At 41.1% G+C, this 144,179-nt stretch overlaps 1 protein-coding gene across 1 annotated transcript; it reads right to left on the reverse strand.

The window, feature by feature from the left end:
• Positions 1–12,673: 12,673 nt before the first annotated feature.
• Positions 12,674–85,030, reverse strand: LOC126203999 (alpha-crystallin B chain-like). The gene is made up of 3 exons (XM_049938430.1): positions 84,728–85,030; positions 57,582–57,803; positions 12,674–12,987 (listed from the first exon to the last, which is right to left on the reverse strand). Exons 1-3 carry the CDS (start codon positions 85,028–85,030, stop codon positions 12,808–12,810), a joined length of 705 nt encoding a protein of 234 aa, XP_049794387.1. The 3' UTR covers positions 12,674–12,807.
• Positions 85,031–144,179: the final 59,149 nt, after the last annotated feature.

A 144,179-nucleotide genomic window follows, 5' to 3' on the forward strand; every position in this document is an offset into this window, starting at 1 on the left:
ACTCCAACCAAATGGACCAAGGGCGTAGGCAAAGGGTAGGTCCAGCGGGTTCGGACCTCACCTATCACCTAAATGAAATTGCGCATGACCTAGTTGCCATGCCATGAAACTGAATGATACTTTGGTATTCAATCGTACGATGAAAAAGGGATACGCGTTGTCAGTTGTCAACAAGACCAACAATACATTTAAACTATTGTTTATCGCCCATCTCTGTTTTAGCCAAGACCAACTGAATACGTTTTTTGTATTGCCTCAGCTCAGCTGTTGTTTTGTTAATCAATTCAGCTCTTACTTGCAGTTGAGTTTAATGTGAGTGCTGCAGTTTATTGTTTTTGTGCGGTGTGCTGTTGTGATACAGTTTCTAACTATGGATAAGTTTTTCACAAGAAAGAATAGTGTGACGGTACGTTACATAAATGGACATTTGGAGAAAGGGAAAGGAAGTTTTTGTTATGAGACTTGTGAATTATAAATTATTTCAAGACTGTGTAAGTGTGCGCGATGTATAACAAATAGTAAAGAACGTAAGTTATTATTATCAAAACACAAATATCGATGTAATTAACAAATCACTGTTTTTTTGTAAAATCTCTGTGTAAGGCCGGTATTACACTATCAAATTTCTTTGTCAAAGATTTGATCAAAGATGTGATCCAATATTCCGTCCAATATATTTGACAAAGATCTTTGACGTAGCGCTAGAAGGGGTATTACACTGTCATCAAATTTTTCGTCAAAGTTCAAGATGGCTGACAACAACTTGTTATTAACCGCAGCAGTTGTACGTACCCCAATTGCATTGTGTGCGCATGCGGAAAAGAAGTGGGGGAAAAAATGGAACCATACATACGAGGTTGACAGTCTTAAAAGTCCTGGGATTACAACTTGATAATAAATTCAGTTGGGAGGAGCACACCACAGAACTGCAGAAACGCCTTAACAAATCTATAATTGCAATTCGAGTGTTAGCAGACATAGGCAACATAAAAATGAAAAAGCTTGCATACTTTGCCTACTTTCATTCCATAATGTCATATGGGATAATATTTTGGGATAAATCTTGAAGTCAAACAAAAGTTTTCAGAGTCCAAAAGCGTGTAATACGTATTATTTGTGGAGTAAATTCACGGACGTCCTGCAGAAACCTCTTCAAAGAACTGGGTATACTAACTACTGCCTCTCAGTATATTTACTTCTTAATGAAATTTGTTGTAAATAATATATCTCTTTTTCCAACAAACAACTCAGTTCATACATACAATACCAGGAACAAAAAGGATCTGCACAAGGACTTAAAAGCACTTACTTTAGTTCAAAAAGGGGTCCACTACTCAGGAACACTCATCTTCAATAATAATTTGCCAAGAAACATAAAAAATTTAGTTAGAAATAAAGATCAGTTTAAAAGGATCCTGAAAGACTTACTAATGGCCAACTCCTTCTACTCCATTGGAGAAATTTTTAATAGAAACAAATGATGTATTGTATTTATTCATACTATTAGTATTGTTATTTTAGCTTAAAAAAATCGACATGTTCCACATCCACAAGGATCTCCTCAGTACGGATCTATGGAACGAAAAACTAATCTAATCTGGGTGAAGCCGTGGGTTTTACGACGACACGATAAAAGCATTCAACAAAACTTGTTACGTGAGCTTACAGTGGAAGACATCAAGTCGTACATCAATTACTTAAGAATGGATGAGCATACATTTCTGTATGTGCTCAATGAAGTGTATCCTCATATCACAAAGCACAATATTCACTTAAGAACTGCTACGTCTTCAGAAGACAGGTTCACTGTAACACTCCGATTCCTTGACACAGGAGAGGGTTATGTCAGGTCTCCAATCTTCTTAAGGGGCTCCGGAAAGGCTCAAAATCATGAAAAGTTCAATTTTTACTTTTTTGCGTTTTCTGAATCTGCAGACTATTACCTTTTAATAGATATATAATTTATTCAATTCCGAAGACTACAACTATTTTTAATTTTTTTTTGAAATGTGTTCTACATGGGCGTGACCCACTGTGGCGCTGTTAAACTGCTGTCAAATGGTGTTATTATTAACGTCCATGTTCATCAGGTACATTTTAGTGATGTGAGATAAAGTATGTGTTGTGGCTAACCTGTGATGGTTCAATATATATCGCTGGTGTGATTGTCGATTGTTTCATCTCTGTCGTTATCTCGAAAATATTCGTAATTAATTCTGTTTCTTGAGTCTCTGTTTTGTTGAAGTATAATAATGAGTAAAAGTAAAGTTATTAGAAATCCTCTGAAGGCTTTTAAGAAAAGCAGAAATGTTGGAAAGCCAAAGGTATGTGTTATTACTGTAAACAATAAAGACGATAACCAAGTGAGTGAACCTAACCTCTCAAGTACACCTGCCCATAGCAGTCAAAGTGGGAAAGAAAATAATTCACAGAGGAAGCTTGGTTCAATGAGTGAAAACTATGAATGTTTTATGGGCGAATCGGATGTGAATGAAATATTTGATATGTCGGTTCTCAAAAAGTGTATTCACGGAAAAACTCAAAACCCCAATGAAAGTGTAAATAGTGTTATATGGTCGAGAATCCCCAAGACTGTATTTGTTGGAATAGAAACACTTCACTTTGGTGTGTATGATGCTGTTGCGACTTTCAATGATGGCAACATTGTAAGGTGCAAGGTATTTAGAAATATGGGAATGAAGATAGGTTCTAACATGGTACGAGCGATGCTTGCTTTAGACAAGGAACACCTTCGGGCTGCAGACAGGGCTGTAAAGAGTCTAGAAATACAAGCAAAAGTAAACAGGAGGAGGAACAAGACGAAGCTGGAGGAGGAGTTTGCAGAGGATGAAGATAATCCATCCTATGGACCTGCAATGCACTAAAAAGTTAATCCAATCTTTGTCGCTCGATTCCCAAAACTTTTATTTTCTCATACTAATTACATGTTTTCTAAGGATCTTCCAAACATATTTGTTTCAAACTTTCAGTAAATGTTACACAGTATCTTCTGCATAATTTAACACAGCCTTTTTCCAAAATACTGTATATTTTTGAATATATAAATAAAAAATTGTAAAAAAAGTTGTGAATTTTCATTACAATTGAAAAAAAATCATCTTTAATAACTGAACTAAAATTTTGTAAAATCCCTGTGTTAAGTTGAAGCCCATATTCCAATAAATAATCTGTAAAAAGTTCAACTTCCTACCTCAAATACTTTGTGAGGAAAGATGTAATTTATAAGCGTTATTTTAACATTGCAAGTATAGGGCGTTCCGGAGCCCCTTAATCTATTTTGTATTCAGGGTGCCTCACGTTGTAAAGCGCCTCATCAGCTTCAGACATCTCTATTAATTTTGTAGTTGTCGGCACACACCAATTGTATTTACCGGCAATGGTTATAAAAATACTACAGACGACAGAACGCTGCAGCGATGCTAGCGCTCCATGTTGTAACATGTCACATTGCAGTGAACAGAAGACAAGCGGTTTCTTTGATCAAATATACAGCGAGGCCCTAGATTTGATCAAATATTGGACGACATTTGACAAAGTCCCTATTACACTATCAAATATCTTTGACAAAGATATTGGACAAAGAAATTTGATAGTGTAATACCGGCCTAACATAGGCCATGAAGATCAGAGACAATGCTTTGATTAAACTAGCTGTCCTGTTTTGTTTCGTCTAGCGGCAGGCCGCCATTGTAGTGCTGTCTGATAATTAACGTAAGTTTTATCTGTATTTTGAAAAATATAATAGAAATTGTCATTAGAAAGTGTGTATTATTGACTTAGTTGTCACCTCTCATGATTGCAACCATTAATTATAATTAACAAAAGTTTTACAGAACTTCGTAGTGCCGGGAGTTCATCTCCCCTAACAGGATTTAGTCAGCCATTACGCAGACTGTATTATTTAATTAAAATATCATGTGATAATATTAAATGTAAATGCGAGAGACTTCTCAGTTTTGATCTTTCATTAATTTCAAAGTTAAAAAGAGTCAAAATAGATTTGGTTTATTAATATTTAGAATACTGAGTGAGTTCAGTATGTTTCATTTTGGCCGCCAAACAGCAGACGAAATTATCTCCAGTTTTGCCTTGCAAATAAATGAACAAAAATATTGTAAAGCATTACATTCCGCAAAATCTCAGTTAATCTTTGTGTAATTTGGTACATAAACAACTAGTAGCCCCTAAGACCCATATTAATAATTACAGTTTGCGTAAGAATACGCATATTTTCTTTTCTAAATAGCAGCGCTCCGCAAACTATTTATTAGAAGGCGGTGAGTCGCGCGCTGTGTTTAAAAAATATTATATCGTGCGTACTTCGGGGCAGCTATATCGTGCGTACTTCGGGGCAGCCGATATCCGTACGAGTGTTATCGCGGTATAAGTTAATTAAAAGTCTCATGCTAGCCCACAATATTTAAAGCCACCCCAACCAAAATCATAAAATATATAACTATAAAAATAAAAAAAATATACACTTATACGGTGATAATAGGAAAACCGATTCTGATTCGTCCACTAGCGCTATAGTAAGTTAAAAACACTTACACACTACTACAATAGCCCAATTACCGATCTATGGCTGTTTTTTAAAACTGAATAGTTATTTGGAGTGGCATTATTTCAGTATTTGATAAGGCAGTGGAGTGGTACATACACTATTTAGCCAGACCATTTTGACTACCTAAATGATAGCCGATACAGATAACAGCGGTGACGCATCGTGGCATGGAAGCAGTGAGGCCTTGGTAGGCCACTTGAGGCAGCTGGCAGCACGTCCGCACACGTAAGTCACCTAATTCCCTTAAATTACGGGAGGGGGGCAACAAGCTCTGACGCCACGTCCAATCACATCCCAGATGTGTTCGATCGGTTTCAGATCTGGCGAGCTGGGGGGGGGGGGGGAGGGGGGAGCGAACACCGAACACATCAATTGGAACTCGCCACTGTGTTCCTCAAACGACTCCATCACACTCCTGGCCTTGTGACATGGCGCATTATCTTGTTGAAAAATGCCACTGTCGTCGGGAAACAAGATCGTCACGAAGGGGTGTACGTGGTCTGCAACCAGTGTACAATACTCCTTGACCAGCATGGTGCCTTGCTCGAGTTCCACTGAACCCATGGATGTCCACGTGAATGTTCCCCATACTATCATGGAGCCGCCGCCAGCTTGTTTCCGTCCCACAGTACAGCTGTCAAGGAGCTGTTCCCCTGGAAAACGAAAGATTCGCGCCCTCCCATCAGCATGATGAAGAACGTATTGGGATTCATCAGACCATGCAGTGCTCTGCCACTGCGCCAACGTCTAGTGCGAATGGTCACGTGCCCATTTCAGTCGTAGTTACCGATGTCATGGTGTTAACATTGGCACATGCACGGTCCATCGTTAGGAGTGTTCAGTGCATTGTGTGTTCAGACACACTTGTACTCTGCCCAGATTAAAGTCTTATGTTAGTCCGGCCATGGCTTGTCGACTGTCCTATTTTACCAATCTGTCCAGCCTAAGACGTCCAACATCTGTAATGCGACGTGGACGCCAACCCCACGACGTGTGGTCCTGGTTTCGCTACGTCCTGAAGACACTCACTGCAACACTCCTCGGACATCCTACAAGTCGTGCAGTTTCCGAAATGCTCGTGCCCAGCCTTTGGGTCATCACAATCCTCCCTCGGTCAGATTCAGATAGACTGCCCGTCTTCCCATGCTACACACGGACAGCACGCTCACTGATACTACATGCACCGTTGTGTGTCTGACTAACACTCATTCCTCGCCACGGGAAGCTGCTATCGCCTGTACGGATTTATATCACCCAAACGTCGATGGTTGTATCTCTTTTTTTAAAAAAAATTGCTAAATAATCTATTATTAATAGCCCAAATGGCGAAATGTCGCCGGTCTTGTCATTCAGCCGGTACTCATTTATGAAAACCAGTTCTGTTATGGAATGATAGGGAGGGGTTTGTGGAGAGCGGAAAGAGTGTATGATGATAGAACATTCTACACTTCATTCGTTTCTATAAGATTTTTTTTTAGCGGTCTGTTTGAATTCGTCCGAGCCAACTGCTCTCTGCATCCCTTCCTCCCCTTTTCGTCCGAAATCTATTTACGCTCGTGTGATACCATAATAACTGAAGCCAGCGATTCCACGCACAATTAAAACTTAAAATATGCGTGCTTTCGTGCACCAAACATGCACAAGTAAAGGAAAAACATACAATTCAAAACTTAATCTTTTGTCGAAATGGAGTTTATTTTATTTTAAAACAATATACAACAACCAGTTTCTAGATTCTCCACCGGCCAGGATAGCGCTGTGCGTTGAGGTGGTTCGAATCCATCCGCCAGCAGCCTTGGAAATGATTTTTGTGGTTTCCCATTTCCAATTTAAGCAACTGCTAGGGGTGGTCCCTTACTATAGGCCACAGCCAATTCCTTACGAATTCCTTTCATTCCTGACAGATTCAAATTCCCTTAAAGAAACAGCCTCTCTGCTTGAATGAAAAGTGCTGCATTGAACGTGAGCCAAATATCTCTTCAGAGACTCCTGGTACTACAACCCATACGATAAATAAATAATAATCCAGATTCTCCTCGTTTGGACTCATGATCTTTCTACATTGCAAGAAGTGACAGACGCATCTTAAACGGGGAAATTTGGGAAAGTGTTGGGTTGAATGATTCCAGATCCTTTGAATTTTCTCCTCCAAAAATTGTCCTAGGTTCTCTGTCAAACAGATATCTCTTTACTTCAAAAAGCCCTCTAGGTAATAATCACGGTGTCCCGAAAAATTAATACTCGTCTGCTACTGAGCACTGCCTCAGCTCAAATCCAAACTGAAAGAAATGGGTGAAAAAAGATCTGGGGTGTGAGGGGGAGGGGTGAAGGGAGAACTGGAGCATGAGTGCTTCTTAGTGGTTTGCCAAAATACAGCACACCCAAGTTTCAAGATCATATCGCTGCTTCGCGAAAACTCCGAAATCATTGTCGAATAAAATTGTTTATTGTTCTTTATGGAAATTCTCAGAATAAATGAAAAATACGAGTCTTCTTGAGGTTCTCTTTAACAAATCGGACCCCTCTCCGCCTTTCGGCAAAATCCTGGCTACGTCGGTGAATGGACTTCTACGAACAGAGCATATTGAAACTGGTACCACGATCGGAGAAATGTGTTGAGAACGTTGGTGATTATGTAGAAAAGAAGATAAACAGTTTAAGTTAATTTGTATTTTTTTGTTTAGTTACCTATTAAATTTCTTGGTAATAAAATTATCGTGTGTTACTTACCGACCTTCCCTCGTAGATATAAGGATCAGTGGCGGCTCGTGAGTATACATTCTGGATGATCACAATTTTTTAGATTCAGATAAATTTAAGAGTATGAACTTCATAGGATCTACTGTATAACAGTTATGCTTATCAACATGTTTATACAAGTACAGCCGCTGCTAATAATAACAGTAATAATAATAATAATAAGATTGATCATTTATCTGCCAAAAGAAATAATTGTTTTGTGGAATTTTGTTGTTTTGTAAATAATTAAGTACAGTTTAGGTCAACAACGAAATAATGTGTAAGCTTTCGCAACTCTCCATTTTGCATTTTTATGTAAGTGGGAGTTTTCGTGCTTTTCCATATTCTCGGACAAATGTACAAGATCCGTAAAAGATGCATTAGTTCACGAATTTACTTTCGGGCTGAAAATCAGATATTCTTACACTGCACCCACACAACAACTTGGGCTAACTGGGCACTTCCCTGTCAAATGTTCGCCAGTAGTCACGCTTATTTGATTTCGTCGCTTTCTCAGTCCTCCAAGGATCTGCTTCCGGAGGCCCTGGTTCCTTCGCGGCTAACGCCTCTTGGTAATTTACTTTTCTGTTCCCAGAATGAGATTTTCACTGTGCAGCGGTGTGTGCCCTGATATGAAACTTACCTTCAGATAAAAGCTGTGTAGCGGACCGAGACTTGAACTCAGAATCTTTGCCTTTCGCGGGTAAGTGCTCTTCCGACTGAGCTACCCAAATAGGACTCGTAACACATCCTCATAGCTTTACTTCTCTGTTAGCATTTGAAATAGATTCAACATAGTTCATGTTTACACTGCACACGAAAGCCGATTCTTGCACAATAAACAACCAACTCCAAACTCAATGAGCCGTTTGTGGAAATTATTAAACTCATGTAGTAATGTCGACCAACATGGTCACTTGACCGGAATACAAATGGGACACTGAGATCCATAAAGGCCCAAAGCACACCGCCGTCGATCCTACATTTGAGTGAACACCAGAACCAGTGATAACAGCTTTCCGTGAGTTTCAATATATACAACGTGGGCCTACAGCATAGATAAACCTGACTCAACATGAGATCAACAGATTTCAGAAGCATGAATAAATGCTGCAATCTCACAATCGATGGTGATGTGCTTTAGGTCCTATGATTCTCCGTGCTTCAAATGGATTACTGTATGATAAAATTCATAACTTAATACACTATAACTGATTCAGAAACCCACAAAATATGCTTACTGTCACTACAACTTTAACATATACTGACGTCCCATCTAATTTTACAACACTATATAGTGAGTGAATTAGCATATCTGAGGAGTGTGCTGTCACTACCACCTGGTGGCAATGAAGTAAACTTCTAGATGTCTGGCAATGGCTAGCTATTGCGAGCTAACATCCAGAAGATGTTCGGGCTCACATGCGGCTCCTCTTCGTCAAAATGCCTCGGCTCAAACTCGTCTAGGGGTTGAACCGCACATGACGCATTACACGCCATAAATTAGACACTTGTGACCCTTTGGTTAAATTGTCTGGCTGATGGCAAGTTTGCAAAATACGAAGTTAATATAAAACATAATAACAGTAATAATAATATCGGGAACTAAATTAACGACCCATAACTGAAGTAGATCAGACAGTTGCGATTTAGTTACAATAATGTTCATTCAGAAAGCAAACTAATAGCGAAAGTGGTCGTATTTAAGTTACTGTTACATTCGAGCTGGTATCCCTTTGACATAGTTTGATCATTCACAATCTCATCACGAAACACAAGTCCGATACTCCACCTCGTCATTTACACGAAAAAGAGTTCACACCAGGCGCGCGACTGCTCATCGCTCAGAGACCAAGTCCCGCGATACCACACAACGTGAAATTTTCTAAGTCGTTTCACTTCCTAGCTACCTGAAGACCGACTGCCCGCTTTCGCGTCTCAGACCGCACTGTTCCTTTCTGCCCGTCCCAGGCCGCGTTTCCCGCGCGCAGAACATCCTCGCTCAACTGACTAGGGCAGTTTCCTTTCCTGAAGCCGTCCATCTGATCAGCTACAGCTTATTCTACATTATTTTACATTTTAACATATTTAAATAATCAAAGCTTGACCACTTTCACGTTCCAAATAAAGTAACAATAATATCCGTTATATAATAACCGTCAAATTCTTTCACATAAAACCAATACAATTTCCTGTTTAGCTTTGAATGTCACGGCCAGTAGCCTTGCAGCAATGTTCTTTCTGATAAATAAAGAACAAAAGTACCTATTATGCACTAAACTTTACAACAAATATTCTACACTACTGGCCATTAAAATTGCTACACCACGAAGATGACGTGCTACAGACGCGAAATTTAACCGACAGGAGGAAGATGCTGTGATATGCAAATGATTAGCTTTTTAGAGCATTCACACAAGCTTGGCGCCGGTGGCGACATCTACAACGTGCTGACATGGGGAAAGTTTCCAACCGATTTCTCATACACAAACAGCAGTTGACCGGCGTTGCCTGGTGAAACGTCGTTGTAATGCCTCGTATAAGGAGGAGAAATGGGTACCATCACGATTCCAACCTTGATAAAGGTCGGATTGTAGCCTATCGCGATTGCGGTTTATCGTATAGCGACACTGCTGCTCGCGTTGGTCAAGATCCAATGACTGATAGCAGAATATGGAATCGGTGGGTTCAGGAGGGTAATACGGAACGCCGTGCTGGATCCCAACGGCCTCGTATCACTAGCAGTCGAGATGACAGGCATCTTATCCGCATGGCTGTAACGGATCGTGCAGCCACGTCTCGATCCCTGAGTCAACAGATGGGGACGTTTGCAAGACAACAACCATCTGCACGACCAGTGCGACAACGTTTGCACCAGCATGGACTATCAGCTCGGAGACCGTGGCTGCGGTTACCCTTGACGCTGCATCACAGTCAGGAACACCTGCGATGGGGTACTCAACGACGAATCTGGATGCGCGAATGGCAAAACGTCATTTTTTCGGATGAATCCAGGTACTGTTTACAGCGTCATGATGGTCGCATACGTGTTTGGCGACATCGCGGTGAACGCACTTTGGAAGCGTGTATTCGTCATCGCCATACCGGCGTATCACCCGGCGTGATGGTATGGGGTGCCATTGGTTACACGTCTCGGTCACCTCTTGTTCGCATTCACGGCACACTAAACAGTGGACGTTACATTTCAGATGTGTTACGACCTGCAGCTCTACCCTTCATTCGATCCCTGCGAAACCCTACATTTTAACAGGATAATGCACGACCGCATGTTGCAGTTCCTGTACGGGCCTTTCTGGATACAGAAAATGTTCGACTGCTGCCCTGGCCAGCACATTCTCCAGATCTCTCACCAATTGAAAACGTCTGGTCAATGGTGGCCGAGCAACTGGCTCGTCACAATACGCCAGTCAGTAATCTTGATGAACTGTGGTATCGTGTTGAAGCTGCATGGGCAGCTGTACCTGTGCACGCCATCCAAGCTCTGTTTGACTCAATGCCCAGGCGTATCAAGGCCACTATTACGGCCAGAGGTGGTTGTTCTGGGTACTGATTTCTCAGTATCTATGCACCCAAATTGCGTGAAACTGTAATCACATGTCAGTTCTAGTATAATACATTTGTCCAATGAGTACCCGTTTATCATCTGCATTTCTTCTTGGTGTAGCAATTTTAATGGCCAGTAGTGTATTACCTAATGATTGAACAAGGTGGCATGCTGTCATCATTCAGTCTGTTTTCTGTGGAGGAAATGATGATCTGATACTTAACTGAATATACTGATAATTTAAATTCACTATATCTTTTAAACAAATAAAGTTACAGGGTTGATATTTACAACATTTGTCCTTTTAATGGTGTGCTTCTATATGAAATGTCGATCGTTAAGATCAACCAATGCTTTCAGATTTTAGCCTTCAGGTCATTGTTACAAAACTTGTTAATTTCACTTTAACAATAAATCCTAAACTATTGTAGGTATGATCAATATTCAAGTTTTATTGGAATCACCACGAAATTTTATGGAGGATGGCAGATTAAAATTACTGTGGATTCATTCCCTGAATTACTACAGAATTAAATAATTTCCATAAATGTTTCCCTTTACAGCTGATCTTATATCCACCATATTTGACGCTGCTACGTCTCTCTGGCCACAAATGGCTTCTACGGTGTTTCCCTATGACGTAGGTTCTCATCAGTTTCACTCGCACACTACAGCACAATAGACGCTTGTGAATTTCCCCGTCTCGTGGCGAATCTGCGCTCTTTGTGCTACACGGTCCTCGACGACAGGGCTCGTTTCACAATTTCTGAAGGCTGACTCTTTCTGCCATACACTTAAATGAGAGCGAAATGCTCGTTAACTCACACTATGCACATCGTGAACCGGGCACATTGTTTATCAAATCCGTATGTTAGATGTAATTTGAAGGTGGATGGACTAAGGCAGGAAAGGAAACAGAGAGATCGTTGCTGTCAGCTGGGACATTACGCGGAATCGGCGGCGACGAGTGATGCATGTACCGAACGGGGCTTCGAACCCAGGATCTCCTGCATACTAGGCAGGGCCGGCAACCACCGCTCCATCCGGGACTCTGCGTTTCGCAACTGCTCGGACTGTCTGGGCGCGCCTCACAGCCGACCCACACTCCCATCGAGGGCCACCTATCTGCAGTCCCAGCCCATTTCCTCCATATTCCGTCTTCCGAGATTCTCACAGGACGACGGACGAATGTGTGCATCTGCACTGAAAAAGGTGGATTCATTGCCGAATGAACTGAAACCTTTCCTTCCTTCCCCTCTCCACCTTCAGTTTACATATACTGTATAACAGCTGCAGATTCATATGGTATCTATTCTTTCAGACATGTCCGAAAGAACAGACCACGCACTCATATAAATCCGTTTGTACTTGGCCCGTGAGGCAATCACGCCACGCGAGTCACACACATGCGCAAAGGCGCCTTAAAACGTGCACAGCTGAGGGTGTATTTGCGACCCTGATGCCGAGTTTCATGTAGTCTAGAGGGACAGTAGCGCCGTACATTTAAGTGCCGTATCTTTCAGACTGCAGCACCTATGTTGCGTTTAACAGCGTTCAAAGAAAACTAACCAATAAATCCGCAAGGTGTGGAAAGTTAAGGTGTTCATTTGTGATCTTGTACAGCATCCGCCACTGATGATGATGATGACTGTATGTTTATTTTTATAATGAAGTACAATAAACATGTAGCTTTTATGTTCTGAGCTCTAATTATCTAAATCATTCTTTACAACGTCACACCTGCTGTTACTCATGCACATGTATTTCAGGAGCAGCCAACAAAATCGGTGCTACGGTACTCCTTTTGTCACACTGTATTCACTGAACCTATGTCTAGTGAAACTAGAAATTACAGTTATTACATTGAAAGTACATAATCAGATCTGAACCTCAACAAAGTCAGTCAGAATGTCATCCACTAGTCCGAGTCGCCGTCGTCGTCGCCGTCGTCTCCGGCGTCGTTGTCTGACGCTACATTAGTCCGCGATGAGCCAGGCGTCGACCTCTTACTTCCACTCTTCTTGCTTGTGAGGGCAGGCCTACTAACTTTTATGATGGGAATCAAACGCTCACTCCCTCGCCCGAGTCGGTCCGTCTGCTGCAAAATTTATGTGTTTGAGCATCATTATACAGCGCTTCTCCACATTGTAAGACGTGTATATTTCTATTGTCTATTGTCAAATCTACTAGATACTACTACAAGGTATACTAGAAGGTATCAGATAGATTATATAATGGTAAGACAAAGATTTAGGAACCAGATTTTAAATTGTAAGACCTTTCCAGGGGCAGATGTGGACTCTGACCACAATCTATTGGTTATGAACTGTAGATTAAAACTGAAGAAACTGCAAAAAGGTGGGAAGTTAAGGAGATGGAACCTGGATAAACTGACTAAAACAGAGGTTGTACAGTATTTCAGGGGGAGCATAAGGCAACAATTGACAGGAATGGGGGAAAGAAATACAGTAGAAGAGGAATGGGTAGCTTTGAGAGATGACGTAGTGAAGGCAGCAGAGGATCAAGTAGGTAAAAAGACGAGGGCTAGTAGAAATCCTTCGGTGACAGAAGAAATATTGAACTTAATTGATGAAAGGAGAAAATATAAAAATGCAGTAAATGAAGCAGGCAAAAAGGAATACAAACGTGTCAAAAATGATATCGACAGGAAGTGCAAAATGGCTAAGCAGGGATGGCTAGAGGACAAATGTAAGGATGTAGAGGCTTATCTCACTAGGGGTAAGATAGATACTGCCTACAGGAAAATTAAAAAGACCTTTGGAGAAAAGAGAGCCACTTGTATGAATATCAAGCGCTCAGATGGAAACCCAGTTCTAAGCAAAGAAGGGAAAGCAGAAAGGTGGAAGGAGTATATAGAGGGTCTATACAAGGGCGATGTATTTGAGGACAATATTATGGAAATGGAAGAGGATGTAGATGAAGATGAAATGGGAGATACGATACTGCGTGAAGAGTTTGACAGAGCACTGAAAGGTCTGAGTCGAAACAAGGCCCCGGGAGTGGACAACATTCCATTAGAACTATTGACGGCCTTGGGAGAGCCAGTCCTGACAAAACTCTACCATCTGGTGAGCAAGATGTATGAGACAGGCGAAATACCCTCAGACTTCAAGAAGAATACAACAATACCAATCCCAAAGAAAGCAGGTGTTGACAGATGTGAAAAGTACCGAACTATCAGTTTAATAAGTCACAGCTGCAAAATACTAACGCGAATTCTTTACAGACGAATGGAAAAACTGGTAGAAGCCGACCTCAGCGACGATCAGTTTGGATTCCGCAGAAATACTGGAAAACGTGAGGCAATACTGACCCTACAACTTATCTTAGAAAATAGATTAAGGAAAGGCAAACCTACATTTCTAGCATTTGTAGACTTAGAGAAAGCTTTTGACAATGTTGACTGGAATACTCTCTTTCAAATTATAAAGGTAGCAGGGGTAACATGCAGGGAGTGAAAGGCTATTTACAATTTGAACAGAAACCAGATGTCAGTAATAAGAGTCGAGGGGCATGAAAGGGAAGCAGTGGTTGGGAAGGGAGTGAGACAGGGTTGTAGCCTCTCCCCGATGTCATTCAGTCTGTATATTGAGCAAGCAGTAAAGGAAACAAAAGAAAAATTCGGAGTAGGTATTTAAGTCCATAGAGAAGAAATAAAAACTTTGAGGTTCGTCGATGACATTGTAATTCTGTCAGAGACAGCAAAGGACTTGGAAGAGCAGTTGAACGGAATGGACAGTGTTTTGAATGGAGGATATAAGATGAACATCAACAAAAGCAAAACGAGGATAATGGAATGTAGTCGAATTAAGTCGGGTGATGCTGAGGGAATTAGATTAGGAAATGAGACACTTAAAGTAGTAAAGGAATTTTGCTATTTGGGGAGCAAAATAACTGATGATCGTCGAAGTAGAGAGGATATAAAATGTAGACTGGCAATGGGAAGGAAAGCGTTTCTGAAGAAGAGAAATTTGTTAACATCGAGTATAGATTTAAGTGTCAGGAAGTCGTTTCTGAAAATATTTTTATGGAGTGTAGCCATGTATGGAAGTGAAACATGGACGAGAAATAGTTTAGACAAGAAGAGAATAGAAGCTTTCGAAATGTGGTACTACACAAGAATGCTGAAGATTAGATGGGTAGATCACATAACTAATGAGGAGGTATTGAATAGAATTGGGGAGAAGAGGAGTTTGTGGCACAACTTGACAAGAAGAAGGGACCGGTTGGTAGGACAGCATCAAGGGATCACAAATTTAGCATTGGAGGGCAGCGTGGAGGGTAAAAATCGTAGATGGAGACCAAAAGATGAATACACTAAGCAGATTCAGAAGGATGTAGGTTGCAGTAAGTACTGGGAGATGAAGAAACTAGCACAGGATAGAGTAGCGTGGAGAGCTGCATCAAACCAGTCTCAGGACTGAAGACAACAACAACAACAACAACATTGTAAAATCACAATTTATGAAAGATGTTTATATTTTATTAATAGGATTAAGTAGGAATAATTAATATTTGTCATGTTGGAAATAATTTTGGTAGCAGGGAATGTCCGCACCAAAGTATTGTTCATATAACTTTAGAAAGGGCGGGAGAAACCACGTACTGATACATTTTAAGGAAAGATCGGGAAAGACCGCGTATTGATACATTTTGTAATGGTAGCAGGGATTGTCTGCACCAGAAAGCATTGTTGGCAGGAGAGACCGCACTTTAGCGTTCGTAGGAAGTCCGTAGTAAGCGAGAAGTGAAGCGAGTCGGTAGCAGGTCTGAAGCGAGAGGTTGAGAGGAGCGGTGTGCCTGCCAGCCACTAGCTATGATTTACAAGAGATTATAAACGGATGTACAGAGACATCAGCTAACTATTATAATAAGAGGAACTAATACTATTGAATTAATTTTTTGAGAAACTCAAGACTACTGAAGGTATGTTTGCGCATTGCTAGTTGTAAGATTATTTTAAAAAGTAAGTCCCATTTAAACGTTTGTAGAATCATTTCATTCAGAATATAATTAACTTTTGTCAGCAATATTGCGTTTCTAATTATAATCCATCCCAAAAACCATCAACGTAAAAATTTTATTGTTGTCAAGAAAAAGTTTAATTATGAATTACGTAACTTCAGTCAAATTAATTAAAGAATAACGTCAGCTTTGCTATTAAAGAATAACGTCAGCTTTGGTAATAAATACAGCCACTTATTATGAAAGCCCTCCAGCAGCTGATAGAGTATAGTAAAACAGAGTAAGTATATTCATGTCAAACTTCGATGTAGCTGTCAGATGGCGATCCAGTAACAGTAACAAAAGGTAAGGAACAGTTTTGGGTTATTGCAGATAACGACTGAGGGCCACGACGGCGACACATTCTATGTTTCGTCGAAATAATCAGAAAATCACTTTTAATAAGAAGCAATTAAATTTGTATGCGAAGATAGAGAAAGAGAATAAATTTCAAAGGGGAGATTTCATTTGTTATTATTAAGCAAGAGATAGAAATCCTAAGGGAAGGTTACATAGGTTATTGTAAAAGGGAAGGTTATCATTAACAAAAGAGATATAAAGGAGACGGGAAGGTTTCAATATTTAATGTTAATTTTGTGCATAGCGAGACATACAATTGCTTCAAGTGAAGCAGCTATAAATGCAAACCAAATTATATAAGATATTCAGCTGCCCCTGCCGATGTCGTTTTATGCAACCCCCGATGTTATATCCGGCGTTCAAAAAACAAGCGCGAGATAATCATGTTCTCTCACTCGCTACGTGCAAACTGTTAGTCGTACAGAAAAAGCGAACACGACCCTTTTGTAGAAGATTTGATGTAGCTTACGCGTGAAAACCTTTTCGCTAGAGGACGTTGTTTTCGAGTTATTCGAGAAATATGTACAAAAGTGGCCTTCAAACGCGCCTCTACTCCAACACTCAGCCCCAACCGGTCAGGATTTTTAATATGTTGTTCTTGACACTCCCTCCTACCGCTGCACAGATGTTTACGACTGCACGAATTATTTCCCATATTCGAGTTTTTTTGGTCTTCATTGACTTGTAAGTAGGCTGTTTAGGTTTTTATATTGATAACGCCATGTAGCACTCTATATGAAAATCACTGGCTGTGCTGTGTGCAGTCTGTGGCTGGGTGGCATTGTTGTAATATTCGCCATTGTAGTGTTGGGCTATTGGCTGTTAACAGCGCATAGCGTTGCGCAGTTGGAGGTGAGCCGCCAGCAGTAGTGGATGTGGGGAGAGAGATGGTGGAGTTTTGAAATTTGTAAGACTGGATGTCATGAACTGCTATATATATTATGACTACTAAGGTTTGTTCTCTATTAAAATCTTTCATTTGCTAACTATGCCTATCAGTAGTTAGTGCCTTCCGTAGTTTGAATCTTTTATTTAGCTGGCAGTAGTGGCGCTCGCTGTATTGCAGTATTTCGAGTAACGAAGATTTTTGTGAGGTAACTGATTTGTGAAAGGTATAGGTTAATGTTAGTCAGGGCCATTCTTTTGTAGGGATTATTGAAAGTCAGATTGCGTTGCGCTAAAAAATATTGTGTGTCAGTTTAAGCACAGTTATGTATAATTGTTCTAAGGGGACGTTTCATATGTCGACCCTTAGCCGAGGATACCTCACTGGAATCTTCTGATTTTTTCTTGTAGTTTGTGTAATTAGTGTAGATTTTGTTTATTGCTAGCGCGTAATTGTAGAGAGAATCTCCTTTGTATTTGCAGTCTTTCATTGTTGTACAGTAAAACAGGTGTGGCACGCATGTAAATTTGCACCAAGTATTTCGCAGCTGCGCTTGCAATTAACTAGATATTATTTTCAGTGCTATGTTAATGTGTTCTCTTATATTTGCTCTTCAAATTGTGCTTTTCTGTGTTATCGTGTGAAATATTGTGACAGTTATGGCGTGTGAAAAACGTAATACTAGGCTCCAAAGTAAACTGAGAAATGACAGTGAAGACGAAAGCAGTGTGTTAGCGCCACCGTGTAATGAATTAACTAATGTTCAACATAGTAATTTGGTAATTGTGCATAGGGAAATGGAGCGGGCGGCAAACAATTGTGTAGACAGTGAAACAATTAGTGAACAGGGAAGCATTATCGATCGATCGGTCGGCAACAGCCCGCCACAGGAATCGGGAATGACAGGACACAATCTTGCAAATACTGCAGATTCAGGTTTTGGGTCCTCACCGTTTTCTCAAATAAGTCAAGACACATTTTCTGCTTGTCAAAATGTGAATGTTGCCGGTGCAACTTCACTGCTGAAAAGCACTGAGGAACATGTTTCAGACACCAGTGCATTGTTATTACAGTTAATGCAACAAATTGGACAAAGGCTACAAAAGTTAGACACAACGCTTGAACAAAATCAGAAACAAATGGGACAAAATCTTCAAAAGTTAGACACAATGGAACAAAATCTTCAAAAGGTAGACACAATGGAACAACACCAGAGATAAACACAGCAACAGTTAGACACAATGGAACAAAATCAGAGACAAACACAGCAAAAGCTTCAAAAGTTAGACACCACACTTGAACAAACACGTGAAGATTTAACTACTGAGTTACATAACATTGAATCGAAATGTCAAAAAGTCTGTAATGTCGTAAAAACACAAATTTGTGAGCATTTCCAACATATTTTTTCGCGTCATGAAAATGCATTACAGAATCACGAAGCAGCCATAAAAGAACTGCAAACTATTGTTCATGAAAATCATGAGACCTTGCAAGCTAAAATTGACTCAATTGCATCTACCGTTTCGGTTACGCAACTTGCAAAAACTCAGGAAAACTTAAAGGACACAGTAGATACGATTTTCACACAAATGGACACTCTGAAATTTGGTTCAGAAAAACACACTGAGGAAATAAGTACACTATCGGAGAAAGTAGCCGAACTTTCGGATCAGTTCACTAACTTATCTGCAAAGGTAGATGATGATCTGAATGACACAAGACCTGTAGCCATCACTGACACAGAAGAGTATGAACAAATTAAGAAATTCAAACAAAATCAGAATCAAATTAATACGCAACACAAAAGAGAAATCCGGGAAGTACAAGATCAGTTGTCACAAGTAATACAAAAATTACATATTTCAGAGGACACTCACGCTCCAACACGGGAAGGGGGACTTAGAAATACGGAAAAGCCACAAAATAATAACACAGGGCATTTCGGAAATTATGAAAGAAATTGGCAAGTTGCACAGAATTTTGAAATGGAACCGCCGAAACGACGTAACAATGACCGACATGCGACTCGCCGAAACGATTAATTTGACTATAAGCTGTTCATTACTACACGTAAATTCAAAACATTTAAGAATTCTGGCAACGACATTCATCCACATGCATGGCTTCATCAATTCTCTCATTGTTTTCCTCCCAACTGGTCATTGGAGCACATGTTAGAATTTATGTGTGGCTATTTAGAGAATGAACCAGCTGTAAGAATGCGATCGGTCATTCACGATTGTCACAGTGAAGGAGAATTTTATCATGCCTTCCTCTCAGCGTATTGGTCTCAAGCTACACAAGACCGTGTAAAACATAGCTTCATAATGATGAAACATTTCGAGCAATCTGAATTTTCCAGTCTTGTGAAATATTTTGAAGACATGTTGCACAAGAATCAGTACCTGTCAAACCCATACAGCCCCTCAGAACTCATTCACATTTGCTTAATCAAATTACGTGAACATTTACGACATATTATTTTGGCAGGACGTTGCAAAGACGACATTGAAGCTTTTCATGGACTGTTACAAGAACTGGAAATTGACACTGACAATCGCGGAACGCGAAAACAGGAGCACAACAATTACAGGTCACATCTGTCACAATTCCACGATGACAGAAATAATACACGACAAGGCTATTCTTACAACGTAAATCGTGACCAAAACAGACACCACCCGTATGACAACCATTGGAAGAGTAGTAATAATTACAGGGAAAGATCACCTCTCCGCAGTAATGACTATCACAGAGACACTCGGAGAAACAGACAATATGGGAACCAAAATAATTATTATCAAGGGAGACAGAATAACTTTAGATGCAACGGTCCAGCGCGCAGTTACGATTCAGGGAGAAATTCTCCACCACACGACCGACAAGAAAGAAACTATGGAATCTACCGACATGACGACAGACGATATGATCGTAACAACAGACCTGAATTGCATCAGAACTGGCCGGATTCAAACAGGGCAGGGCCCTCTCGATAAGGTGAATTTGTAGAAGTTAGGTCTCCAAATCCCAATAACGACGCGTGCCAACAAAGACACAATAGGCAATGACTCATACCGCTGGCAGCCACAAAACGTACTTATGAAACTGACGATGCAGCTGCCGTAGCTAGTAATTACGTAAAAATGGAAGACATTAGGGACATCTTACTCCAGGAACACGACGTAAAACATAACAACATTGCATATCCTGTGATTCACATTACTGTAAATGACGTAAAATTTACGCCAGTACTTGACTCTGGCAGTCCCATTTCAGTAATTAGTGAAACAGCTTTTAGCAAATGCAACAAATCGAACGATTGCCCCACACTTCCGTTACGTAAGATTAAATTACAAGGTGCAATCGTTGGAAAAAGTATAGATGTACGCCAACAAACCAACTTAGAATTCTTTTGTCAAAGCCACAGCTTCTCTATGAACTTTCTTATTGTTCCATTATTGTCGACGGAAATTATATTGGGAGTAGACTTTTTAAATGAATACAAAGCAATCTTAAACTTTCACGATGCTGAAATAAGTTTAGAGAAAGAAGGTAAGTCAATGGCTTTGAAATTTGAAGATTGGCTCTCAAACCATGACGAGGAAATTAATCGGCTTTACCTTCTGTTAGACAACAGTTCGGAATTTTCTACGGAACTAGACACTAACAATCACTCTGCAAGTACTGACAGGGATGATATCGACGGCATATTTGAAACTGATGAGTTAATTCAGAATAAAATTCAAACAATTGAGAATTGTAATGACACTGATAGGCAGGACCTTTTTGAGATTTTACAAGCACATTCTACAGTTTTTACTCACAAAACAGGAACAATCAAGGGATTTCAATACCAATTTCGTGTTCGTGAGCATACTAAATTTTGTGTTAGACCATACGTAATTCCATCACATTATAGGGACCGTGTTAGAACAGAAATACAATCTATGCTTGACGAGGGCATTATTGAGCCTGCAGTAAGCTCATACTACAATCCGTTACATGTTGTTGAGAAGAAAAATGGATCGATCAGGTTTGTCTTAGATTCGAGACAAATCAATACTATCATTATTCCTCAAACAGACAGGCCGCAAACGTTGGAAGAACTTCTTCAAAATTTTAATGGTGTAAAAGTTTTGTCTTCCATTGATCTCAGATCCAGCTTTTATCAGATCCAACTTCATCCAGAATGTAGAAAATACACAGCTTTCCTTTGTTTCGGCGTTTGTTATCAGTTTCGGAAACTTCCTTTTGGTTTGAACATTTCTTCGGCAGCATTCATTCGCGGGCTAAATTTCATGTTACCTGAGTTCTTAAAACGTCACATCACCTTATATGTGGACGATATTCTAATAGCAGAAGCTTCATGGGAACAACATAATCGCATCCTCAACAGTTTGTTACGTATTTTTGCAGAATCTGGAATTACAGTTAACTTGGAAAAGTCTGAATTCGGTAGGTCAAAGTTGAGGTTTTTGGGTCATATTATTTCTTCTGAAGGCATTCAGCCGGATCCTGAAAAGTTAGAAGCAATCAGAGCCATTCCAGTTCCATCCACAAAAAAACAAGTCCGCAGTTTTCTAGGTCTCGTAAATTTTACCGTCGTTTTCTGAATATGCAAATTCTTGTTACACCAAAACTTTGTTCTCTCACTGGAAAAAATACTATTTGGAACTGGGACGAACAAGCACAGTTGGAATTCAATTCTTTGAAAGAATCGCTACTTAACGCGCCAATACTAGCTCATCCAGATCTGTCACAAGATTTCTGCCTTAGCACGGATTCTTCTAAAGTCGGTCTTGGTGCCCATTTATTTCAAGAAGCCATAGAAAATAACACTACCGTTCAGAAAACCATTGCTTTTGCTAGCCGAGTGCTAACAAAATCTGAAAAAAATTATTCCGTTACTGAATTAGAAGCTTTAGCTATCGTTTGGGCATTTAACAAATTCTGTTTCTTTCTTACTGGTAAGCACGTAAACATACAGTGATCACCGTGCATTACAATTTCTTATGTCTTCAAAATTAAATCATGACAGGTTAAAACGTTGGGCATTGTTTCTGCAAGAATTCCACTTCACAATAGTCTACATTCCCGGCAAGGAGAACATTGTTGCGGACGCACTGTCACGCGCACCGGCTGGGCTTGAGAAAAGTAACACAGAATGCAACCTCGAGAAAAATTTCAGTATTCTTTACATTCAGAAAGTCGCCTTTGAAAACTTCATCGCCACATCTTTAAAGGACATTGTTCATGAACAAGATAAAGATCCGATTTGGAAAGACATCAAAAGCAAATGGCATGAAATGACACACACACAGATTCGGAATTATTATCTGGTTAGAAACAACATACTGTTCAAACGCTGCACTGTTGATGACAAGCTATGGGTACTTTGCATTCCTGACGATTTTGTTAATAAGCTCATTTGGTACATTCATTTCAGCTATGCACATTTTGGCCCACGAAAATGTTATCATATTCTCCGAACGACTTGTTATTTTAACAATATGGAAAAGAGAATTCGAAGAGTCTTGTCTATTTGTAAACTTTGTCAAAAGGCGAAATCATCTACTATCTCCCATCGTGCTCCGCTGTTTCCTATCGTTCCTTCTAAATTAAAAGAATGTGCTGCTGTTGATCTCTTGGGACCGCTTGTCAGAACATCTAATGGATTTCCGTACGTTCTAGTCGCTGTTGAACTTACTTCAAAATTTGTTTCTTTCACACCGTTACGTAAAGCCACTGGACGGTCTGTATCTAACGCCTTTGTTAAAAATTTCTTACGTGAAGTTGGACACGTTAGTAAAGTCATTTCAGATAACGGACCGCAATTCAGATCTGCTGTTTGGTCACGCATGCTTCGGAATCATAAAATGAAACCTGTTTTTATTTCATTGTACTCACCACATTGTAACCCCTCCGAACGGATTATGAAAGAAATCAATAAGCTTTGCAGACTTTATTGACACAGAAAGCATCAGCATTGGGACAGATATTTACACTTATTTCAAAACGTGCTGAATGAAATGCCTCATAACTCCACTGCTTTACCACCTACTCTTGTACTGAAGCATGAAGAACCACCGAACAGAATCAGAGAGCTTGTACCTTTCCCGAATACACGTAAACTTCGACACAAAGACATAATTGATTTGGCTATTAAAAATACAGAATCTGCAGCAGACAAAAGGAGAAAACTAAATGGTAAAGCAAATGCAAAGAAATTATATATTGGTCAGAAAGTTCTCATTAAAGCTCATTCACTGTCACATAAGAAGGAACACTTGAGTCACAAATTCTTTCTAGTTTACAATGGACCTTACAGAATCCGACGTATACCACATGATAATTGCGTTGAAGTTGAAACTCTGCGTACTAGGAAGAGTAAAGGTTTACACCACATTTCACATGTAAAACCGTTTATTGAAAGATAATCTGCTTTTTAACTTTGTCTTTGCCATATAACTTTTCACTTTACATTACTAGTATGCTTTGTCAGACTTAGAATCGGTTAACATGAAACAATGTTTGAAGTTAAATATCCAGTCAAGAACCAAGAGAACTTATTTAAACAGAAATTACGAATGCATTGTTATTGTGAACAGACGACACCGTGTTATTGTGTGTGTACATTCTTGCTTGTTAGTTGCACGATTACGTAACGACTATAAGGCTCACATACTTAGAACATTTACCAGTACTGCTAATGAGATTTTAATGCAACATTTTGGTTTACTTGAAAATACATTCTGGATTTAAAGTACTTTCTGTGAGATACCAGATGACACAGTGGTTAGTTTATGTGACAGCTACACGATTTTATCACGACGCTACTAATAAGTGACAATTTACAATGTTGCTTTTACGGTGTATCTGTTTTATATCTGCACAGTTTTTCTGAATTCTTCTGGAAAGTAAAACATGTTTTAGTAGTAACTTTTGTGGTATAGCTACAAGGAGACAGCCTTTTTCGTAGCACAACAATACGTTACATTATAGTACTTTCTTCATCACGGCAATAAGCGTAATAACTGAGATATATATACGCAAAGCATTTCACTTTTGTTTATCATGAGGTAAGTACATTGACTTCTGCAGAACTTAGCTTTCGGAGGACGATAACTACGACACATCCACAGAGATTATCTTACAACAAGACGCACAGTTTAGCGCTACAGTACACGTATTTGAGTGATTAATTTTGTACTTAAAACATTTAATTTTAAAGACTTTTGAATTACAATGATATAAAGGTTTTCCGTGTTACATTTCATTCCATTGCTGTAATCTGTAACACCTGAGGGTATAATTACATTAATCCTCAGGGGGATACACGCTTACTTTGTGTATCATGTGTTTGGCAAGCACAAGGAGCCCTGGCTAATATGATATTTCCTTATACAACTTTACACATCGGTACCATATTTCTCTAACACATAAATTACACAGCTATCTGATCATTTAACTGAGAGAGGCAAACATTTATTTTACTACATCAGTGACAGATGTTTACGTAATTACACCGTTGGATAACTTCACACTTACGAAATTGTATTTTGTCTGTACTTTGTGAAATGTTCATATTTTTTCGGAACCATTGTGATACTATGAGAGCTTTGAATGATGTATTTGGTATGGGATCATGATTTTTAAAGTAGGTTTGAGGTAGATGACACTTCTGACATGAGCAGAGAATTTTTTTTTAGGTTTTGAAATTATTGGAGGAAGCTACGACGATTTTGAGATTTGGCTGAGGTTTTATGATGTTATGATGACGATGTGTATTACGCTGTTGCGGTATGTTTATGATCAATAAGCTGATGCTATATGAGGAATGTGATTACGTGTTTATATGTATATGAATAATGAATAGAAGTTAGGAACTCTGGTTTGTGAAAAAGGATGTTAGAAACCGAGAATCGTACTTTAAGAGTTATGAAATGTCTGTATATGCGTGAATGTATCACTATGCTGGCGAAAATTTTTTGGACACTTTTATATTTACAGGATTTTGTTTCAACAGTTTTGAAACGCAAATTCTCGACCTGTGAAATTTTTATATGAGACTGTCACTGTAGTGCAAACCGGTGTCGTAAATATTTCGGTAAGAAAGTTAAGTGATCACCTGCATGTAATGCGTCGTGGGCACCCAGCTGCGCGACAGTCTCCTGGAAAAAAGCCATTAGTATGTGCCTTTCAGAGGCACAGGTGGAGAAAAAAAAGAAAGGAGGCCATTATCCTCGCTACTGAAATTTCTTTGTAGAAAGCATCGCAAATACGACACGCTCAAACTTGAAAACATATGATTATACTGTGGAGCTCTTAATTTATGATATTTACTAAAATGCCTAATGAAATGATGAGAAACATTTTTACATCTATTGTCTTTCTAGTTGAGAGATTGCTCAATTTGTTTAATATCTAGTTTCTAGCTGCACCGCAGCATTGGTTAAAATAAAATTTAATAGATGTACTAATATAGTTATTTTATGCCTACAGATCCAGTCAATAAGAAATTTATGATCTACTTCGAAGAAAACGAGGGCACATAACTAGACATTTCCCTTCACAGGAATTGCATAAATAATTTTTTTTACGATTTGGTAACTTATCTGCTAGTGTAAGTTCTCGTAATGCATCACTCTAGTGTTAAGATGTGACATAGGTAGTAAACATGGCCATTTTTACTGTAATATTTTTTCTGCTTGAGCTTTGTCATGTTTAGATATAAGTTATTGCATTTGCTGCTGCTGTTCACCAGGCATAATGTTACTGAATTTGACTTTGTATTACTCTGTTTAGCCAGTTTTACTACAGCTTCATTTTTCTTGTTTGCTGCGCATTGCCTTATATTAGTTGTAATATTGCATTTGCTTTGCTAATTTATGCTGCTTGCTTTGCCAATTTGAATTTTTGTCATTGCTGTTTGTGTTAATTTGTTATGTGCTGCTGCATTGCCTCGTCCCTTGGTATATATATCTGAGCTCAGTAGATATAAGTTAGCTTAAGAGGGGGTAGACTATATAAGAGAATGAGTTGCGATGAACTGGAAGAAATGCATTCAGAAGTTTTACGAAAAAAGTACAGAAAGCAGGTATAGATAGCACCCTTTTGAAATAATGAAGAACGAAGGGAGATCTCCAAAAAGTAAAGAAAGTTTTGTTTGCAAGATACTGCAGTAAAACAAACCCTGTCATTTCCTTTTCTGTCATTCCGCTAAGTGTTTGTGTACTCTTGTGCATTTGTGTTCTTCCTGTCTTTTGTGTTTATCTGATAAGACTTATGTTGTAGAACTTTTCCAATACTCAGTTACATTCACTATGATGAGGCTCACTGTTATCCTCAAATATAATTTGCATTAATAATATGTCATTTTCTTTGTAAAGATGTTTATAGACATTATTTATTCTGTTTTGTTTTAATGCTCATGTGTGAAGTTGATGTTTCAAAAGTTATTCTGATCTTTTACGTATGTACTTACGTCATAATTCTTGTAACACTGATGTACATGTTTATTTCTATTCTTTTGTAAAGCCTGTTTTACTACAAATGTTATCTGTATTGTTATGTTCTTTAATGATGTATTTTGTACCTTTGTTATTTTATTCTTATGTTATAAAATTGTAATTGATACCAGTAATTAAGTAACTTGTAAGTTACATTTCACTGCACACGTTTCTGCTGTTCATAGAATATAGACAATATGTGAGAAGTAGGGACTGATAGTGTTTGCACGTGTGTTACTAATTCCACAAGGGACTGGTTAACAGCATTGCTGTTGCTAAGGACAATTAGAAAAAAACTTTGTGAGTGCACAAGTGGTGGTTTATGTACTTGCTATATTGTCCACAAGACTCTTCTATGGCGGTTGTGCACCTGCACAGTCGCAACGGATGGCTGCTAGCCATCTCTACAAGGACTACAGTGGGTCTGCACCTCTGGTGGCCCACAAATACCATACTCTCTACCAAGACTATAGTGGGTCTGCTCTGTGATGTCCTACCTACCAATATTCTTTAAAACTTCGACTGACTCTGCTGTGGATTTGCTCTGTTGTGGCCCATTACCTGTCTGCATGTCAAGAGTCAGCACTCTCTTTCCGTTAGAAGGACAACACTACTTCTTCAAGACTGCATGGAAATCCACTACGTCGGTGTGCATCTTCTTTTACTGCTCAGACTTTGAGAAAAACACTGCAATTTTACTGTGATGAATGATCAGGACTGTCTTTATGGTCTGTGAGAAAATTTTAGCTTTTGACCAACATTGTATCAATAAGTGTGTGCATTTGATTTCTCTGTTATTGTAATTGTGCAAAAATTTCAACAAATATGTAATGGCCAGTGCCCAAAACAATTTGTAGAATTTTTTTGGGGGACCATGGGGGCTATGTAAGTAGGCTGTTTAGGTTTTTATATTGGTAACGCCATGTAGCGCTCTATATGAAAATCACTGGCTGTGCTGTGTGTAGTCTGTGGCTGGGTGGCATTGTTGTAATATTCGCCATTGTAGTGTTGGGCTGTTGGCTGTTAACAGCGCATAGCGTTGCGCAGTTGGAGGTGAGCCGCCAGCAGTAGTGGATGTGGGGAGAGAGATGGCGGAGTTTTGAAATTTGTAAGACTGGATGTCATGAACTGCTATATATATTATGACTATTAAGGTAAATATATTGTTTGTTCTCTATTAAAATCTTTCATTTGCTAACTATGCCTATCAGTAGTTAGTGCCTTCCGTAGTTTGAATCTTTTATTTAGCTGGCAGTAGTGGCGCTCGCTGTATTACAGTAGTTCGAGTAACGAAGATTTTTGTGAGGTAAGTGGTTTGTGAAAGGTATAGGTTAATGTTAGTCAGGGCCATTCTTTTGTAGAGATTATTGAAAGTCAGATTGCGTTGCGCTAAAAAATATTGTGTGTCAGTTTAAGCACAGTCATGTATAATTGTTCTAAGGGGACGTTTCAGACTAACTTTATTATGCCGCCGGCGCACTGGCTTTACAGGTTGGAAAGTTGGTGTATGTGTAATTTTACTCGACAGTTATGTGAATTTTAACAGCATTAAATAAATAAGTCGTTGTATTCATTAGGCCTTCTGGCTACGAAACTACTGTGTTTGTAAGGGTTAAGCTTGGATCAAATTGTCAAAGCCATTAGTTTCAGTGTTTACAGTAGCCGTTTTCCTTGCATTACCCTTGAGGGTATGTTTAAATAAATAACATTAACGAAATAGTCGACTATACTGGTGCCGTAACAGCCCAATCAACAGAGACGAAATATTCGAATATGTGGAATAGTTCGTGAATTCGGGAATTTTTGTACAGTGGTAGGAGGGACTGCCACGAAAAACATACTGGAAATCCTGACTGGTGAGGGTTGAATGTGTGGGTGGAGAAGCGTTTGAAGACAACTTTTGTACGTTTCTTTAATGAATAACTCGAAAACCGTGGCCTCCAGCGAAACCGAATCCTGGTGGAAAATTTCTATGAAAAAGGTCCTCTTAATTTTTTGTGTAAGACTAATAGTTTGCATGAAGCGAGCGAGTCACTATGAAAATCTCGCGCATGGCCAGGTTATTAACATGGTGGGTTGCGTAAATGACATTGGCAAGGTCAGTTGAATCACCATGCACGAGGGTTGGAGAATTAATAGTGGCAACTATTTATTTACAGCTCGTAAAAAATAGATAAGTCTTTCAAAGTTGTACTGACCTTCAAAGTAGTCACCAGCATTGTGTATAACCCGTTGTCAGCGATGTGGAAATCGTAGGATACACTTGGCAATGACAGTTGTGTTGCCAGTTCGAGCGGCGCGGTGTATTCCCTGACGAATTTGTAGCAGTTCTGAAGCGAATGCCGAGAAGTGTTTCCTTCAGTTTAGAAATCGAGTTGAACTCACGAGGGCTTAAGTCAGGGGAGTGCAGTAGGTGGTATAGCACTTAGCAGCCGCATCAGTCAAACAAATCATTAACAGCTTCCACTGTACGTGTTTGAGCATTGTCCTGCAAAATGATGGTCAGGTCCCGCAGAAAGTGTCATCACTTCTGTCTCTATACTGTTAATTTTTGAAACACAACCTACGACCAGCTTAGAGACAGAAGTGATGACATTTTCTGCAGAACTTGAGCATCATTTTGCAGGACAATGCTCAAGCACGTACAGTGCAAGCTGTTACTGATTTGTTTGACTGATGCGGCTGCTAAGTGCTATACCACCTACTGCACTCCCCTGACTTAAGCCCTCGTGAGTTTAACTCGATTTCTAAACTGAAGCGAACACTTCACGGCATTCGCGTCAGAACTGCTACAAATTCGTCGGGCAATAGACCGCGCCGCTCGAACTGTCAACACAACTGGCACTGCTAAGAGTATCCCACGACTTCCACGTCGATGGCAACGGGTTATACACGATGCTGGTGACTACTCTGAAGGTCAGTAAAACTATGAAACACGTATCTATTTTGTACGGGCTGTAAATAAATAGTTGCCACTATTAAAGTTCCAACCCTTGTATTAACACCTACAAACACAAGTTTGGAGACGCCAAGACAAGCAAATTACATCACCATGAACGACAAGAAATTAGTGAATTTTACTTTTGTGTGTACAGAGTGTATTAGGCTCTGATCCTTGAATTAACGAGCTATGCTTTCCCTTCCACACCAGACTACTTTTTGACAAGTGGGTATTCTCTTTTCTCTTCCATGAATATTGTGAGATTCATGCAGGCCAAACGATACTGCGAGACAACTAGACGTCTGGTCTTGATACAATTCCTTTCACACAGAGGAGTATATTTCTGCTGATGGTCTTTGCTGTACTCGTATCTTGGACAAGATTGGAGACGCCATGACAAGGAAGAATATGAATTTTATTGCTGCGAGTGCAATTGATTTCATCCTTCTCTTCTGACAAGGCGGAAATGCAAAGAACATCGAATATTGCAGAACATATTTGTATTACATTCATAAGAAAGACCCAGTATATGGTGAAAACGCTAAGTCGAAAAAAAACTGCATACAGCAGGGCGTCAACCTGCTTTCTTGGTCTCCATAAATCACATCTTTCTTCAGTATACTACGCAACGACATGTATTTTTCCTCTTTTGTGTCGTTTATCACAGTATCTCTTGAAGACTTATACATTTGCTAAGTCGTTAACAGACATTTAATTATAAGGGTCACGTATTTGTTATGATACCTCAATGTGCTGTTACCTTGAAGCAACATACTACTATAGTCCGATCCACGAACGACGCCGGTTCGCAGAGTTCGAGACACGGATGTGTATTGCATTGTTGCCGGTTCCACACACGTGCTCTGCGCTTCAGAAAAGCGTATATACTGCAAGTTATATCTCTGGTTTTCTTCTGCAGAATTTGTTCAAAAAATGTTCAAACGTATGTGAAATCTTATGGGACTTAACTGCTAAGGTCATCAGTCCCTAAGCTTACACACTATTTAACCTAAATTATCCTAAGGAGAAACACACACATCCATGCCCGAGGGAGGACTCGAAACTCCACCGGGATCAGCCGCATAGTCCATGACTTCAGCGCCTAAGACCGCTCGGCTAATCCCGCGCGGCCAGAATTCGTCGCATACCATCACCATCAGTTGAGACAACTCCCAAATAAATGGAATAAAAGTTCACTAAATAACTCGCTACGATCACTTTTAATGCTCGCATTGGCTACGATATCCACATCAGCATCTGCTCCTGCATGGTGCAGGGAATGGCAATTGAATCTCAATGTAGACAAGTGTAATCGCTGCGAATACATAGAAAGAAAGATCCCTTTTCATTTAGCTACAATGTAGCAGATCAGCAACTGGAAGGAGTTAATTCTATAAATTATCTGGGAGTTGACAGGTGTTGACAGATGTGAAAATTACCGAACTATCAGTTTAATAAGTCACAGCTGCAAAATACTAACACGAATTCTTTACAGACGAATGGAAAAACTGGTAGAAGCAGATCTCGGGGAAGATCAGTTTGGATTCCGTAGAAATATTGGAACACGTGAGGCAATACTGACCTTACGACTTATCTTAAAAGAAAGATTAAGGAAAGTTAAACCTACGTTTCTAGCATTTGTAGACATAGAGAAAGCTTTTGACAATGTTGACTGGAATACTCTTTCAAATTCTGAAAGTGGCAGGAGTAAAATACAGGGACCGAAAGGCTATTTACAATTTGTACAGAAACCAGATGGCAGTTATAAGAGTCGAGGGGCATGAAAGGGAAGCAGTGGGTGGGAAAGGAGTGAGACAGGGTTGTAGCCTCTGCCTGATGTTATTCAATCTGTATATTGAGCAAGCAGTAAAGGAAACAAAAGAAAAATTCGGTGTAGGTATTAAAATTCATGGAGAAGAAGTAAAAACTTTGAGGTTCGCCGATGACATTGTAATTCTGTCAGAGACAGCAAAAGACTTGCAAGAGCAGTTAAACGGAATGGACAGTGTCTTGAAAGGAGGATATAAGATGAACATCAACAAAAGCAAAACGAGGATAATGGAATGTAGTCAAATTAAATCGGGTGATGCTGAGGGAATTATATTAGGAAATGAGACGCTTAAAGTAGTAAAGGAGTTTTGTTATTTGGGGAGCAAAATAACTGATGATGGTCGAAGTAGAGAGGATATAAAATGTAGACTGGCAATTGCAAGGAAAGCGTTTCTGAAGAAGAGGAATTTGTTAACATCGAGTATAGATTTAAGTGTCAGGAAGTCGTTTCTGAAAGTATTTGTGTGGAGTGTAGCCATGTATGGAAATGAAACGTGGACGATAAATAGTTTGGACAAGAAGAGAATAGAAGCTTTCGAAATGTGGTGCTACAGAAGAATGCTGAAGATTAGATGGATAGATCACATAACTAATGATGAAGTATTGAATAGTATTGGGGAGAAGAGGAGTTTGTGGCACAACTTGACAAAAAGAAGGGACCGGTTAGTAGGACATGTTCTGAGGCATCAAGGGATCACAAATTTAGCATTGGAGGGCAGCGTGGAGGGGAAAAACTCGTAGAAGGAGACCAAGAGATGAATACACTAAGCAGATTCAGAAGGATGTAGGTTGCAGTAAGTACTGGGAGATGAAGCAGCTTGCACAGGATAGGGTTGCATGGAGAGCTGCATCAAACCAGTCTCAGGACTGAAGATCACAACAACAACAGGCATTAGGAGTGATTTATAATGAAATGACCATATAAAATTAATCATCGGTAAAGCAGATGCCAGGCTGAGATTCATTGGAAAAATCCTAAGGAAATGCAGTCCGAAAACAAAGGAAGTAGGTTACAGTACACTTGTTTGCCAACTACTTGAATACTGCTCACCGGTGTGGGATCCGTATCAGATAGTGTTGATAGAAGAGATAGAGAAGATCCAACGGAGAGCAGCGCGCTTCGTTACAGGACCATTTAGTAATCGCGAAAGCGTTACGGAGATGATATATAAACTCCAGTGGAAGATTCTGCAAGAGAGACGCTCAGTAGCTCGGTACGGGCTTTTGTTGAAGTTTCGAGGACATACCTTCACCGAGGAGTCAAGCAGTATATTGCTCCCTCCTACGTATATCTCGTGAAGAGACCATGAGTATAAAATCAGAGGGATTAGAGCCCACACAGAGGCATACCGACAGTCTTTCTTTCCACGAAAAATGCGAGACTGGAATAGACGGGAGAACCGATAGAGGTACTCAAGGTACCCTCCGCCACACACCGTCAGGTGGCTTGCGGAGTATGGCTGTAGATGTAGATCATAGCGCTGAGAAGACTACTCTCATGGGTTGTCGGAGAGCGCGAGTCGCAGATGCGCAGAACAAGCCTAAACTCGAACGCCAACATTCGTGGCCGCAGTTATAGATGTTAGGGGTCTTGGGGGGGGGGGGGGGGGGGTACAGCATACTGTCATCAGACGGAAGTCAATATCGCGTCTCCAGAATTATCGAAGTACGAATATAGCAAAGATCATCAGCGGAAATATACTCTTCGTGAGAAGAATACATCAGGACCCAAAGTCTATTTCAAAGACATTCTGATGGTCCTTTGTAACTGCGAGGGACGGCTTTGTGGACCGAGTGTAGTCGTTGGCCTACATGATGGCACTATGTGACTTGCAATTTAAATCGGGTCAAGAGGAAAGTTCGATACGGGTCGTCGGATTTTACCAGTGACGTAATGTTAATGGCTGCTGTCACCTCACCTTTTGGCACATATATTCACAGTTCTGCTGTTAGTTGGCGAAGCGAAAGAATTTGAAAGCAAAAAAATAAAACTAGTTGTGGTGACAGACTGATTTGTAGCTTAGCCCGAGGTACAGGATAGGTTGGAGTATAACAGTTTGGTTGCGAGTTGGTGAAGCCGACGAATGTGATGCTAAAAAAATAGCTTGGTTATGGTTAGAGATTGAACTGTACCTTAGCCCATTCGAAAAAAATCGCAAATAACATCATGTTATAGTCGACATGTTGTTTGTGGCGTTTCGCGCATGTTTCCTATGTCACCGGTCAATGCCAACAACTCGTATCGCACGTTCCTCTTTATCCTTTAAATCATCAACATAAGGGACAACGCGTGAAAAGAATACCCAGCGGCACAAAGAATAACGTTACGCTGGACACAAATCGCTGAAACAGGAAAAGTTAAAAAGTACATATAGATTCTTAGTTGATTGTTAATGTGTGCAGAAGGACTGAAGTAAAAATGTTAGGTTCGTCACGGCATTTCTCATGTAATGTATGAAAGGAGATGTGAATATTCTCACTGATTACATCTTTAAGAAAAATATAAATGCAGTTATTTAATAGTATTGATTTTTCAAATAAAACATAATCCTGTTTTGTAATCTTGGCCTGTTATCGGACTCAGCTCTAGGGAAATCTGAGTAGGAAAATGCTTATGGAATTTATTTTCTTTAATGTTCTCCTAGATTCATTTATATACATGTATAGCACCGGTATTACAAACAGAAATTAAATCAGGTAACGATAAAATTTACATCGTGGCAGTGGTCGGCTATTCCCTCTTGCAGAAGTGGCGTTCATTGACTTTATTAACAAATATATAAAAGAATCAAGACCTTTCCCACATTGCACACTGATGGTACGAAAAATATTTAACTGCCGTAAAATTATCTCACTAGCGAAGTGTTTCTTTTCGCGTTGCTGGTTAAAGCCGTTTCCAAAAAATAAATAAAGTAGTGATTGTTTCCTCCACTGACCTGGAGCCGAGCAGCAAATATGAATATACAGACTATGGTCTCGCAGTGCAGGGTGAGTAAAAAAGGGATTTTACAACTTTGAAATGATGTACAAATTTATTGAGATAACTTACAGAATCGGTAGACGTGTCATATTGTACCAACCTCAAGTTTGATACTTGTAGTGCATCAGTACCCCGTTCCGCCATCAGGGGGGCAAGTGCACAGCACTGTTAAAATGGTTTTCACTGGTGCGGAGCGAATTCGCTGTGTGATCTGGTTTCATAAAACAAATTCTGCAACTATTCGGCGCTAATTTCTCACCAACTAAGCAAAAGTACCTCCAACCAGGCCTACAATCCACTTTTGGCACAATAACTTTATGTGATGGGTTGTTCACGGCGACTTAACAAATCACCAGGTCGTCTATGTGTTGATTACGTCGAGCAAGTTAGGGAGAGCTTTGCCTGCAGTCCACAAGAATCAACGCGACGTGTATCTCATGGGACTGGCATTCCACAAAAGACTGTTTTATGAGTACTGCGTAGAAGTTTACACTTGAAACCATACAGATTGACAATGGCATAGCACAATAGTGATGCAGATAAGGTTGCTCGTGGGGAATTCTGTGTAGAAATGTTGCATCGGATAGAGGGCGATGACACATTCCCGAACACAGTAATCGTCAGAGTTGAGTCAACATTGCATATCAGTGGAATGGTGACTACTTACAAATTCAGTAGAATATGGAGCAGCGAAAATCCACATACCACCGTGGAACACGTCCTTGATAGCCCCAAAGTTATGTGTTTTGCGCCCTTAACAAATTGAAAGTGTACGGCCTTTTCTTCTTCGTGGATAAACTATCACTGGTATTGTGTATATGACTGAAAACTTTTTGATTCCTCATATCGATGAGGATGACCGAGATGGGATGGTTTACTACCAGCAAGACGGTGCACCACCTCATTTCCTCACAGTAGTTCGAGGTTCCCTCGATAATTGCTTTCCAGGTAGATGGATTGGCGATGAAGGGCCAATCACATGTCCACTTCGCTCGCAGACTTTCTTTCTCTGGGGTTTCGTTACAGGCCGTTTGTATGCTCCTCCACTATCAAACAATTTAGACCACCTGAAAAATCGAATCCACGCTATCGTTGCACAAGCTACTCCCGATACAGTGCGACGATGCGGGAAGGAATTGATTACTGCTGGGATATTTGCCACGTCACAAACGGTAGTCATACCAAACCACTTGACACTTTTATTTATGACTTGAGGATGTTTACAACAACATGACATCTAACGATTCTCAATAAATTCTCAATAAATCTTTACATCATTCCAAAGTTGTAATGTACTTTTCGACACAACCTTTATATTTAAATAGTATTCTTCCAGTGAAATCCAAGATACGACAAGTCTTAGCATAATAAATCGACATTGTTGTTTGTGACTACTCCATCGGGAAATCGTGACCAGGTAGCTTCATTAGACGTAAATGTTTTGGACAGGGCAGCAGTCGAGCATTCTCTGTATAATGGTATATCAGGACAGCAGGATAAAGAGTCTTGTATTACATTTTTAGAAGCTGACATCATTGAACTTCAAAGACAGGGCACAGCCACCGGGCTTAACACGTCAGAAATGTAATGAATGCTGTCCATATTACCAGTTATACAAACCAGAGGTGATGGTGTTGTGTGTCTATGACAACCAGTATCATCGCGCAGCATTTAATGTCAGAAGTTTGAACGTAGTAGGAAAGCTAGAAAATCTGAAAACGGACATGCAAAGGCTCAATCTAGATATAATGGGGTTGAGTGAAGTGAAGTAGGAAGAAGATGTGCATTTCTGGTCAGACGAATATAGGGTAATATTAACAGCATCAGGAAATGGTGTAACAGGAGTAGGATTTGTTATGAATAGGAAAGTATGGGAGAGAGTGAGCGACTGTGAAGAGTTCAGTGGTAGGTTTGTTATCATCAGATTCGAAGGCAAACCCACGCCGACCACGATAGTTCAGCGTTGCAAGCTGAAGATGAAGAGATAGAGGAAAGTATATGGGATACTGAACGGGTAACTTGATACGTCAAGGGAGATGAAAATCTAGTAAGCATGGGGGATAGGAATGTGGTTATATAGTTGCAGGAGAATATGGGCTTGGAAACAGGAATGAGAGAGAACAAAAACAAATTGCGTTCTGCAATAAATTTCAGATGGTAATAGCAAACACTCTGTTCAAGAACCACAAGAGGGTAAGCTATACAAGGGAGAGACCTGGAGACACGGGAATATTCTAGCTGGATTACATCATAGTCAGATAGAGATTCCGAAATCAGACGAAGAATCAGTGTTGAAGGAAGTGCGATACTGAAGTCTGCTGAGGATGCGGATACTGCAGTAAGGGATACCACAATAGGCAGTTCAGTTGAAGAGAAGTGGATATCTTTAAAAAGGGCAATCACAGATGCTGAACAGTCACACCTACAAGGAAGCTAACTCCAAAGAAACCGTGGGTAACAGATGAAACACTTCAACTGATCAAAGAAAGAAGGAAATGCCAAAAGAAAGGAACACAACAATACAAATCACTGGCAGCATGAAAAATGTGAAGAAACCGAGAAGGAAATGATTGCAAAAAAAGAAAAGAAACTGACTTAGCAAGAAGAAAAGTCAAAACAACTTTTCCTGAATTTAAAAGCAAGGGCGGTAATATTAAGAGTGTAATGGGAATTCCACTGTTAAATGTAGAGGAGAGAGCAGATAGGTGGAAGGAGTACATTGAAGGCCTTGTCTGATGGCGTGATAGAAGCATAAGATGGGGTCGATAGGGTAGAGACAGGGGATCCAGTTTAGAATCAGAATTTAAAAGTGCTGTGGAAGACTTAAGATAAAAAAAGCTAAAGGCAAAAATAACATGCCACCAAAATTTCTAAAATCATTGGTGAAAGAGGTAACAAAATCACTATTCACTTTGGTGTGTAGAATGTTTGAGACTGTCAGTATACCATCAGACTATCGGCAAAAAATCATCCACACAATTTCGAAGAAAGCAAGAGTGGCAAGTGCGAGAACAATCACACGATCTGCTTCACAGCTTGTGCATCCAAGTTGCTGGTAAAAACAATATCAGAAGAATGGAAAAGAAAATTGGGAATCTGTTAGATGATGATAGTAGTAGGCGCAATTTTGATATCAAATAGAATTGCAAATTAATTAAATTGATGAATAAAATACCCCCACCCTCGGAAGACGTCACTTGATTTCCTCCGCTGGCAAGTGGATTCCCGACTTCTTCGCCCATCCCCCTTCCCTACCAAGCCTATTGGGGGAATTTCGAATTTTTGGCGAGAATTTCAAATTTTATCCAGAATTTCAAATTTTGGCGAGAATTTCAAATTTTGGCTGGAATTTCAAATTTTGGCGGGAATTTCAAATTTTGGCGGGAATTTCTTTGTCCCAGGACTTTGCTGACGTCCCACCCCGTCCCCATAACCGCGAATTGAAACGAAATTAAAAATGGCAGGGCCCTTTCTGGGGCTCAAACCTGATCCTTCTGAATGGAAACCCTAAGGCCAGGCCACACCCTCCTCCCCCCCCCCCCCCCTCTGAAACAATGAAACTGTCCAGATGCAGGAGAAGAAGGTTAGGTTAGTGTACTTTCTTCCTTTTGGTTGAGAAACTGAAGTAAAGATTTTTTTTTTGGCAGGGAAAATATTCAACTGATGAGATGCTAGTGTTGGACAGAGAGGAGTTTATTAAGTGTTTTACCTGTGAGCATATAGCTGAGGACTGTATCTATCGTTGTTTGACGTCACAGTTTGCTGCATATGCCTGCTCGCCAATCACCTTCCAAACCAGGTAATCAAAGCCAATGCACGCTATCGCAATTGATGGAAAATGCATCTCTGTTCTAATTACACAATGAAATTCTCGCGAAAAAACCAGCACTACTAATGAACGAGTCATAATGAGACTGCAAAGGTGCCAGTAGTTGAACATGCGTTCTTCTCGATACACGATCACAAACTGCCGAAATTGGAGACCCTCTTACCTCCCCTGATTCCTTCCCATCCCTCCCTCCCTCCTTCAACCTACGGGGGGACACATGTTTTTCCAATGGCCAGCTGCTATCACTGTGCCCTGCCTTGCAGCTTGCAGCCATCCCCCTAGCAGAGGAGCTCGCGATCTCCTTGAGGCGACGGTCTAAAAATCAGCCCTTTGCCAAAACAAAAGGAAAATTTAGCAGCACCACCCCACTCTAATGGCCGCGCCCTGGCCGGTGCACAGCTGCCTAGAGCGACCACACACACACACACACACACACACGCACACACTCACGCACGCACACTGGACTGCACCCACACCTCCCTATGCAAGTGCTATGCAAGTGCCCATCGTTCTGAATGTGGAATCATTTAACGTCAATGCACCTCCTATAATCGGTATATTTTTTACGTTCGCCGTGCGGGATTAGCCGAGCGTTATAAGGCGCTTCAGTCATAGATTGTGCGGCTGGTCCCGGCGGAGGTTCGAGTCCTCCCTCCGGCATGGGTGTGTGTGTTTGTCCTTAGAATAATTTAGGTTAAGTAGTGTGTAAGCTTAGGGACTGATGACCTTAGCAGTTAAGTCCCAGCCGGCCGCTGGTAGCCGAGCGGTTCTAGGCGCTTCAGTCTGGAACTGCGCGACCGCTACGGTCGCAGGTTCGAATCCTGCCTCGGGCATTGATGTGTGTGATGTCCTTAGGTTAGTTAGGTTTAACTAGTTCTAAGTTCTAGGGGACTAATGACCTCAGTAGTTGAGTCCCATAGTGCTCAGAGCCATTTGAACCATTTTTTTTGTTAAGTCCCATTAGTTAACCCCCATCAGATTTCACACACATTTGAACATTTTTTTTACGTTCGACTGCAGGAGGGATCTCATTATTTTGTGATATCCAACTAAGTGCACCGCCACCGATTACAAAAGATCAGACTGCAGAGGCGTATACATGTTCACCCTGCGTAAAATTGGGATACGTCCACACAACCATGTCAGGACATCTACAAACTGTAGACTTTGGGTATTTTTTATCCTAGTAAGAAGTTATTCGTTAGTTGACAGTGCGTCAACTGCACTTAGCATCCTGGAACATGAGCGTTTCCTCTCCCCGTACCAACAAAGTGCGAACCCCCGACAACGTATTTTATAGATGATCAGTTGGCAAGTTACGAATTCGAACTACAGTCGTACGCCGCTGATAGCTCTGCACACATACCTATAGAGACTATGCATTCGTATTACCAATGACGAAGACTCGATTTCAACTGCTTGTACGTTATTTCCGACAGTGCTACAGCCCTGCAAGTAGCGAAAAACTCTTCGAAAAACGGTTCTGTAGGGGATGTAAGCACATTTAAATTCATCCTCCTAAAGAGCATAACATCTTTGATGAAAGTTTTACCATCGATATTTCGCAATAGTATTGTCTAGATTCTACAGCAATAACGACAAACCAGGGCGTCCTGCTGCGCCTATCACACCTCATATTATAGTTTTAGAGGTCCATGGTGACGGTACATAATCACCCCAATTCTGCTATTTTGTGTGCTAGATGTCCGTTGTATGGAGGGAGACAGTGCTTCCTGAGTATTATTCATACGTACAGTACAGAATAGCACATTAACGGAAGATATAGCACTGTACTCGAATGCACCCAGTCATTCACAATCATATATTCTACAGATGCAATGCATCTGATCTATTTTCCATGTGTCTATGCGAGTGTCATGGATGGCTGCCATAAACCTCACTCAGTCCTCTCGCTCGTGGATCCGCCTTCGAACCCTATCCCGGACGTACTGGATTGTGGATTATCCTCTAGCCACTGTGCTGGCTATAATGGGCAGTGTACCCACCAGCGGGGCGAATGGGTCTGGTTCATTGGAGCAATCCGCAACACACGCACGGATGATGATGATATTCATGTTTGGTTTGTGGAGCGCTCTACTGTGCTGTTATCAGCGCCCGTAAAAAGTCCCAGTTTTTACACAGTCCAGTTTTTTCACTGTCCAAACTAGCCACTGTCACGAATGAACACGCATGGTCATAGATATACATACGAGGGCTATTCGGAAAGTAAGGAACGAAAGGTCGCGAAATGGAAACCACAGTGAAAATCAAAACTGTTTTATTTGCAACAGTTAGCTACAACATCCAGGTACTTATCTCCATAGTCGCCGACCCGACTTAGACGTTTGTCGTAGCGTTGTACCAACCTTCCAATACCCTCGTTACAGAAGGCAGCTGCCAGTGCTTTCCGCCAATTCTCTACGCTGGCCTACAGCTCGTTGTCTGTGCCAGAATGTTGTCTTCATAGCCAGCGGTTCATGCGAGCAGAGTCCGGCCCTGGTAGGCTGAGTGGTCAGCACGACGGAATGTCATACCTAACGGCCCGGGTTCGATTCCCAGCTTGGTCAGTGATTTTCTCCGCTCAGGGACTGGGTGTAGTGTTGTCCTTATCATCGTTTCATCCCTATCGACACGCAAGTCGCCGAAGTGGCGTCAACTCGAAAGACTTGCACCAGGCGAACGGTCTACCGGACGGGAGGCCCTAGCCACGCGGCATTTCCATTTCCATGTGAGCAGAGATAAAACTCAGAGGGAGACAATTACGGACTGTACTGTGAGTGATCAAATATTCCCAACTGAAAACGATGCAAGAGCACCTTCATTGCCCCTGCAGAATGCGGCTGAGAATTGTCTTGAAGAAGAAAACGCACGACAGTTATATAATGTTGGCTGCATAGCAATTGTCTCACCAGGCCATCGTTCTTGGCAGGAGACACTTTTGTCCTAGGTATCTTTATGTGCTCCCTGAGTCCTCAGAACTAAAAAGAACGACGTAACGATCGACGGGCATACTAGAGACACTGCCCAACACACGTGTTCAAAACACATCGGATTTTCACTGTGGTTTCCATTTCGCGACCGATCGTTCCTTACTTTCTGAATAACCCTCGTAGAATACAGCAAATGCATTGCACCTGCAGAATATTTGGTTGTGAGTGACTGGCCGCATTCGAGTACAGTACTACACCATCCCCGGGTTCCCGGGTTCGATTCCCGGCGGGGTCAGGGATTTTCTCTGCCTCGTGATGACTGGGTGTTGTGTGATGTCCTTAGGTTAGTTAGGTTTAAGTAGTTCTAAGTTCTAGGGGAATGATGACCATAGCTGTTAAGTCCCATAGTGCTCAGAGCCATTTGAACCATTTTGAACTACACCATCCGACTGATGTGCTGTTCTGTACCGTACATAAGAATAATACTCACGAAGGTCTGTCTCCCTCCTTCCCACGGACGTTTAGCACATAAAATAGCAGGATTGGGATAATTATGTGCCATCATTTTGGATTTATAAGAGTATAAGAGGAGGTGTGATAGGCACAACAGGATGCCGTGGTTTTCCGTTATTAATGGAGAATCTAGACAATACTGTTACGAAATATCGGTAATATAACTTTCATCAAAGATGTTATGCTCTTTAGTTGGATGAGTTTAAATGTGCTTACATCGCCTACAGAATCGTTTTGTGAAGAGCTTTTTGCTACTTTAGAGGCTGTAGCACTGTCGAAACTAACGTACAAGCAGTTTAAATGGAGACTTTCCGATTGGTAATATACATGCAGAGTCTCTATATGTATGTGTGTAGAGCTGTCAGCGGCGGACGGTTGCGGTCCGAATGCATAACTTGCTAACTGTTCATCTATAAAATATGTTGTAGGGGAGAGCACTCTGTAACTACGGACAAGGAAGGCTCTCACACTCCAGGATGCTAAGTGCAGTCGACACACTGTCAACTAACAAATAACTTATTACTAGGGTAAAAAAAATACCCGAAATCTACAGTTTGTGGACGTCCTGACGTAGTCGTGGGGACTTTTCAGACTTGGAAGGTGTAAACAAAGGTAGCAAAGCTCATCTGGTAGGCAATAAAGGGCATATACACTCCTGGAAATGGAAAAAAGAACACATTGACACCGGTGTGTCAGACCCACCATACTTGCTCCGGACACTGCGAGAGGGCTGTACAAGCAATGATCACACGCACGGCACAGCGGACACACCAGGAACCGCGGTGTTGGCCGTCGAATGGCGCTAGCTGCGCAGCATTTGTGCACCGCCGCCGTCAGTGTCAGCCAGTTTGCCGTGGCATACGGAGCTCCATCGCAGTCTTTAACACTGGTAGCATGCCGCGACAGCGTGGACGTGAACCGTATGTGCAGTTGACGGACTTTGAGCGAGGGCGTATAGTGGGCATGCGGGAGGCCGGGTGGACGTACCGCCGAATTGCTCAACACGTGGGGCGTGAGGTCTCCACAGTACATCGATGTTGTCGCCAGTGGTCGGCGGAAGGTGCACGTGCCCGTCGACCTGGGACCGGACCGCAGCGACGCACGGATGCACGCCAAGACCGTAGGATCCTACGCAGTGCCGTAGGGGACCGCACCGCCACTTCCCAGCAAATTAGGGACACTGTTGCTCCTGGGGTATCGGCGAGGACCATTCGCAACCGTCTCCATGAAGCTGGGCTACGGTCCCGCACACCGTTAGGCCGTCTTCCGCTCACGCCCCAACATCGTGCAGCCCGCCTCCAGTGGTGTCGCGACAGGCGTGAATGGAGGGACGAATGGAGACGTGTCGTCTTCAGCGATGAGAGTCGCTTCTGCCTTGGTGCCAATGATGGTCGTATGCGTGTTTGGCGCCGTGCAGGTGAGCGCCACAATCAGGACTGCATACGACCGAGGCACACAGGGCCAACACCCGGTATCATGGTGTGGGGAGCGATCTCCTACACTGGCCGTACACCACTGGTGATCGTCGAGGGGACACTGAATAGTGCACGGTACATCCAAACCGTCATCGAACCCATCGTTCCACCATTCCTAGACCGGCAAGGGAACTTGCTGTTCCAACAGGACAATGCACGTCCGCATGTATCCCGTGCCACCCAACGTGCTCTAGAAGGTGTAAGTCAACTACCCTGGCCAGCAAGATCTCCGGATATGTCCCCCATTGAGCATGTTTGGGACTGGATGAAGCGTCGTCTCACGCGGTCTGCACGTCCAGCACGAACGCTGGTCCAACTGAGGCGCCAGGTGGAAATGGCATGGCAAGCCGTTCCACAGGACTACATCCAGCATCTCTACGATCGTCTCCATGGGAGAATAGCAGCCTGCATTGCTGCGAAAGGTGGATATACACTGTACTACTGCCGACATCGTGCATGCTCTGTTGCCTGTGTCTATGTGCCTGTGGTTCTGTCAGTGTGATCATGTGATGTATCTGACCCCAGGAATGTGTCAATAAAGTTTCCCCTTCCTGGGACAATGAATTCACGGTGTTCTTATTTCAATTTCCAGGAGTGTACTTAGGGGAAAAAAATATCAAAGCAGCAGCAGAAATCAACTCTGTACGCATGTAAACTCCCTGTTGCAGGTCCCTACACAGTAGAGTGTAAATCAGATGAATGTGTACAGCTATACCAGTCAATGAGTTTCCGTCAAGTGCATCGCTGCCTGAGTCTGCAGACAAGCTCTCTGATGTGTCATAGCAGTACAACGCTTTGTTTCCAGACTTCGAGTTTCCAATCTGCACCACACGTCGAGTCTCATCTAGTTACGAGGCGAGTTTTAGTATACTTTTCATGATCTTCCTATCCAAAATGAATGCTAGTGGATTATCGGGAAGAGGGGAAGTCTTAGGATCTTTTTAGTAAGCTGATGTATAGGACATGCAAATATCCTCATATAAAATCAAACAACACAGGGGTATGCCAGCAATATGACCATATACATATGGAAAAGATTGGAAAAACTAGAAAAATTACATAAAATCGATAAAAATCAAGGAAAACCTGGTATAATTACACAAACTGATGGAATATACGTAAAATAGATGCATATACGACGAAATATGTAAAATCACGAAAAAACTTGCAAAATTACGTAAATTGATTGAGAATAAATAAAAGTAGAGAAATTGTAGCATGAAATGCAAGGAACTGAGGTGGGTTGGGTGTACCTGAACACTCAAGATCGAGAAAAGCCTAAAAGTTATGCTCTGGCCGCATTCAGTTTTAACCCTCCCCCTCCCACTACAGTGTTCGTAACACTTGCTTCAGCGAAGGCGACATTAAGTATTACACAGAGGCGCTATATTAAACCAGGCAAAACATATGTATTCCAATCCATAACTATGTTCTCGCATGTGCGGTCGAATATAGATATTACCGAACTACGGTTGATTCTCACAATCAATATTATCCCACAAGTATTAAGGAGAAGAATAAACGTATTTACTGGATTCAAGCCATTCCCTAGAGCGTTCTGTAGGAGAGTGGATGGATGCCACATATATCACCTTTTACAATATGAGGGTAGTCTACTCGAGACACGTGGTGTTAGGACGAAATTGCTATATTATCCTGCATATGAGCAAAACTACCTAACATCAGATCAGGACTTCTTTGGGAAAGAGGGATGCTAAAAGAGCTGTGGCGATGCTAGTGTAAACAGAAACAAGACTTTTACATCTCCTTTGGCTGTTGATTGTGGTGTAGTTACTTCTTCTTTGTGTGTATTTTCGTGCAGCAGAGGGTGGGTGGTAGCTCGAAAGTATTCGAGTCAGTTTTTCCTCTCTATATTTCCTAATGGGACACAGAACATCCACCAAAACCGATACTATTACTACTAATGATAAGTACGACTGACATGCGAAGTGTGATTGAGGATATGTAAGTTTCCGACTTTACATTACGTATAAATCCATTCATTTCTTAAGAGACAGAACAGCAGTGTCCTGACTTTGTTTTAGTTGCTTTATAAGCAGCTCGAGCGGCGGATATACACTGATGATGCTTTCTGAGGACTCCAGAATAGTGTAGAAGGAAGTTGTCTTATCATTTTAAAGTATGTCACAGTAGTAGTTGTGTGTCTGATGCTGGACAAATATATTCTGCATCAGAGTATTCAGAGCGTTGCATTCCCATGACTAATGCTAGGTAACCATATGGTTTTAACAATACAGCATTTTAGGTGCAGAACCATATAACCATAGAAGTGTGTGTTTATGTTCTACATGTGTATGGTGTCTATTCTTTCGGACATATCCGAAGGACCAGACATCATCATGGATTGTGGGAGGCGTGAAGAACGAAATTTCGCACCATAACGGATCTTGACAGCCGTGAAGTCCGCACAGCCTCACTAATTCCTGTGTTCTCTGTGGATTAGGGGATAGAGCGCCTGCCTAGAAGCAGGAGATCCCGGGTTCGAGTCCCGGTCAGGCACACATTTTCAACCCTCCCCATTGATTTCTATCAACGTTCCATAGACAACTGATTTTTAGTTCAATCAGAATTCATTCTTCACATCTGTCACGATCCATCATGGTGTCTGTTCTTTGGGACATGTCCAAAAAAACAGACACCATACACATATAACTATGACGATCACAAGCAAAGGATCATTTCTGTGTGAATGCACACATACGCTCGAACTCATGGGGGAATAGGCCTTGCCGCGAGCATTGAGATTAATGGCAGGGAGCACTACTTTCGTAGTGTGTGAAGTAAGTTGAGAATGTGGGTCTGCTGGAGGGGGGGGAGGACGGGGGGGGACGTGCTTGAGATAAGTCCGTGCAGCCACACTAATTCCCGTGTTCTCAGTTGCTTAGCGATTAGAGCGCCTGCGTAGAAGTAGGAGATCCTGGATTCGAATCCTGGTCGGGCATAAATTTTTCAATTCTCCCCGTCGATTTCTATCAATGTCCCGTACACAGCTGATGTTTGTAATTCAATGAAATTTATGTTCTATGATCGTTTCTCTCATGCCGGTACCTTCCTTATACCGACTCCAGACAGTGGAATAATGCTTCAGAATTGATGGCACGGTTGATTTATGTATAATGTTTCAAACTCCATCTGTCTGGAGCTCCATCATGTATAAGCCACACATTTCTTTTTAATCATGTGTTATATTACCGCAACACTCTTGTGTCTACCATGCACTAATAACAGGTGCTACCCTCCTCGACACTCATGCATCTGGAGAGATCTTGTGCATTTGGATGGGTGCCGTGGTTAAGATTAGTGTTGCAGGGAGGATTGGTCAAGACAATATGGGAGGGATCTGTCAATCTCTGACTTTATCCCACAAATGCGAGAAAACTCTGTGGCACCCATCCACATAGGGAAAGATGGCCAGTTGTATTGGTAAATTCTGCACTACGATTGATGCACTTGAAATATGTAGATAACCTAATTGCATCGGTATAGGATGCTGTCGGGTATACTTTGGTGTATATGGCAGAATGGATGTACTGCACAGTGCATTTGCAATCTAGTATATGGTGCCTGCAAAGTGGTGGAGGGGTGATTTAACGATGATACAGAATTTGGGAAGCAAACTGCTGTGTCCTTTGCTGGTGTTCAAATTACAAGCAGGTAAAATTGCTAAAACTGACGATGCTATCAACTGCAGTGAGTATTACAGTACATTGCCACATATCAATGGTGTCTTTCCTGTACCATCCATCCACTGGTATGCTGTTGATTACCACATAATGATTGGCTGACACCACGTGGTTGAGATGACGAGAGTCACTGGTTATCTGCTACTTGTCGCTGTGGAGCATGGGATTAAATGTAGTGGTCATCACCTTCACACAGTTGATTGGAGGTGCTCCTCAATGCTACAGACTTGCCCTATTTCCATATACTGCGCTGCCCTCCACATGTCCTTCTTTTCATCAATAGGATAACAGTACCTCTTTTTATTTCTGCTACCTCGTGTGTGTTGTGAACAGCATCTTCCAGCGAATGTCAACACCAGGACAGTAATCATGCACATGACTGCAAAATGAGGAAACAATGCTCTTTGAAACAAAACACCGAGACATCCACTGCCCCATCACTGTGGAAGATGAGAGTAATTGTATAGGTTATCACCTTTGGGTAGCTGTTGGAAATGCTCTCCAATGCAGCAAACTCTTACAGTTTTCATGTGCTGAGATGTCTTTCACAGTTTTGTCACTGACAAACATCGTCACTATGTTTTACTTCTACCAACCTGTGTATTGTGGGAACTGCACAGTTTACCCCATGCGATTTCAGCTTTCTGTGAGAGCCTTGGATCAAAAAGTTTTAATGTCAGTCTAGCACCTGACACAGACCTCGAAGTCAAATTAGAAAAACAAAGGGTGTGGCAGTGTAAAAAGCTCTAGTCATACACTGCTTGATGTGTTACAGCCGAAAAAACAATGTATTAAACTGCTTATGAAGAAACAATGCAGGAACCCTCCCTTGTGATTAACAGAATTATATCTCATTGTGGAACCTAGAAATGATAGTGCTTTTTCCCTACATGTGAGTAGATTGCGTGAAACAGGCTGTGATGATCAAAATGCTTATAAAACTAGAATGCAAGAATCTGCTGCATGATAAAAACTTTACAGAGATGTCGTTATATGTGAGTTATGGATCAAAAATGTCAAATTTAACCAGGTAGATCATATTTGATTGTATCAGAAGAGAGAGACATGGTAAAATCTTATAGAAGGTTCACTTGCAAGACAGGCTCTCATGATCTGTTTCATAAACGGCAGTGCAATATAGCACAGCATTGGTAAAATGGAACCTGCCATAGTTTACAAAACAGCAACATCCTCTTGAATTATAGCTTCTTGTTTTCCAGCATAAAATGATCGTGTGTTTTTCCGACATGTGACCAAATGGTGTGAAAGATTGTATTCTCTGACGTTATTTGATGTGCCTGAAGTGTTTGAAATACAAACGTGCAGGGCAGTTTATTTACTGACACTGATCTGAACATGAGAGATGCTCTCAGGTCGTGTAATTTCTCCATCAAGCTGAAAGAAATTGCTTAACATAGAAGTGTTTTTTCAGTGTTTAAATTCTCTCTGTTTCTTACACCGATGACGGTTTCGAAAAAATGCAAGCATTCTGCAGTGACTTACAGTTTTCGCAGCAAAATAGTGGAAGTTTTTTTACCAATTTTACGCAGGGTGGGCATGTATATGCCTCTGCACTCTAATCATTTGTAATCGGTGGCGGTGCACTTCGTTGGATGTCGCAAAATAATGACATGCGAATTTATCCTGCAGTTGAATGTAAAGAATATACCGATTTTGCTCATAAAATTAAAAGACAATGTACTGCTCCTATTTTCGTGGAAAGAGGACATCTCATCACGACTGTGTTTTCCTTTTTAAAGAGGGTTCGATTATACAAATACATTTGTTACAGTTCAATATTTCCATATGCAGAACGGCAGCCACTTGCATCGGGTAGCGTGGGGGACGGTCCAGTGTGTGTGTGTGTGTATGTGTGGGTGGGTGGGTGGGTGGGTATGTGGGTGGGTGGTCGCTCTAGTCAGTTGTGCTCTAGTCAGGGCGCAACAGATGGGGCCAGACGGTGCCGCTAAATCTCACTTTTGTAATAGCGAAGAGCTGATGCCTGAACTGTCACCTCAAGGAGACAGCGAGCTCGTCTATCAGGGGGATGGCTGCAGGTTGCAAGCAGGGCATGGTGGTAGTAGCTGGCTGTTTGAAAAAACCTGTGTCCCCTATATGTCGAAGGAGGGAGGGAGGGAGGGATGGGGAGGAACTAGGGGATGTAAGAGGGTCTCAAATTTTGACAGTTTGTGATCGTATACTGAGGAGAATGCATGTTCAGCTACTGCTGCCTCTGCAGTCTTTTGGGACAAAGATTTTTCTCAGCACATGTGTTGCATTATGACCCATTCATTAGAAGTGCTGGTTATTTTTTCACTACAATTTCAATGTATAACCAGAACAGTGATACATTTTCCATCAGTTTTGGTAGCATGTATTGGCTTCAATTATCTGGGCTGCATGGTGATTGGCGAGCAGGCATCTGTAGCAAACTCTGATGTCATACAGTAATAGAAACAGTCCTCAGCTGTATGCTTACAGGTAATACACTTATTAAACTCCTCTCCGTCCAACAGCAGCATCCCATCAGTTGAATATATTTCCCGCCAAAAAAAAATAAAGATAGTACCTTACACCCAAGCATTTTTCCTGCCAACTCGTAGGTGAAGGCTACAGTTTGAGTACGTCTTCGGCTAGTTTCGAGTCGTATTGTGAAATTTTTCCCAGCGGATAACACCAGATGTATGGCATCATAAATTTTTTAAGTGTATTGCGGCTATAGGCAGTCCTTGTGTACCGCTGTGCACACAGTTGTGTAAATATGCCCAATCATTGTGACTAATTACGTAAATAGGACCGATGTCTACTTCAGTTTTTCAACCAAAATAAATAAAGTACGCTTACCTAACCTTTCTCTCCTGCATCTGAGCAGTTTCCATGTGTCGGAATAAGGGGGGTGAGGGGGGGTGGTGCACTTGGGCTTTCCATCTAGATGTACCATGGTTCGAGCCCCATAAAGGGCACAGCCATTTTTACTTTCCAGCAAGTGCCGAGGTGGAGGGTAGGGGTGGGACGTCAGCACAGTCCTGGGACAAAGGAATTCCCAAAATCTTTTGAAATTCCCACCTAAATTCGAAATTCCCACCAATAAGCCAGGTGGAGTAGGGGAAAGTGTTGGTGGGGGTGGGGACCCACATGCCAGCTGAGCAAAATACATGACGACATCTGTGGCTGAAGGTGACGGGTGGGGGTGGGGTGGGGTATGGGTGGAGGGAAGTTAATTAATTTTCATATCAATTTTACATCAATTTGATATCAAAATTGTGCCACCACCCTACCTCACCACTATTGGTAATAATTTGCCTTTAGGAATGGTAAAGCTACCACTGGAATCAAGACTGAAGAAAAATCAAGATTGATGAAAAGTTTTCACGATGTAGAAAATGTGTACAAGAATGTGAAATGGTGCAAGATGTTCGAAATTCTAAGGAAAGTAGGAGTAATCTGAAAGAAAAGATGGGTAACATACAATATGTCCAAGAACCAAGAGGGGACAATGAGACTGGAAGACAAAGAAAGAAGAGCTCTGATAAAAAAGAGTGGAAGAAAAATTGGCAAATGCCTCTAAGCACTATAGGACTTAACATCTGAGGTCATCAGTCCACTAGACTTAGAACTACTTAAACCTAACTAACCTAAGGACATCACACACATCCATGCCCGAGGCAGAATTCGAACATGCGACCGTAGCAGTAGCGCGGTTCCGGACTGAAGCGCCTAGAACCGCTCGGCCACAGCGGCCGCCCTGAGTGGAAGACAGGGATACATTATTTCGCCCCTAATGTTCAATCTATACATCTAAGAAGGGATGATGGCAATAAAAAAGAATGTTTCAAGATTGAGAAAAAAATTCAGTGTGAAACGAAATCAGTGATAAGATTCGCTGATGACATTGCTCTCCTCAGTGAAAGTGAAGAAGGTTTACAAGATCTGTTGAATGGAAAGGATAGTCTAATGAGAAAATAATATGGATAGAGAGTAAACTAGGCATCAGGAAGTAGCTAAAATGAGAATAGTAAGAAATTTAATATCGAACTGGTGGTCGCGAAGTAGACAAAGATATGGAGTTCTGATACCTTGGGAAAAGTAACAAAAGACAGTCTCCTAAAATAATGTCCAACCTCTTTTTGCCCAGCATAGTGCAGCAACTCGAGGGGGCACGGACTCAACATATCGTTGGAAGCCCTTGCAGAAACTTTGAGCCATGCTGCCTCTATAGCTGTCCATAATTGCAAAAGTGTTGCCGGTACAGTAATTCATGTCGGGCGACTTGGGTGGCCAAATGATTCACTCGAATTGTCCAGTAACCAATCGTGAACAACTGTGGCCTGGACAGATGGCGCAATTGACCACAAAAATCCCATCGTTGTTAGGGAACATGAAGTCCATGAATGACTGAGAATGGTCTCGAAATAGCTGGACCAGAGGATCCAGTCCATTCCATGTAAACGCAGCCCACACCATTATGGAGCCACCAACCATTTGCACACTGTCTTGTTGACAACTTGGGTGCATGGCTTCGTGGAGTGTGTGCAACACACGAACCTTACCATTAGCTCTTACCAACTGAAATCGGGACTCATCTACCATGTCAGGGTTTTCCAGTCGTCTAAGGTCCAACTGATGTGGTTACAAGTCCAGGAGAGGCGGTACAGGCGATGTCGTGCTGTTAGTAAAGGCATTCACATCAGTCGTCTACTGCCATAGCTCATTAACGCTATAGCAGCACTGTCCTGGCAGATACGTTAGTTGTACGTCCCGTATTGATTTCTGCGGCTATTTCACGCAGTGTTCCTTTTCAGTTAGCACTTAAAACTCTACCGCTGCTTTCGATCGTTAAGTGAAGGCCGCCAGCGACTGCGTGGTGAGAGGCAATACCTGAAATTTGGTATTCTCAGCACACTCTTGACACTGTGGATCATAGAATATTGAATTCCCTAACGATTATCGAGATGGCATGTACAATACGAGCAACTTCAAGCATCATTCCACGTTCAAAATCTGTTAATTTTCTATCATTCCGCCTTCAAAGTCTGTTAATTCCCGTCTTGCGGCCATAATCACGTCGGAAAGCTTTTCACGTGAATCACCCGGATACTACAGACAGCACCGCCAATGCAGTGTCCTTTTATATCTTGCGTGCGCGATACTAACGCCGTTTGTATATGTTCATATCTTATATTTTGTGACCTCAGTATAACTTGAGTAATAAATTTCTCAGATCATACATTTGCAGCAGGTGGTGCATCATGGACTGTAGGATAACCGTAACAGAAAAGAATCGAAGAGTTTGAGACGTTGTGCTACAGAAAAAACTGAAAATAGGTGGGCTGATAAGATAAGGAACGAGGAGGTTCTCCGCAGAATCGGCAAAGAAAGAAACATAATAAGGAAAACCGGCGAAGAAAGAAACATATGGCAAACACTGACAAGAAGAAGGGATGGGATGATTGGATATGTGTTAAGCCTTGAGGGAAAAACCTCCTTGGTTCTAGAGCGAACTGCAGAGCTTAATAAACTGTAGCGGAAGAAGTGAGTGGAACACATCCAACAAAAAATTGAGGACGTAGAGTGCAAGTGCTACTCTGAAGTGAAGAGGTTGATGCAGGAGAGGAATTCGCAGCAGGCTGCATCAAACCAATCAGAAGACTGATGAATAATTGAAACAAACCATCAAGTATGGTGCTGCTCTCTGTGATGATGCTAACTCAAGTCAGTCTCAAGAGGCCTTGAAGGCCCAATGGTACCGGCCGACCGCCGTGTCATTCTCAGCTCATAGTCGCCAGTGGATGTAGATGTGTCCGGCGTTTGTCAGTTTACGAGACCGGAGCCACTACATATCAATAAAGCAGCTCCTCAACTGGCGTCAACAGGGCGAGTACAGCCCCCTTGCCAACAGCGCTCGGCAGACTTGCACCGTCACCCATACAAGCCCGAGCCAAGCCCGACAGCACTTCGCTTCGATGATCTGATGGAATTGTTGCTACCACTGTGGCAAGGCTGTTGGCTATGTATGATGAAGACAAACACTATTTAGCAATGTTTGGACTCCTCGGAGCCTCCACACACAAATACAGCTATGGTAAGCTGCACACAGAACCAGGACTCATCTGAGAAAGCAGCTTGATGCCACTCCTGTGTGCCTCTCTCTGCTTCTACGTCAAGGGAAGCCAAAAAAATTGTTGCCGCGATGACAGTCGACAGTGCACCTGAAGTTGTCTTACAGTCCATATGTCTTGCTGGAAACAGGCCCACTTCCTTATCCAAGGTATGTGATAAGCCCGTACAATTCCTCGACTACAGGTGAACAATATGTCATCACTCTCTAGAGCTACTCACATGGGTTCGTTGAGAACCGGTATGGTGCAGAGTACGGATTTCCTGCACTAACGGATTCCACATTTGCATCACAGTCCTGAGGAACCAATTAACTCGAGCAGCAATATCGCAGAACAATAAACTGCAGTTACAGTAGGTCACGAACTTGCTGATGTCGAATGGCAACTCATGTTGGTGTACACTCCTACTTCTTACGCGAGGTATACGACGACTTCTCAGAGACAACCCACATTAAAATACTACATTGGTGCACAAATTTGAAGAACGAAAGTAACTTCCTCATGATGTGTCATTGCCAAGAAATATAGTTTGTTGAAACTTGGACCACACACAGAAAGAGCTACTATAGTTTAATACAGAAGGTTGTTGTTGTTGTTGTGGTCTTCAGTCCTGAGACTGGTTTGATGCAGCTCTCCATGCTACTCTATCCTGTGCAAGCTTCTTCATCTCCCTGTACCTACTGCAACCTACATCCTTCTGAATCTGCTTAGTGTATTCATCTCTTGGTCTCCCTCTACGATTTTTACCCTCCACGCTGCCCTCCAGTACTAAATTAGTAATCCCTTGATGCCTCAGAACATGTCCTACCAACCGATCCCTTCTTATAGTCAAGTTGTGCCACAAACTCCTCTTCTCCCCAATTCTATTCAATACCTCCTCATTAGTTATGTGATCTACCCATCTAGTCTTCAGTATTCTTCTGTAGCACCACATTTCGAAAACTTCTATTCTCTTCTTGTCTAAACTATTTATCGTCCATGTTTCACTTCCATACATGGCTACATTCCATACAAATACTTTCAGAAACGACTTCCTGACACTTAAAAAAATGGTTCAAATGGCTCTGAGCACTATGGGACTTAACATCTGAGATCATCAGTCCCCTAGAACTTAGAACTACTTAAACCTAACTAACCTAAGGGCATCACACACATCAATGCCCGAGGCTGGATTCGATCCTGCGACCGTAGCGGTCATGCGGTTCCAGACTGAAGCGCCTATAACCGCACGGCGACACCGGCCGGCTCCTGACTCTTAAATCAATACTCGATGTTAACAAATTTCTCTTCTTCAGAAACGCTTTCCTTGCCATTGCCAGTCTACATTTTATATCCTCTCTACTTTGACCATCGTCAGTTATTTTGCTCCACAAATAGCAAAAGTCCTTTACTACTTTAAGTGCCTCATTTCCTAATCTAATACCTGCAGCATCACCTGTCTTAATTCTACTACATTCCATTATCCCAGTTTTGCTTTTGTTGATGTTCATCTTATACCCTCCTTTCAAGACACTGTCCATTCCGTTCAACTGCTCTTCCAAGTCCTTTGCTGTCTAGGACAGAATTACAATGTCATCGGCGTACCTCAAAGTTTTTATTTCTTCTCCATGGATTTTAATACCTACTCTGAATTTTTCTTTTGTTTGCTTTACTGCTTGCTCAATATACAGATTAAATAACATCGGGGAGAGGGTGCAACCCTGTCTCACTCCCTTCCCAACCGCTGCTTCCCTTTCATGCCCCTCGACTCTTATAACTGCCATCTGGTTTCTGTACAAATTGTAAATAGCCTTTCGCTCCCTGTATTTAACGCCTGCCACCTTCAGAGTTTGAAAGAGAGTATTCCAGTCAACATTGTCAAAAGCTTTCTCTAAGTCTACAAATGTTAGAAGCGTAGGTTTGCCTTTCCTTAATCTTTCTTCTAAGATGAGTCGTAGGTCAGTATTTCCGCTCGTGTTCCAATATTTCTACGGAATCCAAACTGATCTTCGCCAAGGTCGGCTTCTACCAGTTTTTCCATTCGTCTGTAAAGAATTCGCGTTAGTATTTTGCAGCTGTGACTTATTAAACTGATAGTTCGGTAATTTCACATCTGTCAACACCTGCTTTCTTTGGGATTGGAATTATTATATTCTTCTTGAAGTCTGAGGGAACTGAAGGAAATACGCAATAAGACGAACAGAAATGTTACTTTTATTCGGAAGACGATGATTGCACTGAAGACGCCGCGGTTCCTGATGGTCCTGTGGACATTACAGGAGGTGGGACATACTGTGCAATGTGTTCATGAAAGCTGGCCACAAGCTTCTGAGGAGTTGTTGTGGTAGGGCGTCCCACTTCTCCACCAGTGCCGTCGACAGCTGCTGGAGGGTCGTTGGTGTATGTGGCCATGCTGCAGTATATCTCCCAAACGCATCCCACACGTGCTCATTGGGATTCAAATCGGAGGAACTGGGAGGTCAGTCCATTCGCTCAGCATCCTCTCCTTCTACCTGTTATGTACGATGCAGTTTCGCACTGTCGTACATAAAAATGAAGTCAGGGCCGAATTCGCTACTGAAAAAGATACATGTATAGAAGAAGTACAGTGTCACAATAACGTTGACCAGTGATTCTACCTTGTTCAAAGATTTCTGTTGGTTCAAAGAGCACAGTCGGGTCACACGCTCTTCGCGCATGAGAGCAAATTTAATCTGTTTAGTAATTCCGGACGTACCTATATGGCGAGAGGGGGAAACATATAATGCATCCAGGAACATTGTCGAACATGCTCGCTTTGGTTGTCCACATATTGTGTTGTGGGGAGGCATAATGTCCCAAAGGCGTACTGACCTCCAACTGTTTCAACACGTTACGGTAGACTCAGCGTTCAACGTTATTATGACACCGCACTCCTTTCCCATGTGCCTCTTTTCAGGGGTCCATTTGGACCGGACTTCATTTTTATGGATGACGATTCGTGACCGCATTTGAGAGAGCAGGTGGACGAGCCAATGGACAGTGTGGACTGGTATGCCAGTTCCCCTGAATGGAAAACCATCGAACATATGTGGGATGCGTTGGGGGACATATTGTAGCATGTCCACACGCACCAACTACCGTCCAGCACTTGTCAACGGCGGAGGAATGGAACGCCCTACCGCAACAACTCACACCACCCTCGTGGCCAGCATGGGAGCACCTTGCAGAGCATACATTGCCGTCCATATTGATCACTCACCCACTCAGGAACCACTTCCCATCTTTTATAATGTCCAGGGGACCATCATGAATCACAGTGTCTGCATTGTAATTCTTGTGTTTGAATGAAAACGTTGTTTCTGTTCGTCTCATAGCATATTTCTTACAGCCGTCCTTTGTACTGCTCTATAGGTCTTCTTTCTATGTACGGTACAAGTTTCATCGAGCTATGTCACTTGGCAATGACACATCATGCAAACTTTACTTTCTTTAACTTTTCCACGCTAGTGTCTTTCTGATTGAGAGTCCCGACTTGTAATCTCCTCTTATACAGTATGGTTTTGCTGAAGGGGAACAAACTGTTGAGATGGTAATGAGCAAGAAAGTTTTTATGGATATATGACTGGAGTGGGATTCCAAGGGAGGCATATTCACTTGAAGGTGGAGATAAAAGATCTTTGGCAGCACAAGTTTCAATGATTGAAAGGCCATATGAGAACACATCAGACAAGTGGAAATGTTGTGTCTGTGCACTCAAGAGGCCACTGAGTTCCAGCGCCAACATGTAGTAGCCATATTACCCTTTGAACCACTGAAGGCACATCTTCCAGCAGGGAAGCAGTCTCACCTGTAGGAAGTGCACACCTGTGAGGCGTTGTGTATTGATGACTTGTCCCACGTAGCAATGACCAATAATCCCCGCCCACACATTGAGACTGAACCAATGCTGATCGTTTGCTGCCACCATAGCATGGGGGTTATTTGTAGCCCACAGGCCGGTATGGTGAAGTTTGACAACATCGACACTCATAAAGACAGCCTCATCTATGCATAGGAATGATTACAGAAATCCCAGCAGTGTGGTGGCCTGTGAGACAATTCGACGTCGTGGAGGCAGGTCACTAGGTAATAAGGCCTGCACACTCCATAATGATACAGTTAGTGTCAGCTGTCGTGAATAATGTTCCACATAGTCGTCCGTCTCACCCCATGCTGGTGGTCAGTCTGCTTGGTGCTGACAAGGACACTGTCACAGACCTCGTATGTCGACTTTCAAGTGGATGTACCTCCCTTGGAATGAACTTCAGGCAACATGTCCCGGTGTTTCACCCATTTAGTAAAATCACTCCGCATGCGGAATACAGATGCTGTTATTCCTACCTTCTTTCCGCAGTTGCTGCGAAATGCTGATCATTTATGTATCCAAATATGTAATATACGTAACACCGTAATGACATTTGTTGCACGCTGCCTTCGATGTGCTGCAGTCCCAGTGGCTATTAGCGCACAAGAAATGCCACCCTTATGGGTATCACAATGTAATTCATGAATTTCTATCTTTGCAACGAAAAGGATGTTGTTGAAAAATTAACTCGAGATTAAAAACATCTGCAGTCTGTTTGCTTACCTTCTTTGGAGCAGTAATTGTGAGGATGCCGTCTGAGGAGAGTTCTGTCCTCACTTTATCAGAATCCACGTTATCCGGCAATGGGTACTTGCGCCTCAGGCTGCGTGAGATGTAGCCGTGCTCATCTTGACGTTCATCGTGCTCCGCCTCAACCACCACGTCGTTGCCGACCACTTTCACTTTCACATCCCCTTCCTTGAAATGTTTGACGTCCAAGGTAACCTTTAAGCAATTTGAATTAAGTAAACTCTGTCAGAAGAATTAAACAGGGAGAATGATGTACTTAACGTGTATGCTTTGTTTTAAACAAGATATTTTACAAATATTGAAGTACGCTGAGAACGAACAGGAAAAAAATACTGTGGAAGTTACTGAATGCCATGCATCAACGAACATACATTCTAATGAGGAAGACCTGCACATTCAGGTGACGAAAGTCACGAGATACCGATAGACACATATACAGATGCCGGTAGTACCACGTGCACAAGGAATAAGGAGACAGAGCATTCACAGAGCTGTTATTTGTACTCAGGCGATTCATGTGAAACGGTGTCCGACGTGATTATGTTCGTACGAAGGGAATTCATAGACTTTGGATGCAGAATGGTAGCTGGAGCTAGATGCATGGGGCATTCTATTTCGGTACCCACTAGGGAATTCAATATTCCTAGATCCACAGTGTCAAGAGTGTGCCGAGAATACCAAATTTCAGGCATTACTCCAACCGTGCACAACGCAGTAGCCGATGTCCTTCACTTAACGACCGAGAGCAACACTGCGTGAACTACCTGCAGGAATCAATGTGGTACGTACGACGAACGTATCCTTTAGAACAGTGAGGCCAAATTTGTCGTTAATTGGGTATGGCAGCTGACGACCGTCGTTAGTGCCTTTACTAACAGCATGACATCGCCTGTAGCACCTCTCCCAGGTTCGTGACTATATTGGTTGTCGCTAGTCAGTTGGAGAAACGTGCCCTGGACAGATGAGTCCCGATTTCAGTTGCGGTTCGAGGTTGGCGAAACCCCACGAAGCCATGGACCAAACAGTCAACAAGGCACTGCACTAGCTGGAGGTGACTCCATAATGGTGTGGCTGTGTTTACATGGTATGGACTGCATCCTCTAGGCCAAGTGCAGCGATCGTTGTCTGGAAATGATTGTGTTCAACTACTTTGAGACCATTTGCAGTCATTCACCAACTTCATTTGTCTGGATGACGTGGCAGAAGGACGTGTTAAGAGGTATCTTATGACATGGTATCAGGAAGTATCCTATGACTTCTGTCACCTCAGTATATGAGGTGCTGCAGAAAACGCTAACTGACAGCAAATCCCACTACAGGATGATAAAGGGAGATTTCAGGGCGACTGTAATGCCAAAACTAAACTACTGTTTTTCTGTGCGAAGCGTTGCATAAGATATTAGAAACGACAAAGATCATACCTTAGTGTAAGTTACCGACGCGAATGATATGTAATTCCTAACAGGTTCTTCTAGAAAAAATGGGCAAGGATTAAACAGAAAAAGAAACGAAATCCAATGTATTTTTATAAATGCAAAGCTCATTATTGTCTATGTGCTACAGAATTAATTTATTTAGTCAATCGTTTTCGGCTTACATCGGCCATCATCAGACGTTAAATGACTACAGTCGTCAACTAAGGTGCAATATTCGTGAACTACATTGAAAGATGTTATTCATCAAGAGTGAGACGCGAACACAGAGTAAATGTAATCTTTGACAGTGCAGTCGTAATTCAACTAAAAAGTTAAAACTTAAAACAGTAAAAAAATATATAACATTAACGCTGGACTCGAAAAACAGTCCTTATTCAGCGTGTTCGGAAATTCCCGTTACAAACTTCGTGACATGTAGAGGCGAGTGATTGCATAATATTTTGAATAGGAACGCATGTCTGGAAACGTACCGTTTCCCTTCTGCGACGGTTTCATTTCAGATACGTAACTGGTCCACGTCTGCTTAGGTAAAGAGAAAAGCATCAGAGCTGCTTGTCCTGGTATGCAATAGGGTGGACAGGATGTCGTCTACAACGCAGAGGGTCACCTCGTGTCACTTAACGTCAGCCTTCTTGCGAGGGCTGTTCAGTGCCCGTGCGTCTCCGATACAGTGAACATAGATCGATATACTTTGTAATGTAGCAACTACATTACGTAGTACTGTATAAATATACCCACTCTATTTTGCATTTTTACACTACTGGCCATTAAAATTGCTACGCCAGGAACATGACGCGAAATTTAACCGACAGGAAGAAGATGCTGTGATATGCAAATATTTAGCTTTTCAGAGTATTTACACGAGGTTGGCGCCGGTGGCGACACCTACAACGTGCTGACATGAGGAAATTTTGCAACCGATTTCTCATACACAAACAGCAGTTGACCGGCGTTGCCTGGTAAAACGTTGTTGTGATGCCTCGTGTAAGGAGGAGAAATGCGTACCATCACGTTTCCGACTTTGATAACGGTCGGATTGTACACTATCGCGATTGCGGTTTATCGTTTCGCGACATTGCTGCTCGCGTTGGTCGAGATCCTACGACTGTTAGCAGAATATGGAATCGGTGGGTTCAGGAGGGTAATAAGGAACGCCGTGCTGGATCCCAACGGCCTCGTATCACTAGCAGTCGAGATGACAGACATCTTATCCGCATGGCTGTAACGGATCGTGCAGCCACGTCTCGATCCCTGAGTCAACAGATGGGGACGTTTGCAAGACAACAACCATCTGCACGAATAGTCTGACGACATTTGCAGCAGCATGGACCATTGGTTACACGTCTCGGTCACCTCTTGTTCGCACTGACAGCACTTTGAACAGTGGACGTTACATTTCAGATGTGTAACGACCCGTGGCTCTACACTTCATTCGATCCCTGCGAAACCCTACATTTCAGCAGGATAATGCACGACCACATGCTGCAGGTCCTGTACGGGCCTTTCTGGATACAGAAAATGTTCGACTGCTGTCCTGGCCAGCACATTCTCCAGACCTCTCACCAATTGAAAACGTCTGGTCAATGGTGGCTGAGCAACTGGCTCGTCACAATACACCAGTCACTACTCTTGATGAACTGTGGTATCGTGTTGAAGCTGCAAGGGCAGCTGTACCTGTACACGCCTTCCGAGCTCTGTTTGACTCAATGCCCAGGCGTATCAAGGCCATTATTACGGCCAAAGGTGGTTGTTCCGGGTACTAATTTCTCAGGATCTATGCACCCAAATTGCGTGAAAATGTAATCAGGTGTCAGTTCTAGTATAATATATTTGTCCAATGAATACCCGTTTATCATCTGCATTTCTTCTTCGTGTAGCAATTTTATTGGCTAGTAGTGTATTTAAAGGCTTCAACAGTAATTTTAATGATAATACTAACGCAAGGGCTTCGCCCTAATTTAAACCAAAGTAATTCACGCTTCCCCTAAGGCGACATTAATTAATACTTTTTCATTATTAATCAAAGTAAACGTAAATGTCAGTACGCAGAAGGCAATGGGCAGGCATACGTCGAGCGATCTGAGTCATCTCGAGCAGAAAGGCGCACTGGTTGACGTGGCCGGATGTAGACGAGAGTGCCAGTCTGGCGGGAAAATGATAGGTTTCTAGTACCTTCTAGAACAATTTCTGACCGAGCGAGGTGTCGCAGTGGTTAGACACTGGACTCGCATTCGGGAGGACGACGGTTCAATCCCGCGTCCGGCCATCCTGATTTAGGTTTTCCGTGATTTCCCTAAATCGCTCCAGGAAAATGCCGGGATGGTTCCTTTCAAAGGGCACTGCCGAATTCCTTCCCCGTCCTTCCCTAATCCGATGAGACCGATGACCTCGTTGTGTGGTCTCCTTCCCCAAAAACAACCAACCAACAATTTCAGCGCGATAATACCGTTCCAGTATCAGAAAGCGCGCCGCGCGTGATTGTGAATACTGAGGGGAACACCAAGTCGCATCGTTCCTGAGCGTTCAGCAGCACGTTGAACCCGGCACGCTCAACGTTAACGTTCGACAGCACGGTCCGTGTGCCGACGGCTTAAGGCTGCATCCTGCCGGAGCCGGCGCCTCTCCTAGCCTTGAGTGGTGGGCGCCGTGCTGCCACCGCCATCCTCAGAAGATAACTGAGCACGACATTTCTCTCTATTCTGGCGGGACATCAGAGGACGAGACACCAAGACACCACCCGACCAGCGTCGGTAGGTCCATTGCTTTCACTCCAAAATTTAGTGCACCCAATCGAACTGAGCCGCCCCGCTTGGCTCGAAGATGCCGACCAATTGACGGGACACTGCTCCATCAAACTACCAACTTCTCCTTTGTTAAGGTGCGTTTTGAACGCCAAGAGTGCGAAGTTTCTGCAGCATTCCCCCGTTCATTCATTAAATAAGCTATATTCTCGTCTGTCGCATTGGCAACAGCAAGAAGTCGTCCCCTTTATATAGTTTTTTTTTAGAAAGTAAGGAGGTTGAGCGCTGCGAACTAAGATTCTGGGTCATTCTGCTCTGGGCCTCCTTGCTGGGTCATTCGGTCACTGCCTGACTGAGGGTCAGTCATCTGCTGGGCACTGTTTAGTACTGAAGGGTGCCCGGTATGTCAATTTTAGGGAAATGTAAATATCACAATTGCGTCATAAGAGCAGCTCGTTAATTGATTACTTTGCCATGCAGCTTGCATTGCTTAAGTTAGTTATAATTTATGACATCTGTACCATTAACTTTATCTTGTTGCACCAGTCACCAGCATTACGACTAAAATTACTCACACAGATATCTAACTTTTGGGACTGTGTCATTAGAGAATCAATCGAGATTATGGGGAGAGCAAGGGAACTGTGGCCAGTCATGATAGTGGATACATCCTTAGTAAGTCCTGGAAACCTGCACTAACGTTGTCAGTCTGATTAACAACAGGGAGGAGATATCCCACACCGAACTGATTTCACGGACGGGAGGGAGCAATAGCCAAGATGCCTCCTTGGGCGTGAAACATGGCGCAAACGCCGTGTCTACGGGAGGAGGGGTGGGGAAAGGAGATGATAGATGTGCGCTCACTGCTCGTTGCCGGCCACACACAGTATGCCAGGTTGTAGGCAGGGGTTTGGACGTAACGGGCCTGCGCCAGCTCCTAGGCAATCAGTTCATTAACCGACCTGATGATGGAAACGTTGAAACGTCCTCTTAAAAAAATTATGAATGACTGTGTTTAAACTGACACACAATATTTTTTTAGCGCAACGCAATCTGACTTTCAATAATCCCTACAAAAGAATGGCCCTGACTAACAATAACCTATACCTTTCATGAATCACTTACCTCACAAAAATCTTCGTTACTCAAACTACTGCAATACAGCGTGCGCCAATACTGCCAGCTGAATAAAAGATTCTAACTACTGAAGGCACTAACTACTGATAGGCGTAGTTAGCAAATGAAAGATTTTGATAGAGAACAAAAAATGTATTTACCTTAATAGTGTTCAAAAGTCATTATATATATATATATATATATATATATATATATATATATATATATATATATATATATGCTACATGCATCTGACTCCACACACTGATGTTTAGACACCGTAGGACTACCAAACCGCGTGAAGCTGATTGTTACAACTCACCCATTGTTCCAAACAGCTCCAGATTTTTTATTTTTTGTGGTATTGCGATAGGGAAGTTTTGCTGCCATTCTATAATGTGCCTGAGTGTGAATGCTGATCTCGTCAACTTGGAAGACGAGAATTTCCACTATATATATCATGAAGACTTGAAGCAGGGTGTAACTGTTGGTCTTAAAACGTCTCACAGCGGCTTACGAAACAGTCTGGAGACACTGTCTTCTCTACAAACTCATTCATATAATCCCACTCTGAAAAACAATCTAACTTATTAACATCATGCTTGCCGGAATGTCATTTCGAAACATATTGGGCAACAAGATAAGCATAAGAAGATCCCTGACTGTTCATAGCACTGTTGCGAGTTTTCAACGGTGAAGCGCAAACGGCTGCAGGCGTAAACACGAAAACAATAACGGTCTACAGAGTTTTGACAACAGTGAGACATTGCCATAGAGATGTTTACAAAATCGCGTTATGCTACTGATTGAGCCAGGTGATTTAGCCAAGCGGTCTAGGGGCGCTGCAGTCATTGACTGTGCGGCTGGTCCCGGCGGAGGTTCGAGTCCTCCCTCGGGCATGGGTGTGTGTGTTTGTCCTTAGGATAATTTAGGTTAAGTAGTGTGTAAGCTTAGGGACTGATGACCTTAGCAGTTAAATCCCATAAGATTTCACACACATCTGAACATTTTTTGAGCCAGGTGAGCGAAGCAGCCATGCCCAGTCATCTCCAACAATCAGGGATCAATTTACACTAGACATGAGCAAAATTGTTCTTTTCAGAGATCAGATCAGAACTGGTAACTCACTGGAATAAACTAGTTTTTTTTTTCATGACCAACCACTCACTAACAAAACAAGTAAAAGGAAGGCACATTGACTTTAATTCAGGTCACTAAACCTCTACTCTTATCTGGTTTGGTGCTATTTTGAAAAAACATATAAAGGGAAGTAATAAATTTCTGTTATGTCGCTATTAATTTTGAAATATAAAAGTTTTAAATATTGTCTGCTGAAAAATTCATAAATATTACAACAAAATCCTAAATATTTTTTTATCAAGTGGAAAAATTTTAAGAATGAAGGCTGATTCTTGTAATATTTTGATACTTTTATTACAAATATTACAATATAAAAATTATAACTGTAATTAAAGTGTATCTGCAGTCATCATTTACAGTCAGTAACTACCATGTTGTTGTTGTTGTGGTCTTCAGTCCCGAGACTGGTTTGATGCAGCTCTCCATGCTACTCTATCCTGTGCAAGCTTCTTCATCTCCCAGTACCTACTGCAACCTACATCCTTCTGAATCTGCTTAGTGTATTCATCTCTTGGTCTCCCCCTACAATTTTTACCCTCCACGCTGCCCTCCAATACTAAATTGGTGATCCCTTGATGCCTCAGAACATGTCCTACCAACCGATCCCTTCTTCTGGTCTGCCACAAACTTCTCTTCTCCCCAATCCTATTCAATACTTCCTCATTAGTTATGTGATCTACCCATCTAATGTTCAGCATTCTTCTGTAGCACCACATTTCAAAAGCTTCTATTCTCTTCTTGTCCAAACTATTAACCGTCCATGTTTCACTTCCATACATGGCTACACTCCATACAAATACTTTCAGAAATGACTTCCTGACACTTAAATCTATACTCGATGTTAACAAATTTTTCTTCTTCAGAAACGCTTTCCTTGCCATTGCCAGTCTACATTTTATATCCTCTCTACTTCGACCATCATCAGTTATTTTGCTCCCCAAATAGCAAAACTCATTTACTACTTTAAGTGTCTCGTTTCCTAATCTAATACCCTCAACATCACCCGACTTAATTCGACTACATTCCATTATCCTCGTTTTGCTTTTGTTGATGTTCATCTTATATCCTCCCTTCAAGACACCATCCATTCCGTTCAACTGCTCTTCCAAGTCCTTTGCTGTCTCTGACAGAATTACAATGTCATCGGCGAACCTCAAAGTTTTTATTTCTTCTCATTGGAGTTTAATACCTACTCCGAATTTTTCTTTTGTTTCCTTTACTGCTTGCTCAAGATACAGATTGAATAACATCGGGGAGAGGCTACAACCCTGTCTTACTCCCTTCCCAACCACTGCTTCCCTTTCATGTCCCTCGACTCTTATAACTGCCGTCTGGTTTCTGTACAAATTGTAAATAGACTTTCGCTCCCTGTATTTTACTCCTGCCACCTTTAGAATTTGAAAGAGACTATTCCAGTCAACATTGTCAAAAGGTTTCTCTAAGTCTACAAATGCTAGAAACGTAGGTTTGCCTTTCCTTAATCTTTCTTCTAAGATAAGTCGTAAGGTCAGTATTGCCTCACGTGTTCCAGTATTTCTACGGAATCCAAAGTGATCTTCCCCGAGGTCGGCTTCTACTAGTTTTTCCATTCGTCTGTAAAGAATTCGTGTTAGTATTTTGCAGCTGTGGCTTATTAAACTGATTGTTCGGTAATTTTCACATATGTCAACACCTGCTTTCTTTGGGATTGGAATTATTATATTCTTCTTGAAGTCTGAGGGTATTTCGCCTGTTTCATACATCTTGCTCACCAGATGGTAGAGTTTTGTCAGGACTGGCTCTCCCAAGGCCGTCAGTAGTTCCAATGGAATGTTGTCTACTCCGGGGGCCTTGTTTCGACTCAGGTCTTTCAGTGCTCTGTCCAACTCTTCACGCAGTATTGTATCTCCCATTTCATCTTCATCTACATCCTCTTCCATTTCCATAATATTGTCCTCAAGTACATCGCCCTTGTATAGACCCTCTATGTACTCCTTCCACCTTTCTGCTTTCCCTTCTTTGCTTGTAACTACCATATATGTACCCAAAAAGGAAAAATTGATCAACATTGTCAAATGTAAAGGAAATCTGACCCATTTTAGTCGATGTGAGTCTGTTTCTCTTAGTGGATATTTGTCCTGCTTTTGAAAATATTCGTTCACAGGGCACAATGTCACTGTGATGCATAACACTATTAGAACCAACTGATACAGTTTTGGCCACATCAATTTTCTTGTTTCCCACCAATTCAAGGGATCGCTGTTTCTTGGCAAATATCCCTCCACTAAATATTTGCCCAAGTCGACAATTGCCACGCTTTCCGCGTCGTGACTTGCTTGAAGCCGACCAATAGTTTCACCTAACTCCTCTCAGGTTGTACCTCAGGCGTTACGGTGGTAAATGGTTGAGAAATGACCTGTGTTTTCTTGTTGAATAACCAACGCTTTCATTTCTGCAATAACCTTCATATAGCAATCTGGAAATGTTTTGTCTGCTGAAAATCCTTGCCGTTTGAATCGGAGGTCCAGTAACCTTGCCTGACCAATCAATTCGTTTCTGAAGATAACCACAAACAACTCTGATAGCCCTTTAAGGAAATTATAAACCAACGGCTCTATTTCTTGAAGACATTTTTTATTTTTGTCTTTAAAAGATTTCAGTTGCCACTCCATTAATCTTGGTAAGATTTTCATTTTCGAATATGAGACTGTTTTCTCTGAGGATACCTCTCTGGTTACCTCACCAAAAACTTTCAAAATCTATAAAGCCTGTTGCATTATCTCCCAGTCGGTATCTTTTAAGTTTAAGGTGACCGATTTTCCACCTAAATACTTATTTAAAGTAAATCTTTGCAACATTTCATAAGTAGATTTCCATCTGTTTTGAACACTTTGTTTCAGTGTGTCTGTCATTTTTTAAACTTTCTTGCATTTCAACAAGTTTGTTTAAAGCAGAGGGTCCGTCCTTAAAAACATTCTTTTGACTTCGTCAGTGGTTTTCTGTATGGACTTCTGAATTGCGTGTTGCACAGGAAGGTTAAAAGAATATGCGAAGCAAGGGATATGTGGAAGTTGAGAAGCGTGGCAGTTAATTTCATAATTGACGCATTTTCTGTTATTATGTAACTGATTTTAAAATCGATATCGTATTTGGCGATAACAGACTTTACCCAGTTTGAGATGTTTTCTGCAATGCATCTGTCTTCTAATTGTGAGCACTGTAAAAGGTATGACTTAAGTTCACTATTCTCATCTATGAAATGTGCAGTGAGAACATAGAAACTAATGTTATTTACACTCGTCCACGCATCAGACTAAGGCAGACTACCTTTGCCATGGCCAAATGAATTTTTATTTTATCGAAATACTTATGATACATACTAGAAATTAGAGTGTTTGGTAACGTTTTTTGACTTGGTAAATTAAAATGTGGATAAAGCATATGTATATTTTCTTAAATTCTTTATTTTATCGAAATACTGATGATATGTACTAGAAACTAGAGAGTTTGACAACGTTTTTCGACTTTGTAAATTAAAATTTGGGCGAAGCACATATGATTTTTCTTAAAATTCTGTGTCTTCAACTGCAGAGAAAAAATGCTAATCATTTTTAAAGGCGCTGCATTTAATGCCACACTTTTAAGCAATGTGAGCGGCTTTATAGTTTTAAAATATTTACTTATTGGTTGTTGTTAATTAAAAGCTGTGGGAGCGAGGGCATCACAAAAGGAAATAAATCATGACTTAATCCAGAACCGGACGTCTTTGATGGGCTGGTACAGCTTCTAATGGTTCCTTATTTACGTGACCATTACGGCACTCCAACCCCAGTTCTCGATACCAGTAATATCGTACTACTTTTCTGTGAAGCAACAGACATATTTTTGTGGCAATATTCACATTTGGTTTTATTATTGTATAGGTACTCCGATGTATCGATATATTATAGTGATATGGTTTGTAGCCTTTCCCCGATGTCATTCAATCTGTATATTGAGCAACCAGTAAAGGAAACAAAAGAAAAGTTCGGAATAGGAATTAAAATCCATGGAGAAGAAATAAAAACTTTGAGGTTCGCCAATGACATTGTAATTCTGTCAGAGACAGCAAAGGACTTGGAAGAGCAGTTGAACGGAATGGACAGTGTTTTGAAAGGAGGGTATAAGATGAACATCAACAAAAGCAAAACGAGGATAATGCAATGTAGTCGAATTAAGTCGGGTGATGCTGAGGGAATTAGATTAGGAAATGAGACACTTAAAGTAGTAAATGAGTTTTGCTATTTGGGGAGCAAAATAACTGATGATGGTCGAAGTAGAGAGGATATAAAATGTAGACTGGCAATGGCAAGGAAAGCGTTTCTGAAGAAGAGAAATTTGTTAACATCGAGTATAGATTTAAGTGTCAGGAAGTCGTTTCTGAAAGTATTTGTAGGGAGTGTAGCCATGTATGGAAGTGAAACGTGGACGATAAATAGTTTAGACAAGAAGAGAACAGAAGCTTTCGAAATGTGGTGCTACAGAAGAATGCTGAAGATTAGATGGGTAGATCACGTAACTAATGAGGAGGTATTGAATAGAATTGGGGAGAAGAGGAGCTTGTGGCACAACTTGACTAGAAGAAGGGATCGGTTGGTAGGACATGTTCTGAGACATCGAGGGATCACCAATTTAGTATTGGAGGGCAGCGTGGAGGGCCAAAATCGTATAGGGAGACCGAGAGATGAATACACTAAGCAGATTCAGAAGGATGTAGGCTGCAGTAGGTTCTGGGAGATGAAGAAGCTTGCACAGGATAGAGTAGCATGGAGAGCTGCATCACACCAGTCTCAGGATTGAACAACAACAACAACAACATGGTTCTTGTGTGTATTCATTTCTGTGAGATTGTCATAATCTTTGACTTACTTGTAACCGTTTTGGCGCGAATACGCACAGAGCAGTCTTTGTATCACTTTGCAGAAGTTAAGTTGTTATTTCGCTTTGTAAAATAACAGTCAAGTCTTGTGTTTTCTTGATGATGTGACAGTTAAGAAGATGTATATGTGAATTTCCAAGAAGTTTAATAAAAATGTGGATCGTGAACACCAAGTCAAAAATTATTTCTACCATACCATTGTTCTGATCTGGGATTGTTTGATCATTAAGAATTTCCTGAAAACGCATTTGTTATGTCTTCAAATATTGCTAAAATACAGATCTGGACCTTCTAGCAGTCAAAGTGGAATCACCCTAGAATCAACAAGATGAGCCATAACAACTTCGACGAAATCTACGTGGGAATCCATTCAAGATAAGTGCCAAAATTAATGACTTTTGTACAGTGACTTCATTATTTCCATTCTGACGATACCATCCACAGTCAATAACTTTGTTGTTGCCCGATAAAGCGAACATATGCTGCGTGAGCAACATCATTAATCTGATTTCTAACCTACTTTGCAAGTGGTGGTATTGTTAGAAGCTGAAGGCCCAGTTCAAGGGCAAATATCCCTCCAGTAATTTGCCATTCTGACGGGATACCTTCACCCAACGTGGAAGCAGATGACAGTGAGGACGGTTCACGAGAAATGATTTTTCACTTTTATCCAACGATTGATGGCGATCTTGATGGTCTTCCTGGCCCACATCGTTCCAGAAGTACTGTAGGGTGCTTCGATTTTAGATGCCCCTTCAGGTTTGATGATGAGCCAGAAGCCATGGAAATTATCTGCTGACAGTAGCGGCATTTTCGTTTTCCTCCCATTTTGGTATAACGGTACCTTACATCTCTCAAAATTCTTTTAGTCGAAGGCAAAGTGGTTGACATATTGTTGTGCAGCACTGAAAAATTAAACTATTTGCTGTTAACATAGGCATTTTAAATTGTAGACGCTTAAAGTGAAAACAAATATACATGCAGCACATTCTTTAATCAGAAGGTATAGAGGAGCCGTAGGACTTTATGATATGCGAAAGCTAGATCCACAATCGTGAAGTCTGTATCATATACGAAAAAGCCTGAAACAGTGAGTGATTAATGAACACGCGAAGACAAGTCTGAAAATACGCGATGATTCATTGCAAAAAGATAAAAATTTTGAATAATGTGATATCCGAACTTGGGTTCCATAGCGTGTGAACAAGAGATTGGCGCGGATGAAGGCTGGAAAAAAGCAGTGCAAATAAGCTGTGAAGCCTGTGATTAAGAGCTAAGAACTTGGCTACTAATGCAGCTGCAGGTTCTACTAGCGTGTGTGTATTGTTACTGTAGAACATAGTTGGCTATCACTTTCAACTCATTTCGACGAACTCTGTCTTATATTTCAGTATATCGACATCCATGTCTTTCTTGCAACGAACGTGGACACCTGGCTAAAGCCAAGCATCCTCATCAGTTCCATAAACATAGCCTCTATTGTACTAAAGATCAACATAAGTAACAGATGAGCAGGTGAAGTAGCAGCATACAAACGCTTTGACTTGTTACCGACCGTGCTACTCACTTCAAACAGTAATAAAGACAAACAAGTCGAATACACGTCCGTAAATATCAAATCCCTTAACAAAATTTGCCTATCTGCGTCCTCTACAAACCACGGAAAGTAAGCGGGATAGCCTGTTTCGAAACTGATCTTCCAAAATTAGATTCGACTTAGGAGCACACAAATAATGCTAGTAACACGTAGATATTCTGCCTCTTCACTTTGAAATTCACGTGTGTACTTTCTTCTTCAAATGTAACAGAATTTCATCTTGCACCTACCCTTAATGCAGCCTAATAGTCTCTCACTCTCATACATACACTCCTGGAAATTGAAATAAGAACACCGTGAATTCATTGTCCCAGGAAGGGGAAACTTTATTGACACATTCCTCGGGTCAGATACATCACATGATCACACTGACAGAACCACAGGCACATAGACACAGGCAACAGAGCATGCACAATGTCGGCACTAGTACAGTGTATATCCACCTTTCGCAGCAATGCAGGCTGCTATTCTCCCATGGAGACGATCGTAGAGATGCTGGATGTAGTCCTGTGGAACGGCTTGCCATGCCATTTCCACCTGGCGCCTCAGTTGGACCAGCGTTCGTGCTGGACGTGCAGACCGCGTGAGACGACGCTTCATCCAGTCCCAAACATGCTCAATGGGGGACAGATCCGGAGATCTTGCTGGCCAGGGTAGTTGACTTACACCTTCTAGAGCAAGTTGGGTGGCACGGGATACATGCGGACGTGCATTGTCCTGTTGGAACAGCAAGTTCCCTTGCCGGTCTAGGAATGGTAGAACGATGGGTTCGATGACGGTTTGGATGTACCGTGCACTATTCAGTGTCCCCTCGACGATCACCAGTGGTGTACGGCCAGTGTAGGAGATCGCTCCCCACACCATGATGCCGGGTGTTGGCCCTGTGTGCCTCGGTCGTATGCAGTCCTGATTGTGGCGCTCACCTGCACGGCGCCAAACACGCATACGACCATCATTGGCACCAAGGCAGAAGCGACTCTCATCGCTGAAGACGACACGTCTCCATTCGTCCCTCCATTCACGCCTATCGCGACACCACTGGAGGCGGGCTGCACGATGTTGGGGCGTGAGCGGAAGACGGCCTAACGGTGTGCGGGACTGTAGCCCAGCTTCATGGAGACGGTTGCGAATGGTCCTCGCCGATACCCCAGGAGCAACAGTGTCCCTAATCTGCTGGGAAGTGGCGGTGCGGTCCCCTACGGCACTGCGTAGGATCCTACGGTCTTGGCGTGCATCCGTGCGTCGCTGCGGTCCGGTCCCAGGTCGACGGGCACGTGCACCTTCCGCCGACCACTGGCGACAACATCGATGTACTGTGGAGACCTCACGCCCCACGTGTTGAGCAATTCGGCGGTACGTCCACCCGGCCTCCCGCATGCCCACTATACGCCCTCGCTCAAAGTCCGTCAACTGCACATACGGTTCACGTCCACGCTGTCGCGGCATGCTACCAGTGTTAAAGACTGCGATGGAGCTCCGTATGCCACGGCAAACTGGCTGACACTAACGGCGGCGGTGCACAAATGCTGCGCAGCTAGCGCCATTCGACGGCCAACACCGCGGTTCCTGGTGTGTCCGCTGTGCCGTGCGTGTGATCATTGCTTGTACAGCCTTCTCGCAGTGTCCGGAGCAAGTATGGTGGGTCTGACACACCGGTGTCAATATGTTCTTTTTTCCATTTCCAGGAGTGTATATTTGGCACGAAATCCACAAACAAAAATGTTTGTACCTGGAATCAGCTCACATAATCATATTCATGACTTACTCTCTAAAATATCCAAGGAATAAACTGTAAATGGCAACATACAGAGAATTCAAGGGTATCAGTGTACTTGAACCTGCATTGGAGCTGCAAGAAATAATTTGAGGGACGACTTCCATTCCATTCCTGCACTTGAAAGAAAAGCTTGATGGACCTACTGCCAAACTAACTCGATTACAATAAATATGCTCCCCCAAATACCTGAGAGCTGACGGGGAAAACTAGCACCTTTGTGATCACAAGAGCTAAAACAGTTCATGCATCTCGGAGACACTACACATCAGACTTACAAGTGACCTCCTACCACTGAAAATAAAATTGATTACAAGCAAAAAGCAAACAGAGTCAATCATCTGAGAGAGACGATAACTAAGACATGCTAAAACATTAATCTAAAACATAAAGACCAGATGCTCTATGGAAAAGCTTGTGTGATCTAGAGAAGTAAAGCAAAGTAGGAGCTGCAGCTGATCCATTTGTCCCATCTGATGAACTAGACTAGTACTTGAATTTAGCGATAACAGTCACTGAATCGCAAACAAAACATAGACTTATTGATTATTACACAGAGATAAATGATGGTAATCGCGAAAAATTCTGTCTTGAGGTGACAATGCCGTCGAAAAATCCTTCAGATTGGCATTTACTGTATAGGACGGCGTCATAGTCCAAATAATCAAGCCTATTGTTGACCCACTACTGCTCACAATAACTACTGATCCCTAGACTTTGAAGCTCTTGCCTGGACAACACAGTAGAAACACTCGTTCCAATTATAATATAAGCACTAAAGATCCGATTGCTAAGAAGAGTAGCTGGGTACATTCTTGCCGATATTATTACCCAGTGGGCAGAAGATATTTAGGAAGACCGAGGAAAATCAACATTTTCAACCAAGAGAGCGTAACAGCCAAGTGCGTAATACGTGCAGAGAGAAGAAGAAGAGATAGCATATTAAAAATATTATAATTTTTTAAGTAACTATGAATTTTAACAAGTTTTGTGATTGCATATAAAATTCTGGTCTGAAGCAAGAGGGGCCCTGGAGGCATTAATCTGTCCAGGTTAAATGAATAATTAAAAAATTAAACATAACATACAGGTTGTCTCAGGACGAATGACCAATATTCAGGGATGACAGGAACGGTCATTTGAAGCATCAAACTTCGTGTGGACATATGCTCTGCTCTGAATGGTCTCATCGATGAGAACCGTGCAGAGCAGCGAGCTACCAAGTGAGCTAGTGAGCTACCTTGTGATCCGATCCCTGAGAATGGTGGGGAGCAAACAACTAGTGAGCTGAAACTTCCTGGCAGATTAAAACTGTGTGCCCGACCGAGACTCGAACTCGGGACCTTTGCCTTTCGCAGGCAAGTGCTCTACCATCTGAGCTACCGAAACACGACTCACGCCCGGTCCTCACAGCTTTACTTCTGCCAGTACCTCGTCTCCTACCTTCCAAACTTTACAGAAGCTCTTCTGCGAACCTTGCAGAACTAGCACTCCTGAAAGAAAGGATACTGCGGAGACATGGCTTAGCCACAGCCTGGGGGATGTTTCCAGAATGAGATTTTCACTCTGCAGCGGAGTGTGCGCTGATATGAAACTGTGAGGACCGGGCGTGAGTCGTGTTTCGGTAGCTCAGATGGTAGAGCACTTGCCCGCGAAAGGCAAAGGTCCCGAGTTCGAGTCTCGGTCGGGCACACAGTTTTAATCTGCCAGGAAGTTTCATATCAGCGCACACTCCGCTGCAGAGTGAAAATCTCATTCTGGAAACATCCCCCAGGCTGTGGCTAAGCCATGTCTCCGCAGTATCCTTTCTTTCAGGAGTGCTAGTTCTGCAAGGTTCGCAGAAGAGCTTCTGTAAAGTTTGGAAGGTAGGAGACGAGGTACTGGCAGAAGTAAAGCTGTGAGGACCGGGCGTGAGTCGTGTTTCGGTAGCTCAGATGGTAGAGCACTTGCCCGCGAAAGGCAAAGGTCCCGAGTTCGAGTCTCGGTCGGGCACACAGTTTTAATCTGCCAGGAAGTTTCATATCAGCGCACACTCCGCTGCAGAGTGAAAATCTCATTCTGGAAACATCCCCCAGGCTGTGGCTAAGCCATGTCTCCGCAGTATCCTTTCTTTCAGGAGTGCTAGTTCTGCAAGGTTCGCAGAAGAGCTTCTGTAAAGTTTGGAAGGTAGGAGACGAGGTACTGGCAGAAGTAAAGCTGTGAGGACCGGGCGTGAGTCGTGTTTCGGTAGCTCAGATGGTAGAGCACTTGCCCGCGAAAGGCAAAGGTCCCGAGTTCGAGTCTCGGTCGGGCACACAGTTTTAATCTGCCAGGAAGTTTCATATCAGCGCACACTCCGCTGCAGAGTGAAAATCTCATTCTGGAAACATCCCCCAGGCTGTGGCTAAGCCATGTTCCGCAGTATCCTTTCTTTCAGGAGTGCTAGTTCTGCAAGGTTCGCAGAAGAGCTTCTGTAAAGTTTGGAAGGTAGGAGACGAGGTACTGGCAGAAGTAAAGCTGTGAGGACCGGGCGTGAGTCGTGTTTCGGTAGCTCAGATGGTAGAGCACTTGCCCGCGAAAGGCAAAGGTCCCGAGTTCGAGTCTCGGTCGGGCACACAGTTTTAATCTGCCAGGAAGTTTCATATCAGCGCACACTCCGCTGCAGAGTGAAAATCTCATTCTGGAAACATCCCCCAGGCTGTGGCTAAGCCATGTCTCCGCAGTATCCTTTCTTTCAGGAGTGCTAGTTCTGCAAGGTTCGCAGAAGAGCTTCTGTAAAGTTTGGAAGGTAGGAGACGAGGTACTGGCAGAAGTAAAGCTGTGAGGACCGGGCGTGAGTCGTGTTTCGGTAGCTCAGATGGTAGAGCACTTGCCCGCGAAAGGCAAAGGTCCCGAGTTCGAGTCTCGGTCGGGCACACAGTTTTAATCTGCCAGGAAGTTTCATATCAGCGCACACTCCGCTGCAGAGTGAAAATCTCATTCTGGAAACATCCCCCAGGCTGTGGCTAAGCCATGTCTCCGCAGTATCCTTTCTTTCAGGAGTGCTAGTTCTGCAAGGTTCGCAGAAGAGCTTCTGTAAAGTTTGGAAGGTAGGAGACGAGGTACTGGCAGAAGTAAAGCTGTGAGGACCGGGCGTGAGTCGTGTTTCGGTAGCTCAGATGGTAGAGCACTTGCCCGCGAAAGGCAAAGGTCCCGAGTTCGAGTCTCGGTCGGGCACACAGTTTTAATCTGCCAGGAAGTTTCATATCAGCGCACACTCCGCTGCAGAGTGAAAATCTCATTCTGGAACTAGTGAGCTACCTTATGATTGGATAGCAGAAAGTGATGGGGAGTAGTGAGCTATTGGTTGGTTTGTGGTCTAACTGTTAAGAGTGGTGGGAGCAGCAGGCTACTGGGAGGGGAGTGATGCCTGGGTCGCCTCGCAATATGCTCCTACCATGTGGTGGTGCCTAAGTGTAATGCTATGTCAAAAGACAAGAAGTAATAACTCATTAAAAACTATGTAAACGCTTATTGAGCCTCTGAAATTTGAGGTTTTCTTTTCAAATGAAACGCAGACACATGATTCTGGAAATTTTTCTCCATTAATGTACTATGGCAAACAGCGCATATGTCGTTAACTTGGTAGCCACGTGGTCAGCACGGCAAATTGGGAAATGAAAGGACCTGGGTTTGATTCTCGGCTGAATTTTATTCCGTTCAGGGATTGAGTGTTGTGTTGCACTTACTTTAGTACTGTCATAATTGGCACTACTATTGTGATAGCTGTATGTGTATGGCCTGGCAGCCAATAAATTAAACGAAAACACGGACCTTTCTTTATTTTCTGTTGTTTTCGGGGTGAGAAAAACTTCACATACGAACAAGGTATGCAAATCCGCACATTCACATGGTCTATAACACATTTTTTGTATCTTGGGAAACGTTTCCTTAAAGATGTGGAAAGAGGCGCCGTTGCAGCAGCCTACTGGAGAATTTCCATACTGATAAATTCAGCCCCCAGAGAAGCACTCTGAAATGACATGAGCTACCATTCATTTTTTCTGAGTCACCCATCACCCACTCCTTAGAAGGATGTGACTCTTTGAATCAATTCAGGATTGCCCATCTCGAACTAACACCGACTCAGTTGTAAAACAAGATCCTGCAGAACAACCTGGGGTTCCAGTTGTGAAACTCTGCGCACTCTCGCATCATTCGAAAACAGAGACAAAATCGCGAATGTCGGACCACATTACATGCCTACAATCAACTACATAGTCCACTTCCTGAGCTGAAGAAGTGCACCTCGTGTACCTGCTGCTAAGAAGGAAAGTACACCAATCGTTTGTTGTATATTTTTACCAGCTTGCAGCAGGAGCGACTTATTTATTTACAGATACCTGTGTAGTTACTATATTATTTTTGTAATTTCTTGCTTGTTCAACTGCCTACTAGGCAAAAGATTTTATTTTAATAGCAGTGTAGCATACCATACCGCTGTTGCTATCGACCCTTATATCGACCCTTGATCCATACAGGCTTTTGTGTGTTTTGATTAGTGTAGCTCAGTGTCGTTTAGACCATTAGTGAGAGAGCACTTCGAATTCCTGCTGCTAATAAGCTGAGTACACCGTCCATTTGTGTTACATTTTTATGAGTTTCAAATGGGAAGGACCATGACAATGGATAGGAACTGTGACTGCTGCGTATAGATGCGAACTGAGTTGGCGACCATTCACTCACAGCTCCAGGCTGCTTTGGCTTCCGTCACACAGCTTGAATCTGCTGTCAACGGGCAGCACTGTGGGGGGTCGGAGGCGGGGTTGCGAGAGACGTCGAGCACGTCTCACGTGTCACCCGTTCGGTCAAATGCTGTGGCCGCCCCGGGTACTGCCTGCACTGAGGTTGACCCCTCACCCGTGGTCGAGTGGGAGATCATTCCAGAGTCTGGCAGGCAGCGAAAAACTTTCCGAGGGGCTAATCGTAGGGGCCTCCCCGGTTCGTTTGACGAACAGGTTTCGGGTGTTATCTGTGGCTGGCGATGTCTCTGAGCCGGGTGCAGTCGTCCACCCTGTTCCAGAGGAAGCTTCTCGGCCCACAAGGTCTGGGCGTTCACAGAGGGTGGGTTTTCTGGTAGTTGGGAGCTCCAATGTTAGGCGCATAATGGGGCCCCTTAGGAGCATGGCTGCCAAGCAGTGGAAGGAAGCCAGTGTGCAGATTCCTTGACTTGCGCCGTCGGGTGTGTGTTTCCGGGTTCCGTTTAATAGGTCAGGAGACCACTACACACAGGAAGCGGCTACACGGGTAGCGGGGGCTGTGTGGAAGGGACTGGGCGGTTTTTTAGTTTAGAGGACCTCAGGGAACCACAGAAAGGGCGTCCGTCTAAAAGAAGGCAGGTAAAACACAGCAAGTTAGTTGTAAAAACGATCGGTATTGTAGTTGTAAATTGTCGTAGCTGTGTTGGTAAAGAACCAGAGCTCCAAGCCCTAACAGAAAGCACTGAAGCTCAAATAGTTATAGGTACAGGAAGCTGGCTAAAGCCGGTAATAAGTTCAGCAGAAATTTTTTCTAACGATCTAACAGTGTTCAGAAAGGATAGATTAAATACAGTTGGTGGTGGAGTATTTATTGCTGTCAGAAGTACTTTGCCTTGTAGTGAAATTGAAGTAGATAGTTTCCGCGAAATAGTATGGGTAGAGGTTATACTTGACAATCGGACTAAACTATTAGTTGGGTCGTTTTACCGATCCCTCGACTCAAAAGATATAGTTGCTGAACAGTTCAAGGAGACGGTACCTATGTGAAATAATAGGTACCCCACTCATACGATTATAGTCGGTGGTGACTTTAATCTACCCTCGATATGCTAGAAAAATTTTACGTTTAAAGCCGGCGGCATGCATAAAACGTCATCCAAAACTGTACTAAATGCTTTCTCAGAAAATTATTTTGAACAGTTAGTTCATGAGCCCACTCGAAGCGTGAATGGTTGCGAAAGAATACTTGACCTCTTAGCAACAAATAATCGTGGACAAATAGTGAGTATCGTTACGAATACAGGGATTAGCGAGCACAAGGCAGTAGCTACTAGGCTGAATACCGTAACTCCTACAACCATCAAAAAGAAAAAAAAAGCTGATAAAAATGCCTTTTTAAGAGACGCCTTTTTAAGAGACAGTCCGATCTGATCATGTGAGCGTAGAAAAGATTTGGAATGATTTCAGAGAGAGAGTATCGACAGCAATTGAAAGATATATACCACATAAATTAATAAGTGATGGTACTGATCAACGAGGTACACAAAACGTGTCAGATCGCTGTTGCAGAAGCAGCGAAAAAAGCAAACCAAATTTAAAAGAACGCAAAATCCCCAAACTGGCAAAGTTTTGCAGAAGTTAGAAATATAGCGCGTACTTCAATGCGAGATGCTTTCAATAATTTCCGCAACGAAACTCTGTCTCGAAATCTGGCAAAACGCCCAAAGAGATTCTGGTCATACATACAGCACACCAGTGACAAGACGCAGTCAACACCTTCACTGCGCGATAACAACGGTGTAGTCATTGATGGCAGTGCCACTAAAGCAGAGTTATTATACACGATTTTCCGAAACTCCTTCACCAAAGAAGACGAAGTATATTTCTGAATTCCAATCAAGAACAACTGCCATGATGAGAAACATAGAAATAGATGTCCTCAGTGCCGCAAAGCTGCTAAAATCACTTAATAAAAGCAAGGCTTCCGGTCCAGATTGTATACCAATCAGGTTCCTCTCAGAGTATGCTGATATAATAGCTCCATATTTAGCAATTATATACAACCGCTCACTCACAGAAAGATCCGAACCTAAAGACTGGAAAACTGATCAAGTCACACCAATACCCAAAAAGGGAAGTAGGAGTAATCCGTTGAATTACAAAACAATATCACTGACGTCGATTTGCAGTAGGGTTTTGGAACATATACTGTATTCGAACATTACGAAGTATGTCGAAGAAAACGATTTATTGGCACGTAGACAGCACAGATTCAGAAAATATCGTTCTTGCGAAACACAACTAGCTCTTTATACTCATGAAGTCATGAGTGCTATCGACAGGGGATGTCAAATTGATTCCATATTCTTAGATTTCCATAAGTCTTTCGACACCGTTCCTCACAAGCACCTGCTAACCAAATTACGTGCCTATGGAATATCACCTAAGTTGCGCGACTGGATTCGTGACTTCCTGTCAGGAAGGTCACAGTTCGTAGTAATAAACGGAAATTCAACGAGTAAAACAGAAATAATATCCGGCTTTCCCCAAGGGAGTGTTATAAGCCCTCTATTGTTCCTGATCTATATAACGACGTAGGAGACAATGTGAGTAGCCGTCTTAGATTGTTTGCAGATGAAGCTGTCATTTACCGTCTTGTTAAGTCATCAGATGACCAAAAAGAATTGCAAAACGATTCAGATAAGATATCTGTATGGTGCTAAAAATGGCAATTGACCCTGAATAAAGAAGAGTGTAAAGTTATTCACTTGAGTACTAAAAGAAATCCGCTAAATTTCGATTAAGCAATAAGTCACACAAATCTGAAGGCTGTAAATTCAACTAAATACTTAGGGATTACAATCACAAATAACTTAAATCTGAACGATCACATAGATAATATTGTGGGTAGAGCAAACCAAAGACTGTGATTCATTGGCAGAACACTTAGAAGGTGCAACAGGTCTACTGAAGAGACTGCTTACACCACGCTTGTCCGCCCTATTCTGGTGTATTGCTGTGCGGTGTGGGATCCGCATCAGGTGGGACTGACGGATGACATTGAAAAAATACAAAGAAGGTCGTTTTGTATCATCGCGAAATAGGGGAGAGAGTGTCACAGACATGATACGTGAATTGGAGTGGTAATCATTAAAACAAAGGCGTTTTACGTTCCGACGGGATCTTCTCATGAAATTTCAATCACCAGTTTTCTTCTCCGATCGCGAAAACATTCCGTTGGCACCCACCTACACAGGGAAAAATGATCATCACAATAAAATAAGAGAAATTAGGACTCGCACAGAAAAATTTAAGTGCTCGTTTTTACCGCGCCCCGTTCGAGAGTGGAACGGTAGAGAGACAGCTTGAAGATGGTTCATTGAACCGTCTGCCAGGCACTTTATTGTGAATAGCAGAGTAATCACGTAGATGTCGATCTAAAAGTAGATTTATGTAGTTCTGTGAGTCATGGCTTCTTAAGAGGAATCTTTCTCCAAATCTCCAAATATGTATTGCATGCAGATCCTTTTTCCGAACAGTCGCTCAGAAACTGTTGATATGGACCTACAATCACTGACAACAGCAGTATCTGCCAGGTTCAAAACCGATTGTGGTAACCACAGTGTGAAATGCGTCTCTGTCCCTGGTGGATAGGATGTTTTTGGGACCCCTGTCCTAACGTGGTGTTACAGGGCTGTGGCTGGTACACCACACAATGCAGAGATGTGGGGTAGTCCACACTGACACACCAACACATCGGGAAACTTCATTCCCAGTGTGGTCATGGGCACATCCAAACACAACAGCTCCTTTCTACCATTCTACTCATTTTAGCTACTTTTGAGGAGAGTAAAACTCGGGCTAACTCAGGAAGAAGGCTTCCAATTATCTTGCTTAAGAAATGAGCAGGCCCAGTTTTTCCTTCAGAAGTCAGTCACAGATGCTCTACAGAAGGGAAGTGGCTCCCCAGGACACTGCAGTTCATGGAAGCAGTTGCGGTACAACCCTACTCCACGCTTTGGTGGCGAATGCAGAGGTCTCTGTTGAAGGCAGCTGCCATCAAGCCACTGTAAGTCCCTACGGCACAACTGTGTGTGTCAATTCACCTCCCTGTACAAATCTAAGAACAGGCCGCCACAACAATCCTCGGCCACCATAACAAAATCCCTTGCCTCTCCCGCCAGATCTTGTCATCCAATCAAATAAGTTTTGCCCACCACCATGCTTAGGTGCGAAGGGCTCGGGCAATGAGCGGAACATAGCTAGCAGCCGATATCAACATATTAATATACATTATATAAACCAAGAATGGAAAATTCTTGCAAGGTTCCCACTTATTCACGCCAGTAAAATGAGATTCGTGTTGGTCACTGTGGCCATGGCTGAGTGTCCTACCCTCCATGCTGAGTTTTTCCAAAAGTACAGAGTTTGGTTTACAGGAAGATAATTTTGAGCACTGGCCGCCCTGGTAGTGAGGAGGAGAGATATGCCGTCCTGCCATGGATAGAGAGAGATTCGTGTCCCATCACCAGTTGGGGTACACGTCTGCAGAATTTGGAGTAAGTATTGAATTTCGCATTTGCCCTATCCACTTTCTGAGCAGCTCATACACTGCAGGGTTTGCTGTTCAACTGGCATTGCCTGATTAATTGTATTGTTTTTTGCATTTGCGAGCTTCGCTGATTAGGAAAGCTTGTAGAGTTCCCAAGCAGTCTTCCACGTAGGTGAGGTACCTCCCCATAACGTTAATAGGACATTCATAATTAAACTGAGCTTCTAGAGAGCAAAATGTTTAAAAATTTTAGGTGACTTTGTGCTCGCAGTGTGGAAAGTTATTCGCTGCCAGTTTAGTATGGTACGAGTCGAGATATTAGAGTTAATAAACAACTTATTAAGCTCAGACTCGATTTGAATCTCTGATCCAAAAACAAATACACTCTAAGATAAAAAAAAATACGCACTATGAAGGAAGTATCCGAATGGGACAGAAGTCGGTAGATGGCATGTATATGCACCGAAAAACAAATGATTACTGTTTCAGAGACAGGAAAGGATGATTTATTGACATTGACGAGCTTCACAAACAGAGCAGATCAATAAAGTGTTGCTCCACATTTGGCCCTCACGGAAGCAGTTATTCGGCTTGGCATTGATTGACAGAGTTGTTGCATCCCTGCTGGGAGATGTAGTGCAAAATTCTGTCCAACTGGCGTGTTCCATCATCGAAGTCCCGAGCTAGTTGGAGGATCTTGCCCATACTGCTCCAAACGTTCTCTGTTGGTGAGAGATCCAGCGATCTCGCTGTACAAGATTGGATTTGGCAAGCATGAAGACAAGTAGTAGAAACTTTCGCCACGTGCAGAGGGCATTATCTTGTTGAAATGTAATCCCAGAACGGTTTCCGATGAAGGGCAACAAAAGGGGCTGCGGAATATCGTCGACAAACCACTTTGCTGTAAGAGTGCCTGGATGACAAGCAGGGGGGTTCTGCTATGAAATGGAATGGCACCCAGACCATCACTCCCGGCAGTAGGGCTGTAAGGCGGGCGAAGTGTCCCAGCGACGTCTGGGGCGTCTCCAGACCCATCGGGGCTCAGTTCGAAGCGGGACTCATCAGTGAAGACAATTCTACTCCAGTCAATGAGACTCCAGGACGAAGAAGTGTCTGCAGACGCAATGGACAGCAGTGGGATAGCAACCTGATTGTCGACCACTGTACGGCCGACAACCAGGAGTGATGGTCTGTGGCGCCATTTCACTTCATAGTAGAACCACTCTGGTTTTCATCAAGGCTTCCTCACAACACAGCGGTACATCGACAATATTCTACTCCCCATTTAGTTGCCCTTCATGGTAGGCTATCCTGGGCGTATGTTCAGCAAGATAGTGGCTTCCTGCACACAGTGGTAGTTTCTTTTTTCTTCAAGTTTTTCAGACCATACCTTGACCAGCAAGGTCGCCAGATCTCTGTCTTAATTGAGATCGTTTGGAGCATTATGGGCAGGATGCTCGAACCAGCTCGGGGTTTTAACGTTCTAACGCGCCAATTGGACATAATTTGGCACAATATCTCTCAGGAGGCTATCTGACAACTCTGTCAATCAGTGCCAAGCCGAATAACTGCCTGGATAATGACCAGAGGTTGACCAACGCGTTACTGACTTGCCCAATTTGTGAAGCTCTTTCTCTTGAACAAATCATTCAGTTTTTCTGAAATTGTAATGATTTGCTTGTTTGTACATGTAAATCGCACTTGTCAGTTTCCGCCCCATTTGGATAATTCCTTCATGGTGCGTCATTTTTTTTCCCTTGGAGTGTATAGCCCTGCATTCCTAATTTGTTTGTGCCACTATGATGATATTCCGTGGAAAGCAGGTTCTGGGCTTTTCTTGTTTAAATATTAAATATGAGGTATTTTGATCTGTGGTTAAGACTAACGAGCACTGTACTGAGCCTGTAAAATGGTTCACATGGCTCTGAGCACTATGGGACTTAACATCTGAGGTCATCAGTCCCATAGACTTAGAATTACTTAAACCTAACTAACCCAAGGACATCACACACATCCATGCCCGAGGCAGGATTCGAACCTGCGCGCGGTTCCGGACTAAAGCGCCTAGAACCGCTCTGCCACAGTGGCTGGCCACTGAGCTCTTCATTGATTTGCTAAAGGCAGGTTGGAGAGAGATGTAAGAAAGGTAGGAGCGCAAGTTTTATTCAACACTACTTAAGTGCGTGACTTACTGTGGTGTGCGTACTGTAAGACCTTCGGTACACACACCATCAGATTATTTGACTTGTCGCTCTAACGAAGTAGGCGAGTGTCAGCAATATGTCTCGTGGTCTTATTGTGGCGTGTTCATCTTCTGCCGTTAGGTCAGTTGACAGAAATGCCACTTGCACGCTTAGAGTAGTAGATTGACGGTGACCAACTTTAAACAGAACTTGTTTAATTTTCACACACATTTATTAAAATAATAAAAATCATAGATATTATGTAACTTGATTCTGGATGCTGTTTACAATTGACAATCTGAAGTTAATCTTATTCTCACATATCTATGATACTTGACAAAGTGTCTATTCATTTATCTTCATGGCTATGTACAGGAATATGGTAACCTTATTAGGTACAGACTAATGCAGACTGATGCAGACTAATGCAGACTGATGCAGACTGACTAATCGGAGGTCTGTACACTCGTTACAATACCTCGAGCGTTCAGGTATCACTGCGCGAGTGTGATCCGCGAGGAGAAAAGGTTCTACGTTAGCAGCAATCTCATTGGCTGCGTTACATATTAATACGCGGATCGGCGGAAGCAGAATTTGGTCCGTCTCTAAGACAGCGCCATCTCGTAGTGCGGAGACGGACGAGCGCTGCACCTGCGCTGCTGTGCTTAGCGGGGCGCGCTCTAGTGGGAAAGTTGTGTACGCGCTGACTACGCGGAACGATGTACACAACACTTACATCAGGGACGAAGGGTCACACAGTCGCCAGATAGCTCAGCACCATCTACAGCGCTCGAGAGCGACCAACATGTTCTTTTAAGGCAATCAATAATATCTTGTTTAGTGAGCGTCAGCAATCTGACAACCCTGGATAATCAACTAATTTCATAGTAAGGGTAATAATTTTTGGTTGGCTTATAAACTGAAAACAACAATTTAAGGGACGCAGACGTTGTCTAGCTGCTTACCTTGAAGCCGTCCTTGCTGCGCTCGATTTTGGAGAAGCCAGACTTGATCGGGGCCGTGTAACGCCAGGGTCGACTATAATTGCAGCAGCAAGCGTCCGGGCCCGTGGACGCTCCCCGCTGATAGTACGTGCAGCAGCAAGTGGCGGGAGTCGCGGACGCGCCCCGCCTCGGATCGTAGCATACCGTGGTCGGGCTGTAGCGTGCGACGTTCAGGTCCTCGTCACTGAGGTCCAGGTTCAGAAACAGCCAGTCCCGAGCCCGGTCCGCCTGCCCCGGCCAGTAGCAAACCCTCCTCCGGGACATCGGGACCTGGCATCACAGGGAGCCATATTTTGGCAAAACTGTTACAATGTCTCCAACTGTAACTATGGTGTTTTTCCCAATATGGCTGAAGACTTCAGAAAATACGCCTCCCTACCTACGCTACCCAACATGTGCTACAGCTTATTCAGCTGAGATGTCATCAACCATAACGTTGACTTGATGTACCGGATGTTGTTGTTGTTGTGGTCTTCAGTCCTGAGACTGGTTTGATGCAGCTCTCCATGCTACTCTATCCTGTGCAAGCTTCTTCATCTCCCAGTACCTACTGCAACCTACATCTTTCTGAATCTGTTTAGTGTATTCATCTCTTGGTCTCCCTCTACGATTTTTACCCTCCACGCTGCCCTCCAGTACTAAATTGGTGATCCCTTGATGCCTCAAAACATGTCCTACCAACCGATCCCTTCTTCTAGTCAAGTTGCGCCACAAACTCCTCTTCTCCCCAATTCTATTCAATACCTCCTCATTAGTTACGTGATCTACCCATCTAATCTTCAGCATTCTTCTGTAGCACCACATTTCGAAAGCTTCTATTCACTTCTTGTCTAAACTATTTATCGTCCATGTTTCACTTCCATACATGGCTACATTCCATACAAATACTTTCAGAAACGACTTCCTGACATTTAATTCTATACTCGATGTTAACAAATTTCTCTTTTTCAGAACCGGTTTCCTTGCCATTGCCAGTCTACATTTTATATCTTCTCTACTTCGACCATCATCAGTTATTTTGCTCCCCAAATAGCAAAACTCCTTTACTACTTTAAGTGTCTCATATCCTGATCGAATTCCCTCAGCATCACCCGATTTAATTCGACTGCATTCCATTATCCTCGTTTTGTTTTTATTGATGTTCATCTTATACCCTCCTTTCAAGACACTGTCCATTCAGTTCAACTGCTCTTCCAAGTCCTTTGCTGTCTCTGACAGAATTACAATGTCGTCGGCGAACCTCAAAGTTTTTATTTCTTCTCCATGGATTTTAATACCTACTCCGAACTTTTCTTTCGTTTCCTTTACTGCTTGCTGAATATACAGATTTAATAGCAACGGGGAGAGGCTACAACCCTGTCTCACTCCCTTCCCAACCATTGCTTCCCTTTCATGCCTCTCAACTCTTATAACTGCCATCTGGTTTCTGTACAAATTGTAAATAGCCTTTCGCTCCCTGTATTTTACCCCTGCCACCTACAGAATTTGAAAGAGAGTATTCCAGACAACATTGTCAAAAGCTTTCTCTAAGTCTACAAATGCTATAAACGTAGGTTTGCCTTTCCTTAATCTTTCTTCTAAGGTAAGTCGTAGGGTCAGTATTGCCTCACGTGTTCCAACATTTCTACGGAATCCAAACTGATCTTCCCCGAGGTCGGCTTCTACCAGTTTTTCCATTCGTCTGTAAAGAATTCGCGTTAGTATTTTGCAGCTGTGACTTATTAAGCTGATAGTTCGGTAATTTTCGCATCTGTCAACCGGATGGTTATTACTAAAATGGAGCTACTCACGGAGGTCCAGTGTGGGCTGTAATTATCGAATGGCAGTGAACCTTTGTAGATATTGTGATGCGTTAATGCTGAACCAATTTACGCTGGAAAAAAATTAGTTAAAATTTTGGCCACCAGCTGCAAATATGGCGCTGTATAGCATCTCGTCACATTGAAGAAACTCTGTTAGCGGCGGCTGATAATAAACTCAACATTTTGGCTTTCTCAATTGGTTCACCTTTCCTGCCCGTGTCCTGTTCCCAGCCCATTAGATACGGAAACATTTCTGTACGACTTTCTTGCATTCACAGTGCCAGATTTGCACCTGGAGTCCAAAACTGTAGCTACTTTTTTTCAGCGTAAATCGGCTCTGAATATCTGCCAAGTTTTGCTGCCATACGATAGCTACAGCCCACATTGAACGTCTGTGAGTAGCTGCACTTTAATTATAACCACCCTCTAGATGTCCATTCCTTGTGCTGGTGAGTTTTCCTCTTCATTTTAACGTAATGTAGTACCCTTACAATTTCGACATAAATTACGTAATTTTTGCTTGCTTTCGTAATTTTTGTTATAATGAATATAATTCTTGTCGAGAACAAATTAAATCGTTGGTGTGAACCTGTATAGCAGCGCTTGTTTTATCCCTATATTTTTTAATGGACACTCTCGTCTGGAGGTGCTGATGAACAGGACTTTCTTTTAGCTTCTTTCATAATTGCACATATTTGCCTTTATTATTGGTTAGACAGTTGACTCGGGGCTTATTTGTAACTAATGCACGATCTAAAATAATCAATAATAAATAATGTAAAGTAACAAGTTTTCATTTATTTATAAGTTATTAATTTGAAGCTGTTGTTCCCAATCTATTTTCTGTTTGTTTTGTAATAGTTCTTCGTTGTGGTGCCCGGTAACACAGACGACCTACTCTGCTGCGAGAGATAGATGTTGAACAGTTATCCTCGCATGCCAGCTGTAATTAAGTAGGAACGGACCTGCAGCTTGTTGTTCGGAACAACAATTTATTTCCGTACATCCATCTTTTTATAAATAGTGGGGCAACAGCTGTTTTATTTATGTGTAAAATCATCACTTATGTGCATTAGTTTTATTTAATTGTAACCGGTTTTGATGATTTAATCCACCATGTTTAGGCCCTTGGTAGATATAGTCAACGTACCATTATCACTCTACTCGTTAAGTGAATCACAATTGCACTAATTTAAATATTTTACATGTGTAAGCGGCTATCGTAGTACTGAAACTGTAACAAAGAACAACCAGAGCTAGTTCCCTACTGTAACGTTTATGTGACAGCTGTTAAACACCAAGTAGCCTTCACAACAGGTATCGGCCTCCGTAGCTCAGCTGACTGTTACGCGGAAGACCTGGGTTCCATTCCCAGTACTATCAGGGATTTGTCTTTGGTGGGAAGATAGGAATGATGAGCACCCAGCCAGGAAATTCCAGCTGAGGAGCTACCCAAGTTATAAGTAGTGGCTGAAAGATCAAGAAAACCGACAACGCCCGTAGACCAGTGCGGTGATCCCACGCCCCTCCACACTGCAGCCAATGACGCCATTGGCGGAGGATGGCCCAGTCGGTCTCGAATGGTCCATCAGAGCCAGAATACGGATCTTTGCTTTATTATGCAATATATGTATCACTCAGTAAGAGCAGCACATACACATAAATGAGAAGGTGAACATGAGTTCATTCCATAGGGTCGAAAAACCTAGTAGGCTAAAAAAAAACTTTTAAGAAGGACTTTATTCCTCTTACGTCATACATATGAAACAGATAAAATGCTATGGTCCATAATGCTCTAACCCCATCACATCATTTTATCTGTTTTATATGTATGACACAAGAGAAATACAGTCATCCTCAAAAGGTATGCTATTAAACCCTATGAAATAAAAGTATATACAACCTTTCATTTATACGCATGTACTGCTCTTTCCGAGCAATACATCCACAAGGGTTGAACAAAAATACGGAACAACTGCGAGAAAACCTTACATGAAGATAAATGCAGTTGGTAGCCAAGCCTGCAGGTTGCGCTGTTGTATTTGACCATGAAGGGCACCTGTCCAACGTCCTCTATACGTTGCAAGTGTCAGTCGTGATCATAACAGTGTTCTGTGTAGATGTGAATGCATTCTGCGGAACTAAGTGAAGTCCAACATGGGCAGATTGTTGGCGATCGTATGGTGGGTGTTATCGTAATCAAGATATCCAATGTGTTTAGTGTCTGAAGAGACGCTTATCTAAGACTTATACGGTACACATGAAAAGCAAAAAAGGATCATCTGCTAAGTCATAATGCAGAAGATTCCACCCCACTGCACGAGTGCCTCAGCCCCCTCTCCTATACCTCTGATACACTGCCGATATGCCCAAACCTCCTCCTCTCGGCCACCTCCTCTAGTATGCAAACAAAACCGCTTTCCTCACCCTCTGTCCTGTGCTCCAGAAATCTCCATAATCCCTCCAACTCCACCTTGATCAGTTTCCCTCCTGGTGTGGCCAATAGCTCCTTAAGATTAACCCCTCCAAATCCAGGTAATAATTATAGGATGTACCACCTGCACTGTATAGGATGTACCACCTGCACTGTCCTTCTTCGCGACTTCTACCTCACCACTCACCACTTACTTCTGTCCTATCCAGCTAGCTAATCTTAGACTAACCTTTGACCGGCAACTAACATGGAAATCTCACGAATTTACCATCCAACAGAAAGCCCAAAGTAGACTAAAACTACTAACTGGCCGAAGATTCGGATTACACCTCCAACGTCCTTTACACATACAAATTCCTGATCATCATCCTTTGCTATGCAAATGTTGCATGGATATCTGCTCCACACAAGCTCTGCAAGTCTCTCCAGATCATAGAACGCCATGTTTTCCGCTACTCTTTACGCATCGGCTTACCTTCCCCCCCCCCCCCCCCCCCACAAGGATCCTAAACCAACACATCAAATTCCCACCTCTCCTCACTCACTGAAGACCTCTGAATAACCTATACCATTTGCAAACTCGCTTCCAACAATCGTACTGTGTTCCCTCTCCTTTCCACACCTAGTGTGCTGCCATGCCTCTACCTACACATCTCACCAACCCTCCACCTGCACACCCTCCACATCCTCTCCCAAGCCTCCCTCTTCCAGACCACTAACTCTGCCCTGACATACATCCATCCTACCAACTCTGGACTCTGAATCCACTGCATCCCCCCTCCCCTCTCCCCAAGCGCTCCTTACTCGCCCACTCCTCACACCACACCTCCTTCTCACCTTTCTGTTGCCCCCCACTCCCTTTTTCTGACACATCTATAAATTCCAATACCACATAGCCCCTGTCTCCTTGTCCCTCACTGTCACCCCTATCTCTTCACCACGTCTTACCTGTCCTCAGTCCTCATCATCACCTCTCTCCTGTTTCCCCTCCATACGCAACTTTCTTTTCATCAACAATCTACCATCCCAGGACAGGTACCTTTCCAGTTTAGGAAAAAGTGTACACGGCTCCGTTTTTAATGGTCATTGTCTTTTCTGTCGTGTTCAGTGTTTTTAAAGTTTTTTGACTCATTAACATCATCTTTTAAAAATTTGAATTCGTGGTAAATATGTCAGCCCCCCCCCCCCCCCCCCGTCTTCCCCGATTGCTTTAACACTGCCACGCACAGAAGACTCGATCGTCTAATGTTGAGCAGTATGGGACTTAACATCAGAGGTCATCAGTCCCCTAGAACTTAGAACTACTTAAACCTAACAAACCTAAGGACATCATACACATCCATGGCCCTAGGAAGGTTTCGAACCTGCGACCATAGCGGTCGCGCGGTTCCAGACTGAAGCGCCTAGAACCGCTCGGCCACAACGGTCGGCGCGTAGACTGGAGCCTTCCAAGTTGTAACGGAACAACCCAATATTTTGCCAGTTTGTCAGTACCTGACAAACTGAGGACTTCGTGATTGTATTATAAGACATGTTATAAAAACAGCTATCAAACACTAATTTAAATGCTTTTCTTAACGCATTTTTCCTTTCCAGTACTGGTTTAGAATTTTGTTTTAGTCACAGATGGCTGCATTACTGAATGAAGTGTTAATCACAAGTTGTGTGTTTTGAGTGCTGTGGTGCCAGTGAACGTATATCGCATTTTCGTTATTTCCGTGTAGTATGCCATAGTATCATGCTAAACGTATCTGAAATACTCAATGAGAAAAACACAGTGTGAAAAGTGGGATACGATTAGCACCTTTCAGACGAGCAATCAGGTTTCACATTCCCTTTACGTGTTCTCTATGCACTGATAGCTTACAAAGACGCCTCTTTGCTTCGTCTATATTGTTGCGTCGCATGTAAGATTTTTGAGGCTCGTATGTTAATGTTGCTCGCTCCCCAACGTTCAGCAAGCGTGATGGTTATAGAAAAGCAAAAAGGCGAGGATGAGCTATATTTGTGCTAGGAGACGTGCAGATAATGCAATCTGTTGCCTCATTACTGCTCACACGTCCGTGTATCATTAGAAAGGCATGAACGTTTTCATTTTCGTAGGACTGTAACAGAAAGATCAGTTATTGGTGTACTTTCTACCTATTTTTGAGCAGTACATTAATTTTGTAAAAAGTGTCCTCGCGTCAGTGTGAATTATTGTGGACTGGTAATTTTCGTTCCTTTTCTATACTTGAACATTAAAGTAATTCTGCAATATAAATGTTAATTGAGTGCAGTCTGCATAAAGAAAATATGGCTTCTTGATTTTTCGATGCCTATTCATCGAGTACAATAAATGAGAAAGCCGCAGATGATACGACCGTTACTAGTTTTGCTTACTTACAAAGAATGGTCTTACTGTTTTCATAGCTAACTTACTTTTAATGCCTTCTATTTCTAATCTGAAATAGTTAAAAGATTTGTATCTGTTTACATACCATTGTGAAAAGACATAATTCTGACTTCAAAAAGTGCTCATATTGTGCTTGCTTGAGTGATACTGGTCTGACTAAAGTAAACGTATAAAATCTCATGCCTGTCTCAGCCAGTTACCTCATAATCGAAATCCAAAATTATTTTCCATTTGTTCCTTCATTACCGGCGACCGTTTCTTCATTATTTAATGTTTTTACTAAAGGATTTTCGTACGGTGAGGTTGTAATGATAGCCACATCAGTTGCAAATATGGCACTGTTGTTTAGTGGATAATACGAAGTCATCTAAAAGTTAGCTCAGCTAAGTAGTGAAGTGTTAGTGAAAAGTGTTTTGACAGTGACATCAATAATATCCACTAGGCGCTTCGGAAAATCACGATAACCTGATAATTTATATTATGATTGGTGTTCGAATAAGGTTAAGTTTTTTTTAAAAACTAAAATCATTAATATAATTCTTAAATCAGTAAGAGTTTCAGTAAAAGTAATCATCAATATTCTTAAAATGTCACTTTGCTAGGCTATTCATGAGCTTAGATTACGCATCTGTAGCAACTGCAAGATTGTAGGATGGTCACAAAAGCTAGCAGATACGATTTGACACCTCGAAGGCAACAGTTACAAACAAATGACAATAAAATATGAAGTGAGAGATCGTTGAGAAGTGTCTCCATAACCTGCAGTCACTGGAAGAAGGAGGCCAAAGTCTGGGGCCTCCCTAACCAATCTAGTTTTCCAGAAATGTCAGCGTCAGGAGCCACGAAAATTTTCTGAAGGCTGTATTGGAATAGTGTTGTTACTTAACTATACTGTCATACATCACTTAATATAATAGTGAAACTTAGTGTCATAGGAATATCCGTACGTCGTTTTTATATTTTTCCACAGTTTGCATTTTGATCGTTTAAATTTTTCGAGAGTTTTATCAGACATAATATTGTAACGTCTAAAAGTTTCATTTTCTTTACAAAAACGCTTTAATTGGGTCGTAAATGCATATAAACATTAAACGAAAGTAAGTACAAGCTATACAACTTAGTACTTAGTTTCAACATCGGGAAAAAGCTGAGTCTAAGAAGCAAAACTTCATAACAGTTACTAAGTAAAACATTGAACGGGATAGGCTAAAATAAAACCATCAGTTTTCAGTGAAACATTTACCAGACACGTGTTTTGATAAGCTTTGTAAACTGGTGCCATAGTAAGTAACAGGCCCTCACAACATTTTAAAAAGCTGTAACATTAACCCAACAAGTGATGATCAAAAGAAAATTAAAAAATCAGCGTTGATAGCAGGAAATAAAATGAACCCGCTGACGATGGTGAAACTTCACCGTAACCTATAAGAGTGTTGAAGTATTTATGTTTCATAATTCCATAATTCCGTAGTAGAAAACCATATCCACAGTATCACTTATGGTGTAGTAGGCTTCCATTCACAAGTGGAAGAAACGATAACATAAAATGCACTGAACCATTTCACGAGCTGCACAACAATAGTTAACACATAAATGAAGTCATTTGTGTAAGTGGGTTAGACACCACGATACCTCCCCGGGACTGAGAGTAATCTCTATACAAGGTGACCCAAAAAAGAAAAAAAAAATTACAAACTGACATGGCACATCAGGCGTACAATAAGAATCAGTGATAACACAGCAACCGTAGGTCGCAACGCCAAAAGAGGGCGTTGCTACACAGACACTGGTGGAGCGAACGGAGGCCGTCGCCCCTCACGCCGTGGAAACGTTGAGAGTAACACGGCTAGCTACACGTGCCCTGCAACGCCTGAGACGCATCTGGTCTACGGCACGGCCAGTTACAGTGGACGAGAAGTCGTGCGATGTATCGTGCGAAATCTCCCGATAGCAAGGTGCCGTGCCACACATTATTCGCCACGATGCATCGACGATTGTGCGAAACCGACTTGTTCTATGTGCACAAACCGAACGCTGGTCGCCAACGAACAACACGGTCAATTGTGGCGGAAGAAAGCGTCCTCGAAAAGGTGCAGCGCACGCCGTCAGCAAATATATGAGGTGTATCCCGCGACACTGATGTCCCCCAACCATCCGTCTGGCGTACTGTACAAGACGAAGCACTGCATCCGCTCCATTTCCAACGCATTCAGGCATTGCAGCTGGGGGACTACAACAAGCGCATGGGATGTGTGCTGTGGTTTCTGGAGGAATCCGCTGCAGACCGAAGCTCCACAGCTAGTGCCCACTTCACTGATAAGTCTGCGTTGTCACTGTGTGACGAACGTTCACAACATCAGATTACATAGGAGTATCTGAAGCCACATTGTACATGCACGCTTGCCTCACAACGCTAATTTACCCTCAACGTGTGGGCCGGCATCGTCGGAGGCCGTTTAATTGGGCAGTACATTCTCCTGGACCGACCTGATGGTCGCACGTATCATGTATACCTGAAAGAGGTTCTGCTGAATATGCTGAATTATGTTCCCATGCCTGTTCGTCGCCGCATTCGATTGCAGCACGACGGAGCACCCAAGCATTTCAGCAGACAAGTTAGGGCACATCTGGAAGCAACCGTTCCCAACCACAGGATTGGTCGCGGTGGGCCAGTCGCATGGCCGCCCGATCTGTCCCCAATCAATTTTCTCATGTGTGTGTGTGTGTGTGTGTGTGTGTGTGTGTGTGTGTGTGTGTGTGCGGGGGGGGGGGGGGGGGGGGGCTAGTTTCTGAACTACCTTGTGTATGAATTACATCGCCGGAGGATATAGTGGGCAATATTGCTGCGGCAGCAGGATGGCTTCGAGATACACCAGGTATCCTTGAGAGGCTGTGCCATTCTACACATCGTCGATGTCAGGTGTCTTGATGCATCTGAAGAAAACTTTGAGCTTCTTCTGTAGTGGGCGTCCATTTGTAGCAAGTGACTTAATAATTACAACGCCATTTTGTAGCCCAAGATGGCCTTTGTGACCCCCTATGTGATTACTGATCCTTGTTGTATGCCCAGTAGCCCATATCAGTTTCTGAACGTTTCTTTTTAATTACCCTGTACATAAAAGACAATGTCCCAACTGACTCATTCAGTGACTCATCACTGCCCAGCCCAAACCACTAAGGATAGAATCTGGAAATTTGGAGAGGGTACTGGTCTTACAGTGTGGGCGTCGTTTACGAAGATATTTTTCGAAATTCCACCTCTAATGGGATGAAATAGGGGATGAAAGATTTTTTGAAAATATGCCGATATTAAGGCAAGCTTGAAGCTTGGACCTACGAAAATTGGTGCTTTGTTTCTTGGACAGAAATAAAAAACGCTTTTCAGCATTCTTTTTTAAATTTGATCGTTTTGTGGATGAAATAGTGTTTGAAATTTGTTTTTGAAACTGAATTATTAAAGAACTACTAAGGTAATTACATCTATGAATATTTCTATTTAACCTCGGTTATAAATTAAAAAAGGGGGTTTCAACGTTTTTGTAAATTCAACCCATAGTAGTGAGTGGAATGTTTTATCAAAATATTTCATTACGAAAGCTTTTTAAAGCTAAATCCCTGAAAATTGATATTTCGAATCTGAATTGGAAATGAAAAAACTGTTTCGCTGTGGGCATGAAAATTTTTACGAAAACATTTCGATGCATTAAAAAAGATGAAGCTACATTTACGAAAACTTGTATTTCACTTCTCGGTTACATATAAAGAAATATGTATTAGGGGATGACAGTTATTGTGGAAATATCATTACGAGAATGCAAAAGGTATGATTACTGAAAACCTTGATCTCCAACTACAAGAATCGTTTTTTGCCCAGAAGTACATACGGAAAAGACCATGCTTCTATGGCCTTAATTAGCGGGAAAAGTTTAAAAGGTGTCGACATTTCTGAACGAAATAAAAATTCAACTGAAAAAATCAAAAAAACGTCTGACCAGACCATACAGCCAAAGCGAGCGAAGCAGCAAGAACTAACCGAGTTTACAGTGTAACAACGCGCCCTTGAAGAAAGGACTTAAATCGACGATAGGAGAACATATAAAAACACGGAAAATCAAGCAGGGATACAGACGTCTAAAAATGAGAGTGATAGCGCAAAAGGCTAAGCAGGAATGGCTGTAGTACAAATGCTAGGACGTAGAACCATAGGGAAAGATACTCCGCCCAAGAAAATTAAAGAGACCTTTGAAGAAAATAAAAGAAGTTGTGTGAAATCAAGAACTCAATGGCAAGCTGAAAGGTGGAAGGAATCTATAGGACTATACAAAAGAAACAAACTTGCAGACAATATTATGGAAAGGGAAGACAAGGGGATGAGTACGAGAATTCTAATTCCAAAAAACACAGTTACTGACAAGTGAGAATATTACTAAACTATCAGTTTAACAAGTCATGGTTACAAAATACTGACACTATTTACAGAAGAGTGGAAAGACTGGTAGAAGTGGACCTCATATAAGACGAGTTTGCGTTCCTGAGAAATGAAGGAACACGCGAGGCCTCTATTTGCAACTTTGAAGGCAGCTGGGATAAAATACAAGAAGGGCAGGGTTATTCACAAAATGTACGCAAAACGGACGCTAGTTACAAGAGTCGAAGGACATGAAAGGGAAGCCGCAGTTGAGAAGGAGCGAGTACCGGATGTAGCCTGCTCTCGATGCTATTCGATTTTTACACTGGGCATACGGTAAGGGAAACGGAAGACGAATTAAAGTTTTTGAAGAAGAAACAAAAACTTCGAGATTTGCCGATGACATTCTCATTCTGTCTGAAACAGCATAGGACTTGAAAGAGCAGTTAAATGGAATGAACAGAATCTAGATGAACAGAGTCTAGGAAAGAGATTATAATACGAACATCAACCAAATTAAAAAAAGGGTAACGGAATATAGTCAGATTAAATCAGGCAATGCTGAGGGAATTAAAGTAAGGAATGATACACTAAAAGTAATAGACAAGTTTGATTTAGGGGCAGCAAAATAGCTGATGATGGTCGAAGTAGAGAAGATATGAAACGTAGAATGGCTAAAGCAAGAAAAACATACCTGGAAAAGAGGAACTGGTTGATACCCAATATCAATTTAAGTTTCAGCAAGTCTCTTCTGAAGATATTTGTCTCGATTGTATATTTGTACGGAAGTTAATCGTGGGCTGTGAGCTGTTCAGACAAGAAGTGAATGTGGGAAATTATATGGGGAGACCAAGGGATGCATCAAAGGTGTATAGGTTGCAGTAGTTATGCTGAGATGAAGAGGCTTCCATAGGAGAGACTAGCGAGGTGAGCTGCTTCAAACCAGACCTCGGCATGGAGACCACTATTCGTAACATCATCACCGTAGGTTTCCTGCATCATTTGATGTGTGTCTGTAAACGTTTTCTTCAGTTTCACGCAAAATTTAATGCAGACGCGTTGCTCCTCTAACTCTGCCATCTCGAAATTCGCATACAGTGCGACACAATATTCTACACAACACAGCACTGAACAATAACTAAAGACATGCAACACGGAAAACTTCCAGCAGTTACACATTAAACAATGGCGCGCGCAGGGATGCCAACCACATTTCCCTCCAACACACCACTGGCGCAAAATTACGGATGTTCCGGAATTTTTTGAACAGACCTCATATACAACACAACTCGAAGCATGCAACTGACTGCAGACTGCCTATTGCTCAGATTGTTATGTACGTAGAGTGCTGTAATACAGGACCCCGCTGTTGGTCCAGGTGGTGAAGTGCTAATGCAACGAGTATGCTCAATTACCCAACGGAACGCCTTTCATCCCCACTAAGTACAAGTGCCTTAATCACAGACACACGCGGGTACGACGCATGTGTATTGGACTTAGTTTCTTGTCTCGCTGAGTACTAGCATCTCACAGAATAATCTACACTTCCTGTTAACACACTCTGTTTTCGGATGTTAACGGCTGTTTGGTTCAATAGAAAGATAGACAGTTCTTTTGTCTTGTGCAATCCTTGCTAATATGTTGTGTTTATCGCGAATCTTTCACAAAAAGAAGAGTCTCAGACGAGTGGAAAGAGCGTAAGCTATTCTTGTTTATAAATTTTGCAATCCTAAGGTTAATTTAAGTGTAATTTAAACTTTCAGATAGGTGTGTTCCTGTTCTAGACGGTATCTCCTTACATTACTGTAAAACAACAAACGTGTAAACCTGTAGACCATGAAAATTAAAAATTGTCTCACAAGCTGCGGCATCGACGCGGAAAAACACAGTGACCCGTATATGTAATAAGTTTCCTTTAATTTACGTCTATGGTCACAATCTTTTTGTTTAACAGATTACCGGTTTCGGTCTTTAATGACCATCATTAGATCTGTTTCATAAAGACAAAGTCCGGAATCAGCACCAGCATCGTCAAATACATATAAATCACATCACATGTGATTTGTATGTATTTGACGATGCTGGTGCTGATTCCGCATTTAACATTTGACGATGCCACTATGGCTGCAGTACATTAGGACTTTGTCTTTATGAAACAGATCTGATGATGTTCATTAAAGACCGAAACCGGTAATCTGTTAAACAAGAAGATTGTGACCATAGACGCAAATTAAAGGAAACTTTTTTAAAAATTGTCTGTTTGAGTATCCCCCGTCATGTTTTAAGCTTGAATATAACGATTTATCCACAAACACAGAAAAGCTTTTAACTAAAAATCAACGATCCCTGTACGTAACATCTGCAAATCATCGTCGGAAGTGAATAGGAACATTATGGACATCTGTATTTCTGAAATGTGCCCGAATGGTACTACGCTGTTGATTAACATAAAAAGTACAATCACATCGAATATTTTCGCTAGCATGTGATTCTCGAGAAGTATTTTTACTGACAGAACCCATCACATTACTCTATGCATCGGGTATTCGTCAGATACAAATGTTTAAACACCGTATCCAGGTAGTGTATTGAATCTTGGTTTGCCTTAAATTCGCATAAAAGCAAGACGGTATTTGTTACATAGTCTAACGCATCCTCTTCGTCTTGCCATTCTTCACGGTCCAACGAGTGATGTAGCATCGTAATCCCCACTCTATCCTGTCTGCCAAAAACTACAGACGAAGCGTTTCTAGTATCTGACCACCTCAGAGTTTCCCCTTTCCTATTTCGTTGAACACTTTGTCACTAGACGAGTTATCTTCTCTACGTTCTTCCACAATATCCCTACCCCTCCCTGCATTACACCTGTTTACGATTACTTCTTTAAGTTACTAAACACACTATTCTGATTATCCGCCGCATAGTAACAACTATGTCACTCATGGATAACTCAGACTGAAACTAAAGATACCAAAGAAAAATCAGAAATATTGAAGTTTGTTTTCAAATGTGGTTTTACTAACAAAGATGCAGAGGTACTGCCCCTGTTTACTTCTCCATCACTGCGAAGGTGAGTGGTACATCTGCCAGTGGTGTTGAGAAACAGCTCAAATCGCCGAAGTTAAACAAGGCTCATGGGCAGCATAAAATCGCTGTCAGGTTTCAAACAGAACTTGCAGACGAGTTAGTTCCCATTTCAACCACATCCGCTGAATTGCGGACCCATATCACTAACGTGGATTTGCAGGAAGATTTTGGAACATATACTGTATTCGAACATTAACGAATTAGGCTATCATGAAGGAAATGATTTATTAACAAAAAGCCTACACAGATTCAGAAGACATCGTTCTTGTAAAACACACCTAGCTCTTTATTCTCACGAAATAACGAGTTCTTTCGACAGGAAACGTCAAAATGATTCCATATTTTTAAATTCCTAGGAGGCTTTTGACACCGTTCCTCGCAAGAGACTTCTAATCAAATTGCGTACTTATGGAGTTCGCGACTGGATTCGTGAATTTCTGTCAGAAAGGTCACAGTTCGTAGTAACTGATGGTAAGTCATCGAGTGAAACAGATTATTATCTGCCATTCCCCAAGGAAGTGTTATAGGCTGTCTGCTATTCCTGATGTACATAAACGACATAGAAGAGAATCTGAGAGGCCCTCTGTTTGCAGATGATGCTGTCATTTAACGTCGCGTATAGCCATCAGAAGTTCAAATCCAATTGCAAAATGATTTACACAGGACATGTCTGGTGCGGAAAGTGGCAATTGAATTTAAACAATGAAAAGTGTGTAGTTATCCACACGAGTACTAAAAGAAAACCGCTAAATTTCGCTTAAACAATAAATCACACAAGCCTAAAGGCTGGAAATTCAACTAAATACTTTGGGATTACATTACTTAAATTGGAACTATCATACAGATAATGTTGTGGGGAGAGCTAGCCAAAGATTGGTATTTATTGGCAGAACACTTCGGGAGACCACCTACACAGCGCTTGTCGGCCCTCTTCTGGAGTATTGCTGTGCGTACGCGATACGTATCAGATGGAAGTGACGGAATAAAACGCAAAAGCTCAAAGAAAGGCAGCTCGTTTTGTATTTTCGAGAAATATGGGAGAGAGTACTACGGACATGATACGCAAATTGAGCTGGCAATCGATAAAACGAAGACGGGTTTTTAAACAAATGGTTCAGATGGCTCTGAGCACTATGGGACTTAACGGAAATACAGAAGCGTCCGATCTTACCCGTCGGCTTTGACCCATGACGTCACAAATACCGCGGAAACGAGTATAAACAATTCCAATATGGCGGATATAAAAACATCGCATACGTATTGTAAACACTGAAATACACAAGTTTCACAAAAAGCCTAATGACTGTAACGGGACAAGCGTGGGAAATTAGGGGTTTTTGGGTGCGGAGAAACTAAATATACAGAAATGTAGCGACCGACCGCCATTCAAAACCACGCAAAACAACGAAGTAAATCAACATCACAAAACTGACCAAATACCAATACGTGTTTAAAGAACATGTATACGTAATATGAAGCAATTTGATGAACATATTGATCAAATCAATATTTTCGAATCATAGGCGGCCGCTGCCGCGGCCGCATTCCAAAAAAAAACTCCCAACCTAACCTCAAGTGGGCTACGCTACAGATCAATATGTTCATCAAATTGCTTCATATTACGTATACATGTTCATTAGTGTCAAATCAATATTTTCGAATCATAGGCGGCCGCTGCCGCGGCCGCATTCCAAAAAAAAAACTCCCAACCTAACCTCAAGTGGGCTACGCTACAGATCAATATGTTCATCAAATTGCTTCATATTACGTATACATGTTCATTAGTGTCAAATCAATATTTTCGAATCATAGGCGGCCGCTGCCGCGGCCGCATTCCAAAAAAAAACTCCCAACCTAACCTCGTATTCAGGGCTACGCTACAGATCAATGTGTAGGTCCCTTACGTGAGGGGTCAAAGCCGACGCGTGAGATCGGATGTTTCCAACCTATACCCAATACACAAAACATACATAAATAACCAAAAAAAAAAAACGGAACTTACCTCAAAAAAGTTCCAGCTCCACAAACTAGATTGGCCACCACAATCACACACAAATGCACACACGCACGCACGCACAGACACACACACACACACACACACACACACACACATACAAAAACACACACACACACACCAACGAAAAAATACTGAAGTAAAATAAAAACCCAACCCACCCAAACGTCAACCCCCTCCCCCACAACTCCAAAATACAACACACAAACACTATACAACAAAATAAACCACCCACCCACCTACCCAGCCCACCCTAACTAACCACTTTCGGTCTATACATTTTACCCACAGCCCTTAAAAAAACCCGAAGAATGCAATAGCCCTCTGGGACACTCTTCCGCCAACAGTACTCATCTAAATGAGACTGAAGGTTGGAAGAGCGCCTCTTCCCCCTCCCAAGAACTGACTTAACCGCTCCCCACATCCCCTCAATTGTGTTAGTGCAAGCCCCAGTATCATAATTCTTAAACTCTAGACTGTGGTTCACTACTAAATGATTAAATCCCCTCTCACCCAACCCCCTATATGAAGAAAACGCATCTGAAACTACTGTGGACCCCGGCTCTACATACTCCTCAATTAACCCCACTAATTCAGGCTTCGACCTCCCCTCCACAATCCTAAAAACACATTCAGTACCCCCACCCCCCTGAACAACAGCCCCCCACACCCAAAGACCAGCCACAGACTTCCCCCTCCCATACTTCCTTTTACCAAACTGCGACTCATCCACCTCCACAAGCACCCCATGCCCACCCAACTTACCCCTGTACTTAATAAATTCGGAACACACCTCGCGGCAAAAGGAATACCAGTCTAAAACAGTCCTCTCACTCACACCAGTCTCAAACGCGCAAAAACTCTGTCCGCAACTGTAACAAAAATAATACGTAATAAGCACAATCTCACGCATGGCCAATCTAGACTTCTCGAACCAGGTACCACGCCTTACAGAACGCCATATGCCATCTTTCCGGCAACACCACATGTATCCGTCCCTGGTCCGAGAGTCCGGAACTTTAACCAATTTCATAGGTTCACGGCACACACCGCACTTCACGACCTCGGCAATTAAGCCAAATAGCTGAAGAAATTTAATCAGCTCTAAAGCTGTCTCCCCCATCATAGCCCTCAACCGAGAACTATTAATCCGGTCTTTCATATCCATTCCTGAACAAAAAACCACAACCGAATACACTTAATAACAAACTCACCCGACGTACAGCAATGAGCATTAAATTAACCATTAACTCACTATTAGAAATTCCGCTTCAAATCCAACACCTGAGCAACAGAAAACTGACCCCACCACACGAAACAAACGAAACAAACGAAAACCATGAACACACCACCAGAGAGCACGACAAAGAAAAACAAGACATCTACAAACACGCCACAATCGCAAATCAAACTCCGCGCCGTAATGACGTCACACACCACAACACGCTTACGTCACGGGTGAAAGCCGACGGGTAAGATCGGACGCTTCTGTTGACCCGACTTAACATCTGAGGTTATCAGTCCCCTAGAACTGAGAACTACTTAAACCTAACTAACCTAAGGATATGACACACATCCATGCCCGAGGCAGGATTCGAACCTGAGACCGTAGCAGCCGTGCAGTTCCAGACTGAAGCGCCTAGAACCGCTCAGCCACACCGGCCGGCACAGGTTTCCTTGCGGCTGGATCTTCTTGTGAAATCTGAATCACAAGCTTTCTCCTCAGAGTATGAGAATATACTGTTGACGCCCACCTGCGTAGGGGGATGATCATCATGTTAAAATAAGAAGAATCAGAGATCGCACAGAGATGTTTTAATGTTCGTTTTTCCCGCACGCCATTCGAGAGTGGAAGTGTAGAGAAATAGTTCGAAGGTGGTGCGATGAACTCTCTGCCAGGCACTTAACTGTGAATTGCGGAGTATTCATGTAGACGATGATGATGTAGATAGATCTAACACTTGGTCGAGATGTGGAATGAAATGAGCTCGGATGGGCTCAGCCGTAGTAAAGCAGGCGAGAGACTTCGTTTCATTGGTAAGACACTGGGTAAATGAATCCCTCTGCAAAAGAGACTGCTTACAAATCATTTGTGTGCGCTATGTAATAACATTTATCACGTTTTTGGGATCCGTAACTATCACAGCTAACAGCGGATACTTAAGTTTACAATGAAGGGTAGCACAAATGGTCACTGGTTTGTTTGATTCACGGCAGAGCGTCAAGAAAATGATGAAATTGCAGACTCTTGACAGTAGACGTAAAATGGCCCACGGTAACCTAGTTATAATGTTTCAACAACCATTATAAAAAATTAATTTAGAGATATTCTTTACAGCACACAAAGAAACATTTAAGAACGCTCCTTCCCCGCGCTCCATAAGTGGATGAGACGGGAAGAAATCCTAACATGGGGTACACTCTTTGTCATTCACTTCACAGTGGGTAGTACAGTATGTATATAGCTGTAATAATGATCTGGTTGAGCAACACTTTAAATGTACGAATGTTAATCCCTTGGCGAGTATTACTTTCCTATAGTTTCGTAACTTACCTTCAGCAGCAAGCAGGACACTTACACGAAAATTTTTCTAACACACAGACATCATTGAAGCAAAAATCAATATAAACAGTAAATAGTTTTTCTATGGATTCTTTGTAACAGTGCTGTTAACATATGAACGCTGGAAATAAATTATATCCCTGCTCACTGGGTATTATAGAGAATCGCTGGTCACAAATCGTAAGTGTATCATAGTTTTGCTGATGCTATTCTTTTGTCTTTGTAAGATAAGCTTTCGTCTTTCCACAATTACAACCATAAAAGTAGAATTTCTGCATAACATTGTCACCAAAGACACTTTTTCTATGACCTGTGCTAAACAGAACAAAATGTAGTATTGATGAACGTAGCCGCTACTATGCGAAATATTCATTAAGAAAATGGACCACATGCTACAGAAATCTACGTAGCGAAGTCACGAAAGACATCTCACACCCTAAAACTAAGAGAACTACGATAACATGGTAGGTACAACTTGCAAAACAGTTCCATTGATCATAAATCAGGAAAATAGCTGTGAACAATTTCTAAGATTATGTCCCTTGGTAGACGGGGCTATAGATTAGAGACGAATAATGGTTAGGAGGATCGTTAAAGCATATAGAGACAGGTTTACGCAGGAAAGCTTTCTCACCTACAAGATAACATAGGCTGAAATAAAACGGTTTCAAAAACGAGAACATAGTGCAAAACATTTGCGAAACCCTGTTAAAACCACCCCACTAGCATACACATAACAGAAAGGCAAATCGAGGTAGCCTACTACATGAGTGAACGAAAACTTTGGTGATATCATAGTGCTACCAACTGCACACATTAAACAACAAAAACTCAGTTGTGGTGGACGTATAAACGCCAAAATCTTTTCAGTTTATTCAATGGAATTTGGATTCGTAAAATACTTCCCAACGACTAATGTGTCCAGATCACAGTTTCAATGCTAAAGCCGAGCAAGAGGCTAATAATAAAAATGGTTCAAATGGCTCTGAGTACTATGGGACTCAACTGCTGTGGTTATCAGTCCCCTAGAACTTAGAACTACTTAAACCTAACTAACCTAAGGACATCACACACATCCATGCCGAGGCAGGATTCGAACCTGCGACCGTAGCAGTCGCACGGTTCCGGACTGCGCGCCTAGAACCGCGAGACCACCGCGGCCGGCAGAGGCTAATAATACCGACCGACAGGCTTATCTCCATGCATGACGAAGACCAATGAAGACGATTTCAATTTATGGTTTGAATAATGATACGAAACCATAAGCTTCTCCACACGACATGGTCTACTTTAAGACGAATAATTTTAGCATTATGGGGAGGTCATTTGCAACGATATCCATTATAATAACGCATTTCTCAGGTGTACCATGTACGTACATAACTATTTGTGGTATTGCCAAAACTGTGAGGAAGTACTGTTTGGACAAAATAGTTTGATGACTGCGCTAGTGCTGCCAGAAGCAGAGAAAATCGGCACTAATTGAAAGATATTCATTTGTCTCCGTGCTCTGCCAACGACAAGCTGCCCCTAGAAGCAAAGTATTACGAAAGGCTTGTGTTTACAAGCAAGTAACTTCTGTAAGCACTTGCTGGTGTGTTTACATTAGAAAAAAAAGTCTTACTCAAGTTTACTTGTTCAAGTCACTGGGGAGAGTCTGTTTCAGAACTTTCTGCAAGTTGCAGAAGGGCAGTTATTCTTAAAAACCAAAATAGTCTTCACCGTTGTTGCATTATTATTGTTATTAATGAATAAAAATCACGATGAAACAAAAAATAAAAAATTGAAAAATGCTACCAAGAAACACTATTCAATTAACTAAAGTCAGAGCATTTCACTTAAATTAAGAGCTTTGAGGATGTTGTATGCAAATTTCAAACATCTCTTGTCTACTGTATAATCAAATATTCGGTAATAGGAAACAAAATTCGGCGCGGTATCTCACCAAGAGACTGCCTTTTAATGTGTGTTCACAAAAAACTTTGATAGGCTGCTATCACAATTTTGGGAGAACAAGTTAATTTCATGCAGAGACTTGAATATTGACTCCCTATCTGAATCAAAATATAAAACGGAACTAGAGAGCTTACTTATAATGTATGGTTTACATAACACAATTCAAAACTACACGATAATAGGTATGAACACTGAAAGTGCCATTGATTACATAATTACAAATATTTAGGTCACAACTCACAGACAGTAATTATAAAAGAAGTAGGGAAATTAGATTCACTCAGCTTTATCCCTTACAGAGATATGAGAAACAAAAGTCACCCAGTAACTCATGTTACCTGTGTCTGGCAACTGAATAAGAGATAAGAAAAATAATAGAGAAACTAAAAAATAAAGCACCCACAGACATAAATGGCCTGTCAAATAAAATATTGAAGTCAACTACTAGGGAAATTGCTAAGCCCCTCTGTCACTCATGTCTCGATAAAGGAATCTTCTCAGAGAGAATGAAGATTGCCAGAGTACTACCACTATTCAAAAAAGGTTATCACATGTGCCCAGATAATTACAAACCAGTTAGTCTCCTTCTCATTTTGTCAAATATCCTAGAAAGAATAATATTTGTTAGGCTAATGGCATTTTTTGATAAAAACTGTATCATAAACGGTAGTTTGGTTTCCAGAAGGAAACATTTACAGTGTCAGCTGCTTTTGAACTTATTAATATAACCTCTGCAGGCCTAGATCAAGGCAAAATCCCAGTTGGTGTTTTTGTGACTTATTTAAAGTTTTTGATCTTGTCAATCACCACATATTAATAATGAAGCTACACCACTATAGAATTAGAGAAACTACTCTTGATACCATAAAGTCATTTCTGCAGAACAGAAAACAAGCAGCGGAAGTGTCACACAATCAAGGGAAACAGCTATCAGAACTGCAAGATATAAAACACAGGGTGCCACAGGGTAGTATTCTAGGACCCGTCCTTTTCCTTATATACATAAATGATTTACCTTGTAATGTAGACAGTGAATTAATACTCTTTGCAGATGACATAACAAGCATAACTGTGAGACCGAGCTTACAGGAGGCCGTAAGTTAAAGTAATCAAACAGTTGTAAAGATCACCCACTGGCTTGAAGTGGATAGGTTAATTCTCAATTATGAGAAAACTAAAGCAATCCTATTTAGGAACAACAAAAGAAAAAAAAATGAATGGACAATTTCGCAGGAGCTAGATGTAAGATAGTTGAAAGTGTTAAATTTTTAGGGATCACCTTGGACAGTTGTTTACGATGGAAAGATCATATTTCCAGTATAAGCAATAAACTTAGCAGTGCTATTTTTTCTCTGAGACAAATTAAACCACTAATAACTGTAGATGATATGCGCATGGTGTATTTTTCATACTTCAATGCTATAATGAGCTATTTTATAGAAATCTGGGGTCACTCTACTAAGCAGTTAAAATATTCAAATTACAAAAGAGAGCAATTAGAATAATAGGAAACAAAAAAACAGATAGTTGTAAGCCTCTTTTCAAAAAAATATAAGATTCTAACCTTCTAGAGCTTGTACATATATAAAATTCTGCTACTTGCTTGGGATCATAAAGATAATCTCAACAAAAATGAAGATGTACACCACCACTACACCAGAAACGCCAAGAAAATAAGAATTCTGAAGCATAAAACAATTCAATATGAGAGAAGCTGTGGTTACATGGCAGGAAGGTTGTACATCACTGTACCACCACACATCACTAATGCCAAATCGAAAGATAAGTTTAAACAATCAAACAACTGCTGTTAGAAACCCCTTTATATTCAATCAGAGAATTTCTTTCACACGAAGATAACTGATGCAAACAGGCATAGTACACTAAAAAAATGTACACATTTATAGGGAAAAAGTAAAAGTAAAATGTGTCAACTTCTTAATAGCATTGTTTTAACTAAATATTTTGTTTTCTACAGTATTACTGCTGTTAAATTTTTTTATAAATGTAAACAAAACGGGATCTAGACTATTTATGTGTCATATGACTGCATTATACCATATATATAAAATAATTGACCCATAGTATAGAAGTATTGCAATTAAATGTTCTGTAATTTAGGTACATAGATTATATATGCCTCATAAAATGAGTTAGGTTTACAGTATCTAAAATTTTGTAACTATGATGTCAATTTCCAGAAATGTTGTGGTTAAAATTTATTAGTTATCTTATCAAAACTATAGTTAGAATCAGTAAAAGTAATGTATTTTATTGGAAAACTGACAAAGCAAATATGTACTTGGACTCACTCTATAAATGTACATCATAAGCTGCTAAGTAAATAAACAAATAAATAAATTACTTTTCGAGTCTGAAAGCAGTATTTACTGCTTCTATCATAAATGTAACGCATTTATGTTTATGGTATGACTAAAAAATTATCTAAAATTTAAGGATGTATATGCTGCCATTCTGCTTTCCCTCCTGGTGAAACAAATTGATTAGTAAACTCATTTCGCACCACCTTGGCTGGAGGTGTCAATTATATGTGTTTAAATGTTCCAGTGGTAAATTTGCTTCGGCCCACGTCTTTGTGCCATTCTCATTTTCGACACTGACATTTTTGCATCAGTGCCGAACACACACATCTTCCACAAAATGACATATTCGGCAAGTACTTGCAGAAATATGCAAGAAACTAAACAATTTTCACCCTACAGCGGAGTGTGCTCCGATTTGAAACTTCCAGACAAATTAAAGCTTTGTACCAGACCGGGACTCGAACATGGGAAGCCGTTCTGCCGCAAACTTTTAGTTTCTCATGAAGTTTCATGCAAGAAACTGTTTTCACTAACTTTTGTATTCCTTAAAGTTGACGATACTGCCGCATGTCGATGGAGGAGGTGGTGGAGGGGGGGGGGGGGGTTGCAGTTATGATGGGTCCTACATCCCACCAAAATTCCGACAGGATGCCTAATAAATATGATTACAGCATTACGATGATAGAGTGGTTGCGAGATAGGCAAATAAACTGCAACGGTTCAATGAGGAAGATTGAACTGTTGGCCTAAAAAGAAACCAAACTAGACGTGAAAGTGTACGTCGTGGATAAAATCACTGAGACCAGAGGCAGCAAAATAGTCTGCTTACCTACCTACAACAGCGGCCTAAATCCGACAGAACTGGCATTGGCCAAAATAAACCGCAATTTCAAGGAAAACAGTCACTGGTGACATGTCGAAGGAAAGACTGCAGAGTCTTGTTAATAATGCTTTCCTTTCAGTACTGCACAGGACTGGCAAGGTTACTGCAGGAAAATGCAGCAGCTGGAGAGAGAGTGCTGGACACGAGATGGAATAATGGAAATGGTCATCGATTAAGCTGTCCTCAATACCATGCCCTCAAGTTGTGATGATGATCTTGTATCAAACACAAAGACATTTCCGTGAGTGCCGCGTCCGATGTCTTGTTTAGCACAAATCGCAGGTAGGCGTGCCAGCACTGCTGCAAACGGCTGACGCTGCCTTCCCCTCGCCGCTCCTCCTCCTTCGGCAGCCAAAATGCGGGTGCGCGGTCATTCCCTACAGCCACCGCGCCAAATGTCAACTTACCGTGGACAAACAGTACCTGTGGTTTTTGTCTCCAAACTGGGAGCGGGAGAAGAATCTGCAAGGAATGCTTAGATAACTATTTCTTCGCACCACAGAAACAACACAAAGCATATAAACACACCATATGAAAAAATATTCCCCTCCACAAGATATCGACGTTAATACCGCAATAACATTGCCACCAGCCTTGATTGTTATAGTGGACTTCAATCAGAACACTGGTTAGATGCAGCTATCCATGTTAGTGTATGCTGTGCAAGCCTCTCCACCTCTGGACAACTACCAAAACTTTTATCCATTCGAATCTGATACTGTACTGGAGCCTTGGTCACCCCCCCCCCCCCCAACACATACACTGTCTTCACTTCCTTACCAAATAGACAATTTCTCGGTGCTCCAAAATGTGTCTTAGCAACTGACGTCTTTCCTTAGTCAGGTTGTGTCGTAAATTTCTTTGTTCCCCAGATCTATGCATTACCCGATTCTATACAGTATCTCTGCATTTGTTATTTAAGCTACCCATCTAGTCTTCAGTATTCTTCTATAGCATCACATTTCAAAAAACTCGATTCTCCTCTTTATATGTGGTGTGTCTGTTCTTTCAGACATGTCCGAAAGAACACATACCATTCGTATGATTCTCCAGGCGTATATACAGAATTAAAGAAAAATTTTCCGTTCTCAGGTGCACACGGGCACTACAACAGCGACATGTGAAAGTTGGTGTCGGACCGGAACTCGAACCCAGATGCTCCACTTGCGTTAACTGCCTCGGCCATCTGAGCACGCCTCCTGTTCAGCTCAAACTCCCAAATGCCACACACTACAGATGTAGTGTCCGCCCATTATCCCCGATTTGCTCGCCGTATTTCAGCTGAGTTCCGCAAGGGTTTGGATGAGTAAGGACACCTGCACAGAACTTATGATTTCGCTGTCAAGTCGGTTATAGGTACATATTTATGTATGTGGTGTCTATTTTTCTGGACATTTGAAAGTTTCTCTTTTATTCTGTTTGTGTCTGAACTCCTTATTGTCCACATTCCGTTTCCATCCATACAAGATACACTACAAACAAATACCTTCAGAAACAACTTCCCAACACTTAAATTAATAGCAGATATTAACAAGTTATTCTTCTTCAGGAAACCTTTCCTTCCTTTTTTCAGTCTGTATTTTATGTCTATCTACTTCGGCCATCATCACTTTACTGCCCAACATAGCAAAACTCACCTAACTACTTTTTCACTCTCATTTATTAATCTACTTCCCTCATAATAGCCCGATTTAATTCCAATAAATTCCGTTAACCTTGTTTTAATTTTATTGATGTTCATCTTACAATTTCTTTTCTAAACACTATTCATTTCACTCAACTGTTCCTCCAAGGCCTTTGCCAAATCTGACAGAATTACAATGACATCAAGGAACCTTGGAGTTTTTATATATTATCCCTAAACTTTAGTTCCCATTCTAAATTTGGTTTCTTTCCCAACTTTCTCAACGTACAGATAGAATAACATCGGGAATAGGCTAGAATGTTTCACTTCCTTGCAACTGTGGTTTTCCTTTCATGTTCTTCGACTGTTATACTGCAATCTGATTTGTGTACAAGTTGTAAATAGCCTTTGTCTCCCTGCATTTTAACACAGCAGTCTTCAAAATTTAAAAGACTGTAGTCCATTCAACATTGTAAAAAGTTTTCTCTAAATCCACAAAAGCTATAAACTTCGCATTGCCTTTTTCTAGGATAAGTCGTAGATCAAATCGCATAACATGCTTCTGCATTTCTCAGAACCCAAACCGACCTTTCTCGATGTCCGCTTCTACGTATTTTTTCATTTCCGTAAGTAATTCGTGTCATTATTTTGCAGCTATAACTTATTAAACTAACGGCTGGGTAGAACTCACACCTACCGCCACCTACTTTCTTTTCAATTGGAATATCTGCATTCTTCCTGAAGTCTGAAGATATTTCACCTGTCTCCTGTATCTTGCACACCAGATGGAACATTTTTGTCATGACTAGCTCTACCAAAGATCTCAGTATGTCTCAGGGTATGTCGTCTACTCGAGGGGCCTTGTTTTCACATAGGTCTTCCAGTGCTCTGTCAAATTCTTCTCGTAGTATCATGTCTTCCACCTCATCTTCGCCTACTTCATCTTCTCTTTCTATAATATTGTCCTGAACTCGTGTTTCCATTATGTAGACCCTTTGTAAACTTTTCCGCTTTTCTTTCTTTGCTTAGGACTACTTGACCATCTGAGCTCTTGATATTCATACAGCTTCTTCCTTTTTTCCTAATGTCTGTTTTTAATTTTATTATGAGGTGTCTATCTTTCTCCCATGCATGCTGCTACAGTCTTACATTTAATCTCTAGCCATTGCTGCTTAACCATTTTCGCTTTCCGTAAATCTCGTATCTGTTCTCATTCGCCTTCTTCATTTGCGGCATTTTTATATTTTCTTTTTTCGATCGTTAAATTCAACATATTCTGTGTAATCTAGGGGTTCTTCTACGCCTTATCTTCTTACTTAGTAACCCTCAGCTGCCTTCCTTATTTCGTCACCTAAATTAGCTATTAGTTTTCTTTTCCATTTCTTTCCCCTGTTTCAGTAAAACATTGCCTAATTTTATCTGTGAAACCCTCAACACCTCTGGTTCCTGTTGTACATCAAGCTTCCATCTTCTTCCTTTCCTACCATTTTGCAATGCAACAAATTATATTCACAGTTCACCTCTGACACTGGAAATGTCTTAAATTTTAAAATCTGTTTTCAAAATTTCTGTCTTACCATTATACAATCCATCTTCAAAACTTTCCGTGCCCCTAGGTCTCTTCCACACATAGAAAATTCTTTTATGACTCTTAAACCCTTTGTTAGAGGAGATTAAATTGTTTACTGTTCAAAATTCTACTAGGCTGTTTCCTCTTTCTTTCCTATCCCCCATTTCATTTTTCCTACTATTTTTCTTTCTCTTCCTTTTCCTACCAATCAAAATTAAATTTTTCACTCCCTTAACCATCTGAAATATTACTTTATCTCATTATACATTTTTTCATTGTCTTCATCCCAGATTCTGGTGTGTGTTATATTCGTGCCTGCCTTGCCTACAATAATGTGTTCTTAATACCTTACCCACGTTCCTATTTTCTTATCCATTATTAGCCCTACTCCTAAGGATTCAATTTCTCTATTTGAACACAATTGTACCAGACTTCTCTCTTCAGAAACAATCACACCTGGGGATGAATAGAATTGGATGGTGTGGAGGTCACTCAACCATCTTTGTTCTGTGTTGGAAATTCCAGGCGTAATCTCGAGAAATTTCATATCCCTGTGGATACGGCCAACTGTAAGTGTGGAGAAGCAAAGGCCGTGGAACAGATTTTGGATTCTCAGCTATGTACAGCATCTCGCACAGAGGAAGATCTGCTTGCGGCTCTGATTGCGACTGTAATTATATCAGTTTTTTCAACAGTAGTGTGGCTTGATAATGCTTTCTTCCATTTGCCTTTAATGACAGTTAGCACGTATTTATTTGTTTCTAACTCGAATAAATAATAACAAACAACCATAGCTATGGTGTTCATCTTGGGTATTAATAAACGCTTCAGACGTATTTAGTCCTTTATTTCTGGATCACTACCAGTTTCGGGTCAATAAAATCACATCTTCAGATGGACATATGATTAAGATAGTAGAGCGGAAAATCTCGGAATCTTTTTGTCCAACATTCATTGTCCGTCAAGACAAAACACCGCTAAAAGGCAGCATGACACAGATTAAAAACTGCCAGATTCCATTGCAGTCGATGGGTCCAAAACAAATTGTACCATAGTGATCGCTTCTGTCATCTGTACGGAACTGCATACAGGGATTCTGCCCACTATCCTTCCAACCCCTCCCACAGTGGTATTTCGCCATCCACTGAACTTACACAATATTCTCGTCAAGCCCTACACAACCCCTGCTCCCAACCCCTTACCTCATGGCTCATACCCCTGTAATAGACCTAGATGCAACACCTGTCCATACATCCTCCCACCAGCACCTACTCAAGCCTGATCATAAACGTCACCTATCCCATCAAAGGCAGGGCTACCTGTGAAGCCAGTCATGTGATCTACAAGCTAAGCTGCAACCACTGTGTTGCATTTTATGTGGGCATGACAACCAACAAGCTGTCCGTCCACATGAATGGCTACTGACAAACTAGGGCCAAGAAACATGACATCCTTCATTTCAATGACTGCTTCACAGCCTGTGCCATATGGATCCTTCCCACCAACAACAGCTTTTCTGAACTGCACAGGTGGGAACTTCCATTGGAATATATCCCACGTTCCCGTAGCCCTCGTGGCGTCAACCTTCATTAGTCATTGTCCTCACCCTTCCAGCTTTCCTGTCCCCATTCCAGAACTATACAGCCCTTATTCTACCATCGCACCCAGTCCTTTTACTTCTCTCCTTTTCATCTGTCCCCTCTCCCAACCTCTCCCCTGCCCTATGACTAACCTCTCGAATGCACATAGCTGCCCTACCCTCTCAACCTCGTCCCTGTGAGCTCCCTAGCAGCACTGCACTGTCCGCCAACCCTACCCTACTATCCCTCACCCTCCCCAACCCAGGCTCTTCCTTACCCCCACATAGTCGCCACTCATATCAAGCTATGGTGGAGTTGCATTTGCGTGTGTATGTGTGTGTGTGTGTGTGTGTGTGTGTGTGTGTGTGTGTGTGTGTCATCTATTTTTATAACATTTAGTTACATTGAGCACATTTTGCACTGAATTTGTGAGTTTGTACAAAAGTCAGATTATACACATCCGGCAATATATACTCATATTCTTGAAATGAATGATATTTACTTCTATGTAACATGTAAACTAACTTTTTTTTTCACTAGCTTAAGTTCAGATAGAAGACAAGCAATCTGATTTGTGACCTACTCTCTGACCAACATCATGAACATTAATGACAACAGTAATACTACCCATCACAGTTTAGTTTCTTTAGCTCCATTCACAGAGTAAGGAAATACTACTGGACTATCCATTACAAAACTGAAATGAAAGTTTTGGTGCGGCTATCTAATTAGACGATACACACAAACTTGCACCGACTATGTGACCAAGGTGTTCTTTCTCTAGTTCTCACTAAGTGGGAAGAGTAAGGTGACCTCAGCTGTACGTTTTTTATCATCTCAGCACCGGAAAGGGAACTGGACTGTTAGGTACTGTTAAAGGTGTTAAATGTACAAACTACCTGAAAATTGATAATGTATCATTACATCTAGGGTTATTGTTGTTGTTGTTGTTGTTGTGGTCTACAGTCCTGAGACTGGTTTGATGCAGCTCTCCATGCTACTCTATCCTGTGCAAGCTTCTTCATCTCCCAGTACCTACTGCAACCTACATCCTTCTGAATCTGCTTAGTGTATTCATCTCTTGGTCTCCCTCTACGATTTTTACCCTCCACGCTGCCATCCAATGCTAAATTTGTGATCCCTTGATGCCTCAAAACATGTCCTACCAACCGATCCCTTCTTCTGGTCAAGTTGTGCCACAAACTTCTCTTCTCCCCAATCCTATTCAATACCTCCTCATTAGTTACGTGATCTACCCACCTTATCTTCAGCATTCTTCTGTAGCACCACATTTCGAAAGTTTCTATTCTCTTCTTGTCCAAACTATTTATCGTCCATGTTTCACTTCCATACATGGCTACACTCCATACAAATACTTTCAGAAACGACTTCCTGACACTTAAATCTATACTCGATGTTAACAACTTCCTCTTCTTCAGAAACGATTTCCTTGCCATTGCCAGTCTACATTTTATATCCTCTCTACTTCGACCATAATCAGTTATTTTACTCCCTAAATAGCAAAACTCCTTTACTACTTTAAGTGTCTCATTTCCTAATCCAATTCCCTCAGCATCACCAGACTTAATTCGACTACATTCCATTATTCTCGTTTTGTTTTTGTTCATGTTCATCTTATATCCTCCTTTCAAGACACTGTCCATTCCGTTCAACTGCTCTTCCAAGTCCTTTGCTGTCTCTGACAAAATTACAATGTCATCGGCGAACCTCAAAGTTTTTACTTCTTCTCCATGAATTTTAATACCTACTCCGAATTTTTCTTTTGTTTCCTTTACTGCTTCCTCAATATACAGATTGAATAACATCATGGAGAGGCTACAATCCTGTCTCACTCCTTTCCCAACCACTGCTTCCGTTTCATGCCCCTCGACTCTTACAACTGCCATCTGGTTTCTGTACAAATTGTAAATAGCCTTTCGCTCCCTGTATTTTACCCCTGCCACCTTCAGAATTTGAAAGAGAGTATTCCAGTTAACATTGTCAAAAGCTTTCTCTAAGTCTACAAATGCTAGAAACGTAGGTTTGCCTTTTCTTAATCTTTCTTCTAAGATAAGTCGTAAGGTGAGTATTGCCTCACGTGTTCCAACATTTCTACGGAATCCAAACTGATCTTCCCTGAGGTCCGCTTCTACCAGTTTTTCCATTCGTCTGTAAAGAATTCGCGTTAGTATTTTGCAGCTGTGACTTATTAAACTGATAGTTCGGTAATTTTCACATCTGTCAACACCTGCTTTCTTTGGGATTGGAATTATTATATTCTTCTTGACGTCTGAGGGTATTTCGCCTGTCTCGTACGTCTTGCTCACCAGATGGTAGAGTTTTGTCATGACTGGCTCTCCCAAGGCCATCAGTAGTTCTAATGGAATGTTGTCTACTCCCGGGGCCTTGTTTCGACTCAGGTCTTTCAGTGCTCTGTCAAACTCTTCACGCAGTATCTTATCTCCCATTTCGTCTTCATCTGCATCCTCTTCCATTTCCATAATATTGTCCTCAAGTACATCGCCCTTGTATAAACCCTCTATATACTCCTTCCACCTTTCTGCCTTCCCTTCTTTGCTTAGAACTGGGTTGCCATCTGAGCTCTTGATATTCATACAAGTGGTTCTCTTCTCTCCAAAGGTCTCTTTAATTTTCCTGTAGGCAGTATCTATCTTACCCCTAGTGAGACAAGCCTCTACATCCTTACATTTGTCCTCTAGCCATCCCTGCTTAGCCATTTTGCACTTCCTGTCGATCTCACATTATTGAGTCGTTTGTATTCCTTTTTGTCTGCTTCATTTACTGCATTTTTATATTTTCTCCTTTCATCAATTAAATTCAATATTTCTTCTGTTACCCAAGGAATTCTATTAGCCCTCGTCTTTTTACCTACTTGATCGTCTGCTGCCTTCACTACTTCATCCCTCAGAGCTACCCATTCTTCTTCTACTGTACTTCTTTCCCCCATTCCTGTCAATTGTTCCCTTATGCTCTCCCTGAAACTCTCTACAACCTCTGGTTCTTTCAGTTTATCCAGGTCCCATCTCCTTAAATTCCCACCTTTTTGCAGTTTCTTCAGTTTCAATCTGCACTTCATAACCAATAGATTGTGGTCAGAATCCACATCTGCCCCTGGAAATGTCTTACAATTTAAAACCCGGTTCCTAAATCTCTGTCTTACCATTATATAATCTATCTGATACCTTTTAGTATCTCCAGGATGCTTCCATGTAGACAACCTTCTTTTACGATTCTTGAACCAAGTGTTAGCTATGATTAAGTTATGCTCTGTGCAAAATTCTACAAGGCGGCTTCCTCTTTCATTTCTTCCCCCCAATCCATATTCACCTACTACGTTTCCTTCTCTCCCTTTTCCTACTCTTGAATTCCAGTCACCCATGACTATTCAATTTTCGTCTCCCCATCTAGGGTTAAAAAGTAAAACACGTCGTATAATGATATGAAGCTTAGACTTTCACTTGCACAGTAAAACATTGTGACATCCTACTTGAGAAAGCATGATCCATGTTGTGCTTATTGGTGAAAGCTGAATCCTGCATTCAAAATTTGGCAGGAGAGTCGGAATGTACCTGAAAGGGTTTAACGCTAAATAATCCATAAAAACGATTCAGAGATGTGTTGAAACTTGGTATAAAACGTCTTGAAAAGGCACAGTGTAGCTACAATTAATATTAGAAGAAAGGACATAAAACATTATCACAAGTAACAAACATTTTTATATCAGTGGTCTGTTATTTCTAATGTTCAAAAAATACTGCACAAACATGTGCACATAAGCTTAAGCAGTGTTGTTCTGTTCAGTACAAGGTCAACATTTGAACAATGGGAAATGCTGTTACAGGGCCTCTGATAGTACCCGATTAGGGACATTACATGTTTTCCGTGTGTTATACAGGTAAACCTGTTCTGATTCTTTGTACAGAAGTTAGATGACAATACCCTTGTTAACATCAACAAAATGTATTTTAAAAAGGGTACAGCCACATCATATACTTCTCAACTAATAAATATTTGAAAGTCACGTCAATTCATATACGTGAATCGTAAAATTCCATGACCTGCCAGATTACTTTATGCCTATGTCAGAGACGCTTTTCTCAGGAAACATCTGAAGAGAAAATTGTAGTGCATATGCTATAGACTGAATAAGAGTTCCCTGAGATTCATTATACTATTTTGCTGTTGGTAAGCCTATAACTTTGGTAATCACTGAACGCAAAACACTAGCAACCTGAATTATTCCAATTACTCTAGATTTATATCAATTAAGTTTACCTAGAAACATGGAATAGTGCACCAAATGACACGTGTTATGTGTGCATAGTCACTTTCTCCATTGAAAATTTAACATTCTGCAGATTTATTCTGTTATTGTGTTTTACATCAAGTGAAGTTTTTACATTTTTTGCACCATGAACTAGGAGAGGAGAGCTCTGTATTAAATAAGTGCATTAAAAAATGAGCCATGGGAAGAAGTTTACCAAGAACGTACTGTAGATGAGAAATCTTGAGCAATGTTATTCCTTCCTAAAAATATTCATACAACAAAATGAATCAAGTTTTCCTTTACAACAGCTCATAGGCAACTGCTGGCGAAGGTGAGAGAAATGGTTACAAACACATAGGAGCAAAGTGTTTTGTGTGAGAAGGAGAGAGATTTATCTAATGAAAGACTTAAGGAAAGAAGAACAGGGTTTAATGTACCATCAATATCAAGGTCATTAGAGATGGTGCAAGACTTAAAGATACACTCTAAACAGTACTACAAATTTCTGTGTAACATAACAGGTGGTACTGTGTACCTAAAATGGAGTTATCCACAGATAGATAAAGCTATTATCCTCTGTGAGGGTAATTTGTACTAATACTTAATTTTCTATGTTTATTTAATAATAAATTTATTTATTAATAATTGTAGAGAAAACTGAATAACATAATGCAAAACAGGCAAGAGAGAGTAAATTAATTGTTTTAACAAGAGATTGCTGTTACGATTCATACAGTGTGTTACCATGAAAATGATAGTAACATGACAATATAATAGCATTTAATAAGAATAATTGTGCATAGAGTTGTGTAATATATTTGGCTGAATTATTTAAAGGTTGTAAAAAGTGCTTGTACTCGAATTATGGTCAGGTATAGGGATATTAGTTTGACTAGAGCAGTGTGACAATCACCAAAACTCAGGACAGAGATGCAGAGGAAAGACTGTTGTCTTTTTGATGGTGGGAGATGTGCAGGTAAGGTGGGCTAGAATGGCCTGAGGAACCCCCATGGTTGAGTTCTGAGGTAGGACCATGCCTATAGCATTACTCACATGTTAGTCTTTGGCTTATCAGTTTGCAAGGTGAGAATTTGAACTGTGACCGTAGTGCAACTTACAGTGACTGTGATGTAGTGGACTTTTATTTCCCTGCGACTACTCTGCTAGAACTATTTCGGATTCCAGTTGTTCCATTGTGTACGATACGTGCAAAGTAATTTTCTACCAACAAAGCAAAAGTATAATTCAGACATGCACTAAACATACATTAATGCCCTGAGGAATCATTGCCTTAATTCCTGATTTCATTTTTTAATTTACTCTTGTCTTATATAAACAGTCCTATTGGAGGAACATTCGCAAATGAGCATGTAGCACAAGTTGAAAACACCATTTCAGTTGTAAGGTTTTTTTAATTTTCCAGTGCTTAAACCATGATCCGTTTTGGTCTCTTACACGCCATCATCAGGTATGATAACTCAGGGTCACAGCACAAAGTTATTACAGCTTATGATGGGCATGTAATAACCCAAAGATGGTCGTGGTTTAAGTATTGGAAAATAAAAAACCTTACAACTGAAGCGCAGTTTTCAACTTCTGCTCTTGTCTTATACATCAGTATTTCACTGACTGGTCTCCTAGACCACCTTAATAATTTTAATTCGCTTACATAAGGGCATAACACAATGGTGTGTACGAAATCTCTGTGCAGATGAGTCATTTGACAGATTGTGCACTGGTCCCCTGCTGGATTGCTAGCAGCAGTAGTTACCACCAACCATAGACAATGTTAAATCTTCACTGTGACATCAAAAATGCAAAAAACCTGTACAATGCACAGAAAGCTCAAAGTTCTATGATTAAATACTTTCGTTACTAAATTTAATGGATTCCATCTGACAGTAGCTGAAAACATAGACAAGAAGTGGACCATCAAAAGGAGATTCATTATACTTAGAGAAGCTCTGCATAGGCCACAATCAGAAATCAGTTTTACCATATCAGTTGATAAATAGATTACAAATATTATTATGTCAATGAAAAGCAGATATTTTTTAGCTGTGATGTTACTTCGATCAAATAATGAAAATCTGATACTGACTGTGTCAGCTGTATTTCCTGAAAATTTGGAATATACAGCAGTAACAAATGTGGAGCCAAATAATTGACCTCTAATTATAGATCCACCTGCCTCCCTCCTGTGATCTCAGACCTTTATGAGAAGATGGGATATAACAGAATGTTTTCTGGAAAAATAAAACCTTTTAACTGTTACTCACATTTGATTTCCATAAAGTCTTCCCTACAGAGAAAACACTATATAATCTCACAGACTCCACCTTGCTAGAAGTAAAACAGAAAAATATCCTGTTAGCATTTTTTATTATCTTTCCAGGGCCTCTGTCTAGATAAAAAAATTCTGCTATGGAAGCTGAAATGTTAGGGCATTAAAGGCATTACCTAGCAACGTAATGATTTTATTTGATATTTATTTAGTCCCATTTGATTACATTCTGTACAGAGTATCCACTTGTAATATGCAACTTGTCAGCGTAATCTGAAATCTTTCAATACTTAGCTTACATATTACAATATAAAACATTGAACTGGTGAATATGACAGTAATGTTAGATACATTTTTTCTCTCCATATGTATGCAATTCACAGAATTATCTTCACATGCTTTAACTCAGGTGCCTACATAAATAGACATACGAAATATACTATGCATGCAATGTATTTAGGTGATTATGATACATACATACAGGTAATAAAACAATCCTCATTATGTTCACCCAAAAACTCCTCTGAATTATGAAACTCTGTTTACATTAAATAATCCTTAAGAAGCTTCTGGAATGTCTTTTCACTCATTCTGACCTGTAGATTCATAAGAAGACACGATGTCAGTTGCACGCCTGAGTATCGAAGATCTCTTTCAATGAGTCTCAGTCTGTCATATGAATGAATAATTTGCATTTCTCTCCAGTGATGTATTACCTTTGATTAAGGAAATTGTTCTTCTGTCTATGTACATGGATGGAAATTTCAATATTTTTTTGATTCTGGAAGCCCATTCTGCATGGGGAGTATGTTTTCAACTCAGGATGGTCTTAGTGACCTTCATTGCAAAAAAAAAATTGATTTTGTGATATTGCTGCTGGAGTTTCCCCAAACAGTAATTGCAACCTGTAAGTATGATTCAAAGAGAGTATGTTGCACTGTGCACAGTAGGTGCTTGTCATACATCTACATCTACATCTATACTCCGCGAGCCACCTTACGGTGTGTGGCGGAGGGTACTTATTGTACCACTATCTGATCCCTCCTTCCCTGTTCCACTCACGAATTGTGCGTGGGAAGAACGACTGCTTGTAAGTCTCCGTATTTGCTCTAATTTCTCGGATCTTTTCGTTGTGATCATTACGCGAGATATATGTGGGCGGTAGTAATATGTTGCCCATCTCTTCCCGGAATGTGCTCTCTCGTAATTTCGATAATAATGTGCAAGTTGTACGATAATAAATATTTCAATACTTAATGTATGGCACATACTTCTTATTATTGTCTTCATTGGAGTTTATTGCCAAATCTTATTCCCAAAAAATTCTAGAGGTAACTTCTTATAGTCTTCTTTCATCTATAAATGAGCCAGTCAATTTTTAAGACACTGACTTCACATTTGGGATGTGGGCTTTCAACAAAAAATAAAAATGAAGTGGTGAGTGGCCCTCAACTATGTACCCTCTGACTCAGAGTTGAAATATCAAAAATTTTGGCTGGTTTCATTGTCTATGGGCTGGGATATGTAGTTACCGCATTACAAGTCAAATACTGCTGAGTCTACAGTATACAGTGTGAATATACACGTGAATCGAATGGTCGAAGGTTGCTATCATTTGGCAATTGCGAATTTTGAATGTTGTATAGGAATTTACAAATGAAAGATTGCAATTAAATAAATTTTGCAGGTACTATTTTAACGACTTTAAATGATGAGTACCTTTATGAATGCCCTTTATTACTGTAAAACTCTTATTGGTGTCGATGGTCCAGCAATTAAATAAAATATATGTTGAAGGGGAACAATAGATTACTACTTCACATAACTAGTTATGAACAACAAGACAGCTCACGAGATATTCACTTCTAAACGCACACTGTGTCTTCACTGCAGAAGCCACGGAAGTCTCACAAGTGCATAAGTTGGCACTACGAAATATTTCTATCTCCCGCGAACACGCGCAAACCGCTCCACACTCTCCAAATCTTTCCCGCGACCGTGCGTCTGTCGCGCCGTACTGTCCCGGACCCTCTCGTGTCCTCTCTCGTACTGTTCAGAACCCATCCTCCTCCCCCACTTCCATAGAGTCTCTCCAAGTGTCCTTTTTGGAAATGATTGCTGTTATTGATAGAGCGCTCCCGCCCTGTCTCCAAGCCAATGCACACATACAAACATAATGAAACACATACAAAATACTGGATTTACATTTCAATAACTTGAAATTAATTAAATATTCCTATCGCTGGACCATAAACACGCTCTAACACACATTAGTAAATACATATACAAATAAAATAAACATATGTAAAAGGGACACAAACAAAATTAGGCCAGTAGCATAATGTCTCTGTGCTTTCTAAAACACAGTAAATATTTGACCAATTTCTTCATGAATAGTACATATCGGATATAAACAAAGACATAGATGAATAAATGTAAGCCTGCTGTTACCGTTTTTTCGTGTAACTGATGCGATCGATAGTAATCGGCCACTTTCACCTCCAATAACTCATGTACTATTCAAGTTAGATGCCTGTAATTTATACCAATTTAGGTTTACACTAATAGATTTCTAAAGACATGTCGATCAACAAAATCGGATGAACCGTTTAGATTTTGGAAATTCGTTGTTGGGTGTTACATGTATAATTTATTGTGAGATACTAAACTTTAAACTAATACAGATATTGAAAATATGTTTACACCATCAGAATCGCTGTACAAATAATGGTAATGTACATGTTTCTTTTTGAGGTATCATGATTCATGTGGCTACTATTAATTTCTATATGAACTGTCCGTGAAATGTCTGCCGTTAAGGTTTCACAAAGTCCGCCATCTTTGGCACTCCTGGCATGTCTCCTTCATCGACACAGTGTCACCATGGAATTCTCAGACACACGGTCTCTTTACCCTGGCTAACGTTTGGCACAATGCGTCTGCCGACGAGCTGCGGCCCACTAAGAGGCCCCAATGCAGCCACACCAACTCCAAACTTAGAATATTTTCAGGGCACCACAACTCACCTGTTACCTCACAGGGAGGATGGAGGTTGCTCTGACCAACTATCATGATTTACGTTTTCAATGGTTTTCATAAATAATTTCTGGCAAATGCCAGAAAGGTTTCTTCAGAAAGACCATGGCTGACCAGTTGTCCTATCCTAATAAACATACAAGTATTGTCTGCATATGTATATTGTAGCTATTTATGCTCAATGTATTATGATGAAAAATCCTAAAACATTGTGAAATGATCCCCAGACGAATAAACAAATAAATATATCTTTGTGTTCTTCCTCTTCTCTGTGTATGAACCCCATGAACATTGTAGTTTTTAGATTTTTAATTAAGCCATTGTGTATGAGCCACTGCACTGTGATATTTGGTGAAATAAATGAACTTCTTTACTGTATTATCTAGTCTTACTACATAAACTAATGTGTTGTTGTCGTCACACAGTATTTTTTGTGCCTTCCAACTGACATTGTTTACAGAAAGGTTGAATAAAAGTGAACCAATTACCAATGCAGAAGGTACGCCATACTTGCTGGTCATGGGTTCTGATCAGCATCCAGACTTCGTAGTCATATACTGCTTTCTGTTGCTGACATACGATTTTATCCACTGTGCTTCATGTCCATACATGTCATATCATTCGAATGCAATTGGTGCTATGTTGGCGAGTGTGTCAAAAACTTTATACAAATCAAGAAATATTGCAGTTACAGACTTTCTTTCATCTACTGTATCTATAACAGATTCCATTAGGACTGAGAAAGCTTTTTCTGTAGATTTTTCTTTAAGGAAAGCATGTTGTGTGTAACCAGGATAGTATGCTCCTCTAGCGATGTGATCAATATATTATATGTAGTCAGCCCCAGCATTTTTTGAAACACCAGTTACTAAACATAAAGGTCTGTAGCTATTTGGGTAATCTTAGGCGCTTTTCTTGTATAATATATTGGTACTACCTTGTTTACTTTTAGTTTTTATGGGAATGTCAATATACCGTAGCATTACAGTAGAGATTATCACATTTAGAGCACTGCAGTCATGTGCTAAATGTGTGTGGCCTTCTGTCCTGTATAGGGCTTGAGGGAGATGCTGAATAAACTTCAGATAGCTCAGCAAAAGTTGCCAAATATGATTGACACTTTCTCATCTAATGATACTGGCATATGCTTCATGTGTATGACCATGTAGATTTCATGCTCCCATGTGGGTTGCTAACCTACAGAGCATGTAGATATAATGTGCTTCCTTTACTCAGGAGTAAATAGTTCACTGTGTAGTGACATAGCTAATCCCATGTTACCTTAGCCATCTGATAGGGCCACAGACCTGTTGGGTTACACTCAGTGAGTGCTCATCCACTTGGTGGGAGAGAGGGAATTGCCAGCTGAGAGAAGTCAAGCTATGTGAAAAGTCAGTGAAGGGGAATGAGAACCACTGAAGTGGCTTCATCACAGAGTCACAGTGCTCTAAGCGTATTAACAAATGAGATTAGGCCTACTGATATAAGACTAAGTTCTTAATGGGGCATACTCCTGTTCCTGACTTCATAAATTAAAAAGTTAGGCTTCAACTGCAAAAAGCTGGCGATTCGTTGTTTGCTACTAGTATCTGTCTTCAGTCATTATAAAGTTATTTACAACAGTTTACATGGCAATTTTATTACTGTAGCAACAAATAAGACATCCCACATCACAGATGACAATAGTACACTAGATCAATTTATATAGTCAATACTAAAATATACTAACTCAGTTAATGTCTGTAGTTACAATCAGGTTCGAAATTTTTGTGTGGAGGTACTCTGCATGCTGTAGACTGTTGTAAATCATTTTACGATACATTTTCTATACATTTATCCCTTGAATTGAGATCATTTCACATCATTATTTTTGTCAGTGGAAGGGGCAGCACATCTAAGGGTAATGTCTAAGTGGGGTTACAAGAATCCCAGACACGTCCAGCATTCAGAAGCAACTTAAGAAAACTCTTCAATGTCCTATATTATGAAAAATGTATCATTATTAATATTACTATTATCATTATTGTCATTAAGAAGTCCAGCAGATAAAATATTAGTCAACCACTTAAAGGGTCATTCTGGTCAGTTTGTATCACTTATAATGAATCTACATCTACTGAAACTATTGCTCGATAACTGAATCGTTCGATACCATATAAATTTTAGCCAGACTTGAGCTGATTTCCTTACATTCTCATCTTATTTTCTTACATTCTTATCTGTGAATAGTCTCAGAGTTTTTTAATTGTCAAATACCATTTTTCTCTAAATATATTTTTTTTCTCTTTGTATTTCAGTATGTTATCAGGTATCGATCTGACACCATGAAAATCAGAGGTCACAGTTTTTAAAAATATTTTATCTGAAAAGAAGTCTGTATTAGATTCAATAATTTTTATTCTTCAATGTCACATGCAAAAAAATATCTGTCTACATGTACAATTTTAGTAATTTTAAACTTGATAATGAAATTAATTTTAATAAAAGGAAGTATCTGTTTTTCATATTTTTGAAATTTGTAACCTTTGTTATTTACAATTAGGCCTATAAATCATCACTTAATTATTTTCAGAAAACAGTATATAAATTAAAATTGATAGGCAACTTCAATAACAAATGCTATATTAATATTAATTTTTGCACCCAACGCATCAGAGTTGTGTTGGAGTTCTTCAGAGTGAGATTAGCGTTTCTAGTGTTTGGTTTGTGTCACTCTTGGCTTAGGATCAGGCAGTTTTCAATGGAAGTCTTTGCACTGCATTAAAAAGATACATTTTTCTGCATTTTTGGATTTGAAAAAGGGTATGCAGTATTTGTGAAAACATGTGTGCTCAAATGAGAAGGTTAAAATAAATAGCTGTTGTGAAATGAAATAGCTAATTATTCAGATAAAGTTAATATACAACACCGAAGACCTTTGTAGAGTTCTATGCAACAAGAGAACAGATCCAGGTACTGAATCCATCTTCAAAATAAACGTACCAATGGCAAGTTAAAGAGGAGGTGAATTTTGTGAAAGCAAATTGTGTGGAGAGTTCTGAAGAGGTATTAGCAAATAGTAGCAATTGCACTAAGAAAGGTACTGTAGTAGCAAGTATTTATGAGTTGGTGAAAAGCGTCGATGTTAGTGAAGGTGGTGTAGCTTTGGTCTTACCAGCTGCAAGTGATGGTGATTGCGTTTCGGCTGAAAGCGTCAGTGTTACTAAGGGAGGCTTAGCATTGGTTGCGCCAGCAGTTGAAGTTAAAAATGTACCTGCGGAGGTAGAAGATTTCTGTTTACAGGAACAGAGTAATAATAATATATGTAATAATGTAAAAGCTACTGGTATTGATACTTCGGAGGAAGGAATTTTCGCGTTTCTACTCACGAATGAAGGCGAAACGAAACATATTGATGAATCTGTGAATCTAAAACGTTTGTAAGAGTGTGAAAGTGAGAATGTATGTAAAGTAGAATTGGGGGTTAATCTGGATGAAAGGTGTGTAGAAATGGCAGTGAGTGCTGATTTTTGTCCGATCACAGCGGAATGGAGCAAGTCTGGAAGTACCAAAATTGTACGACAAGGTAGCAGCAATTTGTGTAATGTAGTGGTGGAGGATAAAGTTCTGTACGATTCACGTAAAGTTAATTTGTCGACGGAGAAAAGTGAGGTTTCTGATGTGAATTTTTGTAGTGATTTAAATGGTGTATCAGCTCATAAGGTTGCTGAGATGAATATTTATGGTGATGATGGCTTAGTCATCGATGTATTATTTCAGGAAGATAAAGTGTTTAAAGTGAATTGATGTGTAATTTTGTTGAAGCTGCAAGTGTCGATGTTTTGGAGGGGAAAAACAGTAAAGCTGTGCATACTGTGGGAAATTGATAGGCGAAATGTGTGGAAGAACTAACAGAAAATTGAGAGGGGGCTGAAGTAAATAGTGCGGATGGAGATAGTTCGTGTAATGAAGTTCATACGAATTGGTATATGAGGGAGGAGTGTGATTTTAGTGTGACTGATTGGCGTTGGTACGGTAGAACGTTACGGTCGTTACTGCAACATGTTTGGAAACAAGGTAAGTTTAAAATTGTTAGAGGTTTAGAAAAGGGAAGGAATGGATTTGGGGCGAAAGGAATATTTAATGAATTATTTTGGGATGAACCTGAGATTGAGGGATGGATAGAACAGGATGTGTGTACACTAGAATTGGACTAGAATGGACGAGACGTAGAAAATGATTTATTAAGGGAGAAATGTTTAAAACGAAAGGAAATGGTAAATGTACCGCCAATTATTGAAATTAAAGTTGGCAAAGAAATGGTAGACGCACTTCTAGATTCAGGTAGTAATGTGTCAGCGGTGTCAGAACGTTTTATGAACATGATCAAAAATAGGAAACTAATAATCTTCCCAGTCACTGGCGTTCAGGTTAAAACGGCAGTTGGTGGTATGAGTAAGCCAATAAGACAATAAACACTTTTAGAATTTAAATGTGAGAAAATAAATTTGAGATAGAATGTTCTGTAGTGAGTGGTCTAGTGAAGGGGTTATTTTAGAAACTGACTTCCTGTGCAAATACAATACTTTACTTAATTGTGTAGGGAAATGCCTAGAATTTGAATTTCAGAATGAGAAAAGGCAAGTAAAATTTAAAAGAATTTTAAGAGGTGACAATCAAATTGCTCATACCATAGTTACTGAGGGTTGGAGTGAGGAAGTCGATATGCCTAACAGATTTAAAGAAGTGATTGATGCAGTCAAGAGTATATAGAGAAAGGGGAGAAATGAAAAGCTATTCTAATTTGTAATTAGTGGTAGTAATTTTTGAGGGGTATTTTATATGTCTTACTTGGGGATCCATTAGTTGTTTGTTAGGCTTATTGTGGCACTGTATGTGTGAAAGAGGGGGAAGTTTAGGCACTGAGCGTGCCCGGAGGTCAGTGACCTTACGAATTTAAGTAAAATATGTATTGGTTTATGCTTTGTATTTGAGTCTGGCAAAGAGTTTAGTGGTCAGTTTGAAGCGTAGTAAAATTGTAATTGCATGTGCAAGCAATTTTTGGTGCGTAGAGGTAGGAAGGATTGATTAAAGTCAATTAAATAGAACTTATGGGAATGTGAGCTTACTGCGATTCAGTTGTTTGCCTTGTAACTTTGTTCTAAAAGTATCGTTTTCCACTGGATGGAATCTCTAGCGAGGATCCTGGTTGGGTTTGGGAAATAGTTTGTTGAGGGGTCATTACTTTTGGGTTTCATTGTAGGCAGATTTGTCACGATAAATGGTGGAGCTCGGAATTCAGAGGCAGACACAATTTCTGCAAGGCACTTGGTCAAAAGACTGATGTGAGTTGATCAACACTTCGTACTAAAATCCATGTGAACGTGTGTAGTGCGACGGAAAAATTAGTGCAAGTAGGCGCCTTAGCGCTGAGTGAGTGGCACCAGAAATGCTTACAAAATCTACAAAAGTAAAAGTGCGTTTAAAAAATTTTTATTTCTTGTCCCAAAAATTATTTATGCATAACAGAAATACAGGCATTTATTTAATATGCCGTTTCGTTCATCATTTGTGTTAGTTTAAGTTATTTCGAAATTCATGCTGTTCCCAGACCACTTCAAAAATCTTGTAAACTCTATTGGCCTGTCGTTTTAATCACTTAATTCTGTTTTTTGAAATTTCTTTTATATGTACTTGTATGAACTGTATGAACTTGTATGAACTGGCAACCCAGAATGTTAATACGTGGGGGTGTGTGAGATAATGGGCAAGTTGTGTTGCTCTGGAAATATTCTAAGTTCAGAGTTGGTGTGGCCACTTGGGAGCCTCATGGTGGGCCGTGGCCCGGCAGCAACCATGTGGTGTCAAACATGAACTGAGCATGAGGGTAGGCCCAGCGTGTGGTCCAGCCACGTGGCTGGGAATTCCATGGTGACGTTGTGTCGATGAAGGAGACATGCCAGGAGTGCTAAAGATGACGGACTTTGTGAAACCTTAATGGCAGACATTTCACAGTTCATATAGAAATTAGTAGTGGCCCGATGAATCATGATACCTCAGCAAGAAATATGTACATTACCATTATTTGCACAATGATTCTGATGGTGTGATCAGATTTTCAATATCGTCATTAGTTTAAAGTTTAGTAAATTATACAAGTAACACCCAGCAACAAATTTCCAAATTCTAAACAGTTCATCCGATTGCGTCGGTCGACGTGTCTTTAGAAAGCTATTAGTGTAAACCTAAACTGGTATAAATTACAGGCATGTAACGTGAATAATACATGAGTTACTGGAGGTCAAAGTGGCCAATTACTATCGATCGCATCATGCCATAAGTACTCCACTGTTACACGAAAAAACGGTAGCAGCATGCTTATAAATATATTTATTCGTCTGTGTCTTTGTTTATATCCGATATATACTATCCATGAAGAAACTGGTCAAATATTTACTGTGTTTTAGAAAGCACAGAGACATTAAGCTACTGGCCTACTTTTGCTTCCTATTCCTTTGATATATGTTTATTTAATTTGTTTACGTATTTAATAATGTATGTTAGAGCTTGTTTATGGTCCAGCCATAGGAATATTTATTTAATTTAAGTTATTTAAATGTAAATCCAGTATTTCTAATGTGTTTCATTATATTTGTGAATGTGCGTTGGCTTGAATACATGGTGGGAGTGCTCTAGCCTATCACAGGGTTCGTGAATGGGGAGACTGAATGGAAATGGGAGAGGAGTACGGGAGAGGACATGGGAAGGAAATTTCCACATACAAAAAGCATTTACACAAAATAAACAGTTGCTCAATGACCAAATAAGTATTGGAAACCAGACTCTATATAGAATAATTGACGAAATTACATGAAAAAGCAAAGAGCCTTTTCCATCCTTCACCCCTTCCTACTCTCCCACAACTCCCCCCCCCCCCCAACTCACAATTTCATTGCACTTCGTACCCCTCACATCCTCTTCTAGCTCACACTCCATCACATTGCTATATACTTATGTCCACTCATCTTGATTTCTTCCTCCCCTACCCAAAAAGAAAATCCCTCCATCGCTATTCCTTCTCTACTCTTACACAGTACATACGTACACAGAAACATGATTAAATAGAATTACACACATACAATAATCTTAACAAAAAAGTTGTTGGTCAAAGACAAAGCAGTGAAAAGGTTATGTGGCGACACTACAAAACACAAACCACAACACATACTTAGAACTACAAAAACAAACAGAGTGTTGTGAAAAACATATGAATTGCATAGCACTGCAGAACAACTAAAAATTAGACCAAAATTATCAGTGTGTAACGCAGAAAAACAACGATGTGCTAGCAGAAGGCATTTCCCGATGTAAGCGAGATATCAACCGAAAATCACCGTAAATACAAATCAATTATTCTTAACGAACATTTTTTCGATCTAAAAGCAGACCAAAATGAAAATAACTTGATTACAGGCCACTGATGATGCTTTACCTCAAAAAAAGAAACGCGTCTGGTGAAAAAAATCACGCATTTTTGTTGTTGCAATGACAGAATAAAAGTACCCTCAAGAAAGGTATTTCCCTATTATCCAGGAAAGGAATGAGAAAGAGTATTGAGCAGTAGCAAAATCAAGGAAAGAAGCCTGTTTGATGATTCAAACATACCAATAGAGAGCCTTAGCCTTTCAAGAAGAGTATGGACTACCCTAAACTGCGTAAGGACAGGCGTCGAAAATGTAGTGATATGATGACGGGGCCTCTCGAACACTCCTTAGTGTGAGTGTGGACTCAAACAACCAATGGGCCATGTAGTTGAGTGCACTGTGCCCGGATTTAGTGCTGAACTTGAGGACATACATAAACTCATGGACAATCCCACCGACTGCCTTAAAAAAATAAGTAAAATGTAGTGTTATTTAATGGCGAATGTGTCTTATTTTATGATGTAATCTCTTTTTTGATATTCCCCTTGTAAATACTGAATGCATAAATAAATTAATAATAAACCAGGATGCTTATTTCAAAATTTTCATTGACAATCAGTTGCCCTTTATTTTACCTCGTATGTCTTGATGGTCCATTAACGCAGCTAATGGTAATGCCAAAGAAAACAGTGGCTGATACACGGTAAACAGCATCCCAGAAATGTGGTAGCTCTGCGGGATATAATCGTCAGTTATTAGCTTCAGGTGGATGTGGCGCTTCCAAAGAAACTTGTAGATTCGCTTCGTCGATAAACTGGATCCACCATCAAGGCTTTAGGTAGTGTTACTTGGTATTGGCCTGATGTCTCCCGGGGATGAGTAATGTTTTGTTTCAGGTTAACCCTAGATTAGATTAGTTTTTTGCTCCATAGATCTGGGCTGAGGAGATCCTCGTGGATATGGAACATGTCTTTTTTTTAATCTGAAATAACAATATTAATAGTATGAGTATATACAATACATCATTTGTTTCTATTAAAAAATTCGTCGATGGAGTAGAAGGAGTTGGCTATCAGTAAGTCTTTTAGGCTCCTTTTAAACTGATCTTTATTTGTAACTAAATTTTTTATATTTGCTGGCATATTATTGAAGATGAGTGTACCTGGGTAGTGGACCGCTTTTTGAAGTAAAGTAAGTACTTTTAAGTCCTTGTGCAGATCATTTTTGTTCCTGGTATTGTATGTATGAACTGAGTTGTTTGTTGCAAAAAGAGATATATTCAAAAAATGGTTCAAATGGCTCTGAGCACTATGGGACTCAACTGCTGAGGTCATTAGTCCCCTAGAACTTAGAACTAGTTAAACCTAACTAACCTAAGGACATCACAAACATCCATGCCCGAGGCAGGATTCGAACCTGCGACCGTAGCGGTCTTGCGGTTCCAGACTGCAGCGCCTTTAACCGCACGGCCACTTCGGCCGGCACAGAGATATATTATTTAGGACAAATTTCATTAAGCAGAAAATATACTGAGAGGCAATAGTTAGTATACCCAGTTCTTTGAAGAGGTTTCTACTGGACGTTCGTGAATTTACTCCACAAATAATATATATTACATGCTTTTGGAGTCAAGACTTTTGTTTGACTTGAAGAGTTACCACAAAATATCATACCATACGACATTATGGAATGAAAGTAGGCAAAGTATGCAAGCTTTTTCATTTTTATGTCGCCTATATCTGCAAACACTCGAATTGCAAATACAGATTTGTTAAGGCATTTCTGCTGTTCTGTGATGTGCTCCTCCCAACTGAATTTATTATCAAGTTGTAATTGGAATTTAAGACTGTCAACCTCTTCTATCTGCTCTTCTTCATACTTTATGCATATGCTGGGTGGAAACCTCTTACAGGTTCTGAATTGCATATAGTGAGTCTTTTCGTAGTTTAATGTCAGTGAGTTGGCTTTAAACGATTTATTAATATCCATGAAAATATCATTAGCAGACCTTTCTAGAACTACACTTGACATACTATTTATTGCAATAATTGTGTCATCTGCAAACAAAACGAACTCTGTTTCTGGCAGTGTAACTGATGAGAGATCATTAATGTACACAAGAAAGAGCAATGGCCCTAAGATGGATCCTTGTGGGACACCACATGTAATTTCTTTCCATTCTGATGATGACTGATGACTTAATTCACTAGTCCCTTACACTGAACACCCTTTGTTTCCTGTTAGTGAGGTATGACTTGAACCATTTTGCAGCACTGCCAGTGACACCATAGAATTCTAATTTATTTAAAAGGATGTTGTGGTTCACACAATCAAATGCCTTTGACAAGTCATAGAAAATACCTGCTGCTTGAAATTTGTTATTTAATGAATTAAGTACATTTTCACTGTAGGTGTAAATAGCCTTCTCGATATCAGAACCCTTCAGAAATCCAAACTGTGTTCTTGAAAATATGTTATTTGTGGTCAGATGGTTGAGAATCTGCCTGTACATTACTTCTTCTAAAATTTTTGGGAATGCTGGCCAAAGTGAAATCGGTCTGTATTTTGATAGTATCTCTTTATCCCCTTTCTTGAATAGAGGCTTAACATCTGCATATTTTAGCCAGTCAGGAAATGTCCCAGATATAATTGACTGGTTACACAAGTAACTTAGAATTATACTAAACTCACAAGAACATTCCTTAATTAGCTTTGTTGATATTTCACCATAACCACTAGAATGCTTTGTTTTTAAAAATTTTATTATGGAAGTTACTTCTTTTGGTGAAGTGAGTGACATATTCACGTACCTGAACCTATTTGTAAAGGCTAGTTTCAGAATTCAAGGGCATTATTTACTGATCCTGACAATTCCATTTTATCAGTACAGATATAAAGTACTTGTTAAATAGATTTGCCACACTATGCCCATCGGTTATTAATGTGTCACCTACCCATAATGCTATTTGCTCCTGTTCCTTTCTGGTTCTACCAGTCTCCTCTTTCACTATATCCCATATTGCTTTTATGTTGTTCTCTGAGATTTCTATCTTCTCATAATGCATTTGTTTAGATATCTGGAATTACTTTTTTTAATATTTTACAGTATTCCTTGTATTTAGCTAAATCATCAGCATTGGAGCTATTCTTGGTCGACAGATACATTTTCCTTTTTGTCTTACAGGAAATCTTTATTCCTTGTGTAATCCATGGTTTTATTATAGACTTCTGTTTAATTTGGGTAACTTTTAGAGGAAAACACTTTTCAAACATGTTACTGACATTGTTCATGAATGTGTTATATTTTTCATTAATGTCATGAGCACTATAAACATCTTTCCAGTTCATATCTTTGAGCATTTTTCTAAAACACTCAAGTTTTGGTTGATTGACTACTCTCCTGTACTCAGATTTAGCAGTCTTGATAATCTGCTTATAATTTACATCTAAAACGAGGAGCTGCATGTCATGATCTGATAGTCCATTTATTACAGGTTTTATCATATGATTTGTTCCTTTGATTTGTCTATAAAAATGTTATCAGTGGCTGTCCTTGAGGATTTAGTGATCCTAGTTGGAAACTTTACAGTCTGAGTTAGATTGAAAGACAACATTACTAACTGCAGTAAATGTTTACTGGAAGATTGCATTAGAAAATCTGTATTAAAGTCACCAGCAATCAAAATTTTTTTGTTTCTTCCTGTTAAATAACCCAAAAGAGCTTCTAGATGATTTATGAATGGATCATAATTTCCTGCAGGTGCTCGGTAAATAGTTACTATTATATAGGATCTGTTATGGAACTCTACTACTGTTGCATATGCATCTAGATGCTGCTCTAAACAGAATTTATTAATGTCAATGTTCTTGAATTTATGGCAGTTTTTAATAAATGTGGCAACTCCTCCTCCATCCATATCTACTCTGCAGAAGTAGGGAGCTGGCTTACATCCTGAAATGTCTAACATATCTACACCAGTGGTCACTTGATGTTCAGAGAGGCAGCACTAAGTTTGGATCTGTCATATGGATGTCTGGGGGGGGAGGGGCAAGAGTTTCCCACACATTCTTTTGACTTTTTAACATTTTGTTTGTTTGTTTGTTTTGATTATTTAATGAACCAGGAATTTCTTTACTAGGTTGCAACACACTTTCCATAATTATCAAGAACATTATATCATATAGAAATACAATAAATAGAGTAATGAATATGAGAAATGTTATTATATTTTTATCATGAAAGTAACACTTTCATATACATCAGACTTATATTAAGAAATCATAAAAGACTGTACAATAGCAAACCACAAATAAGAAAACACAAAATCAAAGTCAGAAATTACAATTGAATTTTTCCTTCCTACTCACTTTCACTTTCAATTTCACAACCTCACTTTCACTTTCAATTTCACAACCTTTGCATTTGTTTGTTTTTGCAGAATGAGTGGAACACACATACTTGGAACACCTGCAACAAACTACAGACACGTTTGTCATCTTGTCTTTTTTCCTTTTTAGAGTTTTTATTCTTCAAACAGATGTGACATCTTTCTCTTGAATAAAATTCAACAGATTGAACAATTGCAGTAATGCTGGGCACCGTTTTTCCTAGAACATTTCCCATTGCAGAGATGATAGGCTTTCGTAAACCCATGATATTCTTTGCTCTCTCTTCCACAACTAGCCTAAAGAGCTGTTGACCTAATTGTAGCAGAAACAGCCTTCTTACATTATGCTTCTCCTTATTCCAATTTGGGTTGTTTATCATGAAAACTGTTCCAACACTCAGACAGGCAATAGCTGTCAAAGTGAAAACGAGGGATAATGGCCACCTTCTCGTCCCTCGTTTTACTGAATGATGTCGCGTCATTTGATCAATGCTGCCTATGCTCCCTTTGGTTTCATTCTAGTAGAGATTGATGTTTGTCTTTTTTTCTCTGTAGAACCATCCACTTTGTTATCATTGTGTTGTGTGGAAAGAAGTAGGAGATTCTTAGTAGGCTTCAGTTTGGAGATGTATGAAACCGAGGCAACTGGTGCATCGCCTGTTTTCGGATCTGTGAATAGGAACTTAGAGGAATATATGTAACTCCCGACCCCACGTCTTCTTTAGCTGTTTCTGGTATGTGTTTTCTGTTACTCTTCAGTGTTCCCACCGAAGTTAACATGTCAACATTGTAAAGCTCCTCGGTTAGGTCTATGGATGTATAATAACGATCTGTTGCTATATTTCATCCACTTACTGCCAGCGGATTCAGTAGGCGTCTAACAACTGCCTTTGCACTCCGTTCCTCGACAGGTCGTCCATCCATCCCCGCATTGACCTCCATTTTTAGAACATACCGGGTGTGCGCATGTGACAACATCCTAATCAATATGCCATACTTCCTGACTTGTCTTTCATAAAGACCTTAAAGGGACATCTTCCTCGAAATAGGGAGAGCATTTCATCGATCGTTACATCTGTACTTGGTATGTAGTATTTCACAAACATTTCGTCAATTTTGTTGAAAACTTCACGAAGGGAGCAAAACTTATCCTGCTTTCGTCTTTCGGCTCTTGTTTCTTTACCATAAAATCTACTCAGGGACAGAAGTTCTCCACATCGAATACGACTCATTGTAGCTATGTAGATATACTTTCCCAGTACTTTCCCCCATAAGTCCTCAAGCGGCAGTCTAGTGTCATTTTCTGAGCTCATGAGTACCAAAATACCAATGAAGGAGTACATTTCTTCTATTGTTGTAAGTTTTAAGTTCTTATTACGAGCTTCTTGGTTTGTATAGTCCACGATAATCTTCATTATTTCGGGAGTTATAAACTTTTTGAAAGATTCTGACACACTGGAGGTCAAGCCTCCACGAGTCAAACCTTCATGAAAATTCACTATATTTTGTACTGACCTGCGTACTTGCCTTGGAAGTGCAGTAATATATTCCCTACCGCTTTTTGCTGTAACAATGATGCTCGAAGCAGCTGCATTCTGTTGACTCATTTTAAATTGCTGTGTCACTATTGTATGTCACAACTGTATCATCTCCTTCTGGATCACTTTCATCACCTTCACTTGCTTCATTTATTATAGCTGTGAGAAACCTCCGATACTGACGATACATTTTATTAGAACTGCGAGTAATGTACAACTTCTCTAACAACAAAGGAGATTTATTTCAAAACAACAATGGCAACACAATTCAGTGGTACCTTCAGTCAGAAACTGCATTTCTTTATGCCATATTGAGAAATATTTTAATGAGAAAAGTTGTCTCACCGATGTCTAAGGGGGGGGGGGGGGGCGAAAACTGCCGGCACTTAAACATAACAGGTTAATTTAAATAATTGACAAAAATTATAAAACCATGACAGCACATACTCTAGATATTTTTCTACAACTACCTAAATTCTTGCTTCTTCACTCCAACAGATAGTATTACACAAATAAAACAAATACTGCAGGCAATTTTTGCCCGCCCCCCCCCCCCCCCATTAGTAGTGCTAGGGTTAATATAAAATGGGACATCAACTCATGGACAATTACACATACAGCGCAGGGACAACGAGTGGGCAGTGACATGTGTACAGTGAGAGAGGAGGAAGACTTAATCCACTCCCCACCACATTTTCCGTTGGCATTCTTTTGAGTTTCAGCTTTACACATGCTCCAGACAACAGAGAAGTGGTGGGAAGCTGGGCAGTCAGCTTGACCGGGAGTCAATACTGTCCCAACCAGCCGTATGATGCAGAGACCTGCACTATTTAGACGGCCGTCTAACCTGTACACGTCACAATATTGGGATCAAACACTACGGGCTCAGTATCAGGTCCAGAAAATGGTACTGTCTGTAGGTGCTGTTTCTTCGTGTGAGCCGAAGAAACGAGCTACTACACTGAGGATGCTACAATTACATTCGGCTGGCGTACAGGCCATGTGATGACGTTCCTAAGTCACTGTGTGGTGCAGTCTTCGTCTTGACCTTCCAATTTACATAAGCGCTGTTAAGGATCACAATGCTCGTGACAAGCAATAATATAAATGTCATTGCTGCTCATTTCACTCCAAGCAATTTACGCTGTGGCCTTGGGTTCCTGCCTAAACACGCCCTCAAAAATCGCGACATATTAGAAAATAAACAGCCAAACCTTTGTGACAGACAAGAATACAAATATCATTGCTGCTCGGTTGATACGCAGTAATTTAATCTGCAGTCTTAGGTACCTGCCTATCCACACCCTCGAACATCAAGAAATATTCAGAAAAAACAGCTAAATATTCGAGACAAGCAATTTCATCTTTCGTTTTTTGATCATAATGAAGTCACAAAATAGAAGAAGCTCATTCCTTCTAGAGCGTACTCTTATATGTAAACAACAGCGTATATTGCAAAACATTAGAATTTCGCAGAATCTGTTAAAAATGCAAATATTAATAAAAAATATTTGCATGTGGCAATAATTGACATGTGAGTGTTCTTTCTTCAACTGTACCTGTACATCTATAACCCCAAGAACAAAGTGAACACGTATAGCTCTGCGCTTAATTACCGTTCATTTTAGAATCTCCTCAAGGTTTTAGCCGCCAGTGTGTCTTTAGCTAATATTTAATTTAAAAAAGTCCTACCGAAGAGTGACATATTCGTGATAAATCTTCAATGCATGACTACCTTGAAGTGGCATACTCTCCAGATACGTAACTTAGGGTACGAAAACAACGAAATAAGCAAATCCAACATGGCGTCTCCAAAGAAGCGAGCGAGGAACATGAATAAACGATTTCTGATTTCAGACGAACATCGACCAAACGCATTTGTACGGTTCTCATTTTAGATAGTCGTCTGAAGAAAGCCCCATTGGAAACACGAACGACAGAAAAGTTCATTTGACTTGTGGGTAGTGACAGATGGTGTTAGAGGATGCTAGGAAGTAATAAATTTTTTACTTGTAGGTTAAGGGGAGGAAATAGGACTCTGATATACGAGAGGTGGTCATGAAGTTTCGCTTATTAGCTCTAAAGAATGAACCTGCGACTGAATAATTTGGTGATGGTGCTAGACCAGTGGTCGTCCAACTTTTTTTTTGCTGAACAGCTAGCAGTGACTTTTTATTGCGATACGAAGGCCAACATGGCTAGGAAGGGTGGGCGAGACGGGGGGGGGGGGGGGGGGGGAGATAGGGTAAAAGAGAAATTGATTTTTCACCAAACCAGGAATTCTGATAGTAGCTTACCACTTACATATTTTGAATCTACATATTGCGAAATATTTTTAATTGGAAAAGGAAGTAATAATGTATAGGAACAACATGCATTTTTCTGAAGGCTATTTAGTGACCAATTTTCTGTACCTGAGCGAGTAATGTGGCCAGTGACATCGCAACAGGGTCCCATGTTTGTTTCTTTGATTTCCTGGCATATTCTATAGGCATCTTTATGCCCTAGAATCAGAAAGAATACCAAGTGGCTGTAGTATACCGTTTTAATCGGACTTTTGTATTAGGACAAATATAAAGGAACAGAAACGATTTTAAATAATACTACTTTATTGATTCAAAATTGTTACAAAGGGATAGAAGGGCAGATGACAGCTTTGTACATAAAGGGTTTAGAAGTCAGATTCATCTGTTGCTTTATGCATGTATTTTGGAAGTAACTAACTGTTACTCTGGTAACGGCTTGGCCACTTTTCCCGACGAGTAATGTGGCCACATTTACCGATGGGGCGGCTTGTCGACATTAGCGAGCCACAGAAAAAACTACCAAACTGAAAGAAATAACAAGGAACTACATTTGTAGGTCAAAAGACTTTAATCAGTCACTGATATCGTAAAAATTTATTAGGGTACGGTAGCAATGATACTTACATCACAATGATGAAAAATCTGAGACTTTACTAAAAAAATGAGGAAACAAGCTTCCTCTATCACTCAATGCCGACAACAATGATGGTACACTTCTCAGTATGCAGCAGCGCGGCTCAGGACCAAGTTTCCTCAAAACAATATCTCTTTGCGTTGCAATCAGGAATGGCCTGCCAGGCCATCTTACGCCTTGTGACCTTTTTTTGTAGGAATTTGTGAAATCAAAAGTGAACAAACGAAACACACCAATTGAAGGATGAAAAAAAAAAACCTTACATTTTCAGTAAATTTTGTGTCTTCTATAGCACTTCAGTCTTCGTCCCTACTTCCCGGAAACCTTCTAGTAACCCCGCAGTGGTCTCAGTAGGAGGCAAACTTTACTTAACTCACGTCCGAATTCACCAACGTCAATTAAAATTAAGCAGATCTTACAACATCACTATCTTTGTAAGCATTTTATTTTACCACAGAGCAAGAAAACTGTACTCTTCAGAAGCTCTTAACGTCAGTTGGCGTTTTGGGATTCTGTTGTCAGTTGCTACAAACGTGTTATTACAAAATACGTCTGAGAACAGCTGGCTGCACGAACACTTGATCCGGGCTGCAATTTAACGACCACTGCGCTAGACCTTCTTTATGTATCCAGTCTTCAGTTCAGTGTGACACGTTCTTTCCAATGACGAATAACTTGACGGACACCTCTGTTGCAGATCCTTACAATGTATTTTGCCGTTCAAGAAACATTCCATCACGTAAATCCCCACGTCGTCATTCTGGAAATGTATGCCGTATAACAATTTCTTCGTCTGAGGATAGAGAAAGAAATCACTGGGTGTTATGTCAGGATAATACGAGGGGTGAGGCTAAAGGTTGATTCACACTTGCCGGAATATCACCGTCACGTAAGCGTCACGTTTTTGAACGTCGATGGTCAGAGGAATTCCTGGGCATTCGCACTACACCGCACGTCAGCGTCGAAAGAACGTTACATCTGGTTCATAAAATACTCACCAGAGGCACTATTAAGTAGTTCATAGCAGATCGTTATAAAATGCTGAAATTTAGTTTGAAGCAATTTGCAATGATTGCTGTTGCACTTAATAAAAAACAGAGAGCAAAAAGATTTTGGGTTAGAAAAATGTTGAAAATGCTAGAAAAATTAATTAAATTAAAATTAAAAAATGTTGGAAAAATGTTAAAAAATCCAGTAGCTGAGTGGTGTCCGCCCCCGGTAGCTGAGTGGTCAGCGCGCCCGGGTTCGATTCTCGGCGGGGTGGAGATTTTCTCCGCTCAGAGACTGGGTGTTGTGTTGTCCTAATCATCATCATATCATCCCCATCGCCGCGCAAGTCCCCGAAGTGGCGTCAAATCGAAAGACTTGCACCTGGCGAACGGTCTACCCGACGGGAGGCCCTAGCCACACGGAATTTCCATTTTTTACCTCGACAGAAGCTGACGGTTTGCCTTCGGTATGTCTAGATAGGCCGTTTTAGTGTACTTGAACTAAGTTTACATGTATTTCTGCTATCTGCTGTCCGTCGTTAATTTATTACGAATCTTATTTTAAACTTCTGCATGCCGCATCAAGCTTTTCTCCCGGTTTTTCTTTTCGACATTCCACTGGAAAAATCGAGAGCAAAGCACATTGAACAATATATGTATCCTTCAGTGTATAAAAAAATACTTTAACTTAGTATTGTCTTCCTTTACATATTAAGGGGCTCCGGAAAGGCTCGAAATCATGAAAAGTTCAATTTTTACTTTTTTGCGTTTTCTGAATCTGCAGACTATTACCTTTTAATAGATATATAATTTATTCAATTCCGAAGACTACAACTATTTTTAATTTTTTTTTTGAAATGTTTTCTACATGGGCGTGACCCACTGTGGCGCTGTTAAACTGCTGTCAAATAGTGTTATTATTAACGTCCGTGTTCATCAGGTACATTTTAGTGATGTAAGATAAAGTATGTGTTGTGGCTAACCTGTGATGGTTCAATATATATCGCTGGTGTGATTGTCGATTGTTTCATGTTTATTTACTCTGTCGTTATCTCGAAAATATTCGTAATTAATTCTGTTTCTTGAGTCTCTGTTTTGTTGAAGTATAATAATGAGTAAAAGTAAAGTTATTAGAAATCCTCTGAAGGCTTTTAAGAAAAGAAGAAATGTTGGAAAGCCAAAGGTATGTGTTATTACTGTAAATAATAAAGACGATAACCAAGTGAGTGAACCTAACCTCTCAAGTACACCTGCCCATAGCAGTCAAAGTGGGAAAGAAAATACTTCACAGAAGAAGCTTGGTTCAATGAGTGAAAACTATGAATGTTTTATGGGCGAATCGGATGTGAATGAAATATTTGATATGTCGGTTCTCAAAGGAATTTTTTCAAACTGTGTAAGATGTATTCATTGTAGTGAAGTTGGTCTGTAACTCTCCATAATAAAGCACGTAGGACTTGCTAGTGAAATACAACTGAAATGTGATAAGTGTTCATACATGACCACCTTTTGGAACAGTGTTGCAGTAACTGCAACTGAAGAAAATGGTAGCAAAATCTACGAACACAACAACGAGCGATGCTTGCTTTAGACAAGGAACGCCTTCGGGCTGCAGACAGGGCTGTAAAGAGTCTAGAAATACAAGCAAGAGTAAACAGGAGGAGGAACAAGAGGAAGCTGGAGGAGGAGTTTGCAGAGGATGAAGATAATCCATCCTATGGACCTGGAATGCACTAAAAAGTTAATCCAATCTTTGTCGCTCGATTCCCAAAACTTTTATTTTCTCATACTAATTACATGTTTTCTAAGGATCTTCCAAACATATTTGTTTCAAACTTTCAGTAAATGTTACACAGTACCTTCTGCATAATTTAACACAGCCTTTTTCCAAAAAACTATATTTTTGAATATATAAATAAAAAATTGCAAAAAAATGTTGTGAATTTTCATTACAATAAAAAAAATCATCTTTAATAACTGAACTAAAATTTTGTAAAATCCCTGTGTTAAGTTGTAGCCCATATTCCAATAAATAATCTGTAAAAAGTTCAACTTCCTACCTCAAATACTTTGTGAGGAAAGATGTAATTTATAAGCGTTATTTTAACATTGCAAGTATAGGGCGTTCCGGAGCCCCTTAAGACCTTTTCGCAATAGCAGTCAGTGGGGAATACCTTCGTATCAGTTTACACTGCGTACTTGTTCACGAAGTAGGCTACACTCTGACCCGTCGAAACATTCTTCACGAGGAACCCTGACGTGACGTGTCGATGACGTTCTCTTGACGCCGTATGTGAATGCCACAATTTCAAGTACAGAGGAGAATCTTTTGACGTAGCGGACGTGGCGGTATTTGACAGGCCAGAGAAGCAGCGTGTGTCCGTATCCTGTGCAGCATGATCTGGGGCGCCGTCGTGGAGCAAAACCATCCCCTTGGGCAACTTCCTGTGATGCCTCATCTAAACAGCCTCTTATAACAACGCCAGGAGATTTCATTAGTACCCTCCTACGATGGTTTGCCCGTTACTAACATAAACTGTTAACGCCACACCATGGAAATCCCCCCCCCAAAAAAAAAAAAAAAAACCAGCACCACCTTGTCTCCGAAGGCGATGGTTTGCCCGTTACTAACATAATCTGTTAGCACCACAACATGGAAGTAGTGGTAGACAGTTGATTAGGCGGCTGAGATACATAAACCGTGATTCAGCTGTCCCTATCGATGTCATTTTATGCAATTCGCGTCCGCCTCCGTAGCGTAGCGGTAGAGTTACCACCTACCACGTAGGGGGCACGGGTTCGATTCCCAGCAGGGGACTGGGTGTTGTGTGTCCATCATCATGTTCATTATCATTGACTCGCAAGTCGCCGATGTGGCGTCAACTAAAGAGGACTTGCAATACGGCAGCCAAACTCGCCCGAATGGGGCCTCTCGGACAAAACTGCCATACGCTCATTTCATATGCAATTCGCAATGTTATTTCTGGCCTTCAAAAACCACGCGCGAGATTTTCATATTCTCTCGATAGCTTCACGCAAACATTTAGCACTACAGAAAAAATTAACAGAAACTTTTTGTAGGAAACTTAACGTAGTTAAATTTTGTACTGGGATTCGTTTTCGCTGGGCCACGGTTTTCGAGATATTCAAGAAAACGTAGAAAAGTGACCTTAAAACGCACCAAAACCCCCACACTCATCCCTTATCAGTTAGGATTTCTAGTATGTTGTTCGTGGCTCCTCCTCCTACCACTGTACAAAAATTTCCAGCTACACGAACTGTTCCCGATATTCTACCTTATTTAGTCCATACTGATTGCGTTATGAATCCACCAGCATACTCGTTGTTTCGTTAACACTATTCATTAATTGTGTACCATGATGGTAGTGAAAGGAAAACGACTTCATAAATGTTATTCTAAAACTAACTACGTTGACATTCAGTCCAAATTTAACCCTAAAAAGCACAGTAGTTACGTAACCAGAAGGTCTGACGAATACAACGATGTAATTGTCCCTTTTACACTGTTAAAATTCAAAAAATTGTTACATAAATCTTACACAAACGACAATTATAGAATTTGTAAGTGCTCGACTAAGCCGGTGGCGCAGAAAGGCCTGTCAGTGAAGTCCAAAAGAGTTCGAATGTGGAAAATATTTCGTATAGTCGCATATATTTGTACAGTGGTTGCAGGAAGTGCCATGAACAACATACGAGAAATCCCGACTGGTGGGCTTTAATGCAGATGCGTTTTTCTCGAATTAACTCGAAAACTATAGCCTCTAGCAAAAACGTTTCCCAGTACAAAACTCAACTACATTAAATCTCCTACAAAAATTTCCTGTTCATTTTTTTTCTGTAGGACTAATAATCAGCACATTATGAACAAAATAATATAAAGTTTGAA

The sequence above is a fragment of the Schistocerca nitens genome, chromosome 9 (assembly GCF_023898315.1).
Source record: "Schistocerca nitens isolate TAMUIC-IGC-003100 chromosome 9, iqSchNite1.1, whole genome shotgun sequence".
In the NCBI taxonomy this organism is placed as follows: Eukaryota; Metazoa; Arthropoda; class Insecta; order Orthoptera; family Acrididae; genus Schistocerca; species Schistocerca nitens.

Coding starts and splice junctions, on each gene's coding strand:
- LOC126203999 (XM_049938430.1), bottom strand. CDS start 85,030: ATGTCCCGGAGGAGGGTTTGCTACTGGCCGGGGCAGGCGGACCGGGCT. Junction 57,804..84,727: donor GCAGCAAGGACGGCTTCAAG/GTAAGCAGCTAG, acceptor AATTGCTTAAAG/GTTACCTTGGACGTCAAACA. Junction 12,988..57,581: donor CAATTACTGCTCCAAAGAAG/GTAAGCAAACAG, acceptor TAAATTTTGCAG/CAGACGGACCGACTCGGGCG.